This window comes from Prorops nasuta, unplaced genomic scaffold, assembly GCF_024137725.1.
Source record: "Prorops nasuta isolate Cenicafe-Biocafe unplaced genomic scaffold, Cenicafe_Pnas_1.2 PNAS00014, whole genome shotgun sequence".
Lineage (NCBI taxonomy): Eukaryota > Metazoa > Arthropoda > Insecta > Hymenoptera > Bethylidae > Prorops > Prorops nasuta.
The window spans coordinates 1652558-1794689 of record NW_027116811.1 but is presented as its reverse complement, the minus strand read 5'-3'; the positions used below and the strand labels follow the sequence as shown (position 1 = coordinate 1794689).

The following is a 142132-nucleotide window of genomic DNA, read 5'->3' as shown; positions in this document are numbered from 1 at the left end:
AGGATCCTCCTTTCTCTCCGGTGCGCGAGAACGATCACGATCTCCTGTGTAGCATGCCAGCTCCATTATATTCTTTCCTCCTTTCTCATCTCACTTTCACAACCATTAGACCAATGTCAATCAGTCTACGCGAGCTTCGAAGTTCAACCAAAATACGATTCACGTCTAACGAGTCGATCCAACTTTCGCCATAGGAGCAAAAAAGAATTTTTTCTAGTCTCTTTCGCGCCGTTTGAGCGACCCTAATAATTCGGCCTCTCGAGGAATAATATTTCAATAGGCTCGGCAGAGTATACGTAGTGTGAAAAAAGGGACCGAGCGTTGAAAGGTATAATCTACGATTCTCACGCGATAAACCAATTAGATCGTCGAGGTTGCATAAAAGAGGGAAAAAGAGGAATAGGGGCTTTCTGCGAGGCGCGTTACGGTTAATTAGCGACTTCGGAGGTGAGGAAAATCGGACGAGAGGTATAGCTGGAGGACGTCGGTTGAGTTTATATACTAGAATGGTGAACGGCGACGACAGTGAAAGTCAGCTGTGGCGCGCTAGATCTTTGCTTCATCTTCCGGGTGTAGTTTCGTGTTACGATCAGGCCAACCCGATGAATGGCTCAGGACGGATGCCAGTTACATACTATACGTCTATAACTCGGCCTGAAATGGACCACCCAACTCTCAATTATATACCCAATCCTCCTCGATAATATTTATGTATATATATATATAATCGTTAAGAAATAACGAGCAATTTTCACAAAACAACCGAAATCGACGTCGATGAGAAATTCACCGACCACGTGACTGCACTGTAATACGTATACATTATAAGTAGGATGCGTTATACCCGCGGGTGAATAATTATTACAAGGTACGAAAATTGGAAAATAATCCCGAATGGTCGGACGATAAAAATAATGTATAGAGAGAGAGAGAGAGACAGAGAGAGAGAGAGAGAGAGAGGCTTCTTGGACAGGTGGCAAAAGTGCAGGTAAGATCGTTATCAGGAGGCTAGCTGGTTGCTCGTGCAGCGCACATCGAGGGTAAGGGGCGGGGGGGTGGTCGAGGAGTGGGAACGGAGCTAGCTAGACGGGCGTAGCTCGGCGGCCTCGACATAAGCGGGAGGATATCGGGATGAATAAAAGGTCTAGGTAGCATAGTTGCACGCACATTGCCAGTTCACAGCCTTGACTCTCCCTTGGTCGATGAAGAGAGACGAGACGAGACGAGACGCAAAGGAGGGGGGATGAGGGGAGAAGCACACACTGCTGTGAAGACCAACCAATCGGCGCACGGGAATCGCTCGTGGAACGATCCGAGGGTATATATATATATATATATATAAGAGGAGAGAAGAGGAGAGGGCTAGAGAGAGCTAGCTCTCTTATCTGCCACTTTACCCCTCGTTTCCTTGGTCGACCGACCAGCCGATGGCAATTATACGCGTGGAGCCATCCCGGCTAGATTCAAGATCAGATAATCCCATCTGTCGGTGTAAGCGCTCCGCAAACGATCCCGCGAACGATCGAATCCGCCGCCAAAGATTTTTCCGCGGGCAGAAAACCAAAGCCGCCTTCTCCGGACGCGAGCGAGCTAGAGAGAGAGGTACCTATACGGTTAGGGGAGGCCAAGAGAGAGAGAGAGAGATAGGGGAAAGAGCACGGGCCTCGAAAGGTGCCGTGCTAGGCTCCCTGGAATGGCGAGAATTCGAGAGATCTCCATCAACGAAGACAGTTTCCAAAAGGGAAATAACAAAACGCTATATGTACAACCGCTAAAGCGCCTTTGGTCCCAACTCGGCTTCTATTCCTTCATACCGCACACCTTTATTTTCCTTCTTCCTCATCCAGCTTCGAGTAAACTCTTTTCCACCGCTTCCTCTTTTATCCCCTCTGCTCTCCCATCGAGTGAAATCTCTGATATGTGTATATATATATATACCTACAAGGATAATAATAATGATAAAGGACAGGGACAATCTAGAATTTTTCCGAGTCAAGGACACCGGAAGAACGTCTTTGACACATTCGAGGTACGTTCGTGGAAGGTCGCTTTGTTTTTCGTCGACGAGCCTTGGTTAAAAATAGGTATGACGAAAGAACGTGTGAAAAATCAGGTCGTCGAGCGACGCGAAGGGGGCGGATTTGTCGTTCGCCATTCGCTGCCTGTAGCACCTACCGCTAACGGTTCGGATTCGAAGACGAATAGTTAAAAGGATTCCCCACTTGTAAGGTCATGACGACAGTGAAACGCACTAATGGTCGACCACCCCCTCCCCCCCTCTCTCTCTCTCTCTCTCTCTCTTTAACGCGTTCGCGACTCGAATGCCAAACGCCCACGTGCTTGTGTGGTGTGTGCCTGTGACTCTGCAACCGATGCCATTCCAATGCTGATGTTAATTGAGGTGCGCGACGCCCACGCGACTCGAGCAGCGCACGCCTCGCAGTACTCTCTCATCTCCTTTAACAGTCACGAAACAACAACTGTGCCCGATCCTACAGCCGATTGCCTTATTTCGATCGATCGCCAATGACGCATCGCTCTCGAGGACATTCGCATCCTCGAAAATGGGACGAGATTATCATAATAATCCTCTCGACTGGCGCTTTAATTGTGCAATCGAACGAACCGAATCCGCGTGCGGAGACACCGAGATGTGGGATTATATATATGGTCGCAGCAAGGGTGACGAGGTTCAACGGTTTTCGGGCAGATACTGCGAACGAAGAAGGAAACGACTGTCTAGTGGCGGTGAAAAAATCGCCTCTGAATCACTGTACGTACTGCCTACCTGTTGCTGCCTTATCGAGGAACCGGCTCTCCCTGTCTGCTTGCTCGCTCGGTTCATGCTCGCCTGCCTACCGCGCGCCCTCTACCTCCCCCTCTGCGCCTCTTTTATATTATACCACGTCGTTGTACAGTCACTTGTATAAATAGCGATCTTTCGGGACACACTTTTAACCAGCTATATTCTTCATTCTCCTGAAAATAACAGCTATCCACTGTTTTAATTGTAATAACAGTTACGTGTAATTATACTGTTTTCTATAATAATCTCGACGATTTTCCACTCGCAGCTCATTTTTTCTTCCCTCCACGATCGAGGGCATTCGCATGTAAAGGGTGAACGCTCGCGCTACCTTTGAGTCTTCCTATCCTTTGACTTGCCCCCTCCCCCTCTATGCCTTCTGCTTTTATCAGATCCTCTACTAACTGGCTCACCGTCAACGGAATTCCCTTCTACCGATTTCATCTGATTCCAGCGATTTCCTCGATCCACACGACTCCTAGCTCTTCTTTCGTTCGATCCTCTGCTCTTTTCAGCGTCATTTCAAGCCTCGCTGTATATATACGTCATCTTCTTATTACTTTAAATATCGACCTTCAGGAAAAATTATATTAATTCTTCGCCCATTGATAAGGTGATCGAATTATATCGCAACTAATATATATATATATTTGGTTGAGATTGCGTCCGTACTAGGGCTTCATTGACGAGGAGGCTTCGATCTCGGTGATAGGGTGCATAAGGGATGGGTGGAGATACTCCATTGCTCCTTTTGGTTTTGCAGCGAAGCTTGGCGCATTCCACGCGGCTGCTTTAATCGCTCGTGCTCGCTCGGATCGAACTCAGATACGAAATGGAGCTGCCTGCCCCTCGCGATAAATGGAACGCTCGATCCTCGCATTGGCATCCTTCGATAAGTTTATTTCTCCTCAGCTTCGTACTATCCAGTCTCCTGGGCCGCTCGACTCGACCCTCTACGAACCGAGTGTCAACGTGCCTGACCAATAAACGAATTCGATAGATGAAGTATATATATATATATATATATGTAAACACAGCGGTGCAGGAAACACGAAGCATTATAATAATTCACGAGTGAAAAGTGTGCAACGGTGCATCGATATTCCGCGGTTTATCCGCAACTGCTATACGGTATACAGTTATGGCCACGGGGCCTCTGCGCAATTCTGCATCAGCGAAGAACAAACGCACACCGTGCGCAAAGATCGCGACTGGATTGTCCCAATCCAGAAGCGAACACTTCCGAGTGGGACAGGTGTTCACCCGAAGTCACGGATCCTCAATCACGATTCCCACACCGTTACTTCACGTTTCTTCACTCGGATTAATTTTCCTATCGATCTTTCTCCAGGCGCGTGAAAGTTGGGAAAATTATTTTCTTTCGGGATTTTACGCATTTTTTGGAAATTAATTCGTGGTGAAAATATCGAGTAAATTGTGGAACAGCCGGAAATGGAATCATGTCTATATAGTCGGTGCTTCGCCAGGCTTCCTGACTAATTTCCATGACCTACGGGACACCGTGGTAGAACTTCCGTTAGGTTGGATCGCGGGATAGAGCTGGAATCACGCGGAATCGCAAGAAATAGATCGTTACCGTTAGGCCTGAATTTCAATGTTCAACCTGCGCCCTCATCCCCTTTTCACGAAAGTATCGAAATATCTTTTGGAATATCAGTGGAGCACGAAGCGATGATGATTATCATCGTATCGTGGCGTGGGCGGTCTTTCGATCACACGTTTCCTTGCTGCTTTAAATATTCCCTCGACAGTTTCGACTATTCTCACTGCGAAGCAAGACGATCGTGGAATTTTCCTCGTGGAGAATGGTAGCTTTATTCCATAAAGTTTTACAAACAGCATCTTCGCGATTTATTAAATCACTGTACGCTGCGATGTAATTCTTGAAAGAGTGCTAATAAATTTCATAATTTATCGAGTTCGTCTAATTAAGTTCATTAATCGCAGAACTAGTATCGAGACGTGCCGAGATTCATTAGCTCTCCGACCTGGCTACTCTCGAGATTTTCTGCTTTTTTTTTCTATTTCTCTCTCTCTCTCTTTTACACACACTCACCGGAGGAAGTGGGAAAAGCTCGTTTTTATTTTTGTAGCTAAGATTTTTTCGAATTTGTCGAGCGACCGCGTCCTACGCGAACCGGTTCGCGAGGGAATAAATTCCTACTGAAAGTTCGTATCTAAATAAAATGCACCAGAGTTGGAAAATTCGTACAATTATATATATATTATAACGTCGAGACGATGGTATGTGAACTAAATTAAAATTTACAAGCGAAAGATAAATTCTCTACTTCCGCGTGCGTACATCTTCCGTTTCCGTTAGGAAAAAAGAAGAGACCGAGCTGTTTCTTGTTGGATATGGAATGATGGAGGGAAACGGTGTTGAAAGTTACGCGCGAGATAAATGGCAATCGAGCAAGAAGTTAACACGAGCTCGTCGAAAGGGTCAAAGCGATAATTTTCTCGAGTATCGAGTATATGGTATATATATACGTATATATAATGCAAGTTGTATAGGTGTGGGTATATGTCAGTGAGCGATCGGAGGAAAAACAGAATTCCAACTCTCGCTATCGTTTAGCTGGTCAGGTCGATTGGACGTTCACGACGGACAGGTTGTTAATTGGGTGGCTCGAGATAAGCGCTAATCTCGCTCAGTCCATATGCGCTTAGAATGCATTGACCGAGTGGTGCGAGCTTGTGTGCGTGCTTCTATGCTATATATTATACGCCACCTTTCGCTTTCGGTAGCCGGCAGGCGTAAAACCATTTTTATGCGCTGTTGACAGTCTTGATACAGCCACCGACACCACGTGTCGGTATAAATATGCTCTCTTTTATATATATATATATACATACATATAGAACTGTAATAAAAATGAGTATTTATGTACTGTGGTCTGCAGTATACACTGGTCAGTGTATACACATATATACACAGGTACACAATTAACTCACCTACATCCTGCACAGAACCATATAATGATCATTCCATTAAGACGATTGCCGAGAATCGAAACGTAAACTCGTACTACACACTTACACTATAATAACGACAGGATCGATTTACGAGGCAAATGAGATACGACTCTTTAACGATCCCATTATCGCCCTAAATCCCCCCCTCCCCTTTATAGAGGCATGAAAAAACGCCAATCAGATAAAGGCAGGACGAAGCATCAACCTTGCGAACAATCGCGATTCGACCGAAACGAAACGAATATTATTTACAGTTAGCCCTCGTGTTCTGCCACGACAGGAGAAAAACCCACGCGCCAGTTGTGCGCGCTCGCTATCTTAATTATTGATCTTGGAAAGTTGGAACGCAGCGCCGCATCTCACTTTTAAACTCGACTCGACTGCAAAGCCTGTGGTTTACATACATTAATCTATTATCGCGGCAAAGTATACTGGAGTGCTATATAGATTTGGCCGATTTCCTTATTTTATCGTCGATATAATCCCGAGCTGTCCCTCGTAGCGCTAACCTCCTCGGCTAACCCGAGGCGCAACCGCGCCGGCCGGGACTCTATAAGTAGAGGAGAAGGTAAGCAAAGTACGCGCGCGTGTATCGGCCAATGAGGGATGCGTGGGATGGCGCGTGGTGTGTGCGTGGTGGGCGAGATCTGCCTACGTCCCGCGGGATAATAAATCTGGAGTCGCGCGGGGCCTGTACAGCTCCGAGCCTGCGGAATCGGTCTAAAAGTTATCGAAAAGACTTCTTTAATTGCATTCGATCCATATACGCGTATATCACCGTTACTCTTTACCGAATAATCTCAACAACTTTTATACAATGTTTTTCCATATAGAAAATCAGCTTGGAGTCCTCCGCAAAATATTCGTGAGCTCATCGCGTGCGGAGGATATAAAGAAAACTCCTTGGAGATACGCGCAAACCAAATCGAAAAGCGAGCGGCGCTAACCCAACAGGTTAACCCACACGATCGGCCAATCGCGTCATCGTCGTCTTCTTTTGCGGCTTGTGTACGTAGTGTACCGGATGACGTCACGCGTCGCGTCGCAAAAGGGTCAAGGACCTCCGGTGTCTCATCTCCGCGCGCCGGAGAGTTTTTCCCTCGTTTTCTCGCTTACGCGTCGAATCGCGGAGATAGTCGAGAGAGACTCTGCGATTTAAGCCTCGTTACTCGTTGCGCACTCTGTACTTATATGCCGTATTGTACATATGCATGTGTGCGCAATGTATATATGGAGCAAAGGGTGCGATCCAGGTTCGCACCGAGCTGGACTCGATTTTACAAGGCATATGATCCGCCCGAGGGCGATTTATAGGCACAGCCTCATCAATTACAATAATTTGCATAAACGTTTTAATTGCGCCACGCTACCGCGCACGCCCATTCCCCGGTCCTAGAAAGAACCGGGGGATCCCCTCTTCGCGTCCGCAGGGAGCTCTGATTGCGGACCAAGTTTTTCTCATCGCGTCCCTCCCCTGTGATCATTTAGCCTCCCCGCAAAATATAGTATATGAGCTCGCCGAGAAAAATCACGAGATGCGGTGCAAGCAAGGATTCGTCGGAAAATTTATAGTATCCCTTCGAAAGGATCAATGTTCGTGCGTGCCTCGCAACATTGTAGCAAGTGGATCCCATAATTTACTTCATCAACCGTAATAAATTTAAATAAATATTCTCATAAGTCTGCAATGATTCACAATTTATCATGGACTGCGAATTGCCGCGCGCGGTTATACTATATTATGTGTAATAACAAGGCAGAATAACAATTACACCTAGTTAATTATTATTATTACTGCGCGGTTGAATGATTTTCTGGCAAAGGTCGAGTCGCGTCGATTTCAATATGTCCCGAAGCACTGTTGTTTTTTCAACTTTGCACCTCGATACCAGCGTCCCGCATGACGCAGCACCGATGCGATCTTTCCACCGAGACTGCGTGCCATTTCGCACGCTCGTCGCCGTTCTCCCGGACAATCTCGTGTTTTCCCGCGAATTTCGGATATCCGTTTGCAGGGACTGTACACTCTAATTCGACGAATTAGCGACCGGTCACGAGGTGACCTTCGAGCCCCTTTTCCCAGAATCCAGTCACCTTACTGCAGACGCTGTAAAAAATCGCAAGTCGTTTTTATTGTTCGCCACGAAAGGACCTTGCGATTTCTCAATAATCCCGCGCGCAGGAGCGCGAAACATCGGAGGCTCTCTTTCCACGGTTGCAAATGGCGAAAGAGTCCGGGAGAAAGTTCGCGAGAGGTGGATCCTCTTCCGTGGGGAAATGCCACGAATGAGCGGCGGTTAATTCTCACCATTTACCTGACCCAGCTCTATACATGCAGATACTGCAGCTATTTGGTAGAGGAGGAGAGCGAGCCACTGTGCATAACCCGATTTATCCAGAAGCAAGAGAAAATCATCCAGTTTTGCATAAAAGAGAGAAAGGGAGAGGACTCGTACGTCATCGCTATAGATTACCGAACAATCGCGTCATCCTCCATTTTGCCAGAGTGGAGAAATTCGATATTTGCGTTTCGAGCATAGGACGAAAAAATTAAAAAGAGGCAAAATTATCTGTTTTCGTCCGAATCCCTGGTAAAAAAAAAGAGTTCCTCCCTCGTTGGAAGTGGAAACATCTTACTTGTTTCTTGGAAGCATAAATTTCAACCGTTTTAAAAATCCAGTGGGCAGAATAGGAGATATATTCCGAGTGACAGGTGCGAATTATAAATACGAGTGAAAAATTCCTGCAATGTTGCTGATGGTTACGCAAGGAATAAGTGTTAAGAAGCTTGGTACACCGACAATCATATCGGTGATAATAGCAAGAGAGATCTGAAAATGTCAAAATGACGTTGTTGAACAATAAATTATGGCATTAGAGCGGGAGCGTCGCGTATACTCTTACTATTCATCTCCACCGAGTCAATAATATTTTACATAATACGGCAATACGGAGATTTTACATAATGTCCGTGGTAATGATCGCTCCAGTAGCTGCGTAATAACTATAATTTAGCTGGGATACGTGACATCACTGCTAAGGTAAAATACACTATATATACATACTGTGAATGGAAGGAAGTCATTGCGAAATACAATCCCTTAAAAGTGTCAAATAATCCCTGAACAGGTTCCACCTGTTCGCGGAGTACACACCTCCATATATATATACGCTATTCGTGTATAATGTACAAGAAGCAGGAAAAATTGCGCGATCCTTGGCGCAGCGCGTAATTCCTTGCTCCAATAATGATTTTAGAGGATAATTTGGTGCAGCGGGAAAGTAATAACGCGTAATACCGACACTTTTGCGTCATTCCCAAGGGGATGGGATATCCGAGGCAAGATTTACGGCCGACGCGGCGGAAAACCTCTGCGAAAGTGCTCGAATTCCGCAGAGAGGCCGTTTGCCTGCCTACTGGCTCGGAACGATTCCTCAAAGGTATATATATACCTGGGTGCGCAGAGTCCCGCGAGGATTAAAGCAGCCTCCTTCCTGGAACACGACACACGATCGCCCATATCGACTCCCGTACCAACATACATCTGCCAAACTTTACAATTAATTATCTAATAATTAATTAACGATCTACGAATGCCTGCGGGTAGTCTCGATAGATGCGTTAAATGTGCGCGCCTTTCCTACACACACATATATATATATATATATATATATAGGAACCGAGAAGAGAAGCTAAATACACCGCGGCGCGCATCTGGAGGAATGCGGTAACGTCGTAAATGCTTCTTGCCACTATTCGCAAGGTAGAATTAACGACGGTTAATAAGAATCTCGAGCGTGGTCAGCGAAGAGGAGCGAGGAGGGGAGAAGAGGGGGGGGGGGAGAGAGGGAGAGGGGAGCGTAGCGTAGCTCCGCAATTATCGCTGGGCTCGTGACCACCGTGACCACCGTGACCACCGAGTTTGGCGTTTTGGTATGTTAACGACGCTCCTCCTCGATCGAGCGTCGCGTTAGCGTTACGTCTCTCATCGCGCGCGCGCGCGGGGTCCTCTTTCACCTACATACAGCGCGCGATATTAAACTGGTTTCTGTCAGCTGTATCTATTTGTCGCACACATGCGTAAATCCAACCTGACCTTGACTCAATGTCGCGCACAGCGTGCGCTGCGCCGTACTGTGCTTCCTGCATGGGCCTTTATCGAAACGGCGTCATCGCGAGGCGAGGAGGAGAAAAAAGGGAGAAAGAAACAATTTACACAGTTGGACTTTTCGTTCCTCCGCGAGAACTCGTGCTACATCGACGCTCGAGCGCATCAAAACCGAGGCTGTCTCTCGTATATATTCGCGCTGACTCATTTCCACTAAAGCGAGCGCTCGAGGCATTTATCACGAGTTATCCCTCGATTCTATTATTGGAAAATATTGAAGCGTGGATCGTGGATTGGAGGTGGAAGTGCGCTATTTCATGTAGACACGCGTGTAGCGGCTACTCAGTCTGGCTACCCGAGAAGCTTCGTTAAACAGTTAGCCGGCCACACGGTCTCTACGTCAGCAGGGCTCGAGGGGTCACGACACGCGAACGCTTTTGTGTATACACGTGACTCCCCACGCTCCTCTCCGCTATATTCACGTTTACCCCCCCAACGCGTCCGTTTTTCACTCAATTTTATATTTATCGTACAATTTTTCGTGCAGCGCTCGTATATACGATATATTGACGAAAATAATGATTCTACAGACTATATGTTGTGTAATAATGTAGGGTTTATAAATAAAGAAAGTGGATTAACGAGGCGATCCTTTGTTCCACTGAAACAGAGGAAGGGACCCCCGATCTACTTTATTTTCTTTCTATACGTTTTCGGTAGCAATCCTATCCGCTGTTCACCTTTCGCAAGCCAAAATCCACTTCTAATTGGTCACCAGTGTGATCTATAGCTGCTCCAGAGGAGTGCTCCTTCCTATCTGCCAGAGCTATCTACCCAGCAGCGTCTAACGATCTTCCCTCCTCTCGTGGAACCGGCCGAGCTAGCCAATTTAGGCCCGGACTCTAGCCTATTTCGCTTTTGGCAATTTATCGCTTGGCTATATATACGGTCACTCTTTTGTGACTCACCCTGCGCTACAGCAGCGAGAAACGCCAGAAGGCCGCGTTCTCTCTCGCTTGGCCTATACAGAGTGTATACGTACTATGTATGTGTGTGTGTGTGTGTGTGTGTATACAAGAGAGGATAAAAAGGACACTCGGTCCACCAAGCGACACACGCACGCTGTACACAATAGCGCTCTAACACGGATTTACGAGCTTTTGACTTTTTTCACACGAGATTTTAGCAGAGTGTTCGTCTTTATCCACCGTGCTGCAACCTGTCGCGTGCGTAATTTTCCTTTATCAAATCGTCGCTTCGGCTTTACCTGGAAGCGGTATATTTATCGTTCGCCAATCAGAATTCACCGATTCGTCGCGATCTTTTTACAACGACTAATCCCGAATTTGCATGGCGGCCAACTCGAATCGATTGCAAAAGGCGAGTCGCCATTTATTTTTGCGGATACTCGCTCGTGCATTGGTTTTTGTTGCTGTTTTGATATATAGTGTGTGTACGTGCATATGTATAGAGATGCGAAGGGGAGTAGGCCCATTTAAGCAAATTGTTACTGATTCTAAATTATCACTGGCCCATTCATCGCGCCTTACCTAGATTAGTCGACCTTGGAGTGTACCATGTTATATTATTATTAAACTTATTATTGCGGATAAGGCGGAATACGAGAGATTTACGATGGCGCAGGCGCGCTTTTAGAGCGTCTGCGAGCTTGAAAATTAACTGGACCAACTAGAGTATAGTAGCCCGAAGGCCCAGACTGACACGAGAGGGGCCTTATTATACACCGGCCATGCCGCCGCCACTTAAATCGTGTAATTTTAACGCTAAAATAGAAAAACGATCCAACCAACGTCTCTCTTTTTTTTCTCTCCCCCCCCCCCCTCCTCCCCTCTGCCCCTCTCCCCTCTCAATTTTCTCTCAAAAAACCTCCCTACAACGCATCCAGATAAAAAATGCACGCATTATAGAGACTCGCAGTGTCTTCAAATGTTCTTTTGCCTTTTTATTAATTTTCGAATTAGCCAAAAGGAGGATTCGGCGATGATTATTTGATTGTTTAGTAGGAGATGATGGGCAATAATTTCGCCCAAGGGCCGTCCGATCGTTAGGGCTTTAAAAGGTCGAGCGGCGCGTTGGCAGTCAAAAAGTGATCGTCTATCATCGTTAAAGTTTGCCGAATCGGATCATCTTAATCATTTCCAAAAATCGTGCGCTCTCCAGAACGAAAATTCCTACGCTAGCTAGCAGCGATTAATAGCGACGCCGGCTTAACCAACACGCGTACGGACGCGTGTGCGGATTCCACCATCCTGGCAGGATTAAAAGGGTAACAACAGGTTAGAAATGTGAAACACAGCAAGAATTATGTTGATCGGAGCCATAAATCGTGAGATTCGAGGAAACCATGATTTATCCGCTAAAATAGAGGAGGATCGAAATTTCGGCTGCTGCAACACACATAAGGACTCGCGTCGTTATACATTTATAAACATGACGATTCAATTCTATAGTCCCATATTCTTGTACCATTAGTCGAAACAGTTGTACCTGTTGGAAAAAGCGATCGAGTCATTTCTTTGGAAAGTGCCCGTGAGGTGCATAACAGCGTAAATCTCTCCTGCTGAACTCTGAACCTTTCCACGAATTGCAACACAACTACCGCAAGCCGATCGCTTTCACGTTTACGAGGCACGAACTGATCTGCTCTGACTCGGCGGGTGGTAAATAAAATGAATAAATGCAGCGAAATATGTGAACGCTCAAGTAGCCTCGCGGACTCATCCGACCTGCTGGCGTGAAGGGATCTACCGTTATGGTGGAAGCGATCCTGCAAACGGTCGACTATCCAATCGATTATGTGTATAGGTGAATGCGCGCGCGCGCGCACGCGCTTCTCCACCAACTCCAATAAGCTTATATACACGTATCAGTTATTACGTTTATAACAGCATTCGATCTGCCGGTGCAGGTCGTCAAAGTTTTTCTACGTATCTTGTTTATCAATTCGCAGGGTGAAATATGGTCGTGGGTAATGGCTTATAAAAAGTCGTAAACTCGCGATGGAGCCTCGATCGATAACGCCCACTCCACTGACTCGAGCAATTTACTAATGTTCTTATTGCCTCGTTTGATTCTCTCAATGAAAATATTCCTTATGCAGGGTGTTTCTCCCAAGTTGTATCAAATTAAGGTGCAGGATATGACAGGAGAGAGGATTTTTGTTAATCGGTCATTCGACTTATTCTTCGTGGAGTAGTGTGAAAATTATCGAACGATGCATCGTAAATCAATGCAATTCTTTCGATTCGCACCGTCGATACAAATCCTCCCTTACCATGAAACAAATCTTCATATATATTTGCCAAACATCCTCCCCCCTCCTATCACAGTTCGAAGTATCTCGAAAACTCGTTCGAGAACCTCTTCGACATTTACGTCCACCCTGCTGTCCCACGATTAACTGGAGAACAACCGATTTCGAAGGTACCACAATAAAAATCCGTATATATATATAAGAAAATCTGGACCCCGATCGACAAGGTTCACTGCACTTTACCGAGGAGCCTATACGCGACCGATCCCGAAGGACTCCTTGAAAGTACATCCTCCCGTCCTTAAGAACCACGAAGACGACAATAATTAGCGAGAGAGCTATATCGTTCTCCAGCAGCGACGTTTGTTGTCCGTGCTCGTTCCAATTCAAAATGGCCGCTATGAGGCTCGTTCGATATAAGCCTGTCCCGCTCAAGGACGACGAAAACGAGGCAATTTGTATTCTGCGGGAATCCTGAGGCGCGTGGGTGGGGGAGCTGCGAGAGACACGACGAAATCGTATCGCTCAAAAATTGCCATTGTATGGGATATAATGATGGAAAAAGCGGAGGATGCTTTTGGAGAATCCTCCGCGAGGCTAAAGCTACGCGAGACCACTCGCGTAATTCTTATCCCGCGTGCGTATATTGCACGCAAGACACATATATAGACACGGACACGTACGCAGGAGTAAAAGGATTCTCCTGTGCATAACTGCGCACGCCCCGATCCAATCTCTCTTATCTTCTGTCTCGCGGGCTCCGTATCCGCACTGCTTCGTGCGAGATTATCAATGACCGTCATCTTGATAGCAACGTCTTGTCCGAGTCCGAGTCCGAGCGCCAACTAATTGGAGATGCTCTTCCTTTCCTTACACCTGACAAGCTTCTCTCTGTACCAAGAGGGATCCTGCTCGCTCCACTCGACTCCACTCCACTCGCACGAGCTCAATAATATTTTCGCATCGTATTACGACGATTCTCCGGCACAATCTCCGCGCACTGGCCCGATTTATCGTTTATTATATGACCGGGGCTAAAAACTTAACATCGTTTTGCAATTAGAACGGCTCCGACTCTTAACTATATTTAAGGCTTGGCGCGCGATAATCTTGATATATCGACGAGAACCATTACTCTGGCTATGCTGGAAACAGTTACCGTTATCGCTGCAGCGCAGCTTCGTTTCTCGGAAAACAATTCGCCTGGATTGGCAGCGTCGAAGCTTCGATCATACAACGCGCGTACCTGCTTGCTTCCTTATTCTGCAGAGTTATCCATCTGTGTACTCTTGTCCTGGCTCCGATGTCGCGACGACCTCATCGGTGATGTGGCTGTACTCTGCGAGGTATCGTGGTGTGTGTGTGTGTGTGTGTGTGTGTATTGCACGTATGCACGAGTTCAGTCATGCGAGAATTATATTAATATAGTGCCTGTATATAGGAAATAAAAATGGAGATCGATCCAAGCGATGATCTTTGTCCGTTTGTTTCCTCGCGGTTCTTCTTTCGCGATGACGTCAACAGTGACGCAATTCAATGATAAAGCACGGTATACGTTATTGATGCACACTGCTTCAGTCCTAGAAAATTGCGCGAAGCGAGTGGAAGGTGAAAATGGCGGTCGAGTATTGTGCTTCTCGCCTTTCAGTGGCTCTCGTGTCTCGATCACGTCATCTGTGACGTGGCTTCTCTGATAAGACACGGTGTATTTACAAGTACCAGTCGATATGCAAAGGAGAATTGTATCATATTGGTTCGTACAGAGAATGAAAAAATAAAACAATTATACCCTTCTTATCGTCCATCTTTCTTTACCTAGATTTCCTATCTCGATGACGTCATCACTGACGTAAAGCTACAGTGTGTATGTTATGTATATACATATATTGGTTCTCCAAAGCACACTTCCGCCATGCGAGTGCTATTAGAGCGAGTAGGAAATGAAAATGGAGATTAGCCGGTGCGAATTTGAAGGCGTGTGCGCGCCACAGAGCCGTGCGAACGCTCTTGCGTAATCATTGATCATATAGACGCGCAGTTGCAGCCGGTGCGTTATGCAACAGTGCGGAATGCTTTTGCGCTGCGCTCTGCCGCACTCCGCGGATGCAAACGACTCTTAATCAGCTGGATCTCAATAGAAGGATCAAGGACCGTGTCAAGGACAACTAGCTCGAGTGATCCGATAGCACGCGTTTTATATATATATATATATATATATCTAAATTAAATTCAACTCAATTTCCCTCCGAAGCACTCATCATTCTCGACATCATCAAACTTGACGACAAAATACGATCGTTTATCCAAAAGCTGATCGAAGAATGTCGTACAAATTTGTATCACTGCTCGATCAACGGTGTATACAGGTGTCTATAAAGATTCGAGCTAGGAACTTATCGTAAATTTCGTATGCGATTTCGATTAAACACGAGTCGAGTGGTAGGAAGATGTAGGCGCCACGGAGAATTTCGGCGAATTAGCATAAAGACGATATTTCTTTGGGATGAGTCCGAAAAAAGAAGTCAATTAAAATACAGATAGGCAACGCCGCTAAGAGCTATGGGAACATGGCGGAGAGAGAAAAGAAAAAAGGAGGTCGCGAATGAAAAGAGGGACGAGAAAAGGACAACCACGCTAATGAGTCTGTCATAATTATTTCTCTTCCTTTTAGCAGAAAATGGCTTTTTAATTTCTTCTAAGAAGGAGCTTATCTTATAATGCTTAAATAAATTTTTTCAGTTTCGTATTTTTCTCCTTCCTATCATATAAATATATACCTCTATAGGAAGGTTTTGCTCTCAAGGACGCGCAGTACCGAATCTGGCCACGGATGTATTGCTACCACACGGTTTTGTATAAAATATATGTGTGGGCACTGTCGGATATGTTCTTGCAGGTACCACACCCACTATAGTACACGTGCTAGGTCTCTCCACGATTTCGCCAGACTTTGTTACGATAGATATATGCGTTCTACGCCAGTCACGTGATAAAAATAACCGAAAGATGCCTAATTTAGCAGGTGGCGATTCCAGAGATTCCATACCAATAATCCATGGAGGGACCACGTGTGCGTGTAGTGTACGTTTAAACGTGACTGCTGTGTGCATCGTTGATCCTTCAGAGCGATAGATAGATGGATATAGAAGCTGTATGATGGTTGATTGGAACGATAATAAGGGAATAAGAGGAAGAAAAGAGGAAGAGGAAGCCACACGGTGACACGTATTCTAGCTGCACGATATAACGGAATGGTCGTGAGAGAATAGCCACGCGATAGCTAAAGATAAAAGGAAGAAGGTATATAAGGATTAGATAAATATAATGGGGGATGCGTTGATCGGTGGTCGATAGCAGATGTCGGATCGATCATGAAAGGATAAGAGAGAGAGAGAGAGAGAGAGAGAGACACGTGGCGGGGGACTTTATCGGTATAGCCTAATCGCGCTGGAGCTGCGTTTTAAACCGATGATGCTAGGCGTGCCCGTCCACCCTGCTGAGTATCCAACACATACTTGCCAACAGAGTTTCCTGGTATAAATCATCGACGCATTAAAGAAGCTGTCTTTAACGAAGATAAAACGAACGCTATAATGAGGTTCCTCGCTGAAGACTTCTCGTTTATCATTCGCGCCTGGCATTCAATATAGATTAAATAGCAGCAAGCGTTCGCGATATACGTTTACCCCTGCTCCTCCACGGACGCGAGAAATCGCAATGGGAAAATTTATAATTATATGCAAATGACCGCTATCAGATCGTATATATACATACAAAGATTTAATCACTTTACGGAAATTGTATCGTGAGACGCGTGTTTCGTAGCTGTGTGTGTGTGTGTGTGTGTGTGTGCATGGTTAGTATGATTCACTCGCGAAACGGTGGCGTTCCATGAAAAGGTCTGTATACGTGTGTTCGTGTGCGTGTGACGTAATAGCTATAGAGAGGCGAGCAAACATCCGCAGAGCCATACGGGGTGAAACGAAGGTTACACAGGCAAGATTTCGTCAAGCGATCGACCGGTCCACCTACGCGATGATTAACCGTCGTCATTAAGCCGTAAGTCGAAAGACAGGATTCGAGAGAGCGCGTATGTGTGTGTGTGTGTATATATATATATATATATATATATATACGGTTGTTCGATCTTTGGCGGAAGTAGGGTTGCGGACCGAGGACCGTACGTGGCGCGTACGTCCATCTCTTCAGGGTCCGTCGTATCCTCGGGAGATGGAATTTTGCAAGAAATGCCAGCAAGAAGCGCGAGACGACCGGACCCTCCGTTCGCGCGCCATTACAACGAGCTTATTGCGAGCGGATGTAGATTATTTACAGCGTGGCGCGGCCTCGCGTGTAGGAAGTTGTTGGTGGCGAACGCCACAATCGAGCTTTTCGATCCAACTGGACTGGACTGGCCGAAGAGAAACGGCCGCACACAGCAGGAAAGGGATAACGTAACGAGCCTGATGCATGAAAGAAATTACTTTCCCATTAACTTTATCGCTTCTGCGCGGCCCTTCCACGAGCAAACGCTCCCACAAAACTTACGAGTTTACACATTCGCGCCGCGCCCTACACTGTCCGTGTGTAAATTAAAAACGCGTGCCAGCTATATAAAATAATATCTCTCGCTTTGTGCTGCTCCATTCGGCATCTCTGCAAGGTACACACGGATCTACGACTGCCTCCTCTGTATGTGTATATATATGCTAATTTTTCAGAATTCTCCGCATGATAAATTGAAATCTCTAATGAACCTGAATTATTTTCTTACGAGCGACGCAGGCTCATTAATCTTGCGTCAATTAGGAGCAACAGCTGAGGATAGCGCGTTTAAATGGGACCAGCTTTTATCGTTATGGATATCTCCTAAAATCAATCTGACAAGGAATGAAGCGTAATTAAAAAATTTAATTGGCTTAGGAATGTCATTATTGCCGGAGGATGGGAGCGGGACGCGCGAGGAGCTGAAACGCAAGGAGGAGGGGGGAGGAGAGGAGGACAGTGATGAGGTAAGAACGTTAGGCAGGCTGAACGATTGAGAAGTCGTGTGCCGTGCGACTGATTTGCATCGGGGACTCGGATTGAGATCTTTAGCCGCGCGCGAGAGGAAGATGAATTACGGGACCCCACCGAGCGACAGGCTAACAACGAATTCGATGATACGCAAATATATATGACAAATGTACCAATTAGCTACAGAGGGATCGGAGAATCGAGTGCCGCTATATATGCGTCCGGACCAATCTGTCCTTATAACGCGCAATTACGTAACGAGAATAGCATGGCTCACACGCCAGTGGGATAAATCGCACTCTCCCGAGTTCATTACTGGCACGAAAGGAACGCGAAAAGTCCCGTGTAGGTCCTCTATACGTATATATATATATCCGCTGGAATATTATCGTGCGCGTCGGCCGTTGGTGCGGCGCGGGACACTCGAGGGACCAGCCCAGCCGCTCCAACGCTTCGCTTTTTTCTCCGCGGCCCCTCTCTTTTTATTTTCGCCAACGAACCGCTTAAAAACAAATTGAAATTCCCGCACAGGCGATACGTGCGGTGGCTGCACGCGATCGCGCCACGATGCATCCGATGAACCATCAGCCACGATTACTCTCGCGGAGATACCCTCGATTCTCCCTCTGTCGACTGATGGAATTGGTCCAAGTATGCCTATTCTGTATATGTGTATATATATATATATATATATATATATGTTGGACGAAATGAGAGTACAGCAAGAACACAATAAACTCGAGTGGGCGCTCGTCCGAGCGCAGACCGAGATTCGTGCTAGATTTTTCTACTCGCTATGTATATATATATATATATATATATATCAATCGTTCTGCAGCCGATTAAACAGACTCGATCGAAAGAAACTATTATACCGAGGTGTTTTACAGAGATGGAAAAAAAGTCTGCAAAATCGCCTAGGACAAGGTCAATGAACTGTTGCTCGAGAGAAATTCGCAAAAAGGGAACCGTTCGCTCTGATTGTACGTTTAACAGCGGGACACCTATTCACTAATCAGTTTTTTCACGCGCGTCTGTATACGAATTAATCGGCGAGCCATATTCTGGAGGTAGACGATGGAATTTTAATGACACTCTGGCGAATAAAGACTCGATTGCGTCATTGTTCCAGTGTGTATACGTTTGTCGTGCGAGCTGGTGTATATATATATATAGTGGTATGGTACACCGTGGAGAAAAAAAAAGCGTACGTCCTTCGAACGTTAAATAAACCGTCCCTAATCGAGCATGATTTTTAGTGGAATTAATTTAAGGTGTCTCGTGAGATGGTTTACGAGTGTCACATCCACTTTAAGGGGAGGGGTACTCGTTAAGGTAGAGAGTTATCGTGAAACGCGAAACTATAATAATTTAATTAATGCTTTTATGTAAATAACGTAAAGTCGTCCAGAGAGCGGTGCGCCCGTTGCTCGCGCTATCTAAAAAACATATGCATTAACCGCCGCTGCAACGCGCATGCGTGTCTCGCAGGAGCGCACCAGAGGTTTCCTCCTTTAATTGTAAGACCACCGTGGCCGTGAGAGCTCGAATTTCTCTCGCTGGAATCATCGGATGACGGTCACTGTGATCCACTGTCCGCAGTGTCCGAGAGAGAGAGAGAGAGAGAGAGAGAGCCTATATCGAGCATGTCGCGGTAATTGCATATACGTAGCGTGCTACCGATAGGGAAATCATAGGTAGGATAGGCCGGTTGCCTCTTAAGATAAGAAAAAGGAAGGGAAGCGACGACTTATGACGTCTCTGTCAACGAGAAAGGCTAGGCTACCCGGTCTTTAAGCCTGCCATTTGCCACGACCCTTTTCTCAATGCACGCAACAGCCCAGCATTTCCATATTCATGCGTTTGAACGCTCTGCGTAAATTAATATACTATACACAGCGTGGTAATGCGGCCCACGCGCCCCTGTCCTCGGCTTTAGCTTCATCACGCAACTGTGGATCGACCACTTTTCCTCTCCACTTTGCTGCTTCAAAATACATGCAAACACACACACAGGTGTGCCTCAATCAACGAACGAGCTATCTTAATACGATAGCGCATGATTTTTCATCCAATCGATTCTGTGTTTGCCATCAAGTGACAAGCGTGAAATTGATAGTTTCGGATAACGTTAGTCGTAATCTTTATGATTATTATTCATTTAAGCTATAGTCTGTGCAGTAGTCGTAAAGACACTAATTGACTGGAAACTGACCGAGGGAGAATTAAAATCACTCGAGAAAATTAGAGCGTCCATTGTGCATACGAGGTAAGATGGTAATTATACGCTGTGGAACGATGATGCTAAAGGTATTATGTGTATGAGAAAATGAGGCTTGCTGATAGCTCCATGTTTAAAAATGAGAATATTGCGATATAGGGTAGGAACGACTTTGATTTTAACCTGAGCGATATAACATTCGATGGATATTAATGTATGTTAAAATATTTCAGTCGAAAGAATTGGAATGTTCGTTTTTGCACGAGGTAAAATAGTCGTAATAAGCTGTGAAACGATGGAAAGGTGTTATATATATATATATATATATATATATATATATATATATATATGGTACAAGAAAAGAGTCTTGGTGATATTTCCATATTTAAAAATGAAAATATTGTAATATAGGTTGATAGGAAAGTGATTGAAATTTTAACCTAGACGATATAGCACCTATCAGTCACCGTCCAACCCATTTCCTCGTTCCAACTGCGGTCGATTGATCCTTGTGGAGGTAGGCGTACAATAATGTACATTGATATTCTTGGAACTGGATCACGTATAGCAATAAAGCTGGATTACCTTCACGAGTCAAAGACTGCAGCCTCGACACGCTAATCGTGGAAAAAGAACGAATCGCGGTCGTATATAAAACCGTCTCACCGCCGTCATGCATGAACGGTAGCAGGAAAAGTGCTCCACAAAATTTTCCAGTAAACGCACTCTCGTTTATTCAATCATGTATATATTTCTTCATCGGTAAGATTAGAGAACCTTGTAGCGATCGAGTAAAATTTAAATATACATTTATACGATTGCTTTTCTGTACTCCAGAATTATTGGCTGTAATTGAGTAAACAAATGAAGACACAATCAACCTTATTTTTTTATCTCAATGTATACATTTAACAATATGTTACATAAAACGGAATAAATTCTGTTCCAAAATCAACCAATCTACCTCTATCCTTTTTAACTCGCAAAATAAATTAAAACATTCAAGAAATTGTACCCCTTCATCCACACAATTTTCCTCGAGCCTTTCCCATATAACGATAACCATCGTTTATCCCGACGTTTCGCACGTGCTACCAAACAAGCGAGTGCAGAGGAATTGAGTCACGCAGGTGCGTGGCGAGCAGAGTCCACGGGAATAGAAAAGTGTAAAATAAATACATAAGAGATATAACGCAACGATATTACAAACGATCCGAAAAAGAGCAAGTGGAGAAATTGCAGGAAGAGACTTTGGACTTTCTCCGGTAGGATTCCTGGATGCATCGAAGCAGGGAGGAACGCATTTGTAATCTGGCGTGTTGCGCATTCCAAACTTGCTGGATGAATCTTCTGGTCACGAGTGCGTCGGACTGTACGTTGCTACGTTGATGCTGGTTGGTATTGGTTGGCCGGGAGCAATCTAGGGACTAGGAGGCCAGAGGAATACTTTTCCGGGGCCGTGGTCCCGGAAACCGTGCGAATAGGAACCCCGCGAGGCGTGGCCATTAATTCCGTCCAATAGACGGCGGCATAAGTAATTTTGCCAGAGCAGGTAGGAGGGCGAGTGTAGTACACTGGCGATATCAAGGTGATACATCCGTGAACACGAGGATCGAGAGGCCGAAGCCACGGGAGAGTGAACGCATTAGCGGGGCCGAGGTCAAACAACGCGACTCCCTGCTCATTGCTCAGCTGCTATTAATTAATTCTTCTCTTTCCTCGATCGAACCATCTCGTGTATATATTATACCTTTTCGTTTTACCTATAAATATATATATGTAAAGCATAGGAGATTCGCGAAACGCCACTGAATTTATATAATTGATCGCTCACGGAACCACGAGATCTATTAGTTCGTTAATTCTACCTACCCACACCCATTTATCATTTATAAATATAAAATTAAGCAAATTAACGAAACCAAATGAATTTTCTCGTAGTTCCGTCACTGAACCGTTGCGAGTTCTCCAAATCGCGCCAACGACCTTCGCTCCTCGTCTCCTCATCAAGTATCTTAGCCATGTAACAGTAGAGCTCTTTTGTTTGAAGAGCACTCTCGTATATAGAAAAAAAAAGTCATTAAAAACTGGTTTCAGACATCAGTTAAGTCATTCTTCAGAGATTCAAGCTCGGGATGCTGATGTCGAGCTGCTGGTTTTTGGCAACACTCGTGTTTAACGAGAAATCGAAAAGGACCGAGGAAGAGGAAAAAGTTTCGGGTGATATAGTTATTTACGCGTCAGCTTGAATAATTCATGGAGAGCTGCGCAAAGTTGCAGCACATATACTATATATATAAACACACAAGAAAATGCGTTATTCGCTAGTTTGGTTGGTGCGGAATTTTTCAGCATGCATCAACGTCAGTCGATATAAACCGGATTTTCCTGCTTTTTGTCGTATACCCTCCTCGCGAGGTACACGAGCAAATAGTATATAATCGAACGCCGGTTTGATTTCGTTTCCTGATATAGTTCAGCCAAACGTATATATATATATATATATATATATATATATGGACCAGCAGTGGAGCGCTATTTTAAAACAATTTTGGAGCAAAGGTTGAAAGTGAGAAGAGAATGAGAATTTTTGCGAAAGTTGGTATTCTCGGTTGGTCCCATTTGGTCGTATGCACACACGGGAGGAGAGGACTACCTCGTAAAATAATGAATAATCCGCGTAGAGCCGAGCGAGCACACGTATAGGGTACACGCGCAATAGCCTTAAGCACTCTCTTAAGTCAGTCGTAAAGTAAGCAAACGACGATCCTAGGAAATGGGTAACGAGTGACCATGCTGCATTTTTTCCTTCCTTTTCCTTTCTGCCCTACCGACCAGCAGCATCGTGTTTGTTAAACGCGAGGGGCTCCCAGGGCTTGTTATATACTTGGCAATAACAACCCCCTGCCCTTTCTTCCTCCTTTATTAGTAGCTTTTATTAATGAAAACGTATTAAAGGCAGTAATATTTCTAGGCGCTCGCTTATAACTGCTGTAATTTACATGTGTCATGGAAGCGAGACTGTGCCGAGTTATACGAATGGCCAATTCTCTCGCTGCCCCGATATAATGTGCCGATGAAAAATGATGAATGGGAGGGGGTCCCAGTATTATAATTCTCCTTGTCAGTCTTGAAAAATCTGTGGACGCTGTGACCTTGAAGGAGTGCAATTACTCGGCTGATTGTTAGATTAAGTGAAAACGGGTATAAGGGTGATGTGGGAGCTCTGGGAGCGCGCTGCAGTTCCCCGGAGGTAACGTGTTTTTAATGTGGATGGCAGTCGCGCCATCCAGTGCATATATATATACATACATTTATATATATAAAGTAAGCTGTCTCAAAGCCAGCCGCGAACAACGAAACAACGCCATCAGAAACGCGCAGGAGAAATTCTTATTACAAAAGCGATCCAATTATAATGCACGTTTAATTATCCCGCGATCCCCGTCGCTTAACGAAGGTATAATCAATCATCTCGATATTCCACGAGCTATCTTATCTCACTGTTATCTCGATACGCAATTGCCATTTCTCCCCTCGCGCTCGCAGAATTGATCTCTCGCATCTGCACCATTCGTTGCGAGAGAGTCCCCTTTGCTGCGCTGTGCTTCTTCTCTTATAAACATATATATATATATATATATATATACACACACAGCCTAATGGATATACCCTACAATATATGCTATATTAATATAGCTACGTAACATTTATATATACAAATTTATATATATATATATAAATATATATACGTTTCGACGAAATCTATTCTCGCATCAGTTGTACCATATTTTATCCATCTGCTTTAATTAATATGACCGGCAGGAAAAATGTGCGCGAGCCGTTAAAAGTGGCGGAGGTACTTCTAACGAGGGATTAATGGCCAGTGCGAGGATAAAATTGTGGATTTTACTATATATAAAGGGGTATCCGAGGTGGCCGGGGGCCGTCTCTGCGTTACAATGCGACCACCCGCGAATTTCGATTTAAAATGTCGGCCGGGCATAAACAGGCGAGGAAATTTACGTTTATCGTCCCTGCGAAGAATGTCCCGATGATATACCAGTTTCGCGAGGCTTCCACGGCTTCCCCATAGCGTCGTTCCGCGCCAGAGTACACTCTATAAAAACGAGCCGCTCCGAGAATCGTCGAGCATTAACGCTTCTTTCGTCATTTTTTCCACGTCGTCGACTCACTCGTTTACGCCAAACGTCGCTGAGAGCCGATAATTCCGAGCATCGTGCGAAACAACGTCCTCCTCACCCCCCCCCCCCCCCCCCCCCTCCCCTCTCCGTCTTGCCACGGTTGCAGGTACTTCAGCAGCAACCAGCGACGCTGAAGAAGGACCTCCCACCTCTTTTCCTCGTCCACTTTCCTCATCCCTCTCCCATACAGCTTTCCTTTATAACTTATTTCTTCCCAGATCGTTCACTCTGCCACGTAGTCGCTCCCCCTTGATAAATACATCATGACCCGTACGAAATTCCGACGATCGTACGGGCAAGCGCATATATATATGGTTCGCCGGAAGTGGCCTTTGTACAATATCGCGCGTGTATATACGTGTATAAACGTTGGGAATGTCACGGAAGAGGCACGAGGCTCCCCAATACGGAAACGAAGAATTCAGATGTAATTTTATCGATAATGCCAGCGATTAGGTACACTTGTATGGTTCCCTTATAGAGAATCCAATATAATAGTTGCAATATTATGCTATAGTGGCTAATTTCCCAAGTGAGGCAATAACACTCCGCCACCCAGACTCCGCAAAATGCATTTACCGCCCAGGAAGCAGCGTCAGGACGATGGGAAACTGCGCCACGGGGCTCATAATTGCATTTCGCGATGTCGACGTCGTTGACAGCAACCACCTTCCAACAGGATCATATAATAACCGCCATTAATACCACCTAACGCGCGCTTAATATTGCACCTGCGCGCTACCTTTCTATAAATATCTGTCCGTAGCACAGATCGATCATCCGGCCTTTTCTTTATCCTCATTATCATTATAAACACCGATGATGCCCGGAGCCTGGCGAGAGTCAACGCTGACCGATAAACCGATTCCTATCCCGAGGGAGAGCCGGACGGGATTACTGCTGGACATGAGCGAGACGAGTAAAAGAAAGACAAAAATGGGGAGGGATCGATGAAATCGAGCGTGACCGGTAAGAGACCAATCGACTCCATGTAAAATCACAAGCGGATGCTTGTGGTTTTTAGCGATGCCTCTCCCTTTTACTCCTGGCCACGAGCAAACGGAAATCTCGCGATCGAGACTCGTATATAATATAGATCGGTTTGATAGATATAACTGCACCTGCGGTTCCTCAAATCTCTCATCAGTGTTAAAACTTAAGGGATTATACAGAATTCGTTCGTTCTCTTTGCTATTTATTGTATATATACACGTACACGGGATATACACTCGCAACGAATTTCGCATTCCACAATCGCGAGAGATCTAAGGTGTGGTTATGTACTTTATATATATATATATATATATATATATAGTAGTTATACAGCGGCACGAGGACTGATACTGATAAAATTGAATGAGTTGGATGTCCGCGAAGCACGTTGGAATGCGAGATAATATGGAGTTTATCGTTGGGTGAATCGCAGCTTTCGCTGCTTGACAAACTCCTGCTTTCGATGCTAATTCTTGTAAATGCAGCGATACACTCGTTCATCGTGCAGGATTGATCGCCGCGACTAGAAATCTCTTGATAAATTGAAGCGTGCGTCGTAGAGCAGGTATTATACGCCGATCCTTCGCTTTTTTCGAGCCTCGTCCTCTGGCCGATTGATCCTGGTCGCAAACATCGGCTTTTGATCTTGTGCACCGTCCGATACCACACGCGTTTAACCCGTGAAATCTTGTCGGTCGGAAGAGACTAAAACTAAAAGTGAGAAGGAAGAAAGTCGAACTGGAATACTAAAAAAATTGATTATACGGGCCGTCAAAGGCGAAATGGGAGCGCGGTGAAAATCGGCCGGTTCAAAGGGCCGACGCGACTGCACGCTATTAGGCTAGTAGTCCGAGAGTGAGATAGGCCAGAAAAAGGGGGATAGGGCTGAATTAAAAATGGCACACATTTGCACCGGTGGGTCGAGTCAGGGAGGGGGGGGGGGGGGGGATCCGATAGGATGGAAGAAGCAGGAATGGACGGAGCTACAGGGATCCCGTGTTTAGCGGCACAAACTTTTATTTTCTCTCATTTTTCAGGAATTTTGAACGATCCGGAAGAGAGCGAATTAACGATTGATGTGAAATTTGGATTGCAAAGAGAATAAGAGTGGGATATAGGGATAGGGTCGCGGGCGAGGAGAGGTTTTCCCGAAGAGGCGTAAAACTCGATGGGTTTCTTCTATAGGGTGAGTCAGTCGCGAGAATCGATGGTAATGGTCCGCTTAAAACAGGTAAAGTGGCGAAGGTACACGATGGTTTTAGGTCGGACATAGAACACGAGTCGTAAAAATTCCTTTGAGGAACGAGAAACGGTTGCTATATACCTATACCTACACCTATATACACACCCAGCGACCTTCCTCACTTCCTATTCGCGGCTGAACCGTAGCGTAGCTAACCAAACCTACGCAACGCGACGTAACGAACGTAATTATACGAGCGGTAGCAGTCTTTTGTCAGCTCGTAAAATCGGTTCACCCTGATGCTGAGTTACGAGCTGGACCCAACTACTGCTAACCGCTGTGCCTCTGAAAAATCCATCTTTACCGGGAAAACTCTGCAACCGATAGTTCTTTATTCGATACTATATAATTATTCCACCGGTGACATAAATTCGTCGATCGACGTATTAAAAGGAAAACCATTGTTTTTTACAGTGAAATAAATGAATAATTGTTATTGCAGCAAGATATTATTCAACAATGATTGCAGCTTTAAATCGTCTATATATATAGTATAACAAAATAATTATACACTTGTACCAATATAAGAAAATATCTTTAGATCCTTGATGCAATACGACAAATTTCATTGTGACAGGAAAACTGCAAAAAGCAGATTTTTTACACCAGGAGTCAAAAATTCATAGCTCGTGATTAAAAGAAAAAGGAAACGGAAACTCGTTTGGAATAGGATTTGTGGCTGATGAAGGATACCAAATGGTCCTTTCATCCATGACCGCACGTAGGATCGTAAAAATAGCTTTTCCTCGCACAGCTGTATCGGGATATAATTTTTCAGCTATAGCGAGCGAGATGCTGCAGCATTCTGGTGAAAGAGAGGCGAAGGAATCACGGGAGGAATGTCGAGCGATTAGAAGGACATCCTCCGACTTTTTGCCGAGATACTAAAAGATTACAGCGCGCTTCGAACGTCGTCGCGTCGGTGCACAAAGAGCGGCAAAGACCGACAACGCAGACAGCATCACCGCAGGTTTGTTCAGTCGAGCGAGAAAAGCCGATTCTTCGTCGTCATTCTCAAGTAGTTTCACGATATCTCCCCTTCATTCTTCCCCGACTCTTTACGCATAGACGCCAAATCGAGGAGGATGATAAACCAACCTCGCGAATTCGATTGCTCTGGCTGATGCAGCGAGAGCCTCAATGACGTCAAAATAATAATATATATACGTTTACTAATGAGATGGAGGGGAGGTGGTACGTTCAGTTGTATCCCAAGGTTGAGGTCGATTACGCAAATGGTACAGACCGAAAGACAGACGGCAGAGTTGCGATAATTATACTAAAAACAACAAATTTACTCCGGTGTACAAATATACGCGTATATACGTCAAGAGCACGATAATAATAAACCTCGCGAATTCGACGAGTCTGGCTGACGCATTTTAAAGTCTCAATAACCTAAAAATAATAACATTCAGTTGCTAATTAGAGGGGGAAAGGAGGGAGGGTCAAAATATTCGGTCGTATTCCAAGGTTGAGGTCGATTACGCAAATGGTACAGGCTGAGAACAGCCGGCAGAGTTTTGCAGTAACTACCAAAACCAACAAATTGATTTCAATATACGATAAGTATATACGTTCCCTTACCTAATCGTTCTTCGACCTAATTAAAGAAGAGTCGCACTTGTGATCACTAAATCCTCTGTAATCATACGTTTCCGGTGTTTTGTTTTTTTCCTCAAGGTATCCAAGCGATGACGAAGTACAAGGATAACAGCGCGGTGCGTTATCCGCTAAAGTGCACGAATCGGTGGAGAATTGCGAAAGGTGGTTAGGAGAGAGAGGTGTGTGTGGGTCGGGCCAGTCTAGGCCAGAGTAGGCAAGTCATTCGACCTTGACGCTCCCGCTCGTAAGGATGGCTAGGTTTTTCTAGGCCAACGGACGATCAAGGTGTCACCTTGACGAGGACTTCCGAACTGCTGGGAAATCGCACTTCGGAGGGAGATCTCGCGATGGCTCGAGCCTCTATGGTCTCGCCTCAACTGACAACGGCCTCCGCTACGTTCGCCGGAGTAGCTACACCCTACACTAACTAATATACCTTCGGATGCAACTAGTGCTTCCAGTGTAGTAGTGGTACAAGAGCCTGCAGTAGTGCTTGGTATAGTTGTAGTCATAGTCTCACTGCGACTCTCCATTCGCTCCTTCTGTCTTCGCGTTCCTCTCTCTCTCTCTCTCTCTCTCTCTCTCTCTCACTCACTCACTCACTCTCTCTCAACTCTTCCACCACCTAGCTCCTCAGCAACTACAAATCCACGCTCACTCCTCCCTCGTCTTTACGCGTGAAAGGCGCACCCACGTTACTTTACTTCTCCTATTCCTTCATATCCTTTTCCTTTCCCTTTTCCTTTCCCTCCATTAATCCTACTTTTATCCAACCAAAAAAGTCTAAACACTTTCGACTTTTCACACCCATTCGTCGCGTGTGCTTTCATTTTCGCTAACCAGCCAGCTCGCCGAGTTTTCAGATTATTCCCTCGAACAATTCCTAGACGCAGAAGCCAGCCGTGTTCGTGTCATCGTCATCAACGCGATAAGAATGAAAATCCTGCACGATTGCTGTGTAAACTCTCGGCTAATTAAAGAGGGTAAAGCAGAAGACAAGTAGGAGTAGGAGGAGGGGGGAGGAAAAATAAGTTACACAGCGTAGATTATTAATGACACGAGAGATTTTCAAAACAACCCCAATAAAAAGCCTCTATACCTATATATATACATATATAATATAAAAAAATCTTGTTGAGAATCGGACGAGTATTGAGCAAGCCTGTGGCGGATGACGTCTAGCGAGAGCATTTCAGAAAAGCTGACATCGTTATTACGATGATTGTTGCTGGATACGCGTGAAACTCATTGAAACGTGCACTCCTTCGTTCTTTATCCCCCCTCCCCCTTTCTCTATTTCTCTCTCCGACTCGCATTCTCAGTCCGAAGTTTGTTCGTGGGCGGATACGCGGTGGGTTGCCAGCGCCTTCTCGTACTCGATTGGCGCGAGAAGACTCGGATGAGAATTACATAGCAACAGGTATTAGTGGGATGCGCGTGCGCAGTCGAGGCTCAAAGTCTGTTCCAATTATAAGCGATCGATCCAGTGTATATAGGTAGCTATATAGGAGTGTAGTGGTACCACTGGTACCACCCTCGTCTCTCCTCCGGATCGCGCTTGCAAGGACGAGCCTGCGTCGTCGCCGTCGTCGCCGTTCTGCAGGGCAGCAAAGGTTCATCCGTAATTACTTAATCGATGAGGATTTTTAGCGGGCTAGAAGATTCGAGCCGCATGGCACGCCTAGTCCTCGAAGAAATATCAGGGTGTGACGGCTCGAGAGCCTTCGAGCAGCAATTATCTTCAGGCAACTCCGAGATAAGCACTTAGCGCGCGTTCACCGGAACATTCTGCGACAGTGCTACCAGCTCGACAGACCCGAAGCGGATTTTTCCGCGAACGATCATAAATCGCCAAATGTATCGTGCGGCAAAAGCCCTTCTGCTCTATAATTAGAAAACCGCCTGTCCCACTTCTCTCCCTCATTCTCGACTCCCTCCTTATCATCCAGCGAGAAAAAGCTGCAGCTGCGAGTGACGCTGACCGCAAAATCATTCTCAAACTCCTTTTTCCCATGCAGCCGGAGAAGAATAAATAGTCTACGCGGAGAATTGGCGAATATGATAAATCTAGCATTCGAGATGAAGATCCTGTACGAGTAATGTAATCCGAATCGGATTATTACGCAGGAGCCGTAGCTTGCATTAGCGCGCGACTGCAGCTCTGCGTGGACTCTCATATATATATATGTGTGTGTGTGTGTGTGTACATATACGCGTGGAGCAACGCTCGCGTCAAGATATAGTCTCCATCGGATGAATGATAGAACGAACCACTACGGAGAGTGCAGATTGCAATTGCCCTTTTTTCTTTCTGCAGCTACGGGCTTTACGTCTATTGACGAGAGATCCCTATCAGCTGCAAGAAGACGGGGACTAAATTAAAACGATTCAGCTTGCTCGTATTGTAACAGAAACATCTTTCGCGATGATTATCCCAGGTCCAATTATAGTCAGGAGTCGTGGAAAAATTGTGTATAAAAGGGCAGAGCCGGCCGCAGTGATTGAAAGGGCAGTCTCGCAAAGTCGCGAAACGCATTAGTCATTTTCGTTTCGACTGACGTACACGAGTGTATACTTTGTGTACGTGTGTGTGACGCGTATGAGCGTAACAGCAGCTACAGCCTAATCTCCAGCAGCACCCTCCGTGTATACCCGTTGATCATCAAAGATCTCTGTTCGAGACTCTTCATCCTTACAGTCGATGTTCGCCGCGGTGCCGCGGTCGCCACCGTGTGTTTCTCAGCCTCTGACACGTATATGTAGTTCTTATTGCCACGCTCGGATAATACAGAAACGAACCGTGCACTTCCGACCAGCGATTCATCCTTCCCCTTTCCTTTCCTTCGCTCGCAGCATCATTGACGAGCGAGGGAAGCTCTGCTGTACTCCAGTAATATACTTGGGAGGTGCGTGGAATATTAACGTATATATATATATGTATATATATATATACCTGTATTATTATCACGACCGTACGCTCGCTCCTTTGACCTTGAAAAGGGCAAACACAACCACGCACGGGAAATAATAAATTGTCAATTTTTGTTTTCCCCCCGCTTTTATTCTTATATTCTCGCGTTTATAGTTTGCGCGTCCGTTGGATTATATACCGGTTGCCGCAATGATCGCATTAGAAATACATCCGAAGAAGGGATCATGGTCGAACGTTCTCTTTGTCCTTGTTCTGGGGTACCCACGTGGGTCCACTTGGCTCATCCACGTCCGGTCCAGGCGTATCGCGATCCTCCGACCGCTTACGCCCTCCAGCCGTTAATCCTTACGTGCCGCCACCGACGATATAATCGGTGATTTGTACAAGTACAACGATGACCACGCTGCAGGTTCCTGGAAGACCTCCGTGCTCGAGCAACTCAATTTTTCCTTTTCCAACTCTCGGATTTTTCCTCTCGCACGCGCAACGATCTATTAATCATTCTCTCGCTGCTCGAAACATTTTCAAATTGCAGTGATACAACGTATATACAACGTTGTACAGAGACAAGTATCTTTTCTCGGTTGTATTATAGATATAAATATATATATATAGATATATAATAGAGACGACAGGAAGATTGCCATCGAAAGAGGAATTATGCTATCAACGCTAACGCGTCTTTAGCAGCTCGTGCTGCTGATTATCCGAGTGTGAGATACCGGGATTAACGCCTCGAGCGCCTTCACTCGAGTTCCGTGAAAGAAGGACCGGACCGGCTGTGTTGGTGCTGCTGCTGTGGCTGTGGCTGTGGCTGCTGCAATTCTCCTTCCTCTTTTTCTTCAGCTTCTTGCGCATCGATGCAATCGAAAGACACGTGTAACGTAAGCGTACGAGCAACAATTGCCGCCTACCACCTGTTTCAATAGCATACTATTATCATGCAAGTATTACATGCGTATGATACTCCTTATGCAACGACGACGTTGCTTCTTTCTCAACGCTTTAATTTATATCTAAAAGATGTCTTTATTCCGTCCAATAGATTCATTATCGACCAAAAGATCGAGATGCATGGTGAAATCGCAACCTCGTTCATATATAAATCCCTTATTCCTTTACTCGGATCAAGATTTCTACTGAAATTCTCTGTACGTTCACCGGCTGCTGCCAACGATAAAAGCATATCTTCCAATAAGAGAGAGAGAGAGAGAGAGAGAGAGAATCTGATTTACTGCACGCATAATATATTGCATTTTTCAGGATTTATATGTGGAAAGCTTAGGAATCGATACATCTCGAACGCCCACGAACGCGCATTACCATCATCTTCCTCTGCGTCATGTTTTGCAATGAGCCAAGCAAAACTACCTGCAGAATCGTGACTGTACAACTTTGTGGATTTTAGGTTTTAGAAAGGAAAAACTTGTGGAAAAAACTGTGCGTAACGTACATATACAGTTTTTTTTAATGTACATGCGGATGTAAGTGAAAAACTGATGAAACTATCCGGTCAGCTTTTGGGTATACTCATTATAACGACCAGGTTCCTTGGACTTTTTACAGTCAAGCTTCCTTCGAGTTACTCGCTGGTTGCTCGACGCAGTTCGCGTGTTACACCGATTTATCGAGACTTTGCGTGATCCCAGAGACAATCAGCCTGTAATTGCACGCCAAATACCCAACGTGCTCTCTTCTCCAGCCAGCACCACGGGATAATACGTGTAATTTCATTTAACAAAGATCTCGTGGATCCCCTGGTCTTTGAATAATCCGCCAACCGACAGAATCATCTTGCAAACTTTCCATTCCTTTTTCTTCGCTCTCGCTTCTCGTTTTGCTTGCTCGTGACCCCTTCGCGATCCTCCCTCGTTGTAGATCGACAGTTTCGCAGCGCCGAATAATATAATGGGAGGGAGCGTACATTGCGGGATTGACCAATATGTCTCATCGATTTAATATTACATATATATATATATATATATTATGGACGTTTTATCGAGCACAGGCTGGTGGGCGTGACGTACGATCCTTATAGCGATCTGGCGAGCAACCTCGGGACACCCCGATATGCCCCCAGCTATACCACGGCTACTTTCTCACTGACCGAGAGCCGAACGGTGCTCCGGACGCCCGCGCATTGCACTTATGCGCCGATCGGATCGCCTTTTTCGCCGAGATTTCATCCGTACCCCCGCGACTCCATTGGAAAATCATTAGTATTTTTAGACCCTGCCATTGTTATGCAAAACCTCCTCGAGGAATTATGCATTATTATCACGGTCGTTAACCCGCTTATCCATTCATGTATCCCACGCGAACAAGTATTACCCGAGAAATTCTCTTGCGCAATAAAAATTGCACGATTATATCAACTATCGATAATTGTTTCGCGTTTATTAGAAAAAATCCCATCGGGCACTGCATATATATATACTTCCGTGCCTCAATATTTACCTCCACTCAAAATTCTGACATTTGCAATCCACTTAAGTTTTGCGTCACATTTTCACGACGCTTCTTCATCGCTCTACAATCTTATTCTCACCTTTGCTTCTTGACATTTTCAACGGAGCGCCGTTTGCGAATCTACGTGCCTGGCATTCCTTCCACGGAGGCGCATTGTGATTTGCAGTCGATGATCGTTCTATCGCCTCGACAAACTTATTATTCGCCCTTCAACCGGACACGCGGACGCAGCCTCTCTCTCTCTCTCTCTCTCTCTCTCTCTCCGATGCGATCGTCCAATTACGATTTCATATCGAGCACACTTGCCAGACATGAATTTTCGATCGATCCACTCTTTCATATATACCTATATATATATATATATTTACCATACAAACTCGACCTTGTTTGCGAGGCGAAATTTGCATTAAAACGATTAGTGGAAGGTAAGAGCCATATATAGTATATATGTATAATATATAATACACAAGAGTGTATTCTCGTTTGAACCGCGAGCCCCTCGTAATGGGCGTGTTTAATGGAATACGTCTTACGGTCTCACCATGGGAAGAACGACGGATTGGGAGGGGGGAGGGGGGCGTTGGTAGCGCCGATGCTTTACGCGGTGCGAAGCACACACACACATTCGGGCCTTCTTTTCGACTTTAGTATCATTGGCGGCAAATTAAAAGCCGAGACTCAAAGCGACCGAACGAAATTGAAAGGCTCGCGCGATCCGCAATTGTGCGAGTCGCTTCTGCTAACCGCTCGCCTCCTCCCTTCGTCCCAGCAAGCACGCAAACGAATTCTAAACGAACCAATTAAATTAATCCAGCACGCCAAGCGCGGCGCGAGCCCTCGTTCGTTACACTCTCGCCCATAAACCTGTCGAGAAATCCAGTTTGCCCGCGCGTACGGCGCGACGCCGCGCGACGCCTCGACCGACGCCTATTACAAAAATCATCCCCTCCCTCCCCCCCTCCCACCTCCTCCTACCCCTTCTACAACTTTAAACAAAAACAACATCCGACCACACGTCCGCTCCCAGAAAATTTCCTGCCAACCAGACCGTTATTAGCTCGCGAAACGCGCGATCCAACCAATTACAGGATCGATATTTATCTCCGATGATTGAATGACAGGACACTTTTACAACTACCAACATCATCCTCGTTCGGCTTTCGACGCGAACCTCCGAGAAAATTGGCCCGTTTGGATTTCGCGCTCCGTCTTGTCAAAACGCTATTATTGCCATATTTGATAAGCGTCGGTTTATCCTGTGTGTATATGCAGTATATACATGTACAGACACACTCGTTCTTATCGAATAATAAAAACGTTACCACGCATTTTTCGCTTCCAGTCCATCTGGATTATCAGCTTCGAGACTGGATAAGGAGCATCGGAGTAATAAAGGTCCAAAATATATCGTAGATCTATGAAGGAGTCGCGAAGGGGGAGGCTCGCTCGCTCGCGACGACGATCCTTGTGCATCGATCCGCAGGGCATAATTCTTCCATCTCCATTTTTGTCTCAAAGCAGGCTCAAGACCGGTTAAACCAGAGTAAGTTTGAGCGGGTATCTCCATCGGGTGTAACGATCCTCCGCGATCAAACGACCCTACGACGATAATTTTTTTCCGTGACATTCAACTCGCCGGTGATGCTAGCCCCCCCCCCCCCCCATCCCTCTTCTTTCATTCATACAAGCACGCATGCCCCATTAAATTAAATTTAGTTACTTCGTCAACGAGCAATACGCTTATCCGAGTCATCGAGCTAACCATCCGTTTGTATTTGACTTTAGTAATTAACATATAATCAATTTGAATACCTGCAGGATATGTAAATAAAAGATCTTTGGATAGTCGCTGGCAAGTGTAAAGAGCCTCGCTATACGTGCTCGTGCATATTGAAAATTAACGTGTCAGCTGGTCCTTGAGATGGCACGGTCTCGCTCGAACATTAATGGATAAGCGAGTGAATAATTAATTTGAGTCGATGGTGAATAATTTTCGCCATAAAGTACGCGCGATTAAGGTGGCGGGATGCAACATATACACGGCATTAAGGGCAAAATACATTTTAAAGGGTAATATGCTCGCACGTGCTGTTTACTCTTTCACGGGCCAAGTGATCTATGATCGCGGACGAGTCCATAGATCATTCTGCATGCGCGCAACAAAGCTATCTCTCAGTAGCGACTAGTCAAGGCGACTCCCCCGCATTTCCAACCGAGGACATCCATCTCTTCCTTAACTTCTCTTCCCGTAATCCAGATCGAAGCGAACCTACGCTTATATATATGTATATATATAGACACGCGCATTTATCCCGATGTCATCGGACCATTATCGAAAATCCGAGCAAGAAACATTGAAATATTTAAGCTCCGTTCCTCTCTGAACAAATGCAAAGCTCGTTAATGGCCACATGGCTATATTCTTATTATCAGATTTATACATGGACTTACCGCAACGCTAGCTATATATGCGGTCTTGAATGCGATTATGCAAATACCAGAGACGGTTATTGCTTCGCACTGATTGATTGAATTATAAACGCGTCTGCAAATGCAGCCTTAGCAATGTTTTAATCATCGGCAAGCATTATGGCAGGGCATAGAGCTTATAATTAAAGCAATCGCGTTCGAGCTCCTTATATTCCGCATCGAGCATCCAGCGTTTTCACACGTTTTCCATCCGAATCAAAGGGAGCAGCTTCGAGCAACGATCCGGCCTAATAACGAGAGCATATATACACGAAGGAAATAATAAATTGCCTCTATATATAAGATCTCCAGAGCATTAAATGATATATATTTAATTTCCTAGCCTATATATGTGTGCTGCGGAGCACATTATACACGCCGACCAAAGGCGAGTAATAAATTTGATCGAGCGCGAGAGTCCGCGCACAAATCAACGAATTTCAAATTACCGCCATTTCCATAAATTATTCCAGCAAGTATATAGCATACGTGGAGGTTTCAGCTCGGCACGCGATCCTGCGTAAATCGTCTAGCGCCTGAGATTTTCGCAGGGAGCAATTTCCATTCGATTATCCCATGCCTAGTTTAGTGTTTTCAATGGAGGCGGTGCCCCCGCCGGGGGCAATTTGTTAAAGGGATCCTATATATAAGAAATCCCCTATATAGAGATCGAGAGATCCCGTTTACTTATTTTCGTTCTTTCATAATCGATCTATGCAAATCCTTCGAAACGGCGAAGATTCGACATGGAAAATCGTCAAGAGGCGTTTAAGCAAAATATCTTGACACGATTAAAGCGATTATGCAAATTTCGTGCACATTACGGTGGGCAGGTGCTCGGGAACAAGCGCTGATTAAATTATAATCGCGAGGAGAGCTCCTGGCCTCAACTATAAACTAAGCGAGGAGCCACCACGCGTGGGTTATTGCCTCGGGCGCGTTAATTAAACAACCGATCGACTTTGACTCTTTGGAAATTTGCCTCCCATTCTGGTCCTCTCGCAGCACGCGTCTATATATATATGATCTCATCACCATGGAGAATTTTCACTGTATATATATATATATATATAAACAAATATTTTAATTAATGAGGCACGATCGGTCCAACCTGTTCAACCCACGCTCCCATTTCCTCAATTCTTGCGACTGTACTATCTGTACATGCGTAAGCTATACTGACGCATCTCAGATTTCCGATAAGGCCAGTTTCTTCCCTATGGCGTATCACTTTTCTTCGTGCTGCAGAAAAATAGCAATGCGTATAATAAGCCGCCACCGTTCCCAATATTAATGACGGCATGGCATCGACGGTAAATGAACACACGCGCAACCTGTCCCGCCCACGTGGATTGGCTCACTCTGACTAGGGAATACAGATTCCGATGGAGGATGAAACGCTCAATTTCACAAGCTCATCAAGCAACCAACGCAAGCCCTCCACCTTAGCCTCTCCTTACGATCATCAATCAATTGGATATCAACCGAACGTCCGGTCAGTTTACCACGAAAAATCCCTCGTTTTTCTATATAAGAAACTTCAAAAACTTCACTCGTATATAATAAGTGTATCTGATTTTCGTCCATTGCTTCTCGTGAAATGAGAAAACACAAGAGGCTCGTATTTCCATTATGAATATACAATCGAGTAGGATCAACGAGGTGAGGCGATCGATCAGCCAACTGAGAGCGAGAATTGTTTTCATGACAAGGTTTACGTGCGATGTGCTTGTACCAGCCAAAGGCAAAAGTTTCAAGGACTCTCATAACCTGTAAGTTTAGTTTTATGTTAATGCTGAATAAACTATCAAAATTCTTAAAAAGAAAAAAAAACAAGTTTAGGAAATTCACTCTTATAATATTCGCTTTTGTTCGATGATTTTGAATGAAAGAGGAAAACAAAAAGCTCCACTGTTCATTAAGAATATAGCAGCATATCGGGAAGGATCGCGAGGCGATCGATCAGGCAACTGAGGTGGAAATTTTCCTGACAGGAACTGTGAGAGATATTTAACAGCTCGGCTTGCACCGATTGCCCGGTAAGTTTAGCTATCTCGGGAAAGCCCCTTGCAGCTCTTCAATGATGCTTAACGAACCAGGCACTATCTGCCCGAAGAAACTTTAATTGCGAAATATTCTCATCTCGTTTAATCGAATCAAATGGATTGACAGCGCCAAGTCTTTAGCCAGTTAACGGCTGAAGCCAGTCAATGATTGATTTCTACCTAGAGGATTTTCGATTATGAAGAAACAGCTGGCTGTCGGTGGGATCGATCATTATAAACTGTGTAAATAATAAATGAATAGTATAAGGATATAAGAATAAAAACTGCTGAAACTAGCTGGCACTCGTTCGTATAGCATCGAGTGCACGAACCGTTGCTTTTGATATCTCATTCGTAACTGGCATCTCGCGGTGTTTTGCACTCGCGGCTCCGCAACGAGAGTAGAGAATGACTCGCTAAAAGGTATCGCGGAGGCAAACTGCAGTACAGATGGAAAATGTTTAATCGAGGTGGCTCGTTGGGTGGGCTCCGGAGACCGAGGCTCGCCTTGGCTAAGTCGCAATTGGCTCGTTTCAATCTGGCGCATTAATAGGCAATTAATAAGTCACTGATTCTTCTTTGGAACTATCGGGGAGGATGCTCATCGCTGATCGAGGAACAATAACAAGAGAAATATCGGCGACAATAACCGGTCGATTCACCGGCCAATCAGCGTAAGTCAAGTTTTTATGAGTAACTGGGCAGTAGCTACTCTCTTAGTCTGCATACTCGAAGAATTCTAATCGACCAGCCAACTCGCTGCATGCATATATATGTAGCTGTGTGCGCTCGTGAGTGCAGAATGCGAAAAGGGTGGACTTGGCCGGTCGCACAGTTTACGACCTTGACGCCCTTACCGCGCCCGTTATTTATTTAAATGGCTCCGGCTCACCTTTATACACTGCGTAAATCTCGACTTACGTTGTAATTTTCAGCTACACGAGATCTCGCGCGGGACCAGCAGGAGAATAACGGGAGGCTCGGCTGCCTGAAAACAAATTGCCACTGACACCCGTGAAGATTATCTGGGATCGCGTTACTCCTCGGTCAGTAATCCATACTATACCTATATGTGTGCATGCGTGTTTTATTCTTTCTCTTCGCTATATGCTCCTCGCACGCACCGTTACAAAAATTTCTATTCGATCGTTTCAGCATCGCTGCGGCTCGACAAATCCTGGATCCAACCGAGCTATACGCCGCCTTAACCTCGCTTCCTCCAGGGTTGGCCAGTAGCTGGCAATTCTAATTGAGTGTATCACCCCGCTGACTATACAGTCATGGCGTATGCAAGAACAGCCAACTTCACGCTCTTTACTTTACGATCTTGACACCCGTGCAGTTATGCTACAACTTCCACTAGACTCGCACAGTCTTCGGGTTATTATTGCTATAACGTACACTTACTATAGTTATTGTTTCAATGACCCAGCTGCAACCTTGTCTCCATTTTAATTCGCATGGATTCAATTTTTATTCCAAAGAGTGGTATGGAGAGCCACTACAGGGCTACTATCTATCGAATATTTAATTAATTATGTATCTAGGTACTTAATGCTAATTGTTCGGATGGTGGATACACTGCTATAAATTGAATCTGATGGGGAGCGTGTTGCTGTGAACTATCGATTTAATTGGATGACTCGTTCGTGTTGCACAATGATCAATAATAAGAATAATATCTGGCCCATAGAGTAGTAAGGTATAACATGGTTCGGGATGGAACCTGAGCAACTCGTCTGCGTGAATTCGCAATGATAGTCCGAATGCCCTAGGCAATCTAAATCATTCTCTCTTCATCTCAATTATAATGATATTCTCTCGACACAATAGCTCTTCGATACGAGAACCACGAAATCATCCTCGACTTCTAACCGATCTACGCTTCCCACCTTCGTAATCATTTTGCTTAATTTGTTATTTATGGCTGAAAAGAAAAAAAGCTTCCGGACTAGTTACAATTAATTTCTTAAATATCAATTAATCAATTTTTCAGACGCTCATCATTATTTTCTTAATTTCTCACCTATTTCTCAAATCGATCCAGCATAATTGCAAAATGATCAATGGATTATTAAGACCATTCATCGATCATACTGGTGGATGCCACGCATTGTAACAACAATTTTACTTGTAGCCCAATAAACTCAATTTGTAGATGTGTATATATACTTTTTTAAGCACCTCTATTAATTACACGTTCAGCCTGAGAAACCATCTCACCGTCTGTCAGATATACAGCGATATTTTTTGCCACTTTTAGTGAATCTTGAAGGTGTTTAAATGTTTTTTTTTTTTTTTTTTTCAGGCGACTCGAAACAGAGGCTAATGCATTTCACGTATTCATAAAGGTATTAACGCTATAAACGAATACGTTGATAGTATCTTTAAAAGAACTACAGCCATTACCATATACGTATTCGATAAAATTTTTAACGAAAGCACCAACATAATAATATTAAACATAAAATCATTAATCGTCTCTCTATAAATTCTCTAGCACGATGCAGTATGCATACCATTTATTTGCACGATAAAATTTGCTTTATTGTATTGATAAAAAAATTATCGAATAGCTACAAACCATTCTTAATTGTTTATAGTTACGATAAAATGTTTTTAATAACCACTGTTAATCAATATTACTTCTCTCAAGTGTGCAGGGATGTTTGCGAAGTATGCAGAATACGATTAGAGTGTACGAAAGAAGAAGAAGAAGAAGAGCAAACTATATTTGCTATAGAGAATAAGAGAAAAAGAGAGAAAGAGAAGAGTAAAATAGCAGTAATATAAATTTGATGTCCCTGGAATGAAATCAGCGTGCAGCTCCCATAATTCCTCGAGTATAATCTGCCTTTCCGAGTATGAGAATGAGCAAAGCCTGAGGAACTGAGTAAGAAACGAGGAGACTCGAGCTATAAGATGAACGATGACGACGTCGCGAACGGCAAAGCCAATGTTCACAGCCATTCACGCGGTCTGCCAAATGACAGGGTGTACATACTGACAGAGCCATTCAAGTCACTTTCCCAGCAAGCCGCTCTTTGTACATTCGGTTTCACGCGTTCCTCGCAAAGCTTTCCGCGAGTTTACCGCACTGACCACCATCACCTCTACAGTTTTATCCCCCGAGCTGTGAGAAATAATGTCACGAAAAATTCCAGCCAATGCTTTCGCTTTCGTCAAACGTAAAATTTACATGTTTGTATATATATACACTGGAAAATGTTTGCCATTTAACTAAAGCGAGTTTCGTTATTGTTGTTGCTGTTGTTTCGTTGGACGATAATAGTTAATTTGTTCCGCTGGCAGGGTACATGCTCCGTTTGGTAGATGTTAATCTTACTGTTAATCCTCGGTGAAAGACGAGCGTAAGAGTATATAGGGAAGGAGAGGATCGCGTGCGAATCTCGCGAGGTTTTCCCACGATGCTGCTTCGCTTCGTGCTGATCGCCCGTCAAATCGAATAGTCCAGGTGCGGACACGCTTCGTACGGCAAAAGGTTCATTAGTGTAAAAGCACCGAGAGAGCAGAAGTAGGAGGCGGATAAGAAGAAGAGGAGGAGGAAGAAGAAGAAGAAAAAGTCGTAGGAGCTTCTCGCACTCTCTTATATATAGCTTTCGACCAGAAAATTTCAATGCAAAGTCAAGGAATTAATGAAAAAACAGATTACGCAACGCGTTATCTTTGTCAAATATAATAAATGTATATATACATAAAACTAATATTTTTCAATACGGACGTATGATTTTTGCTTTTCCGTTTATTGTCTCTGTTTCTTTATCTTTACGATAAGGCACAAATGTAGTAGCCGAGCTCCATTCAACCTTTTGATGGTACAAGTGCACCGCGATTGATGATTCGCGCGCGCGGTTTGATTAGCTTCGATGTATCGGATGTTGTAGTGTATGTGGGTGGATGGAGCGATACGACCACAATAATCGACCAGATGTAATAAAAAGGGTATAGAAGACGCTTCGTGGGAGAGAGGGTAAATAAAGTGCACGGTGAGTGACTCGGTGAGGTCCAGCAGTAGCAGCCACTGCTTGGCAAGTTCTTGCTGTAATAATAATAATAATAATGCTCGACGATCCACACACAGAGCCAACAGGAAAGCTCCATTGATAGACCATATGGCGCTGTGCGTGCGCATTCCAAAGGAATTTAATTGCCCTCGGAGGATGCTCTCGGTATATACCTACGTTACCAGCCAATTACCAAACTTCAACTACCAACTGCGGGATTCCCCGACCATCATGCTGCTTAACTTTACTCTGCTGCAGAAATTCCCCATAATGTTGTCTTTGTGTTTTTCGATCAATAATTCAATCGACGAATTCTCCTGAAGTTTCTGTTTGTAAATTTATTATGTTCGATCGATTTGCAAAGGAATTTATTAGCTCTGGATAGGACTCTTTCGGTATCTGTGCTACTGGCCAATTAGCTAACTTTGATTGTGCGAAGTACCAACTGCGGGATTCCTCGATAGTCCTGGTGGTAAACTTTATTCCTAGATTCCCTATAGCGTTGTGATCGTGTCTCTTAATTAATAATAATTTAATCGTTTTACAAAACAATTTAATTGCGTTAGAGAAAATGGTTCGGGTAGTTCCATTTTAATATAATCAATTACCACAGGCTACCAAATCGCTATTTGGGGTTCCCCGACCATGACCAACTTTGTTGAAAATTTCCCCATCTCGTTCTGTTTTCGTTTTCTTAATCAATAATTCAGTCGTCAACTCTCTCGGGCATTCTTGTTTATCAGCAGATGGTAGGCAACGAAGCTGTATGGAAAAATCAATATGTTACTTTAAACCGACTTTAACCCAGACACACTAATTAATCGAGTATTGAATTTTAATTGCCAACGGAGAAGTAGTTGAGAAAAACGCACGAGTGCAAGAATACGCAATTATCATCGAGTTTTTCGCGTGACTGGACTCTCTCTCTCTCTCTCTTCGTTGTTGCACCATCCAAAAATATTCAATCGATTCCTGCATGCTGATTTCAACGAAGCACACCAAAATTGGCATTAATGGGACAGCAGAGTTTTTGCAAAATCCTTGGAAAAAAGGGCCAAGTGCATTGGCAACGGTGACGTAATTAATTTAATGAATCTTTTCGAAGGGGAAAGTCACTGGTCGTGTAAACCGAAACGAGAAACTCTTATACGAGTATTCGTGGCAAGGTTATCCGGATCTAAAAAGCCAAACTTGAACAATGACATTATGGACATTATCGAGTACCGTATCGAAACGTTATAAATTGTTCGTGCAGCTAGTCGACCCACCCCCTACAGGTTGCTTCGGTTCGGTACGAGCGATGCTCAATAGTTTTATACATTATAGCCCCATTTATTTACCCTCCACATTAGCCGATAAACGAGCTTTCTTTATCTTTACTACCTTGTTTATACCGATAAACGAGATAAAGCTGGTAAATTGTGATAACTTCGTGAATGAACATAATATTATGTTATAACGTTTTCTTCGCACATGTGCTTTGTTTACAAGAGAAACTTTTTCATACACCGAGCGATCTTATAATTCCATTCCTTTATTTTGATCGATTTCAGGGAGATTTACGTAAGGCGTGCCAGCACGTACAGAAATTAATTGTTACAACACGATCACACGTATACGTATATATATATATATATACGAATATAATCCATAGCTCGTGTGACTTTTGTCGTTGCGCAACGGGCCACTTTCGAATTCCACTTGAGAGCCGGACTGTTTTTTTTCCCTCCAGTGAATTTAATCGAAGCAGTATGCAGTCCTCTCGGAGAAAGGAATATAGGAGGGAGAGAGAAGAATCGGAACACAGTGCTCCGCGCAGCTATAATATAGCTCTCCCGTTCAATAATTGCGAGCCGTGCAATCCGAGATCCATATCGCGCCTCTCATTTACACAATTATGAAATAAAAAGAGATCGTATATGGATATGCTTACTCGTTGCTTTTCAATCGAGCCCCATTATCTCTGGCTTACTTAACAGATAACGCTAATTAGATTTCATCGAATCTGTCTCGAAATCGCGAGATAAGCTTATCGTTGTTAAAAACAAAAAAATGGATGCAAGTCGTTTTGTTAATTGGAAAATTATTCTCGAGAGATGGGCATAGTTTTTGCCGCGCCAACTGAAGATGCAGCGTTGCGCAATTGTCTCGACAAGCCCGCAAGGATTCTCGAGAGAGTTGAAAGAGGCAGGCAGGCGAGCAGGCAGGCAGGCAGACCCTGGCAGGCATCGCACGTCACGAAGAATCTCCACTCTCCTCGTGGGCGCTTCCTGAGACAAGGAACGCGAATATTCAACGGGACGCTACACTCACGTGGAGGATTTTGTGTAGGTCGAGAAGGTCGTCGAGGTACCTGCGCCTAGCTGCTGGACTGTCATTAATGTCTTTAGCTTTCCATGCCACTGCATTGTTTCTTCGAGCATATATACTATTTTATATATATATAGGCAAGAACACGTGGGACGTAGAAGCCGAAACCTGAAAACCCTGAGATTCTCGCATGGGTAATCTAGAAAGAATCTCAAAGTTGTCTTAATCGAATCTGATGAATGATATATATACGATTCGAATCCGTAGCGCGTGTACATACACCGAGTCGTGTATAGCTCGGCGCACGCGGCTCTTTCATTGAATCACAACTAGCACCGCCGCAGGATTATTACGTTTGTTCGCCATTAACCTCGCTCATGGGAATCGCCAGAGTCGCCATATGTTTTCTTGGCTGGCTTGTTGTTTTGACCCGCGTACAAGCCCGATTAAAATGCGGATCATCTTTTATCGCTATTCCAAACGATATCGCGGTACCGATATACCATATACGCAACGGGGCACAACGGCTCTTCGCCGAAAAATCACAAATTACAAGATATTTCAATTGTACCAGGTGCATGTTTAATAAAGCATGAAAGATGCTAATTAATTGATATTTTTAATCTGCACTTTCGCGCACCCTCCACCATATCAGCGATCACACCTGGTAATTAAGACGAGATACAGAAGCTAATAAGGTATATAAGTTCAAATCCTCTCATCCTTACAGCACTCAATCTCGAAGTTTCTTCGATCGGTAAAACATGGCTGGACAAAAAGTGTTGATGCAGCTCGCTTGTCTCTTGGCTTTTGCCGCGCTGGGTAAGCAATTCGACATTATTTGTTTAAACGTGCACAATGTTTTTATTTATTTTGTTTGTTTTAATCAAATTACAAAAACAATTTTATCTCCCTTCAAAAATAGCATTTGCCGATGAGCCGGAGAAATTGGTGAACGGTAGGAACGTATACACCAGGGAGTTCCCCTATATGGTCTCCATCAGGGAACACAATTCTCACTTTTGCGGCGGCGCAATCATAGATCGAAGAGTCATTGCCACTGCTGGTCACTGCCTGCTACATCTCGTTGGTAAAAGTCTTGACTCAACCACTGTCGTGGTTGGTTCCAATAGCCTTAGCTACGGTGGTAAGGCCTACAAACTAGCCAAAGTCATTATTGACGAAAAGTACACCGAACCGAAGAATCACGTATGGAAGAACGACATTGGAGTCATCATTGTAAATAATATTAACTTGAAGAACCTTGAAATTGATTCCTAACTTATTTTAGCTAATAATTGCACTTTTTTCTAGCTTGCTAGTGACATTGAGTTCAACAATGACGTCCAGCCCATTAAATTGGCTAGTAAAGATGTAAGAGTCAATGAATATGCCACGATCAGTGCATGGGGCATGACTTCTCATCCAAAAGGTGAAGTGTCCAGGCGGCTGCAGAAATTGGACCTCACTGTTATCTCTACTGAAAAATGCAATTCTAGTTTCCATGATGTCAATATTACCCATGATCAAATCTGTACCTCACTTTCTAAGGGAAGTGGAACCTGCCATGTAAGTGTTTTGTAACATTTATTTAATATCCTTCTTTTAACTAATTTTCCTTCTTTCTTATTTGCAGGGAGACAGCGGTAGCCCACTGGCTCAAGATAGAGAACTTGTTGGTATTGTGTCTGGCGGTATCCCTTGCGCACAAGGCTATCCTGACGTCTTTACCCGCGTCTACAAAAAATTGGAATTCCTCAATAAATATATTACCAAGAAGTAATTATTCAGGCACGAACCTCAGATTTTCGACAAAGCTATCTCCTACATTGTTCGTCTCTCACCTGCTGTGTTAAAACCCTTCAATAAACCTCTTGAAAATAACCCATGTCTATATGTTATTGACACGCCTCTACTAGCGTTAGATTATACCAAGCATATCATTACAGTTTAATTATAACATAATTTATAGACACACAGTACTGAGAAGCTTCGCTCTGGATTCCTCTTCAATCTAACCAGTTTATAATATAACAATTGTATTACATAGCTGAAAATTGTCAATATTTGTTAACACGTGGCTTGGTTTGTTTTAACGCCTGCTTAGAACAAATTTGAAGATAACTAGAATTATTTTTGCACAAACGTTCGAGTCTCTACAATCCATATATAAAGGACGGAATGATTTGCTCGATATCAATCATTTATATACAGATATGGCTGCGAAGGGTTTGATCATTCTAACAAGTGTTCTGGCGGCTGTTCTCAGCGGTAACAGATTTTATATCTATAGAATCACCTTACTGTTAACAATAAAATACTTAAAACTTGAATAAATTCACTTTAACAGTGTACGCTGAGGAGCCGGAAAATTTGGTAGGAGCTTCGATTGCTGCACCCTATAAATATCCATTCATAGTATCGATCAGGATAAACGGATATCATCATTGTGGTGGCTCCATTATCAGTTCAAAGGTCATTCTTACTGCTGGCCATTGTGTTGAGCCCAGTACAGTACGTAGTCCAGGTACTACTGTAACAGTTGTTTCAGGGTCTAACTATTTAAATGGCGGTGGTAACGTTCACTATCCACAATATTTCTTCGTTCATCCGTACTATCGTCTTTCCGCTGGTTCCAGACAATCCTTTGATTATCAGTACGACATTGGTGCGATTCTTGTAAGTAATTTATTCGACACTTTTTGATGCGTTTAATATCGATTTTCCATATAGGAATTATATATGTTTCAGCTGAAAAGTCCCATTCGATTCTCTTACGCGCAGAGAGAAATAGCTTTGCCCGTTGGTCCACCACCACCTATGAACAGCCAACTTAAAGTAATTGGATGGGGTGGTATGAATATGCGAAGACAGATACCAAACGAATTGAGAGAACTGGATACCTACCTTGTGGACAATGAAGCATGTAAGAGATATCTTTATTCGGTAACACAGAAACAAATTTGTACCTTCAGGAATTACTACAAAGGCATATGCGAGGTAAGCATCGATTGTTCTGCTAGGGTATTTTTCCATCCACACGAGGAGCACTAGTCATTCTTTATATATATTTCTTATCTTTTCTCAGGGGGACAGTGGAGGACCATTGGTGTACAATAACAGGATCATAGGCATTGCTTCTGCTAGCGTAAACTGTGCATCACAGGGCTATCCAGATATCTTCACCAACGTTTGGGAAATGAGGGATTTCATAAATGGCATACTTCGATATTATTAGGAAACTTTTAAGATTAAAAAATATAAATTATTGTATTGTATGACTGCTATATTTATACTATAAGAGATTAAATAAACTTATTTATATTGTACTATATATTACGTTAAATTTTATACCCTCCTAATACGGTTTCTTGATTTATTAGCAGAGACAAGTATTCATCAACTAATGCAGCTTTCTATATTATGTCTTAGTGTAGTCGTGTACTCTTCTGTGAATTTCTTAATCTCTCAACAAAATCAGTTGGAGTGTTTGACTCCACCACGCTTCATTTGTGTTACACGAGCAAAACCACTTCATTCTTTATTTTATCACTTAATATAATGACTTATTCTAATTGATTGTTGCTATTATCACAGCTGCTTTTGGGAAGGTCGAAGAAGAATGATGACATAATTGCTTGAACAAACTGTGGTAGTTCCTGTTATACACGGGATCTGAAAAAAATATTCTCTATGAATTTATATAATACCCAAAATTCGATGAATTTGTTCGAGAAAATATTCAAATTTTCATATTCCGCATCGTTACACGATATTTCGATAGCTTAACTTATCGCGGAAGCTATTAACAAGAAATGATGAATAAACAAACAATTGAAGAAATATTGTTTAAACTTTAGAAAGTAAAGACATTGTCACTTTAGGTATCTACTGTACTAATCAGACACGTTTCATATCTGAAATAAATTTCTGGCTTATGACTGAATAATTAATACTGATAAACTGAAATATAATTAAAAGACAATTTAAATAAAATAAATCTTTTTCATATTTGTATCAGATGCCATTTTAATATCTGTATTTGTTCTTGTTTTATATTGGCTTTAGATATTCTTGTAAAAAAAATGTATGAATCTATTTTTTTACCAAAAATATGAATTGTTAAATGATAAAAGTTAATCTTTATCTTTTTCTATAAATAGATTAAAAAATTAATCATGGTAAATTTTTAGAGTATATTTTTACGATTAAAATGACTTCTCGCAAATTAAAATCCAACAGAAAAAGACAATTTTTTACAAGAATATCTGAGATCTATAAGGAACAAGAACATATATGGGTAATGAAGTAGCATCCAATGCAAATATAAAAACAAATTTTATTTTACATTGTTTTTCAGTTATTCATCAATATTTCAACGCGTTAATTATTAAATCATAAAGCAGGATTTGCTTTGTTTAAAAATATAGATCGTGTCTGACTAATGCAGCAGATATCTACTACGACACATCCTTAAGTAGATATTGAGCTTAGAAAAAAATATTGATACAGAAAAATGTTTCATTCATCTTATTCTGAAGATATTCTATATTAAAATTAGCATATAATTTATACGAAATGTGTAGAATTTGGAATCAATGAATAATTAAAAGTACCTAACACAATTTTAACATGTTATTTTTCACAGAATGAGCAAATTATGCGAAATATGTAAATTGATTGTTTTTTTTTTCAATTATTCAATAATTTAAGTAGTTCTGTTTCAAATTTGACTTTGTGAATGGTTCATATTACTGGAACTATCAGTTTTTATAGTAATACAAATAAGAATATTAAACTCAAACTATTTTCTAAAAACACGAAATAAAATACGAATGAAAGTTTGCACATGCGAGTATTATGCTTACATTAAAATAACGTATGCTAAATATTATTTGAATGAACCGTATCATCTATACAGAAGAGAATCAGCAATTCAATGATTATCTCTATCATTAGAAGATAGTTTAAATATTTGTTTGAAGTAGTAGAGATACAGCTACTATATAAAGAGCTATTAGATATAAATTCTTCAGTTTTATTTCAAGCTTGCTTATTAGAAGTAATAATGGCACGTACAAGTTTTGGATTACTTATCGTCGTTTTGGCCTTGGCTGTCACTGGTATGAAGCTTACTACAATTTTAATCAGACATTAAGTTAATTGGAAAGGTGCACACTGCAGGTATCTAACGCCATAATTTTTTAGGCACTCTAGCCGAAGAACCTGAGAGACTACATAGGGGTAGTGTTGCAGTGAATCATGAGTTTCCCTATATGGTAGGCATCATGTACAATAATCAGTTTTTCTGTGGTGGGGCCCTGATTAGTAATCAAATGGTACTTACCGCGGCTCACTGTGTCCATCCATTAACTACTGACATGTACGGTGGAAATAACGTTAGAATTATTACTGGATCAAATAGCTATTACTACGGTGGACAAAGTCACTATCCAGTGAAATATTATTACCATCCTAGATGGAATAGGCAGTTATCGATGAATACAGAGAACACTCAATGGAATTTTGACATCGGTATGATCAAGGTAAGTCTGAATTATTTATATTTAATTATTTATCACAATTATTAACTGGTACTTTTCGCTTATGTTTTAGCTCGCAGCTCCTATTCAGATCACTGCGTATCAAAGACCCATTAGCTTACCACAGGGTCCACCACCTACCCACACATATGCAAAAGTTACTGGTTGGGGATTAACCGAATACGGAAGTCCCTCGACGTATCTTAGGAAATTGGATTTGAGGTTGATTCCTACCGACACTTGTCAACGATACATTCCGTATCAGCTACATGCACATCACATCTGCACTTACAGGAGCGTAGGAGTGGGTACTTGTAACGTAAGTATCAGAAAAAAAGCAATCCTCGACTGATCGTCATAATATATCGTATATTTAATTTTAGGGTGATAGTGGCAGCCCTCTGGTTCATAATAACATTATTATCGGCGTGGTATCCGGTGGTTTTCCATGTGCCAAAGGTGTGCCAGACGTCTTCACCAGTGTATATCATATGAGAAATTTCATAAATCATGTACTTAGTTTAAATTAGTTGTAGTTAAATAAATATTTATTAATATAAAAAGAAAACGTTTTTTTTTTCTCTCTATAAATTATTCACTCGTTTTATATCAATCACACGAAATTTTGCTGTATTCTCGAAGAGTATATGCAGTATACTAACAGGAATAAAGATTGGATGAGATAAAATAAATAAACGTGGGCGTAATATCCCAAGTAGATTCATTATGCATTTATCAATGGAATGATCAAGGTCACAATATACAACATCAGTCTGTATAGAATCTTAAGGAACAGATATCAATGATATCCTGCAGCACGTGTTAAAATACAGGAATAAATTCCACTTCTTCTCTCATCGGATAGTTTAATTCTTTAAAATTCCTCGCTCACTTTACGCTCGATATAAAACGCGAGGAAAGTATATAGGAGAGGAAGTAAATAAAGAAGAGAATGTCAAATAAATTATTAAGTACTATATTTATTCATAAACTGGTTAAAGTCACAAATCATGATGTCATTATACAGAAAATCATACGACGTCTTATGGGAACTGAGCCTGTACAGATCTAATCCAAGGACGGAAGGAATAGACACAAGTGAAACCATCAGGATATCCTTGAGCGCACGGTATGACCCAGGAGGCGATTCCAACGAGCTTGTTCTTGACGACGAAAGGACCACCACTGTCACCCTAAAATCCAACGATATTCAAACAATAAAATAAAAACTGTTAAAACCTCGCTTTTCCCATTTAAAAAATTACACAATTTTATTCTTACATTGCAGGCACCCTCTCCTTTTTGATTGAACACGCACACCTGAGTATCGTGAAGACCCTCGTGATACGGTCTGCACTTCTTAGCTGTTAGAACCCTCATGAGGTTGACTTTGAGTCTCTCGGCGCCACGTGATCCTACAGAGGTCATTCCCCATCCAGCGATAAAGCCAATATCGTTATCGACTGGCGGAGAGTCGGCCAAGGGAATAATCTTCACACGTTTGCTCTCCGTCACTGCTTTCTTCAGCTACAACAGAAATATCATCGTTTCTCAAACTTGTACAATTTTTATCACACTTTCCTCTGGGGTATCGTCGAAACCTACAGTGATAACTGCAATATCGTTGACAAAAAGATCTACGTGGCGACCGGTATATCTAGGATGCTTGGTAATTCTCTTGATTTCGTAGCGAATTCCATCGGACACATTGTTGGAGCCTACGTACACGTGGAAGTTTTTGTAAGGAGGAACTGCAGTTTGGTCGACACAGTGGGCAGCGGTCAGCACGTGATGCGGGCCGATGATGGAGGCACCACAGACATGGAAATTGTGGACTCTCAATGAAGCTATGTAGGGTATTTCACTTTCCACAGCCGAACGTCCACCGACGATGCGAAGTGGCTCCTCAGCTGTAACAGTCCATTCATTTATAAGTGGATGTAAATTTTTAAAGTCACCAGAATTCCTTATAATCATAAATATTCCTAATGAACCAACCCCGAGCGGTGTTACCGATCACCAGGAGTACCGACAAACAGAATAAACTTAGTCTTTCCATTTTTCTTCCTACTTTCACAACAATCCACACTTTGCAATAATACTCACCTGAATTTTGATCTTCCTTCTTATACGAAATTCTTATCTACTCGCAGCGTCCGTTACGCAGATTATTTTCATTTATCTCTGACGGTGAATGAAAGAGAAAGTTAATTACCTCGTGGATGGATAAAAATGAAAAGTTACACAGGTGCACTTTTTAGTAAACTAAATATCATGATTAAATTTGATCAATTTTTAGCGAGGCGAACGACATTGGGCGGAAACTTTGATGGCAATGAGATGTTTGTTGGGACTAATTGGCGTAAATGTTAAGCATTTTTTTTTGCCTGCAGGTTAAAAGGATGACGTTACCGGTTACTTATCCGTTCGCGCAGTATCCTCGCTGTTTTTGGTGCGAGCAGGCGTATGGATCACTCCGAGACAAGCCCACTCACCCATTGCCACATTGCTCGCCTCTTACCGCGAATCATTCATTACTTCGGATTATTGGATTCATGAAAAAGCCGCAAACAATAAAATTATATGCCTCCTCTTGGTTGGACACAGACCAAACAAGGATAAAAATCCTTTTAAGTTTAACCTGAATAATGCTTGCATGCATTTTCATTAGATTCCCGGGAGACTCGCGAGCTAACGATGAATGACTAATCGAATATTCAATGATATTCCGTATGGATTGTTCGGTAAAAAAGAAAAATACTAAAAATTTTGCAACGAATACCAAATGTTATCCGCCAAATAAATCGGTCAACCACCAACGAACAATGATAAGGATCACTCAGTTTCTCGTAAAACAGTTGGTCTAGCACGAGACGTTAGGATCAGGCATAACGTCACGTGTATAATGCTAGAGGTCGCGTTCGCCATTGTTCTTGAAAGTAATGCACGCGCCAATTTATCTGATCCTTAGAACTAAATCAATAAATAAAAAGCAATTGAGAGGGACGATTGTTCACGCACATTTAAGGCGCATTTAAAGCATAGTTTCAATATTTTGAAGTGTAGAAGAGCGTAGCTCTGTTATTAGCAGGAACGAAGCGGAGCCAAGAGCTCTTATTATTTTAACTGCCCCAGGTTAGCCTCAGAACTGACCTGCTCTGCGAGCTACACGAATAAGCGGATCTTCGGTACTTGTCAAGGGCAGACGTTTATAAAGGCAAAAATTTCAAGTACTTGTTAAAAGCGAGTACGCCTTCGAACAACAGTACCCGTGGAGTGATGGAAAGGGCTGTGGATGGCCAACGATATGACTATATAGCACAGTGTAATATAACGTAGGTCAAGCGTGCGCATGCACACACACTGCGATAAACAATGCATGAATGTTGAGAAAAAGCTCACCGTTGGTACACGGGAAGAATTAATTACAGCTAGAAAAAGCTGTGCGCGAGAGAGAGGGACTCTGGCTGATCGACCTTGACGCGATAAGAGTGACAGGGTAAGGTGATAGGGGGGGGGGGGGGGGAGGGGGTAGAACGCGCGTCGCGCCCTTTCAAATGCTTTGCATCTCCGGCGGTTCACGCGTCTCGCACAGGCGCCCCTCGCCTTCAATGACGTCAGCGAAAGTAAAACGGGGATGCGAGATGGGATGGGACGGACTGGGGACTGGGAAGGCACTAGGCCGCAGGCTCGCTCGCTCGCTCGCTTCCTCGCTCCCTCCAACGGGCCTTCGTGGCAAGGGAAAGAGGATAAGGAATGCGGGTCAGTGGGACGGTGGGACGCGCCACCGGCCACACAACACCAGGGCCACACGGGCGTCTCGCGTATCGGCTTCGCTACGCGAAACCTAGTCCACCTACGTAATAGCTTTCTACCCTCGACATCTCTCCTCCACCCTCTCTTGCTCTGTCCGTTTCACGAATGAAAGTGGACCTACCCGAGCGAGCGGCCCGAGCTACGCGAGAAGCCATGAAACTTTGTTTCCGAAGCCACCAAGTGCCGTGACAACCTGACAGACCTCAAACATTTCCTGCAACGTCGATGATAACAGTGCTAAACTAGAGAGAGTCGACCAATTTTCTTTCGCGTTACCATGGCATTGATCAGATGCTGCCTCGAGGCCGAGACACCGGAAGTCTTTGAGTCGGTCGTGCGTAAGTGCACCGATCCAGGATGTAAGTGAAATCTTCCTGCATTCCGTGCTATTCACCAAATTCATCAGCTTTTTCTCTCTCATCCGACGTACGAACTTTTACACGCTATCGATTTACTTTCCTGCCTACCGAAAACCTCGTGCCAATTAGGTTTAATGGACTAAATCGATTTGCGAAGACCTTTAGCAATTGCGGATGTATCAAGGCTGTAGAAGAGCCTTTTGAAAATATTTCGGTAGTAATGATGTAGTTTCTATGATTATTAATAATGCTTACGCTCTTTGTTTATGGCTTCTAATTTTTATTCTCTCTTCGTCCAGCTTCTTTGAATTTGTTAAATCAGCTGTAATAGTAAATTTGGTTTAGTTTTTATTATCAGCGCTTGTAAATTTCATTCTAAGGCGTTAATGTAAAATGCGCGTAATTTTTTAATGGATTTTAAATTTTAAAAACTGCGCTCACGAGTAGCTGCTGCCATCTTTTAACGGGCGCACGTACTATTTTTCGTAAAATGATACTCGATCGGTAAAATCGCAGCGCGACACACGTGTAGTGGGCTGCGGCGCGTGCGCTTTTGTTCCCCTTACTCCTCTCCGACCGACCTAGACAAGGCCACATTTACTGTCAGACAGTTTTCATATAAGCATGTGTATGACTGTGTCACTTTGATTGTTCACTGCCTCAGCTTCAGCTGTCTCACTCACAGTCTCACTGGCTTTGAGAAGTTTGAGGAGCAGAGCAGATCAGAACAGATGATTGCCGCTGTTAGATGCATGTGTCGTAAATGCACATCAGCAGACTAATAATAACGTTGCTAATAAATTGATCGAGTGTGCTTTTGAAGATTATCTCTATTTAAAATGTTTGGTAAATTAATATTTTTATAGAATTTCATTAATTACTCATTAGTTTAAAGAAATGTGCTTATAGATCAACAGTACCTCTGAGTCATTACTGTAGCAAAACATTTAATTAACCAGGCATTCTATTTCTGTCATCAGGTTGCTGCTGGTGCTGTTCAGCCTTACGGCCAAGATATAAAAGATTAGTTGACAATATTTTCCCAGTAAATCCACAAGTAGGTTCATTTAATAAATTAATTATATATTATCTCATGGAAATTAATTATTATTTTATTATATTAATAGGATGGACTGGTTAAAAATAATATGGAGAAGTTGACCTTTTATTCTTTAAGTAGTCCTGAGAAATTAGATAGAATTGGGGAATACTTATTTCAAAGAGCTTCCAGGGATATCTATAGGTAATTATCCTCAGCAAAAAATTCTTCTATGCCAGTGCGTGCTAGAGAAACATTTGTATTTATCTTGCATAGTTTAAATTTTAATTGCATATAATTACACTAGTTTCATCTATTACACGAACAAGAAGATTATATAAAGACAAATTATTCCTAGATCATCTATTATGCAATTGTAACTGAATTTTGCATTTATTTCATATATCATTTTTTATAGGAGAAGAAATGGATTTGTGGTCATTGCTATGGAAGCTATGGATCAGCTCCTTGTGGCTTGTCATGCTCAAACATTAAACTTATTTGTTGAAAGCTTTCTAAAAATGGTACAAAAATTACTTGAATCTACGGATCCTCAACTACAAATTTTAGCCACACAATCTGTAAGTAAGAATAATGATACAACTTAAGATTACATTCTATCACCCTTTCCTTTCTAACATTATTTCAAAAAAATTACCTAATGTCTTTTATAATTTAAGATAATAAATCACAATAGAAATGCTTGCACAATTATTTGCTACAAAAGTTGTGAAGTTTACAAACGTCTAAAGGCTACCATATCTTTTATTTAAGTTGCACAAAATGTTGACTTCTTCCAGTTTGTTAGATTTGCCAACATCGAAGAGGACACGCCGTCTTATCACACACGTTATGATTTCTTTGTATCAAAGTACTCTGCCATGTGCCACTCCAATAATGACGACATGACTGTACGTAAACAAATTCGTTTGGCTGGTATTCAAGGATTGCAGGGTGTTGTTAGAAAAACTCTTTCAGATGAATTAGTGGAAAATATTTGGGAGCCAGTTCATATGGATAAAATTGTACCTTCCCTTCTTTACAACATGCAAAATGCAAGGTTGGTTAATAGAGACTAATCCAATCTTAATTATAATCTATTATTGTCAATATTTTTGTAGATATGCTAATAAAGAGAATGCAACTCCTGATAGTCCTACAGAAGAAAGGTCAGATCCACCACAATTTGCCGAAACTTGTATGCGCGAACTAGTCGGGCGCGCATCCTTCGGACATATCAGATGCGTTATCAGACCAGTTTTGAGGCATTTAGATAACCATCAGTTATGGGTCCCAAATTACTTTGCTATTCATACATTTAGAATTATCATGTTTTCCATTCAATCACAGTATTCCTATACAGTAGTTGAAGCTTTAATGACTCATTTGGACGATCATTCCAAGTCTTCGCCGAAGATTAGAACAAGCATAGCGGACACTTTATCGAAAATAATCTCAATTGCTGCTGGAGAAAGTGTTGGTCCATCTGTCTTGGAAATTATAAACTCTTTGCTATCCCATCTACGTGTTAGTGTAACTAGAAATCAGTCGTCTAGCAGTGATGAACAATTGTATCAAGAAGCTTTGATAAATGCCCTCGGAGAATTTACAAATCATCTTCCAGATTATCAAAAGATAGAAATAATGATGTTTATTATGAGCAAAGTACCTTACAGTCAACCAGATCGTTTAGTATCAGTAGGCAAAGGAGATGTATTGCTGCAGAGTATCCTGCTGAAATCATTATTAAAAGTAAGCAACATCACGCCCTCGACTGTCCAGCCTTTTCTTTTTATTCCCTTATAATTATTCTTTTAGGTTGGAACAAAATATCAAGCAATTCGCTTCAACAACACATTCCCTCCAAGCTTTTTGGAGCCATTGTTAAGGATGTCCTTGGCGGCTGATGCAGAAATGCGGCTTCTTGTTCAAAAAATTTTCCACGCGTTAATTGACAGACACCGAAACATAATGAAACTTGCTAAGCCAACGTAAATAGTTCATTCATCGTAAAAGCTTCATTAATATTCTTTTTCTATTTATAATATATTGTTTTCCACAGTGTGAATCTTGAGAAGCTTGATCTGGCTGTTGAAAAAACACCAAGGCCAGATGTCATATTTATTCGTAAGCACGGGCCAGAAATTTATTTAGCATTATATGAGTCTCTGGAGCTGAGCAGTAATACCGTGGATAACTTGGAAGCTATTTACACGACATTGGCATTGCTTGCAGTTGAGCTTGCATCAGAAGAAACGGTTCTTGAGTTATTACGATTGGTATTAAGCCTTCAGGATCTAGCTTTAACGAGTGGACAAATAAATATTTTCTTAAAGTTTAATATTCACGCAGTGGTCATTAGTCTATTGACATTAATTTCTTATGTGTGCAGTATAACGTCTCTTATGGATTATGCTAATAAGGTAAAAAATATACACCTCTATACCCTGTGAATCAGAACATATAACATTTTTTCTTTTTTCTTACATAGATTATAGAAGCAAGATGCAAAGAAGCTCCGCATCTATTGCCCGATTTAAAATCACATTACGAAAGTGGCCTATCTTTAAAAATTCCACAAACACTGTTAGTAGATCAAACAGTAGTCAGTGAATGCTTAAAAAGCGTTGGACTTGATAGTGGCAAATGGCATCAAGGATCTGGATACAATAGCAATTCTCTACAGCATAGGTAATTAACAGTTTTTTGAATTCTATAGCAAGAAAGTAAGTAAAAATTAAACTGGAAATTTATTTCAGGCATTCATGGGTTGAAAGTGCTGGACGAAATTCACTAGCAGATATTAACTCCGGCGCAGCGGAATTAGATAGTGGTGGTTCATCTCCGGGCGTGCAAAGAAAATTGCCTGGAGAGGAACTAACATTTGAGAGTATGAAAAGAATCTTGACAGAGAATAATAATAACAATCAAGCGATCGAAACAGAAAAAAGAATGCAGCTGTCGGAATTCTTTAGAAATGCACCATTCCAAGACCTTGTATCTAAAACTCAGCCTAAGGTAAGCATAAAATCGCAGATCTAATAAAATTATTAACGCATTCATTGCCCATAACACTTATGAGTGCTATGGGCAGCGAACGTATTAAAAAAGAATAAATTAGGTGATCGATCAGCTGTACGCTTTCAGCATGACGTTCTCCAGAGTAAATTATCGGAAATATTTAATTCTCTATCCGTTGATCCGAGAAATTCAATTCAACCTGGAGGCCCACCGACAGACGCTAAACCAACACAAACACCAGCTTATGAAATTCATTTTCCCGAATTGTTTGTCTACTAAACCTATTATTAGTCACTGCTTCCTAGGATATCTATTTTCTTTCTTAAATTTAGAAAGTTTCTTTTTCTCAAAAGTACAGTTTAATCCTTGAAAGTAGTTAAAAATTTACTGAATTTTGCACAAAACTTAAGCAATCTTAATTTGAAGAACTTATATTCATATATAAAACTTATATCATACATTTATAACTCAAGAGACATTTTTGGATGGGCTTATTCCAGGATATTTGTATGTACATGTATATTAGTTTCCATCATTGACTCGTATTAAATTACAAAATGTGCATTTTAATTAAAAAATAGTATTTCTTCTGTATATGACATTTTATTATTTATTGTTGAAACTTTATGATGGTTGACTAATGTCACAGTGTTAATGTAAAGTAACAAATATTGTACAATAAAGTTTTCTGCTTATATAATGTTAATATTTTAAATCTCTTTATTTATGAAAACATTGTACTGTGTTAATAAATAGTTATAAAAAAAATTGTTTCATAAATTTATTTTAATAAAAATAAAACACTGCTATGTGTGATGATATAAAAAAAACTTTTACTATTGAAGGTTTTGTACAAAGTTTAATAGTTTTATGAAAAGTAGTAAATGAAATGGACACAGTTATATAGATTAAAGGTGCAATCTGAATATTAGCTACTTAACATAATATATTGAAATTTGTATTTATTTGTTAAGTATTTTGTTGAATTTGGTTGATTGTTGTAACTTTAGTGACAATTCAAGGCTCCACCTTCAGTAGCTCCACATCAAAGATAAGAGTCGCATTTGGTGGAATAGTGTGTATTAATTAAGGAGAATATATGTTTTTAGTTATAGCTAAAAAGAAATACTTTAATATAGTATTAAAGGATATATTCCAGGATGTCCTCGACTACCATAGGCAAAATCAGGTGAACAGGTTAACCTAGCACGTTCACCCACACTCATTTGAGCTACTCCTTGGTCCCAACCTTCAATCACTTCTCCCTTGCCAATTTTAAATTTAAAAGGTACACCTCTATCTCTGCTGGAGTCAAATTTCGTTCCATTGCTGAGAGTACCTATTCATCATATACAAAAAGCGACAATCATTCTACTTTATTTTTCTTACAATTCATCATTTCAAAAATCACAAAACTTTTTGAAAAACCTTACCGGTATAATGAACGACTACAGTTTGCCCTGTCTTTGGATACGTTTGGCCTATAAATGAGGTTTGATATTAGCTTATACATATCGATAGATTCGTCGCAATTTTGCGAATCCATATCGAATACAGAAACAAAAATGGTAAAAAAAAGCGTAAATTTATAAATGAATTTAAAAAAATCTCATAAGGGCAATCACAAGAGACCGAGACAAAGAGCTAACGAAAATGTTAACACTTTAGATATAATTTAAATACAAGATTGAAAATCCATCAAAAGAAATAATTACCATTGCCGGGAGAGAGAACCTCTACATCCACGCCCATGATGCGTGCTTTTACTTGTAAAAGTTGATTTTCTTTAAGAGAAACTAATGGAAAATCTGTTGCTTTAGGCCAAGGGGCACGTTCTGATAATTGGAGTTTCTAAAAGAACGACAATTGTTACAAGTTTTATAAATAATGCTACTTGACTATCAGTTGCTCTCAGTATTCGACAGTATTCGAAGCACGAAAACGATAGTAATGTGGTAGTAGTATTTACCCAGCCTTCCCAGACTCTACCTACAGCCTACATACAAATGACGTGAATTGAAAAATAGGTTGAATTGTTGCTGTTCAGCGTTGCCAACTCTGCAATTTCGAATTAAACTAGAGGGTTTTTCTAGGCCGATTTACCCTATTTGAAGTTGCGATTTCATACAGGGTTTTATCCTAACAGAGAAGCATAGGAGATTCGTGTTAGTTGACTATAGAGCCGTGGAGCATGGAATCCGAGAGCCCTCATTGGTCAATTCCGTGTAGTGCCAACATAAAATAGGTCGTTGCCAACAGATTTTGTCTCTAATGCTTCTCGTAAGTGGAAATAGCAGAAATGTCAAAAAAGTGAGGTTACTAAAGGTAAAAGTAAATATTAATGAAGGGATAATAATAAAGGGTATGTGACAGTAAAAATAAATATGATGTAAAGTCAACTTTAATGTTCAATGTATTAAATAATATTGATTAAGTGTTTTTTAATGTTCAGTTATCTGTTGTAGTGAAATTAAGAGGCTTCGCTTTAGATATGAATGGAGCGAGGAACCTGAAGAAGATGATTAAAGTAAAGTTTCAAGCGATGGAACTAAGAATTTTGAAGGATATGATATTGTTACGAGACCTCAATTCCTGAACAATTTTTCATTGGTGGTAGAAAACAGTAAGTTGAACCACATAATTTAATTTGTTATATTTTGTAAGTCATAATATAATAAAATGATTGCAGGTAGACTGTAGATTATAATTCCAAGTTTTGCTAATTGCGGCAAAGGTTTTTTGATAAATGTGCAGAAGGAAGAGTGATTTCGATTGCAGCTGCAACGATGCATTACAATAGTTGCAGGGATGTATACAATTTCTATTATCACAATTAATAGTATTTATTATGTAGTTTGTTTCAACCATTAAAGAGAGGCATATTGTATTTAAAGCTACGTAAACTAATTAAGATTATAATTTTGTACATTTACTAAAACACATATTCTTTTACAGAGCCATAGCTGGAAGGTACATGAGCTTTTTATCAAGATTCTATGGATTCAGCGGCTTATGATGATTCAGTATAAGAGGTTTATACTCTGGATGTGGGATGCAACAATTTTCATGTTTGGAATACATCAATTCCTGGCTGCAGTAAACTTTGTATTGGCAATTGTGTAAGTATAATAAATATTTTGAAAAATAATTAAATATAATATTACAAAATCTCTCACTTCTCTTTACAGTTATTTTTGAGTTTTCCCTGACTTGATGAAGCACACAGGATGAAGCTAAAGAAGCTATGGTACAAGCTAGGACAGAGCAATAACATTTGTACATACAATTTCTCAATAGACGTTCCATGAAGAAGCTCTGATTTTTAGATCTGTAGGATTATTTGCCAGTATAAACTTCTACCATAATTGATTATAATTTTCATATTACATTGTACACAAGCTTACAAGATGAAATTAATTAATGTAGTTGCTCACTATCTAACTAAGATAAATGTACTTAAGAATTATAATACTATTACTGAATCAATGATTTGTCATCTGTAATTTTGATTCATCAATTTAATTTGTAAAAGATATGTTTGTAACTATATAAATAAATAATAATTTCATGAATTTAATTAAAACATTCTTTATATTATAATAGCTGTAAAACAACCGATTCATTCATAGAGGGGGGGGGGGGGGGAGTTCTCTCAAACAAAAATCCTACAATTAATTATAATAATGGGTTTTTATTTTTAAATCTTACAAAATACACACGGATATTCACTCAGAATACAATAATTACTCTATGTTTTAATTACTCATATTCATACAAGTAAATTAAGCGCATATTCTTCGTCCACGCAAAATCTCATTCCTCTCATGATTTCCATTTGCGATTTATTTCCATTTGCTCTTTTCCAAAAGTTACAGACACTCTATTGACTCACATTCAAATCAAATGATACATTTTTTTTTTTTTTTTTTTTTTTTTACGCTGGAGGGAATCCGTTGAGGACTGAGTGCAGGAGTCTTCTCTTTCCTGCTGTGCCGTCTTCGCTAGCATGTTTTCAGTCTATAAAACGAAGACTTGATCTAAGCAGAAAGAGACATACCTGCTAAACCACTCCAGCGGCATGCAAGCTCTACACAGCCATGTCGTATCACGATATTACCATGTAGGGCCGCGCCGGTCGCTATGAATCGCGCCTTCCTTTCTCAATTCTTATTCTAATCTCGATCAAAAATTTGCAATTAAAGATATTGCTCGAAGAGGCCTCCAGCAACTGCATAACAAAGCTCTATTCGCTTTTCAAAACAGTGTAATACATTCTGCAGTTCTGTGGGTGTAATACTCTCGCACAACGCAATGATGTTCTCCTTTAGCTGCTCTACGGTCTCCATCTCCATATTGTACAGCTGGTTTTTTATGATTCCCCATATTCCAAAATCTAGAGGTGCTAGATCAGGGGATCTAGGAGGCCATTCAATTGGACCATTTTTCCCAATCCATCTCCCAGGATATTTCTGGTTCAAATATTGGGTAACAACTCTAGCTGTGTGGGGTGGAGCTCCGTCTTGCTGGAATGTTATCAATTCCGCCTAAAATGTAAAATGAAGTAGCAGAATATTATTAGAAGCTTCATTCCTTAAAATAATGCGTATTTTAAGAATTTATAAAGAAAATTACATTGGTGGCCACGCTTTGGACTCTTACGTTAACTTCATCTGTTAGCATCTGCAAATACTTATTGGCGTTTAAGTTACCCTCGATGAATATCGGGCCGATTATTTTATCCCCTAAAATGCCCAGCCAAACATTAAGTTTCTGCTGGTATTGCGTATGGGATTCGATATATTCATGAGGGTTTTCTTTTGACCAGACTCTCGTATTTTGAATGTTTGGGGCGTGGACCAACACAAACGTGGATTCGTCCGAGAATAAGATATTCTTCGTAAAATTGCAGTCAAAGTCCGTTTTCTCCATTATAATTTTACAGAAAGTATGTCTCCTTTCGTAATCGGCCTCTTTCAATTCCTGGCATCGAAAAATTTTGTACGCACGAAACTTTTCTTTTTTAAGAGTCTTATGAACCGAAAAAATAGAGACTCCGGTTTCCCTACTGATGCTAGAGAGTGATTGACGGGGATTATTGGTGACCGAATCTTCTATACGGTTTTTAACACTATCAGACAATGCTCTTGCTGGTCGTTTATGCTTTACGTGGGTACGATCCAAGCAACCGGTCTCCTCAAATTTCTTAATCAATTTTATAACCATACTGCTGTTTGGTGCCGGACGGTTTGGAAATTCCCTCTGGAATAAATCTTTAATATCCCTTGAGGATCTACCACCGTAATACCACTTGACTATTTGTATTTTTTCATTTACATTCATTTTACACAACTGAAAGTTCCAATAATTTATTAATTTTATACAGAGATATAAAGAAATTCATTCATTTTTAGCTTGAACATATTGTAATCTTAATAGTGTAATACTTACATAGCAATTTTCCTAATTTTATTAATAACTATTTGACAACAATTCGGTATAACCACGAAAATGATCGAAGATAAACAAATGAAAAAACGAATCCTGCACCAAGCACACAAACACACAGAACACACACGTTTTTTCATTTGTTTATCTTCGATCATTTTCGTGGTTATACCGAATTGTTGTCAAATAGTTATTAATAAAATTAGGAAAATTGCTATGTAAGTATTACACTATTAAGATTACAATATGTTCAAGCTAAAAATGAATGAATTTCTTTATATCTCTGTATAAAATTAATAAATTATTGGAACTTTCAGTTGTGTAAAATGAATGTAAATGAAAAAATACAAATAGTCAAGTGGTATTACGGTGGTAGATCCTCAAGGGATATTAAAGATTTATTCCAGAGGGAATTTCCAAACCGTCCGGCACCAAACAGCAGTATGGTTATAAAATTGATTAAGAAATTTGAGGAGACCGGTTGCTTGGATCGTACCCACGTAAAGCATAAACGACCAGCAAGAGCATTGTCTGATAGTGTTAAAAACCGTATAGAAGATTCGGTCACCAATAATCCCCGTCAATCACTCTCTAGCATCAGTAGGGAAACCGGAGTCTCTATTTTTTCGGTTCATAAGACTCTTAAAAAAGAAAAGTTTCGTGCGTACAAAATTTTTCGATGCCAGGAATTGAAAGAGGCCGATTACGAAAGGAGACATACTTTCTGTAAAATTATAATGGAGAAAACGGACTTTGACTGCAATTTTACGAAGAATATCTTATTCTCGGACGAATCCACGTTTGTGTTGGTCCACGCCCCAAACATTCAAAATACGAGAGTCTGGTCAAAAGAAAACCCTCATGAATATATCGAATCCCATACGCAATACCAGCAGAAACTTAATGTTTGGCTGGGCATTTTAGGGGATAAAATAATCGGCCCGATATTCATCGAGGGTAACTTAAACGCCAATAAGTATTTGCAGATGCTAACAGATGAAGTTAACGTAAGAGTCCAAAGCGTGGCCACCAATGTAATTTTCTTTATAAATTCTTAAAATACGCATTATTTTAAGGAATGAAGCTTCTAATAATATTCTGCTACTTCATTTTACATTTTAGGCGGAATTGATAACATTCCAGCAAGACGGAGCTCCACCCCACACAGCTAGAGTTGTTACCCAATATTTGAACCAGAAATATCCTGGGAGATGGATTGGGAAAAATGGTCCAATTGAATGGCCTCCTAGATCCCCTGATCTAGCACCTCTAGATTTTGGAATATGGGGAATCATAAAAAACCAGCTGTACAATATGGAGATGGAGACCGTAGAGCAGCTAAAGGAGAACATCATTGCGTTGTGCGAGAGTATTACACCCACAGAACTGCAGAATGTATTACACTGTTTTGAAAAGCGAATAGAGCTTTGTTATGCAGTTGCTGGAGGCCTCTTCGAGCAATATCTTTAATTGCAAATTTTTGATCGAGATTAGAATAAGAATTGAGAAAGGAAGGCGCGATTCATAGCGACCGGCGCGGCCCTACATGGTAATATCGTGATACGACATGGCTGTGTAGAGCTTGCATGCCGCTGGAGTGGTTTAGCAGGTATGTCTCTTTCTGCTTAGATCAAGTCTTCGTTTTATAGACTGAAAACATGCTAGCGAAGACGGCACAGCAGGAAAGAGAAGACTCCTGCACTCAGTCCTCAACGGATTCCCTCCAGCGTAAAAAAAAAAAAAAAAAAAAAAAATGTATCATTTGATTTGAATGTGAGTCAATAGAGTGTCTGTAACTTTTGGAAAAGAGCAAATGGAAATAAATCGCAAATGGAAATCATGAGAGGAATGAGATTTTGCGTGGACGAAGAATATGCGCTTAATTTACTTGTATGAATATGAGTAATTAAAACATAGAGTAATTATTGTATTCTGAGTGAATATCCGTGTGTATTTTGTAAGATTTAAAAATAAAAACCCATTATTATAATTAATTGTAGGATTTTTGTTTGAGAGAACTCCCCCCCCCCCCCCTCTATGAATGAATCGGTTGTTTTACAGCTATTATAATATAAAGAATGTTTTAATTAAATTCATGAAATTATTATTTATTTATATAGTTACAAACATATCTTTTACAAATTAAATTGATGAATCAAAATTACAGATGACAAATCATTGATTCAGTAATAGTATTATAATTCTTAAGTACATTTATCTTAGTTAGATAGTGAGCAACTACATTAATTAATTTCATCTTGTAAGCTTGTGTACAATGTAATATGAAAATTATAATCAATTATGGTAGAAGTTTATACTGGCAAATAATCCTACAGATCTAAAAATCAGAGCTTCTTCATGGAACGTCTATTGAGAAATTGTATGTACAAATGTTATTGCTCTGTCCTAGCTTGTACCATAGCTTCTTTAGCTTCATCCTGTGTGCTTCATCAAGTCAGGGAAAACTCAAAAATAACTGTAAAGAGAAGTGAGAGATTTTGTAATATTATATTTAATTATTTTTCAAAATATTTATTATACTTACACAATTGCCAATACAAAGTTTACTGCAGCCAGGAATTGATGTATTCCAAACATGAAAATTGTTGCATCCCACATCCAGAGTATAAACCTCTTATACTGAATCATCATAAGCCGCTGAATCCATAGAATCTTGATAAAAAGCTCATGTACCTTCCAGCTATGGCTCTGTAAAAGAATATGTGTTTTAGTAAATGTACAAAATTATAATCTTAATTAGTTTACGTAGCTTTAAATACAATATGCCTCTCTTTAATGGTTGAAACAAACTACATAATAAATACTATTAATTGTGATAATAGAAATTGTATACATCCCTGCAACTATTGTAATGCATCGTTGCAGCTGCAATCGAAATCACTCTTCCTTCTGCACATTTATCAAAAAACCTTTGCCGCAATTAGCAAAACTTGGAATTATAATCTACAGTCTACCTGCAATCATTTTATTATATTATGACTTACAAAATATAACAAATTAAATTATGTGGTTCAACTTACTGTTTTCTACCACCAATGAAAAATTGTTCAGGAATTGAGGTCTCGTAACAATATCATATCCTTCAAAATTCTTAGTTCCATCGCTTGAAACTTTACTTTAATCATCTTCTTCAGGTTCCTCGCTCCATTCATATCTAAAGCGAAGCCTCTTAATTTCACTACAACAGATAACTGAACATTAAAAAACACTTAATCAATATTATTTAATACATTGAACATTAAAGTTGACTTTACATCATATTTATTTTTACTGTCACATACCCTTTATTATTATCCCTTCATTAATATTTACTTTTACCTTTAGTAACCTCACTTTTTTGACATTTCTGCTATTTCCACTTACGAGAAGCATTAGAGACAAAATCTGTTGGCAACGACCTATTTTATGTTGGCACTACACGGAATTGACCAATGAGGGCTCTCGGATTCCATGCTCCACGGCTCTATAGTCAACTAACACGAATCTCCTATGCTTCTCTGTTAGGATAAAACCCGTATGCTCTCTAGTCGCTCTCTATAGAGGGCATTGGCTGCGTTTCAAAACTTTAGCGCTACGGTAGCGCTAGGTAAGATACGTGTCATGATTGGTCAAATTGATTCAACTGACCAATCATGATATAGCGCTACCTTAGCGCTTAAAATTTGAAACGCAACCATTGTTTCCACCAGTGGACATTTTTGAGAGAAAAAAGGAAAGTGAGGAAACATGCGCGTTCGTTTAGGGCCAACCGCCAACGGTACAGTCGGAAATTCAATGCTAACAACTTAAAAAATAGAAGTTAAAAAATCAGTTTTCATGCCGGGCAGTTGAAAAGTTAAATGATCTGAATAAAGGTTGGAGTAATTATTTCAAGATGACTTATTTTCAAGAATAACTGCTCTTTATCTGGTGCGAAAACTGCTTTTTTAACTCCAATTTTTTAAGTTGCTAGCATTGAATTTCCGACTGTACAGTAATCGCCAGGTATGGCTTTCCCATAATTTTTCGATGCTTTTAGGAATCGCATTAAAAAGACCAGCGCTTTTACTTCGCGCACCTAACTCACTCGCTTGCTTCGTTCGTATGTATATACTACAACTATAAATTGAATCGTGTGTGCTTTCAGCTATAGTGTATAGTAATCATTTTCCATGTTAAATTACAGAGTGAAGCTAGCTGAACCACACACGATTCAATTTTCCACTGAATTCCCACTGTGCACTACATACACCATAGGAAATTGATTCGGCGACCTTTCAGTTAACTTCACTTCGTACTTTCTCTACGAATTTCAAAGACGGCGATAAATTTTCCACAGTGTCTATACACTATTAAAAAAACTTATAAAAAACTTCGTCTGAGCTCGGTAAATTTTGTTATACACGTCAGATGTAAGCGGGAACTATAAATAGTATAAATGCAGACATTTGTTTAACAGAACATCATTTATTATAACAACGCAGATGTTTTAAAATATTTATTAACTACATTTTTTTATTGTAAATTAATTGCAAAACAGCATATATAATGACGATATTCACTTACAAAAGAATTATTTTTAAACGGCACTACGCGACACGAATTTTTTAAATGTCACTACACGGCGTGGAATTTTTAAACGTGCATTCATTTTAGAATAAGATCGTCTAATGTATAACAAATATTATTTTATTAAACTGTAGTGAGTTCATTTTATAGTTCATTTAACTTCAAAATAAAATGATGAGAATTATGGGTTAAGAGAGTCCTTGAGTCTTCTACTTTTAATCGTGCAAGCACTAAACACGCACACGCGTGTGCTGCACACTGACAATTTTTACGAGTTTTCTAATTATTATACTTCTTTTACAAATGAAAGCTTTTATTTTCATCACATACAGTATTCCATTAAATTATTGTATTATATAAAATCAATAATAATGAATGAAAATTTACTTAAAATTAATTAAACTATAACAAAATAATTTATTTTAATTAAATTTACATAGATTTATTAAAGAGCGGTAAAATTTTATTAACATAATAATAAAATAGCACGTATTTGATGAAAATAAAACACTACATTATTTTTAATCGCGACTAATGCGAAATAAATGTCAGTGATTATAAAAAGAAACAGCGCGATTTACTGACAACTCATACGCGGAAATTTGATAGATAAACTGAAACTCGCGCTTCAAAAAAATACCATCCGGGACAGGTACTACTCGTTAAGATTCTTTTTCACTGGCTTTTAAAAGGCTAAATTTGCCATATGATATAAAATTGTTAACATTGCAATGTATTAGCATAAGTATTTTCGAACAAATAGTCAATCCGTGCTTGGCAAAATAATCATTTTAAAAGTTGGTGAAAGAGATCCTACTCATACCGATAGCAATCGCAACTGATTTGCGGAATATCTCAAATTGCAACCAATCAGGTGCGATTGCTAATTAACCCGCCCACAATAAGCGATACCAGTTCCGCATAGCCCTCTCGCGTAGCGGGTACATCAACTCAGTTATCCATTATCCGCGTACCGGTCGTCAGTGGATCCCGCGTTGTAGTTTTTCGTAACCACTGAGTACTGACATTTAGTTTAAATTAGTCGCGATTAAAAATAATTTAATGTTTTATTTTCATCACATATGAGCTATTTATTTTATAATATTAATAAAATTGTGCCGCGTTTTATAAAATTTAAATAAATTTAATTAGCTTTTATTATTTTTATACAAACAATTTAAATTTATTTAAGATTTTATTAATTATTATTAATTTCTAAATAAATTTAAAATTCTGGTTAAAATTTTTTAATAGTGTTGTGCAATTATAAGTATTCGGCATTGGTGACCATAAATTGTTTAAAAATTAAACTTAACTTTTCTATATAATTTCCGCATATTTAATTATGTCAAGAGGGAAATTTAAGTAATGCAGTTGGGATATTTTAATAGAATATATATTAATGAATGCAGTGTGTGATGAAAATAAAAGCTTTTATCTGTGTGTAATTCGCGTAATAAATAGAAAATTTGTGACTACAGTCAGTGCGGAGCGTGTCTATTGTGTATGTGTGTGTGAGTGCTGCAGCGAATAAAGACAGAAGCCTCAAAGACTGTTAAAGCCTGCCAGTTTTACTTTAAATATATTAAAGTTAAATAAATTAAAATTAACTCTATAAAATTACATGCAATAATTTATTTCTGTTACGGTTAGCGACTTCACTAAAGAGTGAGAGAGCGCGTTTAAAAATTTCACGTCGAGGAGTGTCGTTTGAAAAATCCGAGTCTCGTAGTTTCAGTCGATAAGTGCTCGTCGTGGAGTGCGGATTTCCAGAGTAGTATACCTTAAAATAAAACTCGCGTCACGAAATGCCGTTTGAAAAATCCGAGTTTCGAAGTGTCAATGGATAAGTGTTCGTCGCGCAGTGCGGTTCTCCCGCGTAGTGTACGTTTAAAAGAAATCGCGTAGCGCACTGCTACTTTAAAAATCCGAGTCTGTAGTGTCAGTCGTGAACTGCTCGTCGCGTAGTGCGGTTGTCCCGGTAGTGTACGTTAAAAAGAAATCGCGTCGCGTAGTGCTGATTTAAAAATCAGAATCTGTAGTGATAGTCGTGAACTGCTCATCGCGTAGTGCGGTTCTCCCGCGTAGTGTACGTTTAAATGAAATCGCGTAGCGCACTGCTACTTTAAAAATCCGAGTCTGTAGTGTCAGTCGTGAACTGCTCGTCGCGTAGTGCGGTTCTCCTGCGTAGTGTACGTTAAAAAGAAATCGCGTAGCGCACTGCTGATTTAAAAATCAGAATTTGTAATGACAGTTGTGAACTGCTCGTCGCGTAGTGCGGTTCTTCTGCGTAGTGTACGTTAAAAAGAAATCGCGTAGCGCACAGCTGCTTTAAAAATCCGAGTCTGTAGTGTCAGTCGTGAACTGCTCGTCGCGTAGTGCGGCTGTCCCGGTAGTGTACGTTAAAAAGAAATCGCGTAGCGCACTGCTGATTTAAATATACGAGTCTCGAAGTGTCAGTTGTGAAGTGCTCGTCGTGTAGTGCGGTTCTCTCGCGTAGTGTTCGTTAAAAAGAAATCTCGTAGCGCACTGCTGATTTAAGAATCCGAGTCTGTAGTGTCAGTCGTGAGCTGCTCGTCGCGTAGTGCGGTTCTCCCGCGTAGTGTACGTTTAAAGGAAATCGCGTAGCGCACTGCTACTTTAAAAATACGAGTCTCGAAGTGTCAGTTGTGAAGTGCTCATCGCGTAGTGCGGTTCTCTCGCGTAGTGTTCGTTAAAAAGAAATCGCGTAGCGCACAGCTGCTTTAAAAATCCGAGTCTGTAGTGTCAGTCGTGAACTGCTCGTCGCGTAGTGCGGTTGTCCCGGTAGTGTACGTTAAAAAGAAATCGCGTCGCGTAGTGCTGATTTAAAAATCAGAATCTGTAGTGATAGTCGCGAACTGCTCATCGCGTAGTGCGGTTCTCCCGCGTAGTGTACGTTTAAATGAAATAGCGTAGCGCACTGCTAATTTAAAAATCCGAGTCTGTAGTGTCAGTCGTGAACTGCTCGTCGCGTAGTGCGGTTCTCCTGCGTAGTTTACGTTAAAAAGAAATCGCGTAGCGCACTGCTGATTTAAAAATCAGAATTTGTAATGACAGTTGTGAACTGCTCGTCGCGTAGTGCGGTTCTCCTGCGTAGTGTACGTTAAAAAGAAATCGCGTAGCGCACAGCTGCTTTAAAAATCCGAGTCTGTAGTGTCAGTCGTGAACTGCTCGTCGCGTAGTGCGGTTGTCCCGGTAGTGTACGTTAAAAAGATATCGCGTAGCGCACTGCTGATTTAAAAATCCGAGTCTGTAGTGTCAGTCGTGAACTGCTCGTCGCGTAGTGCGGTTCTCCTGCGTAGTGTACGTTAAAAAGAAATCGCGTAGCGCAATGCTGATTTAAAAATCAGAATTTGTAATGACAGTTGTGAACTGCTCGTCGCGTAGTGCGGTTCTCCTGCGTAGTGTACGTTAAAAAGAAATCGCGTAGCGCACAGCTGCTTTAAAAATCCGAGTCTGAAGTGTCAGTCGTGAGCTGCTCGTCGCGTAGTGCGGTTCTCCCGCGTAGTGTACGTTTAAAGGAAATCGCGTAGCGTAATGCTACTTTAAAAATACGAGTCTCGAAGTGTCAGTTGTGAAGTGCTCGTCGCGTAGTGCGGTTCTCTCGCGTAGTGTACGTTAAAAAGAAATCGCGTAGCGCACAGCTGCTTTAAAAATCCGAGTCTGTAGTGTCAGTCGTGAACTGCTCGTCGCGTAGTGCGGTTGTTCCGGTAGTGTTCGTTAAAAAGAAATCGCGTAGCGCACTGCTGATTTAAATATACGAGTCTCGAAGTGTCAGTTGTGAAGTGCTCGTCGCGTAGTGCGGTTATCTCGCGTAGTGTTCGTTAAAAAGAAATCTCGTAGCGCACAGCTGCTTTAAAAATCCAAGTCTCGAAGTGTCAGTTGTGAAGTGCTCGTCGCGTAGTGCGGTTCTCTCGCGTAGCGTTCGTTAAAAAGAAATCTCGTAGCGCACTGCTGATTTAAAAATCAGAATTTGTAATGACAGTTGTGAACTGCTCGTCGCGTAGTGCGGTTCTCCTGCGTAGTGTACGTTAAAAAGAAATCGCGTAGCGCACAGCTGCTTTAAAAATCCGAGTCTGTAGTGTCAGTCGTGAACTGCTCGTCGCGTAGTGCGGTTGTCCCGGTAGTGTACGTTAAAAAGATATCGCGTAGCGCACTGCTGATTTAAAAATCCGAGTCTGTAGTGTCAGTCGTGAACTGCTCGTCGCGTAGTGCGGTTCTCCTGCGTAGTGTACGTTAAAAAGAAATCGCGTAGCGCAATGCTGATTTAAAAATCAGAATTTGTAATGACAGTTGTGAACTGCTCGTCGCGTAGTGCGGTTCTCCTGCGTAGTGTACGTTAAAAAGAAATCGCGTAGCGCACAGCTGCTTTAAAAATCCGAGTCTGAAGTGTCAGTCGTGAGCTGCTCGTCGCGTAGTGCGGTTCTCCCGCGTAGTGTACGTTTAAAGGAAATCGCGTAGCGTAATGCTACTTTAAAAATACGAGTCTCGAAGTGTCAGTTGTGAAGTGCTCGTCGCGTAGTGCGGTTCTCTCGCGTAGTGTACGTTAAAAAGAAATCGCGTAGCGCACAGCTGCTTTAAAAATCCGAGTCTGTAGTGTCAGTCGTGAACTGCTCGTCGCGTAGTGCGGTTGTCCCGGTAGTGTTCGTTAAAAAGAAATCGCGTAGCGCACTGCTGATTTAAATATACGAGTCTCGAAGTGTCAGTTGTGAAGTGCTCGTCGCGTAGTGCGGTTCTCTCGCGTAGTGTTCGTTAAAAAGAAATCTCGTAGCGCACAGCTGCTTTAAAAGTCCAAGTCTCGAAGTGTCAGTTGTGAAGTGCTCGTCGCGTAGTGCGGTTCTCTCGCGTAGCGTTCGTTAAAAAGAAATCTCGTAGCGCACTGCTGATTTAAGAATCCGAGTCTGTAGTGTCAGTCGTGAGCTGCTCGTCGCGTAGTGCGGTTCTCCCGCATAGTGTACGTTTAAAGGAAATCGCGTAGCGCACTGCTACTTTAAAAATACGAGTCTCGAAGTGTCAGTTGTGAAGTGCTCGTCGTGTAGTGTTCGTTAAAAAGAAATCGCGTAGCGCACATATACTTTAAAAATCCGAGTCTGTAGTGTCAGTCATGAACTGCTCGTCGCGTAGTGCGGTTCTCCCGCGTAGTGTACGTTTAAAAGCAATCGCGTAGCGCACTGCTACTTTAAAAATCCGAGTCTGTAGTGTCAGTCGTGAACTGCTCGTCGCGTATTGCAGTTGTCCCGGTAGTGTACGTTAAAAAGAAATCGCGTCGCGTAGTGCCTTTTGAATAATCCGAGTTTCGTAGTGTCAGTCGATAAGTGTTTGTCGCGGAGTGCGGTTGTCCCGCATAGTACACGTTAAAAAAAATCGCATCGCGCACTGCTGATTTAAAAATCAGAATCTGTAGTGATAGTCGTGAACTGTTCGTCGCGTAGTGCGGTTCTTCCGCGTAGTGTTCGTTAAAAAGAAATCTCGTAGCGCACAGCTGCTTTAAAAATCCAAGTCTCGAAGTGTCAGTTGTGAAGTGCTCGTCGCGTAGTGCGGTTCTCTCGCGTAGTGTTCGTTAAAAAGAAATCTCGTAGCGCACTGCTGATTTAAGAATCCGAGTCTGTAGTGTCAGTCGTGAGCTGCTCGTCGCGTAGTGCGGTTCTCCCGCGTAGTGTACGTTTAAAGGAAATCGCGTAGCGCACTGCTACTTAAAAAATACGAGTCTCGAAGTGTCAGTTGTGAAGTGCTCGTCGCGTAGTGCGGTTCTCTCGCGTAGTGTTCGTTAAAAAGAAATCGCGTGCGTTTAAAAATCCGAGTCTGTAGTGTCAGTCGTGAACTGCTCGTCGCGTAGTGCGGTTGTCCCGGTAGTGTTCGTTAAAAAGAAATCGCGTAGCGCACTGCTGATTTAAATATACGAGTCTCGAAGTGTCAGTTGTGAAGTGCTCGTCGCGTAGTGCGGTTCTCTCGCGTAGTGTTCGTTAAAAAGAAATCTCGTAGCGCACAGCTGCTTTAAAAGTCCAAGTCTCGAAGTGTCAGTTGTGAAGTGCTCGTCGCGTAGTGCGGTTCTCTCGCGTAGCGTTCGTTAAAAAGAAATCTCGTAGCGCACTGCTGATTTAAGAATCCGAGTCTGTAGTGTCAGTCGTGAGCTGCTCGTCGCGTAGTGCGGTTCTCCCGCGTAGTGTACGTTTAAAGGAAATCGCGTAGCGCACTGCTACTTTAAAAATACGAGTCTCGAAGTGTCAGTTGTGAAGTGCTCGTCGTGTAGTGTTCGTTAAAAAGAAATCGCGTAGCGCACATATACTTTAAAAATCCGAGTCTGTAGTGTCAGTCATGAACTGCTCGTCGCGTAGTGCGGTTCTCCCGCGTAGTGTACGTTTAAAAGCAATCGCGTAGCGCACTGCTACTTTAAAAATCCGAGTCTGTAGTGTCAGTCGTGAACTGCTCGTCGCGTATTGCAGTTGTCCCGGTAGTGTACGTTAAAAAGAAATCGCGTCGCGTAGTGCCTTTTGAATAATCCGAGTTTCGTAGTGTCAATCGATAAGTGTTTGTCGCGTAGTGCAGTTCTCCTGCGTAGTGTACGTTAAAAAGAAATCGCGCAGTGCACTGCTGATTTAAAAATCAGAATTTGTAATGACCTTTGTGAACTGCACGTCGCGTAGTGCGGTTCTCCTGCGTAGTGTACGTTAAAAAGAAATCGCGTAGCGCACAGCTGCTTTAAAAATCCGAGTCTGTAGTGTCAGTAGTGAACTGCTCGTCGCGTAGTGCGGTTGTCCCGGTAGTGTTCGTTAAAAAGAAATCGCGTAGCGCACTGCTACTTTAAAAATCCGAGTCTGTAGTGTCAGTTGTGAAGTGCTCGTCGCGTAGTGCGGTTCTCCTGCGTAGTGTACGTTAAAAAGAAATCGCGTCGCGTAGTGCCTTTTGAATAATCCGAGTCTCGTAGTGTCAGTCGTGAAGTGCTCGTCGCGTAGTGCGGTTGTCGCGAGAAGTATACCTTAAAAAGAATTCGCGCAGTGCCGTTTAAAAATAATTTTTTCGCGAGTGCATAACGTCAGCGTCGTCATCTCCATCGTCATCATAAACGCCATTATCATCGCCATCAACATCACGATTCCCATCTTCGGTATTATCGCAGAATATGTATGAATTATGGCTGGGAATTCGCTGAATGAGTGAGTCCCACGGGTAAAACCGTGGAAATTTTTTTTATTAACTAAAGAATGACCAAAAACCTATCAGTAGGTTACAGTTGGCCATTCTTCGGTTAAAATCATTTTTTGTTTTGTTTTTAATGTTTTTCAGATCCTCCGTATCGTCTATTTCTATTTTGCGCGTATTTTCTGTTTTTCATTAGGTTTAGATTGGCGTTATATGTAGGCTCTTTAGCTTTGTGAATTAGATAGTCATTATAGTTTTCGATATTAGGTGGGGTATCATTTTCAGGTTTCTTAATTCCTTTTAAAATAAAGGGAATCACCTCAACTTCATTTTCCACGGAGATTCTATCTTCCCACATGTCCAGTTCAACTAATAAAGGCACATCTTAATTGAATTTGAATTAACGTTCACTCTCTCGAGAGAAAGATGCATCTCAATTAATAACTAGAATCAAATACCATTTTTTTTAATAATCGTATGTTTTTGGTAGAATCTTCGTATTAAATACCATTTTTGCCAGTTCTTGAAATTCCAAATTATAAAATGAAATATGGAAATATTTTGTTTGAAAAACCTTCCATATTTCAGGTTAAATACTCGTTTTTTCAAATTTTATTAACATTTCTTATTTTCAGGTGGAGAGGAAGAGGACTATTCCTAGTGGCAAAACTGTCCAATATCGATATATATTCGATATGGAATTTATACCAACCCTGTACCCTTTTCTCCATCAGTTGGAGAAAGACAAACCATTATTTGGAGTCAAACCGTCATCAGAGGAGGACGTACTAACAAATATCCTAATTATTTTTCTACTTTTCATACTTGCTTAATTTTTTTAAGTTTTAAGAGGGACAAGTATAGGGCAAGGCTGTCAACGAGTAAGGCTTAATTACCTGTCCGTTTACTTAAGTCCACATTTATTTAAATAATTTCAAGGATAGATAAATTTAATCTTATTATTTTCATTCATTGTTAATTCAAGTACAGGTGTTTATTGAGAAGTGGACTCTCGAGTGTCAACTGGCTCGGGCTGATCCTCCTTCAGTGACTATCAACCCTTACTTACTTTGTCCTTGTGGACTCTCGACGTTGGCTCATTAAGTTCACCTAATAGGGGTCCATCTTTATTGATGTGTAAATCGTTTCCTCGACGTAGTAGTTCTTCGTGTGACAACTCGGATCCACACCAAGGGACAAAGAATGTAAGGGTAATTAGTCACTGAGGAGAGTATCAGTCATGATCTGGTTGACCTTTGTGTGAATTAACATTCACGCTCGAGAGGAGGAAGCTTCTCAACTAACCGCTGTAAAGAAGTAACAATTTCGTTAGCTTCTCTGTTCATTCACTTTTTGTAGCATGCTTTATTAATTTATATCTTTGTCTGTCCTTGAAATTCCCAATTAGAATCTGAAATGTGGAAATATTTTCCTTGAAAATCCTTCCACATTTCCGGTTGAATACTCGTTTTTTCAATTTTATTTTTGTTTTCTTTCTGTTTCAGTTGGAGCGGGAGAGAGCCATGGATTGTGACCGCATTTTCCCAATATCGACATAAATCCAACACTAATCATGCGTTATTGTCATCCTGGGTTGGACCAAGTCAAACCCTCACTTGGAATCGGGACATCATCGGGAGAGGACGTACTGGCAAATAATTTATTTTTTTATTTCTCATACTTGTTTAATTTATTTTATGTTTTAGGAAGGACTCTTGTAGGGCAAGGCTGTCAACGAGTAGGGCTTAATTACCAGTCCGTTTACTTAAGTCCACATTTATTTAAATAATTTCAAGGATAGATAAATTTAATCTTATTATTTTCATTCATTGTTAATTCAAGTACAGGTGTTTATTGAGAAGTGGACTCTCGAGTGTCAACTGGCTCGGGCTGATCCTCCTTCAGCGACTATCAACCCTTACTTACTTTGTCCTTGTGGACTCTCGACGTTGGCTCATTAAGTTCACCTAATAGGGGTCCATCTTTATTGATGTGTAAATCGTTTCCTCGACGTAGTAGTTCTTCGTGTGACAACTCGGATCCACACCAAGGGACAAAGAATGTAAGGGTAATTAGTCACTGAGGAGAGTATCAGTCATGATCTGGTTGACCTTTGTGTGAATTAACATTCACGCTCGAGAGGAGGAAGCTTTTCAATTAACAGCTAGAAAGAAGTAACAATTTAGTTAGTTTCTCTATTCATTCACTTTTTGTAGCATGCTTTATTAATTTATATCTTTGTCTGTCCTTGAAATTCACAATTAGAATCTGAAATGTGGAAATATTTTCCTTGAAAATCCTTCCACATTTCGGGTTGAATTCTCGTTTTTTTCCAAATTTATTCTAATTTTTTTGTTTGTTTCAGGTCGAGCGCTAGAGGACCATGGATAGTGACCCCGTATCCAATAACGATATACCCTATAACGAATCGACACCAATCATGCGCCATTGCCACCCTGGGTTAGAGTGAGTCAAACCATCATTCGGAATCGAGCCGTCGTTGGAGGAAGACGTACAGGCAAATACATTCTTTTCTTATTTCTCATACTTGTTTAATTTATTTTATGTTTTAGGAAGGACGCTTATAGGACAAGGCTACCAAGGAGTAGGAAGTAAACACTCTCCGTTTACTTAAGTCCACATTTATTTAAATAATTTCAAGGATAGGCAAATTTACTTTTATTACTTTCATTCATTGTTAATTCAAGTACAGGTGTTTATTGAGAAGTGGACTCTCGAGTGTCAACTGGCTCGGGCTGATCCTCCTTCAGTGACTATCAACCCTTACTTACTTTGTCCTTGTGGACTCTCGATGTTGGCTCATTAAGTTCACCTAATAGGGGTCCATCTTTATTGATGTGTAAATCGTTTCCTCGACGTAGTAGTTCTTCGTGTGACAACTCGGATCCACACCAAGGGACAAAGAATGTAAGGGTAATTAGTCACTGAGGAGAGTATCAGTCATGATCTGGTTGATCTTTGTGTGAATTAACATTCACGCTCGAGAGGAGGAAGCTTTTCAATTAACCGCTGGAAAGAAGTAACAATTTCGTTAGCTTCTGTTTTCATTCACTTTTTGTAGCATGCTTGATTAATTTATATCTTTGTCTGCCCTTGAAATTTCTAATTAGAATCTGAAATGTGGGAATATTTTCCTTGAAAATTCTTCCACATTTCGGGTTGAATTCTCGTTTTTTTCCAAATTTATTCTAATTTTTTTGTTTGTTTCAGGTCGAGCGCTAGAGGACCATGGATAGTGACCCCGTATCCAATAACGATATACCCTATAACGAATCGACACCAATCATGCGCCATTGCCACCCTGGGTTAGAGTGAGTCAAACCATCATTCGGAATCGAGCCGTCGTTGGAGGAAGACGTACAGGCAAATACATTCTTTTCTTATTTCTCATACTTGTTTAATTTATTTAATGTTTTAGGAAGGACGCTTATAGGACAAGGCTACCAAGGAGTAGGAAGTAAACACTCTCCGTTTACTTAAGTCCACATTTATTTAAATAATTTCAAGGATAGGCAAATTTACTTTTATTACTTTCATTCATTGTTAATTCAAGTACAGGTGTTTATTGAGAAGTGGACTCTCGAGTGTCAACTGGCTCGGGCTGATCCTCCTTCAGTGACTATCAACCCTTACTTACTTTGTCCTTGTGGACTCTCGACGTTGGCTCATTAAGTTCACCTAATAGGGGTCCATCTTTATTGATGTGTAAATCGTTTCCTCGACGTAGTAGTTCTTCGTGTGACAACTCGGATCCACACCAAGGGACAAAGAATGTAAGGGTAATTAGTCACTGAGGAGAGTATCAGTCATGATCTGGTTGACCTTTGTGTGAATTAACATTCACGCTCGAGAGGAGGAAGCTTTTCAATTAACAGCTAGAAAGAAGTAACAATTTAGTTAGTTTCTCTATTCATTCACTTTTTGTAGCATGCTTTATTAATTTATATCTTTGTCTGTCTTTGAAATTCCTAATTAGAATCTGAAATGTGGAAATATTTTCTTTGAAAATCCTTCCACATTTCGGGTTGAATACTCGTTTTTTCAAGTATATTTTTGTTTTCTTTTTGTTTCAGGTGAGGCGGCGCCGCCTCCCTCCCCGACGGTGTGCCACCTTGTCGTGGTGGGGGGGCTCACTTCTACAAGATCCCTTCCGATTTTTAAATGATTCGAATTAATTTTCTGATCTTTGGGAATCTTGTAGAAGTGCCAAGAGCACACCACACCTTAACGGGAATCCGAATACCGACATTACATAGCGAAAACTATTTCGCATGCAACGTCGTCATTTATTGACGGATTGTAAAGTTATTACAGGTTTTTGGAAATGCCAGAAGCTTATCTACTAAGTTACGTTAGGAAAATTAACAAAAAATGAAAAAAATTTTTTGTTTAAATAAATATATTAACATTATTGAGAAACAACATTTAAATCGCAAAATCCCCCAACGTACTTTACTAGATAATGTTCATACGTTTCCAAAAAGTCCACAAAAATGCAAATCTGTCAAGAAATGACGATGCTGCATGCAAAATAAATAATGGAAGAATTTCGTGTTCGGGAAGTCGCCAACACGAAATTCTTCCATTATTTATTTTGCATGCAGCATCGTCATTTCTTGACAGATTTGCATTTTTGTGGACTTTTTGGAAACGTATGAACATTATCTAGTAAAGTACGTTGGGGGATTTTGCGATTTAAATGTTGTTTCTCAATAATGTTAATATATTTATTTAAACAAAAAATTTTTTTCATTTTTTGTTAATTTTCCTAACGTAACTTAGTAGATAAGCTTCTGGCATTTCCAAAAACCTGTAATAACTTTACAATCCGTCAATAAATGACGACGTTGCATGCGAAATAGTTTTCGCTATGTAATGTCGGTATTCGGATTCCTGTTAATTATACTATAGTTTTCTTTCCCGGGTTGAATTATATTATTTAATTCATTACTACACTATCTGATGCCTGAGCTACATATGATTTAATTTCCCATTGTGTATATACGAGATAAGCGAGGATGAGTTATACATAGGCGCGCGTATTAGTACTACATAGTAAGAGCGCTGGTGTCTTTTTAAAGCAGTTCCTAAATGCATCGAAACATTAGAAAAAGCCATACCTGGCATTGGTTGTACCGTTGGCCCTTAGGGTGAGATTCACCAAGTCCGGCTTGGGGCTAGCCGGGCTAAACTCATACAGCTCATTTAACGGTAACTATACTACTCTAGCCCGAAAGTATACCATATTAGCCCGGCTAGCCTTCAAGCCGGACTTGGTGAATCTTAGTAATCTCACCCTTACTGACGGTTTACTGCGACTAAAACTATAATCTATGTCACGTAAAATATAGATTATCATATTAGCATGTATGGCGTCCCTGGATGCATTTAGGAACTGCGTTATAGGAATCCCTCACCATCAGTAACTCAAAACGGAAAAGAGCATTTCAGCATACATTTTTTATTGAAAAAGATTTTAAATTTTATTACTCAAAGATTTTCATTCTAAAATGTATGTTAACTCGCGTTTTTTCGCTTGAGTTATTAATGACGCGATTCCTAAATACATCAAGGGACGCCATATATGCCGGTCAGGGTACATAGTACATAAATGAAACCAGAGAGGGCATCAGCATTCGGTATTAGAGCCATCAGGTTAGCTGGCTATTTTCTGAAGTACTGGCTTTTTTAGTGTCTTTCCGGTTTGAGACGTTAACGTGGAGGGTTGTGCCAGTTAGCTTTCCTTTCTCCTTCACTTTCGGATCAGCATGACGTAAGTAATCTGCTAAAATCCAATAAATCTTTAACGAAAATTTATTTATTTTATTAAAATATCATTTTTAGTCCATTAACATAAAAGAGCCTATTGATATTTTTGTTATAAATTATTAATTTATTTAAAAATTGAGGTTAGATCACATGCTAATACATTAGGTTGTTATGAGAAGTTCGTTTTATTTATTATATTGTGTTTATTAATGAAAATTTTGTAAAGACATCTACTGGTGTTAATATTTAAATATAACCTATGTGTTGCACAGGTCCAAAGTATCGCGTGATACGCTTTACGAATGCGTGAATGGCGTCATCAACAACTCTCAAGAGAAGAAGAGGAAATTTCTAGAGACTGTTGAACTTCAAATAGGATTGAAGAACTATGATCCACAAAAGGACAAACGTTTCTCGGGGACCGTCAAGTATGTTTCTACCTGATTTTGAGAGTTCTTTTCGGTTATTCAATAATAGTTTACCATGTGCTATACTTTTACTTATGCCCGAAAAGATCGGCTCATGAAACATCAGGAAGCTGGGCTTAACCTGGCGGACCTTTACCCAGGGTCTTAAAAAAATGGGGAGGTTTTATACCGTTATTTTATTAGGATCCTTGTGATCCTGGTGGTAAGTTAATTTACCAATTGGCACTGCTATCAATGTTCAATGATGGTATTTTGCATGTATTAACTGATCCCTTGTGGTGAAAATTTCATTCATCTCTGAGAGCATTGGATTTATGTGAAGCTATAACAGATTTCATGAGAAAAAAAAACATCCAATATAGTTTTTAATTTTCTATTCAATTTATTAGATTGAAGAACATCCCTAGACCAAAGATGCAAGTATGCGTTTTGGGAGATCAACAACATTGTGACGAAGCCAAAGCTAACAATGTACCATACATGGATGCCGAAGCTTTGAAAAAGTTGAACAAGAATAAGAAGCTGGTTAAAAAACTAGGTAATTACTTATTCATTTGATTGTAAAAATAAGATTACCTTCCTAAAAAAGCACCAGTATTATTTAATAGTGAATTTATTGGTTGTCGAATGGAAGGAGAGTAAATTCTTCACTAGGTGAGGATGAAGTGAATTTATAGCTTTGTACCTCAATCCGTGTAGAGACATTATTTACTAAAATATTAAACATGAGGAAAATGATAACAAAATTCTTATCTTTCCACAGCAAAGAAATATGATGCATTTTTGGCTAGTGAGTCTCTCATCAAGCAGATTCCACGTTTGCTAGGTCCTGGTTTAAACAAAGCTGGCAAATTCCCTGGTCTTCTTTCCCACCAGGAATCAATGATTGGAAAAATTGACGAAGTTAAAGCTACTATTAAATTCCAAATGAAGAAAGTACTTTGCTTGTCTGTTGCTGTTGGACACGTTGAAATGACTCCTGATGAATTAGTACAAAATGTACATCTTTCTATCAACTTTTTGGTCTCTCTACTGAAAAAGCATTGGCAAAATGTTCGTTCCCTTCACATCAAGTCATCCATGGGACCACCTCAAAGATTGTACTAAGAATTTAGTACTTTAGATCTTCTGTTGTAACATCAATGAAATAAAAAGAAAGCCAAAATCTTAACTTATTGTAATACTTTCTTATCTGTACCTCATCTACAATTTAAACTTAATCAAAGCATTAGTATTTGTTATTTATAACATTTTATAAAATTTATGTACATATGTTTTTAATTATAGAAATTTTTTTACAAACTTGTTCATATTATTCTTTCTACCATGATATTTTAAATTATAATATTGAATTAGAAGTTATAAAAGAAAAAATTAAGCAAAGTATGAAATGATATCTGGTGTCACATTAAATTATTATAATAGCAGAGAAGTATGAAAGAAACCTTGAGTAACATCAGATATTAATATTATTCAATTGATAGAAATAACAAGAAAAAGATTATCAAACTTTAATCAGACGCGCTACTCCACTCGTGTTTACCGATTGATTTGATTAGACAATCGAGTCAACCTGGTTTTAATATAGATCGGTCCCGAAGAGTAGATAAAATTATATTTCACCATAGAAAATAAATTTATCACACTGGAATTTACGATAGATAAAGTAAAGGCAATTTCTTTCACCCTGAATAATAAAATTAGAAAATCATATAAATTCTTGACAAGAATCGAAAGTTGAGGGAAGAATTACGGATGACATGAGAGATGATAGAGTTTAGGGGTGAAGCTCAGGTATAAGGCTTTGAGTTTTTGACCAGTGTTTCCAGATGTTGCGGTAGGTTTACTATTTCTAGGAGTCTTTTGGGATCGAGGAATGGTCTTTTCTCTCCTTCGAAGAAGAAAGGCACGCGGCCTCATATTCTGCACAGGCCAGCAGTTTCCTCCAACTCGTCGATCTGGCATTTTCTTTTTGCTGAAATTTCAATCGCGGTAGCTATAATATTAGCAAAAATTCACCACTTTTTAAAGTTGCTCGCTTAAATTGTGCATCAGGAAAAAATATTACCAATACTTATATTAAAAATTGTTACAATCGTCGAACAAAATTTGGGATAAATTGACAATGAGTTCTGTGTTTTTCTTTTATTTTTTGTTCCAGTAAGAGATGAATTAATTAGTGAAAAAAAGGTGGACAAATTGATAAAAGTATGAGTGATTCAGGTAGTAGGGGGTAGTGTTTAGTTAATAAAGTGTTTAGAAGTGCACTCAGTGTCCAAGAGTGGATCGTGCGTCGTTATCAGCGATATCAGTGGCCCAGCAGAACCACCGGAAGATCCAAGAGAGTGGTTGGACTTGGCTTATCAAAAATCTCAGTCATACTCGAAGCTCAGTCCGAAACTTACGCCAGTCCTGTTAACTACTGAATTCTGCTTCTCGCTTTACGATAGTGAAAATAACACTGCTATTTAGAACAATCGTGAACAAAACAATGATAATCATCTCTTGAACTTCTACAAATTCTTCTATGTAAAATTACGCATTTTTCTATTGAAATTCTAAATTATTCTGACTTACAAAATTTAGCGGTATATAATCTCATTGCTTTATTAAATTGTGCAGCAAAAAATTACTGTGAAACGAAAGATTTTTTGGTTTGCGATAAATTTGGTGTGAAATTAAATATTTTTATCGTGGTAGTTACAAATTATTGTGCAAAAAGTGCAAAATTGAAACTGAACGTTCGGTAGTGCTAGCGGAGAAATGGCATATAAAAATCAGTGAAATCATTCGTGGTGAGACAGTAAATGCACGGGGCACTTAACGAGATTTAACAGCTTGTTGAGAAAACAATGTGGCTAATGGGATGTCAGCATATACAGTATGATAAGTGAACCAGTTGATTTTTTCTCCAACGCCCCACAGATATGGTAAGATCACTTTTGTTCCTCAAACCAATTGAAAATAATAATAGAATTCTGTTTCGAAAAAAATTCGGAAAAACCAAAAGCACTCGGTTAAAATATAAAGCACTTGTTTTTATTTTAATTTTAATATCTGATAGCTAGTGAGAACGATTAATTTTGACCAATTGACGTTGATACGGATTTGACCAAAATTGATAACTCGATTCAATTCTTACCGGACAAGAGCGACTTTACGCGGTTTCCTTGGAACACAGAAAAAATGATAAGAGTTCAATTTTTAATCTCGATCTTTGTTTGAACGCACTCGATGGAATATAGGCGTTTGTTCATTGACAATGCAGGAATTCGATAAATAATGATTTATCATCGTTAAAAATTGCTCTTCTATCGACATTATCGAATCTCCAAATCTTTCGCAATTAGATAAGCGAGCCCAGAAGCCGAGGCGCGTTATGCCCCCGATGCAGAGCAACTTTGAACAGAGAACCGTCGAAATATCATCGCTTCTTATGAATTAAAACCTGATTTATTCGAGAAACTTGTCGATTTTTCGCAGCGCCGCGTAGAAAAAAAATTAAGTATGTACATTTTATAAATTTTGATACTCATTGAAAATAATTGAATTTTCAGCAGATGACACTAAGATGAAACCGAAGAAGTTAAAGTTTACGCTATTCTGTCTGCTGAGCATTTTTTGCGTAGCGGCTGATGAGGGTTTGGAGGAGAAACCGGAAATGATCAGAGAAATCGATTACTGGAGGGGGAATTCTTCCAGCAGCCCCGGCTTCGAAAGAGAGGAGAGAATAGAAAATACCTCGGTCAAAGGTAACGGGAAATTTTCGAGATATCCTGGGATGCCCTTGAATGACTCCTCTATGTCCACTCTTTCCTCGATGACGTCAGCAGAAAATGCAGTAGGAAATTTGCCTAAAATGACCGACGCTACGACTAAATTCCCCAAGTTTCCGCGGGATACTGAGAAACTCCGAAATTTTCAAGATAATTCTCAGACTTTCGATCGGATTCTAATTGACAACCTCCAAGAGGTCAATGAACTTATCTCAACGACGGAGGGTCTTCAGCAGAATCCGCTCAAGACCTCCAGCGATGTTTTCGCGGATAGAAATATTGCTGAATTTTCCAACAACTATTCAGACGCAGAAAAAATCCTGCAAACGCTGAACAGTGAAATTGACGATTCTGTTTTTACCACTGAGACTAATTACCCGTTTAACGACGATGCGTCTTCGGCAGACTCCGTATTATTCGCCGTGATTTCTCCCGCTGAAGGTAAGAACCGATATTAATTAGTGATAAATAGGAAAATTGCTATTTTGAAGGAAGAAGAGATTTGTGTTTATTGTTACGCGTAAGAGTAGTTTTTATTTGATTTTCTTCATTGCAGGTATAAAGGAAGTGGAGAATTTGACGGTCCACGCGGTGACGTCTGATTCTATTCAGTTAAATTGGCTTTCATCCGCCCGGGATTCAAACGCTACGAGAATTTATTTCTCAATCGAAATATGCGAGGGTGAAACGTGCAGAACGATAAACGAGACTAAAACACAGCATACGTTTAACGATCTTAAACCCTGCACCTTGTACAAATTCAGTGTCAAGCTGGTGACGAAGGACCACGAGTCCGAAGGAATCAGTATTACCCAGAGAACCAGTAACGATGGTATTTTCTTTTTACACTCAATGTAAAAATTACATTTTCCACTAATTATACTACTTTATAATTTTAATTTACTATTTATCGAATCGGACCTGAGGGAAAATAAATTGATAGAAAAATTGTGACTTTTTCAGTTAAGGATATAATCGAAGTGCAGAATTTATCAGCCAATGACTACGGAATTGACTTCATCAAACTGAAATGGGAAAAGCCGGACAAGATTAAGAATTGTAAAGTGAAATATGAGATAGTTCAGTGCGACAGTAGTAAAAAGTCGTGCAAAAGCAGCACGACAGTTGAGAGCTCTTACGAAGCAAATAATCTTCGGCCCTGTACCGTGTATTTTTTCACTGTGAAAACCATCAATGGTAACAAAACCTCCGACGGTGTCCATATCTCCCAGGAAACTGGTTCACCACGTACGTTTTTATATCATGCACGAAAGAATATATGTATAGAAAATAGGATTTTTTGAGAATATAAATTATGAGGCTGAATAACAATTTTGCAGAGTCCAGTGAACCTAGATTGCCCAAGTACGAAACAGGGGACACACCGAATGATATTTCACTAACTATACGGTGGGAAAAACCGGAGGTCAACGCAACCTGTATAAAATATTATCGTATAACCATCGAGCCTGGGAAAATTGTCCATATGACTTCGTTAATGAGTATTACAATAAATGGACTGGAAGCCTGCTCTTCGTATAAAGTAGATATTAATGCTGTGAACAGAGCTAATGTTAGCAGTAATACTATTACCATAAATGAAGCTCGTACAGCATCAGCTGGTAAGTATAACATAGAGCCAAGTGAGATTTCCTCGTGAGAAATCGATATTCATGATGAGTTATTAATTTTTTAGTAACAACTCCTCCGATACTGAACGATCCGGTACCAGTTACATCAGACTCAACAATCTCGATTTCCTGGATAGTGAAGAGACAGCCGAGGAACAACTGCAATATTTCTGCGGTGATAACATTTTGTAATTATACACAATCGACTGCTCACGGATACACTCGAACCAATGGCACTAGCAGAACGCTGATAAAAGAGAATAATAGTCCTCTTATCGTTGTTAATGTTACCGTAGAAAATCTAAGCCCTTACACCGACTACCTTTGCTGGGCAGTCACTGAAAACGAAGCTGGAAACAGTTCACTCAGCGTTTTGATAAACGCCACTACGTTGCAAGATGGTAATTTTATTTTGTCGAAACTTTGTTAATTTTTAAATTTCTAACTCTAAATATTGTAAAATATTTACTTAAAGAACGATGATGATTTACATGAAAATATTTTTCAGTTCCATCACCACCAGTTCTCACTGTAAAAAATATCACAAACTCTTATTTCTCGTTCGTTTGGCAGGAGCCAGAATATTTGGCAGGAGTACTAACGGAGTATGAGATCTTGTTGAACTGGAAGCCACTTTATCCCATACCCGATTGGTGTACCTTCGATGAGACTACTAATAATACTATATCCAATATCAGTGGCGATGCTTTAAGCTATGAATATCTTAATGGTAAAGCTTTTACCAATTACACGGTCAAGATCCGGGCCAGCACTTCCGCAGGTTGGGGTATCTATAGTGATCCCATCTTCTTCGAAACTCATCCTGGAGGTAGACATACACATTCTGATATGATAAATTACGTTTAACAATAACAATATTCTGTCTAACATCCATGATTTTGCAGTTCCTGGACCAGCAACCAATTTGTCTTACGCGATAAATCCGACTTTGCAAAATCCTAATGTCTTGGACACTATGTTAAGATGGTCATTGCCTTGTTCGATAAATGGAAAACTAGAGAGTTTTAATATCTCCGTTTATGGGGAGAGAAATGGTTACAAGACACACGCGTTTTTTTTGACAATAAACGTTACAAATAGCGTGAGTAAATATGACGTATACAGTAAAGATCTGGATGAGCTGAAAGGGGAATACTCTTACACCTTTGAGGTAATGGCCAAGGTCCAGGGAGTAGAAGATTATGGACAATCCGCCAATACCACAGGAGTTCTATATCCTGCAGGACGTACGTTGCATTTTTATTACTAGAATCCACTAAATTAATTTAACACCATTATTTTATGTCGATCGATAAAATTTGATCACAAGAAAATTATTTCTTTATTTGATCACTCTTATTTATTGTATTGCACGTTTTTTAGTTCCACCCCAGCCTGACGAGGATTACATAAGATCGATAACGATAGATCCTGATAAAGCAAAAAGGACCACTACCTCAGCCTCTCTTCTCTTGCCATTATTTCCAAACGTGAACGGTGATGTGAAATTTTACTCGATCATGGTAGCTGAAATAGGGTTTAATGAGGCTTCCCAACAAAGATTCGATATCACTAAGGAAAATTGGCCGAATATCTCGTCTTGGGAAGACGCTATGCTAGCGGATTACAAAATCGCTTATCAAGCTACGCGTCCTTTCTGGGATCCTTCTCGTAATTATATTACCGATTCCTTCTACTAATTTCTATCCTCTGTTTGCTGGCCTTATTAAGAGAAGTTGCTCTGATGTTTTTCTAGCTACCAACGTGGCTGATTATGGACACATGAAGGCGGTGAAATACGTAATTGGCGAGGACACCACCTGCAAAGAAATTTCGCAGAATAGTGATAACAGATTGTACTGTAATGGACCTTTGAAACCAGATACTACCTATCATGTCAGGATGAGAGCCTTCACCTATGGTGGATACACCGATTCAATAGCTTTTGAAATTAGAACGAGTAATTGACCGATACTTTAAATAGCATAAATTAATTACTGCATTACATTGATTAAACGTTACATAAATTAATCAATGAGTCAAGCAACTTTTCTCCCTCCACTCAACGATCTTGTTCCCTGCAGATGCAGAGTTAAACATCGCGATCGTGGTCGGAATAGTTTTTGGAATTCTATTCTTGGGAATCTTCACTACAATGATGTTGATTGTTCGAAAATGTTCTCCACAAGCGTAAGTCTTCCTTGGCAATTAACATACTGTTGACCAGTAAGTCAATAATGTTTGAGCATGAAAACACGAGACTACTCGTGACCAGTTTGCAATGTGTGTTAAAATAATCAAGTTTTTCCCTCGGAAAAGACCTTGGCTATGAATCTGCTCTTTGTTACGAACTGGAGTAAGATGAATGGTGGTCTTCTTTTTGTCAAACGTGATAACATTTCTGAAACAGATAGGAATTTATATTGATTAATAAAGATAAAAATAACTAACGATTTTTATCTGAAGCAGATAAATATTGATACTGATAACCAGAGACGAAGAAAAGTATAGCAGTGTGTAAAATAGATAAGGAGGAAAATATTGAAAATGACGTTGAAGAAAAAACGATCGGAGTGAGCTATGTGAAGCTGGTGGCTACATATTTTTTTATATATTGAATTAATTCAAGTGGAACTATGCAAAATCTTATTGAGAAACCCTGGGGCTATTTCAGATAAAGCCGGGACTCAATGAAAAAATTAATTTTCTGTCAAATGGGCCGCCTGTTTCATAGATGAGATACCGAGGTGAGCACTTATGGGAAATGATCAATATATCCTCCATGACTCACCTAGAGCACTATAGGTAGGAAGAACAAGGTCGTGCAATGCATAAGTCTACGTCTACGATGCATGCTAAAATATACGTGACATTAAATGCGGCAGTTGCCAAAGTAATGGCTAAGCACCGATTCGCTGCTGCCTAAATGCAAGCGCGTATTTTTGTCATTAACACACCCGTGCTTGCCAAGAAAAGGTGAATAAATAAACTTCGTCCAGTCGAATGTAAAATGTTATCTCTTATCAATCAGTATTATAAAAATTAGAAAAAGAAGGGAAAAACAAGCGGGAAATAAAATTATAAAAAAATGACCACGAAATCTAGGGATACCGAAATATCCTTCTACTCTCTCGTTAAGTGCGTATAATTGATCAAATACGTTTCAATTATTGTTTATGAAAAAAAAAGAAGAAACAGTGTTTTGCGCAGCTTTTTATATTTAAAGCTTACTTTGAGTTTCTTTATCGTAGTGTGTCACGCATGATCTTGCGTGTAGATCTTTTGCGCATCAACAAAAAAATATTGCACAATTCTTCAAGCTGATTAAAATGAATCAACGTATATTTCTCACAAAATTGTTGATTGATTTTTAAATTCTAATGGGTTTTGTAAAAATCTTTAGTTTTAAGCTGTTTATCTTTAAAATCTATCTGGTTAGGAAACCACTGATTAATCTAATTTTAAGAAATTATTTAACTGTTTTTTATTTCTTAAACCATTTAATTATAACATTTTATTATTTTTGCTTGTGATTTTGAGATCTCTTGCATGTTCTTAGTGTGAAAAAAATGGATAATTTTAATAATAATCTTATACGGTTCTTCAGGGTTTTAAGAAGATTCTTGCATTCAGATATGCCTGGGTCCCCAGTACCAGCACCTTTTTCAAGAAAAAAATTTCTAAGTCATTGTCAACAGCTAGTGGACAATCCAGGAAAATTGAGTAATGAATTTAGGCTACTACAAACACTCAGCGTAGACCTACAAATGCCAGCGAATACTGCTTGCTTACAAGCAAATAGAAAGAAGAACAGATATTCTGATATATTGCCTTGTATGTGCCTCGCTTAATAAAAAATTTCTTTCTTATTAATTTTTACACATTAACCTTTTTTTAATTTTTAGATGATTTTTCAAGAGTAAAGCTGGAAGTCATAGACAACGATCCCAATACAGATTATATCAATGCATCATTTATAAGAGTAAGAATAATAAATATTTTTCTTAGAGACTGCAGTTTTCTAATTTCTTGATTATATTGCAGGGATACACAGGGGACGACGAATATATTGCCTGCCAAGGGCCTAAGGAGGAGACAACTTATGATTTCTGGAGAATGGTAGACCAATATGAGGTGAAGACTATAGTTATGTTGACTCAGCTTGTGGAAAAAGGAAAAGTAAGTAAACCAAGAAATATACTAAAATTTTGTTAAGGTTGTAATAACAAGTTTTAATTGTAGGAGAAATGTCATCAATATTTTCCAGCCATTATGGAAACTTTTAGATATGAAAATATGACAATTAGGTGTGCAAGTGAATTAGATTTCAGAACTTACACACATAGAACATTAGTATTACAAAAAGGAAATAAGAAAAGAAATATTATACACCTGCATTTCAAAGACTGGCCTGACCACGATGTCCCGGAAGACTTTGATCCTATGATTAATTTTTGTCAGGTAGTCAGAAAAAATATCACTGCCAGTAAAGGCCTTGTTGTTATACATTGCAGGTACATTTAATATTCTAAATTAGAGACAATTCTTATATTATACATAAAATACTAAACCAATTTATACTCTCCAGTGCAGGAATTGGCAGAACTGGTACTTTGATTGCTATTGATATATTGTTACAACATTTGAGAGATAACAGAAAATTGGATGTCTTTGGAACAGTATATCGATTACGTCATCATAGAATAAATATGGTTCAAAGAGAGGTAAGCCAAGCAAGTAATCAAGCAACTGATAAAATTATCAAGAATTAAATAGTAATGAATGTTTCTTAATTTTAGACTCAATATGCCTACATATACAATTGTATAAAGCAGGTACTAAAAAATCCATATTTTCTGAAAACATGTAAGTTTTTACATTTCAACTATACTTAAACTGCTGTTCGGTAAAATTTACAAAAACTTTCTTATTCCACAGATAAACCACCACCGGTATTTCCGTTAAGCGAAAAAAAAATAAAAGAGAATGAACTAACAAATTTAAATCTAGTCGATAATCATATATAAGAGATAAGTATATATATAATTAAAATGAAGACAAAACCATATTTGGAAATTAATTAGGAAAACTCAGGGCAATCTCATAAATAAATGATTAATCTGCTTGTATATAAGTAATTCTGAGTGATCAAATGTTTTATTCTTACAATATTGTATTGTTTCTGTAGTAAACAAAATTGATACTCATGAGAAGAATGTACAATTGTGCTGCATTAATTGTTTTAGTGCAATAATAAAAAGGAGAATTGTATTTTTAATCAGCTGATATCAGCTGTTTTTTTTTAAATAAACATAATATCAATTACTTTTATACCAAAGTCTTGAAGTCAGATTATTTTTAATCTTTTAATATTAGGTTTCTAATAAAAGACAAAACATTTTTCATTAAATACTGACTTATTATTTCATAACTAATGGTTAAAAAACTTTGCATATATCGAAGTACCTCCATGTTTTAATATAAAACAGAATTTTCCTTACACATACTTTAATATAAATATACTAAATCTTTTAATAACGATATTTGGTAGAATAATCTTTTGGAGAAACCACTAAACCCCTCCCTTTCCTAGCACCTCTGTATACTGTCTCAATAATATCTATCATTTCTTGTTTGTCTTCAAGGGTCCAATTAATTTTATTATTATTACCTGTTCCCAAGTCAATCATAATATGTTTGTTTCTGAAGAAAAACATGACTGTGCATGGATCATATAACTCGTACCTGTAATAAAATAAAAGGTTTAATCAACAATTGAAATTAAATTAAAATAAATAATTACAAAGCTTACATTTTATTAAAGTCAGGCACTTCTGTAATGTCAACTAGATAAATTACTGCAAAATTTTTAACTTTTTCAGCAATGTTGTACAATACCTCGTCCATTTTCATGCACATAGGGTCCCAGTCATGGCCAAATCTAATTACCTGAAAAATTAATCAATTTCTTTATTAACACATCCATTGCGAATAAAACGAATATTAAAACACAAACCACAACTCTATCCTCTTCAGATAAAATTGCTTGATCCACCTGCCAGCCATTGTGGAGATGTGATAGCATATAAGACATCTTTAGTTTTTTTTATATATTTTCGTCTAGAAAAATATATCAAAACGCTTTATTAAACTTTTAGAATAAACGTCATTTAAGACTGTCCGACAACATCGACAAGTATAAACAACCAATCTGCTTACCATATAACCTTCAATAATAAATTGGTAGTTTTGTTACCAACTGAATGTACCCAAGTATAGCTTGACAGTTGTTACACTTGACATCGTTGCCAATTGCTATTTGTTGCTTCGTTGGCTTGGTTGGCTTCGTATCACTTTTGATAGATGGCCACACGGGTACCATTTCCAGCACTTCGCGTCTTCCGCAGACTCCCGCTTCTAAAATCTCTCTCTGCATCTCTACAGCATGGCAAATTGTCTGTTGCAATTCAGTCAGACAGTTAGCCCTGGTTAGCCCCAACAAAATATAAGAAGAATATTGTCTCATCTTATCTTTGTAATGAAGCATAAAATGGAGGAAAATAATACATTAAGTGACGCTGAAGCTGAATTATATGATAGGCAAATTCGTCTGTGGGGTGTAGAATCACAAAAACGGTACGTTCATTCTATCTAACCTTAGCAGTTGCCGGTATGTTTACCATATTTTAATTAATAAAAAACTATTATGTTTTTTATAATTATTAAATTTATTTGGTTTAAATAACCTTCAATATCTTAAAGACTGCTTATACAATTTTATTGTCCAGATAAATGATATTTTAATCCAAATTTGATTTAATGATATTTTCTTATTCCAGTTTAAGGTCAGCGAAAGTGCTTTTGATAGGTGCAAATGGATTTGCTGCAGAAACAGCTAAAAACATCATCTTAGCTGGGGTGAAATCAGTCACCTTTTTAGATCATAGAAATTTAAGCATTGAAGATACATGTTCCCAATTTTTAGCACCGAAAACAGAAATTGGTAAAAATGTAAGTTTTTTTGGCTATATTATTACATTTCTTTAGATGTATTTTTTTTCAATTAAGTTTTGATTTTTTGCAGCGAGCGCAAGCTTCTTTACAGAGAGCTCAAAACTTAAATCCCATGGTAAAGGTTACAGCAGAGACTGAAAACGTTAATGATAAATCTGATAAATATTTTGCAGATTTTGATGTTGTTTGTGCAACACAATGTGACATATTTCAATTGCAAAAAATAAATAATGCCTGTAGAGAACATAATATTAAATTTTTTGCCGGTGATGTCTGGGGTACTATTGGTTTCACTTTTGCCGACTTAAAAACACATGAGTTTGTAGAGTTAGTGTTGGCTTATGTAAAATAAATTTTATTATGGCACTTGTTAAGTTATAGCTCTGCTCATGTATCAAAATTATTTAATTTCAGAGATGTTATTCAATCAAAGAAAGTTTGTGTGCCAGAAGGAGGTGATCCTATTAAAAAAGAAAAATTTGAAAATATCACTGTGACTGTTAAGAGAACAGAGAATTTTGTGCCATTCAACCAAATATTAGGTCTTGATGAATTGCCAAAAGATTCTGAGATTTACTACATAATCCTTGGTATTGTTTATAGTACTTTTTTTCAACCATTTTATACTGTTCAAATAACAATTATTTTTTTTATTAAACTTTTAGCCTTATGGAAATATCGAAGTAAATATGGACAAGATCCCTTACCTGACCAACGAAATCGTGACGAGTTAAAGAGAGAGATAGAAGGAATTATTACATACCATAAGCTTGGCGATAAGTTAAACTACTACTTGGAGTAAGTATTTTTGTTATGCATTCAAAGTCTAAACTGATAGTAATTTTGAGGCAATTATAATATTTCAGTTGTGATTTGTATGCCCAAGTCAGTCCAGTTTGTGCTATTCTTGGTGGAATTATGGGTCAAGAGATTATTAAAGCTGTATCTCAAAAGGAAGCCCCACATAATAATTTATTTATTTTCAATCCAGAAACATTGTGCGGAAAAATACTGAAATTGGGCTATTAATTTTATATACTTTTAGCATTATTATGTATTCTATTTATAAAAGATATTAGTGATGATAATTGAAAGAATATTTAGTTTTTTGCGCATTTTTTCAATTCATTTTTTTGTAAGATGAAATAAAATAATCATTTCGTATAATTAAGAGATAATTATTTTACCGTATTAAAAATATACGTCGTATTTACAATTCTCGTATCACAATCTGTCTTTTACTTGTACAAAATACTTATACTGATAGCTCTCATATTTTTATATAAATAGCATTTTTATTTCTCATATTTACATTTTACATACGTGAAACAGCTTCATGGGGCGACAAATTTTGTAAACGTTTGATTACCTCGAAATATCATAATTGTCACTGGCGACTTTTATTTTTAACACGGCAATATACTATTTACGTATCGTAGATGCCTGATTTCAATTCTTTAGTGGTTAATTGATAAGTCTGGTGGTTACCTTCGTTTAGAGAAAAAGCATTTATAAAGCTCGCAATAGTGTACTTGAGTAGATGTACAATCCATTAAAAGTTGAAGATGGAAGATTGATTTAATTCGTCGCGAAGAGTTATGATGTATCGTGTTTACCCATAGACATGGCGCAGTCATCAGGATGACGATTATCTTGAACGATAATATGTAAATGTTACAATGTAAAATAAAAGTCTTTGTTACAGTAAGGGGGCGGCAGGTATGTATAATACGTTAATGATGTGGGCACGTGCTTTCACGGCTGTCGAATTATCTTTTCACAATGGTTTATTTTGTGCTCGTCGGAAAACCATTAGTTGACCGCTCAAACGCAATGTAAACGCGCGCCCCACTGCATTCTAATTTCACATTTTGTTACTCGTTCCATGCGTGTTGGTGGAACCGTGTTATAACACGCACGTGGCTAACTTGACGCCGTCATCAATGTTTGGGGCGTTGAATGTGTTAGGAGCCGGAAGATTTATAAATTTCACGTTACTCTACGTGGATTTATAAATTTCAAATTTACATTGTACTTTCATCGTAGCGTGTAACTCTTTATGCATGTTAACTTTATAAACCTTTGTCCTAAATTCATGTGGAATTAACACGATATTATCGAATCATTTCAAGAATTGTTCTCTTTGTTGAGCAAAAGCGCGGCGTACATATATTACTTTTCAGGTTGCTAGCACGATATTATCTTATAATGTCGCACTTAATAACCGAGAAGACATGTATAGGTACTTCCCGTGAGTCACGTAAGGAATTTACCAAGAGCAGACAGAGTTACACAGGTATATTCCGGAAATCAATAAGACACGTAAAGCCTCGGGAATTTAACTCGCTCACTGAAGGTGCAATTGTGCCGACTGAGCGAGTGTAAATGTCACCCTTATCATCGGCTTGGCGGAAATTGCGCAAATGCAAATGACGTCTAATAATATATATTTGACAAAATCACTATAATCTTATATTTATATTATCGTTATGATTAATTATAATAAAAAAAAAAAAAAAAAAAATTGACCTGTACATCGAATTTTCTCTGCAATAATAAATAAACTCCATCATCTCCATAATTGCTGCGCGCGTAGAAAAATTGTAGTATTTTTCCATATAGAATTTAGAAGAAAGCTGGTTAAGTATATATACAGGGATGGGATAAAAGTTGCGTGAAAAATGAGAGGAAAAACTCGGAGAGATTTATTCCTTAGCATAAATGCTCCAAGATTAATCATGATATTTGGACAAAGCGCGGTGTATATGTGTATCAGTCTTCGTAATCGAGCCCCGTATTATTTTACGGTGTTTTTCAAAGCCGGAGAGGTGGAGGAAAGCTATCAAATTTATTCGGAGAGATACGAGAGTATCGAGGATGGCAATAGGTGAGAGAAAATAAAAAAAAGTTGGAAGAGAGTAAGAAGAGCGAGCGCGCATATGGCGCATTGTGACCGAGAAATGATTTATAGCGCGCGACGAAAATTATTGCTGCCGTTAAAATACCTTCGGGCGTATTTATTGGCGAGCTTACGATGCAAAGGCGCGGGCAGCACCCTTCTTGAGAACGAGGTGGCTTTTAAGTCGACAAGACTGTGGTTAAAGGCGGCCTTAAACGTCAGCCGTAAAGACCGATCGGCATAAGGCAGTGGTTAAAAGAAAAAAAGCAAAAATAAAGGAAGAAGAAACAAAAGAAAAAAAGATGAAGAGCGCGTCGGTCCGCAACGAGATGACGTTTCTTCATTTCGCGGGATGCACCGGTAAGTAAGAAAATGAATCACCGTTCGATCAAAAGCGCGTAGGAAGAAGCGGTGGAGGGGATCGCGCGAGAAGGGCTGAAGTTGACTCGTTAGCAATTACATGTAAATTGTAAGGATTGGTAGGTATGTGGCAGAAGTAGCGAAGCGTGGACTTGGGTTTGTCCGGTGAGTTAGTACACGTTGAATTTTATTTTATCGCGTAGAAGAGCGTGGTTGGCTAGTGGGTAAAGCGCGCTTGATAAACATAGCGCGAATTCCAAAGGGACCGAGTTAAAAGTTCCCGACGACTTCGGGCAACCGGCGAATGTTGAATCGCCGCACTATTAGCGAGCAGCCATAGCTAGCATGGACTCGGTTGTCTTCAGCAACATCAGTGAGTCGAGTGGAGCGAAGAAGGAAAATGCAATGTGGCATGGCTGGCTCGCTCGGTCGCAACTACTGCGCTTTGTTTTTATTAGCACATAACTATCCTTTAGAGGGTGCATAATAAACATAGAGACACAGGAGTCTCGCTGCTTTCTTCCTTCTTTACTTTCCTACGATTTCCAGTTCTTCGAACCCTTTTTTCTATTTAGCAGCGAAACGCGTAAGCATGTTTTAATCCCTCTCTCGTTCCGCGTTTGCGAATGGTGCACGCGCGAGAAAAAAGAATCCACTAGAGATATATCCATATGGAACAATGGTCCTCTGCTTATTGGACCGCGTATAATGGCATTAAATTACACGATGTTCTTCGGATTGAGACTGCGGGATTATCTGGGAAGGTACGAGAGGGTTTAAGCTGTATAAATTGTAAAGGCATCTCGCCCCCGCAATGGCATTGCCATTTCAGGCGGTCTCTACCAAAATGTAGAGAACGCTTTGGAAAAGTGCGGCCGAGCAAATTGCTTACGTGAGTCAACTGCTTACGACTAGGTTTAGCTGTATTCCTATTTATATCAAGCTACACACTGTCCGCTTATCAGTGTCTTATGCGTTGTCAGCGTGCAGCGTTTTTCTTATTAACTTTTGCTTAAATTGTTATCTATATAATAAAAGGGAATATATGTGTTTTTGGTATTGGTGTGGTATTAAGTGGGGGTGAAGCAGCAACTACACCAAATAGACTAATATATATATATATATATATATTAGAGAGAGAGAGAGAGAGATGGAGAGTGGAAGAAGCTCTTTGCAGATCTCGTCTAAAATTCCGAGGCATAAAATCGCAAGTTTCACGAGGTTCACGAGCTTTCTGGCTGGTTGGCCGCTAGGAGAAATATTATGCGGCCGGAATCCCCTTTCAATCTCGCGGTAGCTGTTGCCATTCGTCGGAGTGCATTAACAAAATAACGTAATAAAATCCGAGTGGCGTGGCAGAGGCACAGCACGTCGTGCCACGCCAAGGCAAAGTTGAGCTAAGCCAAGCAAGCTTTTCTTAACGGTTCTTTTTCTAGGCGGGCACTATACTCGTAAAACTCGATACATTGTACTCGACCGGAGCTGGCTGCTATATAATTCGTCATGTCGGCAAACGTCGACGGGCGGCGGAGCATTTTAGCGACACGCGATGGACGCGCACCGAGGGAAGTCCTTATTGGTGTGGCAACCAGAGGATGCGGGGAGTGAGGGGAGGGGAGGAGGGGAGGAAGAGGACAAAGGAGAACGAGGCGAGAGGGTATAATAAGGCGAGGCGAAGGAGAGAGAAGAAAAGGATCGATCGCGGAGGAAAGTCTCGATGGGCCGTGAATGTTCGCGATGCATCAAGCGAATAAAAGATTTTACTAACCACGGCATTCATAAAAATCCTCCCAGTCAATCCTGACGGCCGATCGTAAAAAAGGACTATCGAGAGGAGGAAGAATTTTTCTGCCAATTTCTTCGTCGTATTTTCCTCAATCACTTCACCAGCACGTAGCGAGCTTTATTCGTCCGAAATTGAGTAACGCGTCGCTGCTATGTATACTCTCTCTCTCTCTACTATCTCTCCCCCCCCCCCTCCGCACTCCCCCTCCACTCTTTATCTCTGTATCTACTCTGGTGTTTTTCATCGTTCGGTACATTTAGCCCGGGTATCGTCGAACGTGATGGATCGTTCGCCGCACGGAAAAACAGTTGCAGCTCCCTGCAGGTAAATCCGCTCGAATCGGAGTAAATTGTCGAAAAAGCGCAACGAGCAAGAAAGAGTGGCTCCGCGTCCATTAATTTCCGTCGGCCTCGCCGCTCTGTGTGTTTCGTTTGGGATTTCGAGCACGATTTCGAGCAGGCAGCCGCTCCGCGATCCGCGCGATATTGCCCGTCGAGCTTTACGAGCAGCCATCGGCGCAATTCCGAGAGTTTTTAGGGTCAAGCGAATAGCTAATGCAAATACCCTGCCGGCTCCCGCCGTTATATCGCCGCTCTGCCGGCCTGCACTCGTTCCTGCTATTATACTACTACAGCGTACGGCTTTTCGGAGGATGAGTGGCTGCTGGTCTCCATCCTCCCACCACCCCCACCCCCTCAACCTCGCCAAGGGACATTACGGCAAATCTTAATGCCCTTCCTTATCAATTAAGACACGGTCGTAGCAATTAATCCCCGGCCGGTTGGAACGAGAAGCGGAAACGACGGCGTCTTCCAGCAACAGGACTGGGGGCCGGAGTCTTCTCCTCGGCTTACTTCCACTCGCCATATAATTCTCCTGCTTTTATTCTTTCTCAAATTACTCACTTTCCTATGCACGCGACATTCAAATTTGCATAATAAAAATTGTATACAGTAGTCCGCGAGAGAGAGAGAGAGAGAGAGAGGAGAGTGTCGAGAGCACGAGTCCATTGTGTAATTATATAAGCCGAGCTCCAAACCTTCTTCAGTCTGGCAATTTTTATGTGTATATATATATATATATATATAGTGTACAGGAAGATTGACGAAAAGGGACACCAAGGTTAAGGGTAATAATAAGTATGTAGCATATATACGCGTATATATGTGTGGTGGTATAGTATATACAAGGTATAAGAAAGTTTAAGGCGAGGGCGAGCGACGGCGATCGATCAGAGAAGCTCATTCATGGTCGCCAAGTATTCATGCCTGGCAAACGAGTTACGTCCAAACGGGTTACCAGGTGAATTACTTATGAGTATCATCAATTTAACGACGTATCAATTGCGAATTAGCCCGAACGACCGTCTGCCAACTTGCTCGTTTGATTACCGCCCGCGCACGGATAAAAATTACGACTTTGGCTAAACTCTTTCTCCGACGTTGTTATTATTATCATTATCATCGATGAGACAGACCGATGGTGCGGTCTCTACCCTTTCTAAATGTTCCTTCGCTCGCGATGGAATAATCCAAAGTAGGAAGAGAGGGGGATTGCGTGTTTGTGCATGGTAGGGGGAGGGGGAGGGGGCGTATTAGGGATCGGAGAAACGCAGTACATCATGAGTCGGGAAGAATGGTGCAGGAGAGAGTTTCTTGTGCTTCGCGGTACATATTTCATGCTTTTGTTCGATTTCGTCGAGCATTATTTTAGGTTACGTCGAGTGAATGCTCCAGGAATCGTCTTTTTTCGATAAGCAGAGAAATATTTGGAGTTTCCTGCCGCCTGACCGACTCGGGACTCTAATGCACTCGTTCCTTCCTAGCCTCCTTTTGCCCCTTTTCACGAGCTTCCTCTCTCTCTCTCTCTCTCTCTCCTTTCCCCTTTTGTCGCTCCGATACGAGTTGCATGTATATATATATATATATATATACCTTGCGGGGCGCGCGCAAGTGAGAGGGCAAAGGGCCGAGATCGCCCTCCTCTCGGCACAATCGCCACTCTAGCAATAATTCACTGTAGAATCTGGAACGAACGGACCATCGTCGTCGTCGCTCGTCGCTCGTCCGCCCAGTCGACTCTGCTTTTTGTCAAGAGTCGCTCTGCCTCCTAATAGCGCGCTGGCCTAAAAAGAATCGGTCCACCCCCGATGCCCATTCTGGCGAACGATCGAGGGACCGAGAGGGCCACTTTTGTGCGTAATATGGTTACACAATGGTGCATGGGCAGCCTACTGCCTCTTATCCGATATATCGGGGACTGTTTAACGCTGAAATATTCTTGGAGCGGAGCCACTGCAGTGCGGGAGGGTGTGTAGAGCAAAGTAGAATTTGTCGAGCGCGCTCGGCGCGGCGCGGCGAGTGGTACTTTAAGGTATTTTCGGCGGTATAAAACGAGGCCTGACTTATGACTTTGCGATATTCCGAGGAAAAGGAGACGACAGAGAGGGCGACGGGATATTGCATTGTGTTTTCTTTCGGGACAAATGATTTACCGCGTTTCCCCTTGTATCGCCGCCAGCTACTATAGCACGGTCCCGCAAAAACACGTAAGGGGTTGCTGCTGCGAGGCCTCACCGTGCAAGGAATGGGACACGCGGGGCTATATTGCTTAGGTATTACATATTTATGGGCTTCTGGTCCCGGCACGGAAGCAAATTTCCCTGAAATCTCGGCCGGAAATAACGTTAGAGTCATTGGTACGCAACGCCGAGTCCTTTTCCCACTCGTACTTCCGATTTTTCTCCAATATTATTTTCCACAAAGAGCTGCGAGCCGTGCACGCGCGTCTCCCCCCCCCCCCCCCTCATCACCCTTTATTTTTCTACTCGAGCGAATTTACCACGCTCGAAACCCCCCCCCGAGTTTTATTTATCCACACCTCCTTTCCAGCGAGATTTTTTTGCAGAAATTCCTAAAAGGCAGAAAAGGTTACGCGCAATTACGCTTGATTGGGTATTCGAAGAGTTGCTTGGTCGCGAGAATCGAGATTTTTTTTCGTCGTTGCACGGTGGAAGGACTCGTGGTGGAATAATGATAATAGAAAAAAATGGCTAAGAGGGGGATTGTTCGATAAAATTAATTTTGGATGGCGTAGCGATTTCCTGCGCGTATTATTGTAACGTGCAGCGTGAACGCATGTTGCGCGGGCGATAAAGGGACGGGGGCGCAATTAGCGATCATTGTTGAGCGCGTGGAAGAATAATCGCGGCGGACGGCACGCTCGGCAGGCAACATTAGCGTTTATGGTGTCATTAATATGAGATATATCGAGGATGGAACCGGGCGTCTTCGAAAACCGGAAGAGCTTAACCCCGATTCGTCGTTGTCCGCCGGAACGTAATGCGTCCCGGCTTCCGATTCGATTCGGTTATATTTTATGTCGACTGACCAGTATATAACACTATGTGGACTGCGGAGGGTCAGGTCAGCATTGTTCAAGGGCCGAACTATCGCTGGAGCGATCAACAGCGGTATTATAACGTATTGGAGGAGGACTGTGTCGCGCGTATACACATATATACACACGTTGGCTCGCCTCTCATCCCCCCCCCCCCCCCCCCCACCGATAAGTTCTCCACGCGCAATAACGATCCAAGGTCGATCGAGTATAAAAAATAAACCAACTGGCGTCATCATTAAGCGTATTTGTTGTCATCGCGATATCGTCTATATTTAAGAGGAGAATAGGATCGATCGCTTGGTTATTATACTCTGGGAATCTTTCGTTCGACCATTTGCCGTTTAGCGAAATAATAAGGGGAGATATACACACACACATATATATATATATATATATATATATATATAGGAAAGAGGCGGCTAGCACGGCTTGTTTTCAGCAAATTAGATCGTGGAACGCTAAAGCTTCGACGCTCTTAAGTTAACTGGCGGCGGAGGCCGAGTAATTTTCGATTGCCGAGGCGAAACGACGGATGAATAAGTAAGAAGTTATCGAGCCTCGAGCCGTTTGCGCCCACTTTGTAGTTGGTACGGGTGGCGCGAGGCGAGAGCGAGAGTGGCATTACACAGTAGGCACGGTGGGTTAGGATGGGATAGAATAGGATAGTGTTGGGTAAGGTAGGAGGAGGAGGAGGGCAGCCTACTACCGCGCGACGGATCCGAGGATATACACGCTGCTACGGGATTTCGCGAGCAATTACGTGATTAAGACGCCTCCGGCTGCGTTTCGTCTCAACTAAGTACGTACTTAGCTCTGATCCGTTACCGTACTAGCTGCCTCTTGCTTTCTCCCCCCTACCAACCAACCATTTTCTCCACAATCTCCTTCCTTCCTTCGTTTCTCTCTTCTCCACTCGTCTTATCTATTCCTCACCCTTCCTTTTACCCCATACTACAGGTATATATACCTTTTACTCGTATCTTTGTCCATTGCTGTCCTTGTACTATGTATATATATATATATATAGTCTCTGGCTCCATATACTTTACCCACCAACTCGTGTCTCTCTATCTTGTTGGGCTTTTCGCACACCACCCTCCCTCCCCCCTCTCATTCCAAGCCAAAAGCCTCGTCTCAAATTCGCCTTTGCCGACGACGCCAGTTTCAGTTTACCGGAAATTAACTAAATAATTCAGACTACTACTCCCTCTGGCTCTCTTCTTCTTTGTCCAAGGTTTCCCGCGATCGTTCCAACCTACGGCTTATGGAGGAGCAGCGGAGACCTCTTACGAGTCGGACGTGAAAATTAAAAAGCCACTGTCCACTCGTCCCACTCGTGCATTATTCCACCTAGAGAGACGAACGTCCTAATTTATATTTTCTATAACGTATACACTTATTTCTACTAAATTTACCGTATATGTGTATATATAGGTGTCAAGTTGGCAGCTAGTACTCGAGGATGTAATATAACAGGAGGGAAAGAAGACGGAGAGGAAAACGCGCGAGTGAAATAGGAGGTAGTGCTGCATAAACATTAGCAATGTGTGTAGAATGGTGTACCGTGCATGATATAGCGTATACACATATATAGTACTATTGTTCCAGGGGAGGGACTAGATTCGAGAGAGTCTTATTTGAATTCGAATAGAGGCTGTCATAGCGAGTCCCGGGTATCGTTGTCGTGCATGCACGATATGTCACCCCCAGATATTATCATCCAAAGTCTCCTTGCAAGTTCGACGCTTCGAAGCTCATGTATTTCCACTCCATTCCGTTCGTCTGGAGAATTTATTCCGCGAGAGTCTTAAAGTTGAAACACGGCTAGCTCGTTTTCGTGGATGATGGTGGCAGTGGTCGTCAGCCTTATGCATGACTCCGAATTGTCTTGGCCCACTCACTCTCTCCCAGTAGTCTTCCTCGAGCTTTTCGTTGTCTCCTTCGTCAAGGCGCTCGCTCCTCGCTCGTCGATCGTTTTCCTCTCTTGCACGAGGCGCGCGTGTCCTTGCGTCTTTGTCTCGGTCGTCGCGAGGAGTCACGTTGCACGGGGATTTTATCGCTTCGCCTGTTTTGCATTTCGGCCGTTAACCCGCAAAGACGACGTTGCCCGGCGTTCTTAAACTGCGCGCAAACTTGCCTCTCTTCCCGTTTACTTAATTGCCCTCTAATTTCGCATTCCGCGACTTTACTCGAGTTTTATCGGCCAGCAGTCTTCATCCGTGCTACCATTTCGACTGCCATATCCTAACATTGCTTGTATTACCATCTCTCGCGTGTATTAAAGAGACTTTTCAAGGATTGGCTGCTGCTAGCGAGCGCGCAACCTCGTCGCAATGGCTATACTAATTATTGCACACGCTTATAGAGCCCTCTGTACCATAACCAGAGTCCCATGTATTATACACGTATATACGTATAGTCGGATACAGTTGGAATTAGGTATATCGCAAACTGCCGGCGAGGATCGATTTTTCCTTTCCGCACGCAGAGTGAAAGAAGCGCGTGGATTGCTCGTGTGCCTCGAAGTAGTAGTAGGTCGATCACTCGATCTCATCGAGAACGACAAAAGCCATTGGTATATATATATATAGTTGAACGGTCCTGTACCTCCTTCACTTTCAACGACTGCTCAATGATTTTGATTTGTCAACCGGATTCGTAAAAGAGATGGGGACACTCTGTGTACGCGCGTGTATGCATGTATATACATATATCACGCTAGCCATATGTCGCGTCGGGCAGGTCGCGTGCCTTCACGAGAGCCTTTCCTCTTTCTTCTTACGTCCCGCTCCGGTGTTATTACGTTCTTCAACAATGATCAATGACTAATATTGTCGTCGGTCCCGCACAACCCTCATCGTTGCTTGCTTTCGTTGCACGTAAAACTCGTCGACTTTTCATTCGATCCCATGCCACCGATCGCGAAAGCTTAACTAATCATGCACTTATGCTCGTAAGATCTATTCTATAACTATACTTGATATTCTTGACTAATTCAATTGAAATATATCGTAATCTCTGTTAGAAAATCTAAATATATATAAACGGGAAGAAACAGGAGTTTGCTCGTGTTACAATTGCACGTTTGTCGAGACACGGTAAAAGGGCTTAAAAGCTCGCACGAATCATATTATACCAGGCTGTGTTTTTCAAGAGATATTTGGTTTCGTAATCTTGAACAGAAATCCGGCGTACGTATACGAGCTGTAATAACAATATAGTGGTTTAAGCATCATCTTGCATTTTCCTACATATATATATCAACACCCTCGTATTTAGCAGCGTTCTTTCGGGCGCAGGGGAGGAAAAAAGGAACTCTCTTTTCCTCCCTGATTCTCATTCTTTGGCTTTTTCGTCCCCTTCGGCACCTCTCTTTCGTTAGTCCATCCTCCCCCCCCCCCCCCCTCTCTCGCGAAGAGTCGCGCAACACGACGAGATGGCGAGGGTTCTAATTAATGGAGGCACTGCGCTTGACATGTTTACTTTGGGCGCAACCCCTTGAACCCCTCTATTCTTTTACCGGGAGAGCGATACAAACCTTGCCGTTGCCTCCTCTTCCTCCTTTCCACGTTTTCTTTTTTTTTTTCGCTCGAGTTTAGTCGAAAGCACCGCGCAAATATTCGCTCGCTACCATGCCAATTATTCAGCCCGAGTCACTGGGAAACTTTAGAGTTCTGATTAAACACGTCCTGGGTAATGGATGGTACTTTGCGTGCCTTGTTCCCGTATCTCGATCAAATATTTTGCGTTTTAGACGAGTCGCGCGATTGCAGGATGCACGAGTGCAGTAAAAACAATAATCGGTGTGATTATTGGCAAATGTTTTTGTTCTTTTACTATACCACCTCCCCCCTCCCACCCCCTTCCTGTCTCTATCATTATCCATCGAGGGAGTAGGAGATAGCTATATATATATACATGAGAGAAGTACAGGTCTTGCCTTGAGGACGAACGCACACGCTCGTTCCGAGTGATTGGTAGCGTCGAGCGAATCTTGTAGGAGATGCTCCTTCTCTGTTGCGCGCAGGTTCAAAGCAAATAGCCGCTGGCTCCGAGTGCTGGTAATTGATTGCGTTGAAGCTACCGTTGTAGCCGTTGTATCCTAATGCCGCGTGTGCTACCCTATAGGCGCGTACAGCTTCACATATATCGATCACTGCTATTATCCTCGATACTCCTCTATGCTAAGATTCTCGCTTCCTCCTTATTCCCTCGCCACTCGATGCTTCGCGTCATTGAAATTCTTGGATAGTCAAATAACACACCTTTCGTTTCTTAGAAATTACTGTAATCTGTCTTTCAAATTTTATAATTATCCTTTCTTTATCGAAGGAAAAAACTATATATATATATAGATATATATATATATAAAATTCAGTTTTATTTCAATGAAGCTCTTCCTTGTGAATTCGATAGGTTAGATTGGAAAGATTTAAAAAAGAATCACGAGTGATACCTAGCCGCGTTGGTATGGTATTTGGCACGATCGGTAGAGGATACGGGGGAGGACAGCTTTCTTTCGTGCTGCTCCTTTTCTTTTTTTATGGAGCTTCTCCGGTTAGCAGGGAATCAGGCAACCTCAATAAAGGGGGTGGCAGAAGGGGGGGGGGCAGACTGTAGAATCGAGTGAGCTGCATTGTCCAGCAGCAGTCCGAGCCGAGCGATATTGCTAGGTGTGCAAAAGGGGGATGCACGGTGTATGGTGAGTGAGAGAGGAGGAGGAGGAGTACAGGACGCGTTGAAAGTATATACTGAGATGGCTCGAATGAGACTAAAAGGAAACGGGAGATGAGGTCACCAACCCTATACACGAATCGAGAGTAGTATGCGTATGTGTGTGTGTACGCAGGGTGCTTTTCGAGCTTGGAGCTATATACGAGTTTCCGCAGGTACTCTTTAGAAACACTTGAAAATCAGCCATTTACGTGAAAATATCCTGTACATAATTTCACTTGAAAAACTTTGAACTTGCCCTCGAGTCTATAGCGCTTGCAGCTATTCCTCACGTGTATACGTATGTACATTCAGCGAAATTATATATTTTGATAAAAATATGGAGTTTACCGAGGTGGGAACGGGGATGAATTTCACGCGTGTGATTTACTTGACTGCTGCAACTGCAATGAAGGAAGAGTCGAGGGAGAAAATAAGAGAGAGAGAGAAAATATATATCGATTGGATGTTTGCGGGTGCAGTGTTTAGGAAGAGATTCATGGGACGCGATAAAACTAGCATCGAGTCGGAATAAGAAGGCGTTAAGTGCAATTGGACGCGGCGCTCGGCGATTTTTAGTGCTTCTTTCCGAGGCGAATTCGGTGTAACGTCGCGTAAACGGCTGTCGAGAGGATAAGAATATAAGAGGCTGGCCTTCTCTGGTGTATTGCGAGCAGGAGGATCCTAGAGATATCTGGCGATGCCTCGGCCTTCCTTCTTCCGCAGGGCCTCTGGATCTGCAGGATCTGGTAACGAGGGATCGCGCGTGCTTATATATAGTGGAAGACAGGAAGGGCCAAGTTTTATAGGCGAAGGACCGGGCCGGGGGGTGGGGGGAGGGATAGAGAAAGACTCGGCGGGACTAGCGAAGCTAGCGAGGCGAGCGCGAAACGAGGGAAAGCGCGATCCAGGACTCGCGTAATGAGACTCTCAAAATATAGCTAACGACGATTGTCGAGGCTCGCTCTACCGTGCTTTAACTGCGACTGACTATTTTTATTATTTTCTCGCTCCCTCCCACCAGCTAGCTCCATACCACCCTCCCTCTCTCCTTTATTCTATTCTATTCCACCGGTATTCCACTTCCCTACCTCCGCGTCTCTTCGACTTCCGCGTTCGGTCTTCGCTGTGTACTTGTATGTATTATGTGTAGGTATATGTATATAGTGTACGCGCGCGACCGCCTTTTTCCATCTTAATTCCTTCTTCCAAGCGTACGCACCACGAGAATGATCAATTCCACCAAATCAGCCAGCCTCGTTCGTCCCTTCCCCCAAATGCATTATTCATAATCGCCCAAAATCTCAAGAGTCCATACAATACTTTTCCTCTCCCTTGGACAAGGACTCGTACTCGACTCTCTCTCAGCTATAAGCCTGAAAATTTCATAATCCTATCCGTTTCAAATTCATGCTTCAATATATATAGGTACATCTGTTTCTTTCTCGTACACTTTTTCATTCAAATTTCTTATGGATTTCTCTTATATAGAATTGTAATAAATAATGATGGGTACAGTCACTGCTTTCCAGAGTGCATTCAAGTAGCCATATCGAAATCTCTTAGCACATTTAATGAATTCACTTGCTTGGTTGCCCCCTTTTGTTGTCTTATTGGAACTTATCTGGCGATGGAATTATATTAGCGTTCCACTGTACGAAACGAGTGTTTAACAAGTCTAATTCCATCTTCTATCTGACAAGCAATTCCAATGAAAATATATCTTCTTCGCGTTGAGGAAGATTAATCGAGAGTTTTGTATAGAGAGAGAGAGAGAGAGAGAGAGACATGTGTGGCAACGAGTCAGTATACAGATACTATATATACGCAATATGCACACAGTCGTCCGATTGGAAAAGGATCAAAAGGAGAGGTCCGAAAGAAAGGATTCGACGCCAGCGAAAAGACGTGACTTGCCGAGTTAACGAGAGATACCACCACTGTTCCATAATGCATTATGCGTTTAACGCATGCGTAATCGCTGCTGTTATTTTTAACGCCTCCTTTCTTTCTCGATTCGAGATAACCATCAATTATCATCGTATCGATCGACCGATCAAAACCGAGGAGCAACGAGATAATATATATAGCAGTACGCGTGTGTATGAAATGTTAATCCTTTTCCATTTAATTACGGTCCACTGATGAGTAAACGTAATCAGAGTCCGAGGGAGTTTGGGGTATCTACAATCCGTATATATATAACATATATAGGGGTGTAGATAGAGCGTGGGTCGAATTTGAGAAGAGATTATCGAGTATCGAGCGGGCGCGATGTGGTCTGCCGAAGGATTTATACTGGACCTAAGTTGAGGGCAGGATGAAAAAAGGATGAAAATGGTTTTGACACTAGGAGTTGTATGTCTCTCTCTCTCTAGCTCCAGAGAGAGAGAGAGAGAGAGAGAGAGAGAGGGCTAGCAGAGTGGAGGGTTCGGAAGGTCGATCAGGGTGAGAGAGAAAGAGAGAGAGAGAGAGAGAGAGAGAGAGAGAGAGAGAGAGAGAGAGCAGCTCCGTTCCATAATCCATTGTGTCCAGTGCCAATTAAACGGTGCTGCCATGCGTATGGTTAGGAGCTAACCGGGCGTTCTCAACACGGTCGCGGAACTCCGTACTCCGCACACAGTGCGTGGTGGTAGCGGTGGCGATGGCGGTAGTGCTGGTGGTAGTGGCGTATGCGCGAATGGTAGTGGAAGGGGGGGGGGGAGTCGCTGATTGGGAAGCATCTGGACCTCTGGATGTTCCGGCAATTACCGGACCGGGTTACCTATAACCGCCGAACGGTACACCCACCTACACACACGCACGTACCAGACCGGATGCGCGCATCGATAGATATAGAAGCTACTGGCTTACGTTCTACGAATCTCATATATACATATGTATATACGCATACGTAGAAATGCGAATATCCATATTAGATATGTGGAGAGGCAAACGTTCGCTTATACAAGCCCGTCGTATTCGCGTAGATTCGTACGTCGAGCGTTATAATCGTCCGATAGCCGCTCGGACGGGCATATCGACAGAAATTCGCTGATTGGTGCTATTGCTGCTTGATCCGTTTCTCATTCTATCTCTCTCTGATTTAGGTTGGGAGTACTGGTCCAACTACGAGACCGCTGCTATACCAATATACTAACCGTCTACTCGTCCCTTATAGTCTCCCGTACCATCGTGAAGATGCACACCTGCTCCCCCCCCCCCCCTCCCTTTCTATTTACCGTGGATCACTTCCGTATCGCTAGTTTTCACTTACGCATCAAGTAATCTCACTATTTTCCAACGAATTAACCAACGCTATACTTTAAAATAGAACAGGAAAATCTGTCGCTTTGGAAAACGTGGTTTGAAATAATCGATAAATGTTTGATAGAATAGAATATACAATATGCTTTGTTGCAGGGGGAGGGAAAAATTTGAACATATTTGTGAAATATCGAGGGCGACGGTTTTATTTGCCGATGCGATTACTCCATTCATCGCGGTAAACATATTACACGGGTAGGTGCGCCGCGCAGCGGGTCGCATGATGTAGATACAATCGTGATATCTGTGTTTGCTAATGTAAATCCGACGCGCTACTGGCATTCGTAATGTAACGTGCGGAGTCTCGTTACACTGGCACTTGCCGCTACGTTAACTTCTCTTATTTGCGGACCACGTTACCTTTTATTTCGCTTCGTATTTGCGAGGCTTTCTCGCAAATTTAATGCACATTCGTCGGCAACGAGGAACATTATAGCCAGACTCATTGTTAACATTCGTAATACGAGCTTGACATTTCTCCGCTGGCTTCTCCCCATTCTTCCGTCGATCCCTTATACATATATATATATATATATATATAATAGGTAAGAGCAAGCCTCGCAAGCGAATCTGAATAAATTTTTACCCTCGTGCTAATGAAATTTCAAAATATCAAGTCTCGTTGCGCGAGCCTTATTCCAAAGCAGTAGTATAACCAGTATAACGAAACCTCTCCACATTACTCGTTCTTTTTCCACAACTTCCATAGAACACCTGACTCACGAGCAGTTTATTTTTGCCGATTCGAATAGCGGCCAGGGAGAGCCGCGCGGGTCTCTCGCTCAACTTTTCTCCTCGTTTTTCCGCAGTTACCTGCACCAACGCACACACACACACACACACACACACTGCTCTCCCGAGGTCCGTGCCTAAGGTGCCCCGCCCCGCCACGACTGCACCTATCACCCGAGTATATATATAGTCGTTTATGCGCCGAGTCTCACTGCCACTAACACCGTCGTCATCTTATTCCTCATCCTCTCGCATTTTTCTCCCTTTGACCCTCGCAAGAAACTCCTTTTATTATTTTATTACGAAGCGATATCCTCCTCGACCCTTTCCATGTCTCCATTTGCAAATATTCCCAGAAACTTATACTTGAAATAATATTCTTCTTATCTCCCCTCGCGAATTAACTCTGCGAATATTATTAGAATTTTCACGCTCAGTGCAGCAGTGTAACATAAATATATATATATATATATACAGAGTCGCTGTGCTCGGGAGGAGAAAACCTTTCGTTTCCTTATAGGCTACTTCGTCATTTCACCGGATAAAAGTGAGGAATCTATTGGAAGGAAGATTATCGACCATTTCGGTAGATTTATAGCGATGGAACTTGTTTGGTTGATAGGGATATACCGTTATATTCATTTGCCCGATGCACTTTCATTTTTACTCGCTCGACCGTTATTGTGTCGTAAGTTCCGAACAACCGTTCTCTCTCAAGATCCGAGCGATTAGGATGGAAATCTTGAGGCGGATGCTCGTGGTTAAGCATTGTTTAATGTGTCTAATGATATATTAATCTAGCTTGTGCAAAGGGTAGGCCCGCGATGAAAAGATATAGGCGCCTAAGCCGTTCCCGTAGTTCCCCGCACGAGGACGTAAGCACGCAGCTTTGCTGCTTGAGTGGCTCGCTTCAACTTTTCACCAAAGTCACCCCAACCACTCGTTATCCAATCGATACCGGGACGAGTCCGGCCAACGAGCCTTCCTCCCAACATGCAGTCACCGGGGACAAATTATGAGGTAGGAGTTATCTCTGCTACCGCGCACGCCCTTTCCTCCGCGCGTTCACTCCTTTTGCCTCTTATTCCTCTCCTTTCTTCTCTTTACAGATCCTATCTCCGCTTCTAATCTCTACCCGCTATTTTCAATTCTCTTATCGCTCTCCGCTATACAAGCCACATCCGTTTCTCTCTGTACATATTCAGGAGGATAGGAGAATTTAACGTCGCGACGTGAAAAGACGACGTTGAATCTTGGAACGACTCTGCTTCTTTAATTGTTACAAATTACGCACTTTTGTACGAGGGAATATTTAACAACGATAATGATAATAAAAAGAAAAGTAATAATCGGAGAGTCGATGTATAGAGCAGGGTGACTCTCGGTTGGATTGGAAAATAAAGGTTTGGAGAGGCCGAGTATACTAGTTGCGGAGTAAGGTCAGTGCCGTGAACATAATATGGTTAGTGACCGCGTGACGTCAAGTGTCCAGGCGGAACCACGTGACCGCGATAAAACAAACTGGTCGAGCTGGGGGGGGGAGGGGAGAGGGGTGGTGGGGGATCTCGGTAGTAGATAAAGGGAGAGGGGGCAGCTGCGCGCGTATTACAGTAGATGCATCGGTTTGCGTATACGGTTGTAGCTGTAGTTGTAAGGGGGGGGGGGGGAGGACACGGTTACGTAGGGGACGCGCGGGTAGAGGCGAAGCGTGCGTAGTACTACGCCTCGTACTACACGCACGTGCGTGTGTAAGATGATAACGAGGCTGCGCGTACTCGCGAGCACGCACACGTGCGTCCAGCTGCAACGCGAGTACGTTCAGGGCCGGTTTGCATCTCTCTCCCTGGTGCAAAGATGCATCTCCTATGTACGTATAGACGCTGTAATGTTACATCAACGGTAAAACCTCGCCTGATTATTCCTCGTCGATCGAAGCTTTGAGAAAAATCGCTTTATTCCATTTTCTACGCGTGTGTGTGTGTGAGCGAGAGAATAGACCGGTTTTGACGCATCGGTGTGCGTCGACTAGACCTTTCAAGATTTCGGATAGTGGTGAAACAAACGTTTCCCCGAGCCTAATGAGGAGGCCTTGCTGACGTTGATTCGCCGGGAGATTAAGAGATAGGTTTTGCTACGGTTGACAGTATCGTGATGGTAGGAGCGGCCCTGTGCTCGTATCGTAATGACTTATATCTGCGTAACACGTAATGGAACGGAGTAAACTCGTCGAGCGTTGGTTTGCTAGGATACAGGGGAGGGGGGGGGGGGGGTGAAGAGTAGGAATGGTGTATAGAAGAAAAATAAAAAAAAAAGAGATAGAAGAATACGAAGACTACGGGGACGAGTGGACGGATGGCGCGATGCTCTGTACGCTGTATGCTGAAGAGATGCGATAAATTTCGCGATATCTTATTGAAAGGATGTGTATAGCAGCAACGTGTTGGCGCTTGCATAGTTCTATTAAAAGACCGTAACAAAGCAACTCGATGAGTTTCGCACGTATAAACGTGTACGCGGTGATTGGATGCTGAGATATGTAATTCTGATTTTGATCCATTACTCCCAATGTATATAACTATTTGATTAAAAGACAGAATAGAAAAGAAAATGAAGGAAAAGAGAGGACCAGGCCGTGGTTGGTGGATAAATTAGACGCGACGGAAGACGATACGTAATGGAAACGTCAAAATGTAACGGAGCGCACGTATACAAGCGGTTGGTTGTTCTGTAATAATGCCGGTATTGTTGAGCTTATCAAGCGAGGCTAATTGGACGCGAACAGCTGGCTCGTCGTCGACGCTGCCTGGTCGAGCCCGCCGCGTCTACTTTACACTGATAATGTAATGGGACCTATCGAGAACACAAAAGCTAGCGATAAATTAATGGATTCGACTGGAATTGTCAAGAAGCGTCAAAACAACCGCGACCGGCCACGCTTTTTGCCCGAGAGACGCGATAATTTTGCAATTTCTTTCGAGCGACACGGCACCGGAGTCTTTCGCTCGGAGAACGCGCTGCGACGATGAGCGGGCATTGAATTTGCGCAGCAAAATAATATTTTGCTCGTAGTTAATTTTAGTTTACTAAATCGTGCAACGCGATACGCGGGGCTTTGTACGTGTGTGAGTGGGTTCTTCTCGTGGGTATATAGCTATTGGTATAACAAACAATAATACAGGTGCGTACTACATCCCTGGCTTTATCTCAGCCTGTGTACGGACATCGAAATCGAATAGCGATCGTTTCGGCTTTCTTCTCGTAATAGGAGGACGACGAGGCTCGCGCCACGCTAAAGCAGCCGAGGTAGCGTGTAGGTTTTCACGTCGAGCTTTGATTCAGGGTGTATGTGTATATGTACGTTGCGGCTCGAGTCGCGAAGCTCGCTACGTGTGTATTTACGCATCGGGCCTGCGGTAATAATAGCCGGCCAGTGCGTGAGGCCTAATACGCACACTGCTAAATACGAGATTCACCGAGAAGTACGGACAATCTCCTCGTTACCACTCCCCCCCCCCCTCACCTCCTCACTCCCCCCTTTTAAACGCACATGCATAAACTACACAGATAGATACTACGCTCGATCCCTTTTGAATCGAAACGACTGTATGAATTGATAATGACACTCTTATACAAGACAATCACTCTTATGCTCGAAAGAGCAAATTTCTCCTAATAAATTGCAAATTTTCACCATTAGGAGCTGTAAATTTCTACAACGTAATCTTTCAATCTGTCTCATTATATATATATATATATATATATTTATCACAATCTTCTCCAGCCAATTCTTGAATCGAGATTTTAGAGTCACGTGTGTGTATAGAGCACTGTTCGTTGATATTAATCAAAGGGGTGATATACGTTACGCGAGTCGTACATATATATATATATATAGGTTTGGAGTGCAATTTGCGGTGTGGAGACTCGATGGAAGCTATATGTACATATATATATAGAAATAGGACCAATGCGGAGAATGTAAGTTGGGCTTTTAATTAATTATACGAAAAGGGAGTGAGAATGTTTCAGCGACGTGCGGTGAGAAAATAACGAAGCCGGGAGAAAGTCATTACCGATCTGGATATCTGATAACGACAGCTCGATCCGCGAAACCGCTTTAATCGTATTAAATTCGAGTGGAGTTTCGTGTCGATTCGAATGAAATCTTGGGTTTGGTCCGTGGCGCGACGACGTTGTGCAGTGCCATCTCAACTCGTCAGACCTGCGTGCACCCGGTCCTGATCGCTCCCACAACGATCGGCAATGATGAATCGAAACTTTGTCCGATCCACTCTCGCTTTATCGAGTTGCCGAAACTGGTCCAGCGTCTATTCGAGCGCGAACGAATCTCTCGATGGGTTGGGAAACCCTCGCGGGACTGTCTTTACCGGAAATCAAATTAGTCGACGGAGCTTGCTTTAAACTTGCCGGAACTTTCCGTTGCCAGACCCTCGGTTAAAGGTGTATATATATATAAACACTTGCGATGGATCAGGTGCTCGACCAACGAGATTATTAGAGAAAACTCGAAACTTCCGTCGAGACGATACCTTATCCTGGAATTTTTGCTGCTGCAGAGGAGAAAACTATAGACTCTCGATTACATCAGTCGCGTATATGTATTAGAGAGGAGGCTGATGGAGGAGGTACTATATAACGCAGGATATATATCGAGGGTGTTGAACGTTATTCGATTGGTCATCGATCTCTTTGCGAGAAACGCGAGGAATATAATAATCGAGATTGCGCCGAGTTTGCCTACATATTTGCATGAAAAGACTTTATTTCCTATTGAGCGATAAGCTTATCCCGAGGAAGACGCAGAAGCTCGCATTGATCGATCTCGTCGCATTGAATTTCCTCGGACGATCATTAGCCTAGTGCGATATCAATTATCATTGCGCTGCAAATGAATATGATGACTCGCCAAGAGAGATAGCCACTATCGCGAGTTTTTGCCAAGCAAATCGGTCCCCTTCGCTCTCTGGCATTCCGATTAGTCGGGATCATGAGTCATTTAACCAGTAATAACACTCGCTTTTCTCTCTCTCTCTCCCTCTCGTTCTCTCTTATTCAATATCGATCACGTTTCTTCAATGCAAATTTCTTCTCTGTTTGCTCCGCTAGAGTCACGCGTTATCTTCTTCTCTCTCCCTCTTTATAACGTCTGGCTCACTCCCCCCCCCCCCCTCCCTCTCCTTATTGCTCTACAACTATACACAAAACAACAGCTTTTGCGTAGCAGCAATCTGAGTGGGTCAGCTGGATAAAGAAAGCTCGATGGTTGTCGTCGACGACATCAACGATGACGACGACATCGGTGGCGGCGATGGACTTGTAGTATACGCTGGCAAATGGTCATTGAGTCAATTAGGCGGATAAAGTGCAGCATTGTACGGCGCAGTGGCGATTTTTCCTCGTCCACCCTTCTCCCCCACCCAACGCTCCGATCCCCCCCCCCCTTTCCCATCCTTCACGATCATCCGATAGCATCGCACAATTCTTAAGACGGATAACGCTCCGAGCATATAATGACGTCTGGTTATATCCATTTGCTACGATATCTGGTCACCCTGTGTACTCCATACTTCTGAGAGCTATATATATGACTTTGATTTATATGGTTCGTTGGATAGAAAAAAGTAGCGATTTTTTATCGCAATCAGTCCGAAAATACTCGGAACCTTATTCGTTAATGCAGCTCGTATATTTAACGCCCTCTCATTTTTCTTTCGTCTTACTCTTTGTCAATGTAATCTATGGCTACGACAGGAAGACGTAGTTTTGCTGATTCTTCGAATTTCAAGAGTGGATTCTATCGACGAGGCGCGTAAGCTAATGAAAGAGGGTAAATGTGGTTTTATCTTCTGGTTTTCAAGTGGTATATGTTACATGCGCAAAGAACTCATTCTGACAAAGTTTTTATTCAATAAGTTTCATCGTTAGATTACTTTCCAATAATAATATACCTCAGACACGTATATACATATATATACCAGTGCATAATCGACGTGGAAGAATACATTGGAATCCTGCAACTTGAGTTTCCGGTCTACCGATCTGCAATATCACCCACAAACTTCAGCGTGCATTATTATAATATTACCGCGAAGCAATAGTTGGACCATGCGCGTTCGTAACACGAACCGTAATCGAGAGTGTATTCTGGCGATTCGTATATGTGTGATTTGTACAAAGAGTGGACGGAGAAGAACTTCGCGGATAATAAATATTCGATACGCCGATTGATCGTACTCGGTATAACATACACGTGCTGCTATATAATTTGCTATATAATTTTGTAAATTTAACTCGGGACGGATTAATCTTGGCGTAGGTGGAATTTTTACATAATTCAAGATAAGCAAACACAGAGAGGTTGTATATATATATATATATATATATATATATACATATAGGAAAGGGACGTCGGAAAGAAATGATTATCGAATCGAGAATGAGTCATTAAAGGAGTTTATGGCTAATTATAGATTATATGGGAAATGAAAAGGTTTTGATTGGCGGAGAGTGGTCGCGAGAGTGGGAGGGTTATGAGTAGCACGAAGCACACAATGCAAGCGAGCGAGCTATACCCAATTGAAACTAGTGCGTTCTCACACAATACGAATCCGTGCTGCGATCTTGTCCCACAACGCCCACCGCGTTAATAGTTGTTCCGCTGCACCCACGCTATAATATACGATATCACGGGCTTATTTATCCTGGTAGACGCCGCGGTAACAATGGGCCCAGCTTATTATCTACGGGAAAATAAATTACTATGATGCTCGCACTCTTTCTCCAGAAGCACCCGACGTAATGGCCGGGTTAACACCGCGTGGCACGTGACCAAGCAGAAGTTAATGAACGGTTTTCAACGCACCGTGGCACTTTTACCCCTTCGCTTCTTTTCTGCCTTTTCGTTCGACGTTCCTAATACGATTACGCCCCGGATGTACCAGCGCGATGCATATGCCTGTCATTCGTATACATTGGTCCCTTCTCTATATTTTCTGCACTGCTCCAGGTTATTTGTTCGATTAATATATATATATATACTATACCGTTCGCCCAATATTTTACCACTAATTTGTCTCCTTCCCACTGAAATATCCCACGACCCTATCGAGTTTCGTATTTTTTGCCAAACATCTTCTTGCTTTCCTTATTATTGCGGGTAATCGCAATGTCGTTGGCTTTTCCAGACTGATAGGAGCCAAACTGGGCTAAAAGCTTAAGTGCGAAAAGCTATAAGCTGAACACGTTTGGCGGAACGAAGCTTCCTTCCGGTTCGACGTGCGGAGTCTCGCTTTGCGCGCGCGTGTTTATTGAAATTCGGTGGGAGGGGGGGGGGGGGGGGGAGAGAGAGAGAGAGAGCATGCACGCGCGGAAAACAAGGCTGTGCTGCTTTTCATGAGTCGGTGAATTTGTGGCTGCGCGAGAGCGCAAGAGACACGCGATGAAACTTGCTCGCGTGCACGTATAGAAGCTACGCGCGCTCTCTCATCAGCTAAGTGCACCCGCACTACACTCTCCTCTCTCCTCATTTCCCTTCTTCCCTACCCTACGAGCCAGCGAACACAATTTGTTTTAGCAAATGAACGGGGCAAATGGACTCCGCCAAATTCGCTTAATTTCAGTCAAACGTATACCACGTCGCTCCTTCTTTTCCCAACCCTTTCTGTGGTTTCACTTATCTCCGTTGGAACGGGACTGCCCCCCTCCCCCTCCCCCCGCCTCGCTACTTCCTATGTACACCAACACCCTTCATCACGAAGAGACCTGAACCGAAAGAGCAGATAATCTCCGAAACATTTTCAGAGTAACGACGAAAGGTGAAAAGAACGAGTAATACCTTCCAATTTGGTATATAATGAATATACACACGAGCATATGTTTGAATGTGTATAGAAAAGATAAAGCCTTTGTTTATTTTGCAATAATAGTCTTAAATGCATCATTCGTTGAATAATAGTCTCGTGTGTCCTTTGAATGTTTCAACTTTTAATTAAATAACGCATGAGAAATAAAAAACTCGAAAAGCTTTGATAATATACGCTGGAGCAGAGATCGATAAAGCATTTTATTCTAGACCCAATTGTATTTCCACGTCGATTAGAGTCAATTAATTTTTCACAATAACCAAATTGTCCTTTAATCAGATTTGTTGCTAGAAATTCGAGAAATCGTGGGTGGGGCGTACCGACTGAAAAAATCGTTTGATACGGAAGATTTCCGCAGAGTTTCGCGGATGAATATAATAAATTTATAATACTACATATATACGGAAGTATGCATCTGGTACTGTCGTGATATTATTTACGAGAATCGATTGAGGTCGTAATGATCTCCGAGCTGCAGTATTGCGAGTCAGTTGGGAATTGCTCACTGAATAAATCAAAAGTGTAGCGCATCATCGCGTGTATGACACTCCTCCGACGCTCTTCCCGCAGGCGTTTCTGAGCAAACTTGATCGCACTTTCGGATTACTGGTTCAAACTTATTGCAGCTATTCCACTCAACCAACTCTCCTACCGTAATCCATTCTTGCTGAAAGATTTGGCAAAATAAAAATCCAAATATCAACGTTAAAATTCACACACATAATTATAATGGATACTTTTTGTTTACGAGGCACCGACGATGGTTGGAATTTTCTATTAAACGAGTAGACAGTTTTGGGAAGCCAATGATCATTTGTATCAAAATGCCGAGGTAAGTGCAGGATATTCTCGATGTTGTATATATACATCGAGAGGAGTAAAATTGAGGGATGAGATGGAGGTTTGGCCAAGTGCGATTGGGTAAAATACGCGGATAACGAACGGGTGATGGGAAGTGGATGAAGAGGTGGGTGGGGAGGGGGTGGGTGTCGAGGGTGAGCCACCCTCGCATTCGTCCATCGCGTCCTCACTAATCTGTGGTCCAGTCGTAAACCGTTTAATTCCGTTTCGCGATAAACCGCGCTCCGGCCGTTTATTGCCAGGCCCCAAAAGCCGGCAGGCAAGCAGCAGCACTAGCAGCGGTCGACCTACAGCGAGTAATCTGGACGCCATGCGGCATATCAACCAGCGTCGAGCTGCTCGTTCCTCCTCTGCGTCAGCGCACGATCATTTCGTCAGGACAAACATAATTAATATAGATATTATTTATTCGCTGCGTCGAGTTTATTGCCGTCGACGAGCGTGTACATAGTGGGACTCTCTCTCTCTCTCTCTCTCTATATATATATATATATATATATATAGAGAGAGAGAGTACAGTTCGGTAATATAAGGAATGAGAGGAACAGAGGGCAAATGAGAAGAGGAGTGGGGGGGGGGGGGTTAAAGCAAAAAACAAGTAGAAGTAAAAGAGAGAGAGAGAGAGAGAGAGTAGCGAGACGCCAGGATTAGCAAAGGTCGAGTTTAACGTCGCACCTTAATCCGCTTTGCATCTCGCAACGACTGAAAAGAGTTCACCTGCCTTTTTTACGGGGCTAAAATGGGATCAAAAGAGCGCGGCTTGGTCACTGTGGAGGCCGCGAGACGTAGTTAATCGCGCTCCACCGAGCTCGTTGAATGCGTGTGCTTTCCGCGGGGTGAGCACGTTTTATGAGAAAAGCTTTCGGAGCTTTCTACTCTTTTTTCCCTCTCGCTCTGGCGCTCCGAGAGGCTCGATGAGGTATTGGGAAGAAGCACGGATGTATATAGTTCGAGAAAGAGAGAGAATAAAACTTGCCTATATAGGTATATATATATATATATATATATATATAATATCGCGAGAAAGGAGCAATATCCAATTTGGCGATTCTCAGTTTGGCGCGATGGATGGTCGTTCGTTGGACGTACAAGGTGGATGGGTTGCGTGTGTCGGCCGTCGAATCGCATAAAACCTCATAGATGTTGCAAAGGGAGGATGAAGGTGGGAGGGGAGGGGAAGGGTGGCCTCGACGGCCAGGGTTAACTTAGCTCGGGCCGAATTTAATGCCGGTCGAGACATCTATCAATTTAATTGGGCAATGTTAATTCCGGCGACGATGGCCTATAAAGCAGGGGTATCGCTAACGAGACGCGGCACGGGGTGGTTAACCCTCCCCCCTCCTCCCTCTCCGGTGGTCGGGCCAGCCGCGATTGCATATATATTGCATCCCGAGCGGCCGAGGCGCAGCGGCCACCGTTAATCAGTTTAGAGTTTATGTCCCCCATAAAGCCAGGACTGCTCCCGTCTAGCTGCCATTAATAAAAGCCCGTTGATAACTCGAAAAGTCGCGAGATAGAGGAGAGACCCTCGATGCTCTCTTCCTTCCATGAAACGCGCCACTCTATACCTACTTGGAAGCTCTCCCGAGGGAAAACTATAAGCTGTCGTTTCGCGCGATCAAATGACCAGCCATACACCGCACGCACGTATAATATATATATATATATGTAGGACACACTGCAGAGAGCATATCGATCTATCGTTGTGTACACACATACACATATATACGTACCTCGAGCAAACGAGGCATCCGCATTGAGAAAAGGATCGATACACGTAAAGCCGCAAAGCTCTCTTGAAAATCAAATCTCTGCACTTTCTATGGCTGGCATACGATCTTCTTTAATGCTCGTGCACAAATGTGTAAGAGGATTAGAGATTGGCGCGTAAGCGTAATTTAGCCTGACTGATACATTTCCAGTTTTAACGATGATCCGACCAATAATTCCGGGCTTAGCGTTCCTCGTGTTCTATTCCCAAAGCTGGATCACCAATCATTGGTTATACGTTTCTGCTAATTAACTAATGTTCTTCTCTATGCAAATTTCCAGCTATTTCGTGCCTGCGCTCGATTTATCGTGCTGTCGGTGCGAGGCTTGTCAGTCGTTAAGTGTAAGATATATCGATTTTAAAGGTAATTTCATTTGATGCGAGCGAGAAATATTGCTGGCCCATCATCGTGGCAAGTCGTCCCTCTGTGCTTTTAGCTCTATATATGCGTGTATAAAAGAGAGAGAGAGAGAGAGAGAGAGGGATGGGGAAAAGTTTCAGCAAACTTCCAAGCAAACGAAACATAAATCGTTTTGAGAGAGGTACGTACATAGTGGTTTTGACGTGATTATTCGAGCCGCAGAGGCAAAAGGGTTTGCTTTTAGAGCTGACAACGGGCGGTAATTATATTTACAGGAGTAAACCTCTTGAAAAGGCGCTGGAGCGAGTCGCATAGCTCCAGCTGGCGCTCGCTGTATCATCCACGGTGTGTCGTAGTCAGTCGTGGTACTATATACATATAGATTGGTGTAGGAGCGTGTGTGTCGCTCGCGCTTCTGTGCTACGTTCGATAAGATCTGTGGATGTCGTCCCTGGCGCAGGACGAAAGCATCGTGCTATATATATATATGTATACACGTACACATTTACGCGCGTGTGTATATAGCGCAGAGAGATGAAAGAGTTGCGCGCGACACGCATATACCTTTCTCTCTCGCGACACGCGCCTTTCTCTTCTTCCCTCACGCATTCGTCCTGACCTGCGTCAATGACACTACGTCACTTCCTTCCTTGTTTTCTTGCTCGAACGTGCACCATAAACCAAACGAGGGAAAAAGGGCTCGAGCTACTCGAGTAAATTACGCACCTTTTCAATTAGATCCAGGGCGATGATTTACATGGAGGTATATAACAGGAATCGTTCTAAGCTGCCGTTCGATTATATTCAATGTAGTATATACTATATAGTTATAAGAATCTTTGGATCAATATTTTGGAATTTTCCTCGCGTTAATGCGTATATATATATGTGTCTCTTTTTTATAGCCTGTGTATATATGTATATATTTATATACATTATCTAGTGTATACACAGGTAGGAAATTTGTCTGATTCAGCTAAACTTTATCGGACGCGACGAATCAATGCGATAAAAAGAAGCGAAGAGACACACGACAAACATTTGACGTCTAGACGTAGAAAAAGTATAATCGTTGAAATAACTCGGTGTGTAGAAAGCACAGAGTCGAGTTGCAAATCTGAATAGGCACTCTCGAAGAAAATACAATCGAGTTTCCGGCCACTATTTTCCAATGGGAATTTCGAGTAGTACCGAACCGGTTGCATCGAATGCTCGCGAAATGATTTTTGTTATTCGAAGCCTGCGAGCGAGGAGATGAGGAGCGTAGCAGTGTGTTATATATAAGTAGATAAACTCGCGTATATAGTGGTAAGAAGAAAAATAAGAGGAAGAGACTGGCTGGCACCAGCAGGGCTGCAGTTTAGGTGCAGCAGGAGGGTTTCGCGAGAAATTTCAAATCCCGCTTGCGCGACGACTTTGAATCGCGATATTATTCAAAGTGTTTCGCGCTTTTCGGGCTCCATCCCCTCCCCACTGAAATCTTCCCCCGCTCATTCCCTCATTCCTCTTTTGCTTTCCATTCTCTCGCGCGACCCATCTCACCGGAATGAATCGCCGGAACGACATTATTTTCGCGAAAGGATCCCGTACCATTTCGCATATCCCTTATAGCCACGAGTGTCACGGTTCCGATACCGAGGCTTTCAAATTCTAATTTGCACCAGCGAAGCGAGGATAGATACCGATAAACGAGCGATGTACCCAACGCGTAAATTCTTCTCTCCGGGACAGTGACAAATATCGACGATTTTCTCCCATAAATCGATCCTGTCGTTAGCGCGCGACACTCGCGCGGTAGCTTGATTTAAGGGTTATATCTGACTGAGGGGGAGGGGGAGGTGTCCTTGATATAGGGTAATCTGTTCCCCGAAGAGGCCCTCGCGTGTTTTCAGTACCTGCGACTGCTTGGTGAACGGGCGAGAAAGCTTTTATGAGTTTTAATCAGACAGCGGGCAGAGTGCTGCAATGCCGAGTTCATTCGCTCTAATGAAATCAGTGTTATATCTTTCGTCTCCTTCTACCGAGGCAAAACTCGTTTCGCGCCAAACGCTGTACGCTATAGCGACGCCATATTGTAAAGCGTAATGGTGGCTGGCGACGACGGGCGAGCGGGCCAAGTAGCCCGGAAGCTCGTAAGGTCGCGAGACGCTGGATACGTTGCAGTTTAGCAGGCAGCGACGTGCCAAACACGGAACCACCGCCTTGCGAATCCTTGCGAATAATGGAGAAAACTGCGGCTTTCATGGCTCCCGACGACTAATCGCGCAATGCTAAAAGCTCCTAGATTGAAAAAGCTCGAGGGGTGGTTTGAGAGATGCTTGTGCTTGCATTGGAACATTAATTTTCCTCCTTCTGCGAATCTTCTGTTTTTTGTATCTCGAATTCTTCCTTTTTCCGTTGGTCCTCGTATGGCGAAAGGGAAAATTGGTTGTATACGTAAATCACCGGGAAGATGATTAGGAGTGTCGTCTAGCTAATTGATGAAAAGCCCAACAGTGGCGGAATTCCAGGTTTTGCGAAAGCCAATTGATTTGTCTGTGCTATAAATATAGCGATCTAGCGAGCACGCACGCTTCGGTCGTTTCAATTTAAGAAACGATTATTCGACCGAACGCACGATAAATTTATGTCCTTTCGTCCTGGAACTCCTGGTATCGGTCGCGGGAGGACTCCTGAGATTCATAAATAATTCGACGAAGGCTCGCTAGCAGTTTCGTTTTCTAGATTAGTATCGAATTTCGCGGGAGTAGAACGTTTCAAATTAAGCGCCTGCACACCTGAGCTTTTAGCTTCTCGCAATGTGGCGAAAACCTCGAGTATGGTATATACGTATAGAATAAACTATGTAGAGAGAGAGAGAGAGAGAGAAAGAAAGTTGCTCGTATTTCAATGTCGTTTCCAGGTGTGATATCGTGCTCGAACTAACGAATATTACGCGAGCTCTACGTGTGAGGAACATTCTAATTAAAACGCCTTAATAATTAATGGCCGGAGGTTGATACCGCTGCAATTTGCACGATTGGATTGATCGAGAAGCGCGATGAGGGTTGCTCGCTCGTTTGCGTGGTTCCGCGTTGCATTATACCTTGCATTGCGTGTGATTACCGTTCATGAAAGAATTTTATCACTCATCCACAGAACGATGAGCTCTGCCATTAGAGCGTTATAACTCCATTTCGCTCGTTTTCATCCCAGACTGATCTTCCAGTTCAAGCGTTGCGAATTCCATGGAACAATTTATATCTTTATACGCGCGTCTCGATGGAAAGGAAAATACTCGAAAGAAAAAAATTGTTCGATTTGGTAAGAATTTGCTCTCTGCTAATTCAAAAAGGGTTGCTATATATATACCTATATATAGTAGTGCGTAGAGTTGGTTAGTGAAAATTCCCACCGGTCGAATCGCGGTCGATAAAAGAGATTTCGTTAATAATAGTCTTGCCTCTCTAACAACTTCTCTATCGAACCTGTCATTCACGTACTGCGGTCACCATTGTGATTCGCCACACTAACCCTTTGGTCATCCTGTCTATTGTCGTGAGAACTACCCATTCTCTCCCACCTTTTTACACACTATCCACTCCGAACCACTCGTATAGGTCCCGCAAGACTCCCACATTTCCCCCTTCGCCCTCTTCTATATATATTCTACACGTTCAATTGCACCGGAAGTACGTACATGCGTAATTCTAACGGTGAGTACTCGCGCGAGTACCGTGTGTGTACGCAACGAGCCACGCAGAGTGCAGGCGCAGGTGCACGCATCGAGCTTTGCACCGTTCGCGCCAAAATATCCCTACGGAAATCTCCATTGAACTCTCAAGGACAATAATAATATTGGAATATATATATTTTTAGAACGAGAGCCCATATATAGGTAATTTCTTAATTGCAATGGCGAGTTGTGCGAAGAAGCTATACATTGATTTTGAGAGTAATAGAGGTCAAGGTTAGGACAGTCGGTCAGTGGGAATCAAGTGAAATATAAATGGGTCGAAGAAGGAGAGGTAAGAGGGTGTGGAGAGTTCTGTGGTCGAACATATGGTCATCTTGGGGTTACTGGAGTAATCGTGACCTGCTTAAACGGCGTGAAACCACACGTGGGAGTATCGCGATCAGGTGCACGTATTTCCCCTTTTATCCTTGGCCCATAGAATACTTCCGATTGTTGGTTTCGTTAAGCAAGTACATTCTTGATTCACCCTCTTGGAATCCTCCGTCCCTTTCTTCCAGGCCTTAAAACCACCCTCTACATCCTTTATGTATAATTTCTCACGATTGGAACCGTCTTGCTGGAATCGTGATTAAAAATAAGAAATGTTGAAGTCTCTCGTGTTCGATGGTAGATATAGAGGTTAGTGGATGGATCGGATGAGGTTTAGGGGTGAGTGGGGCGTAGGTGGCGTAGCCTCGAGGCTCTTTGGGTGGGCAAGTACGGCAGTGGCGATCCGGTGCATCGATGCAACTTCGGTGTAGATTCTCGCGTCACATAGACTGCCTCTCTCTCTCTCTCTCTCTCTCTCTCTCTCTCTCTCTCTCTCTCTCTCTCTCTCTGGTCCCCAGGGTGCAACTATGCCTTTGGCTTTGATGTTGCAAAGTCCGTTGCGTCACGTGATCAGTGCGGTTATATCGCGAGTAATAGCTAGCACAGATCCGGTGCATAGGATCCTGACACTGGCGAGGCACATTGGCCAGGATTGGACTGTCGTATACTGGACCGGGGGTTTGCTAGGATAGGGTGGTTTAGGAGACGAGGGGTGAGTAGCCTCCACCATTGCACAGCACACACCCGTACCGTTGAGAATGGCCGCTCACTCGACGCGCATCCGGATGAGCTCCGTCGACGCCTACGGCTAAACCGGGACACATTCGCTCTGTGCCTCGACATATCGCGAAATGCAATTACCGTTTGGGATTACCGCTCGTATTCCTGCGCTCGATGGGCTTCCTGCGGGAAACCCCATTGCACTGCGATTCGGAGCAACGTCAGAGGAGAGACATCTTCCGAATCTCAAAGCGATCGAACACTCGATATATCATTATATATATATATATATATATACGCTTATGTACCACTGCAATCGATAAAGGGAGCATTTTCCATACGAAAATTTTCTCTTTCTATTATTATATAATATGTGTATTCGTGTATGAAATATCTTTGACCCTGTTCCATCAACATTACTGCAATTGGAAATTCTCTGACATCGCTCCGCTGCTTTTTCGCTGGTTGGATCAAACCGAGGCGGAGTGCACGTCTAAACGTGAATGATGCTAATGTAGTTGCACGAACTTTACATCGACCTACCTGTTGCACGGCCACCTATTACACCAAGGATACTGTCGATGAAATCTCCGAACGAACCTCCACGAATAGCTATCTTGCATTTCATTAGATTACCTTGCTGTATAGTCACCTTCAATTTTACTTCCAAAGAAACTATTGCTGATGATAAGAATTCTATAAAACTGTCGAGAACTGTTTTAACTTTTACAGTAATTGATATTTTTAAACAGTTTTAAAGAAAAGCTGTAAAATTAAAAACAAATTAATACAGGCATAGATTTGAAAAGGATGAAGCTTTTGGTTGTGAAATTTCAAATATGTTGTACATGTCCTACAGTCCAGTCGACTAAGAAAACTCGAAGAGCAATTTTGACAGTCTGTTAGATGTAAATTTTTTAGATTTTAGGATACGCATATCCCGTTGATTTCACGTCTCCTGTGGGACGAGTCTAGGAAGGCCGGGGTAGGTTGTACGTAACTCTGGATTTAGCCGAGCGTTAGGCCGGTCAACTGTAGTCGGAGGATCACCTAGAGCTGGCGAGATACCGCATGCTCGGTCGGCTCTGTGATTTGTGGACGTCAATACGGGGTTATGCATGACGTATCTCACTGATCATAATTACGTCCTGCCGCTGGTGTTGCTGGAGATCCTTGGATCTCCTAATACATCCCCAGCTTGGGCAACTTCCTCGGCGCGTCCCTATATACTCGACAGTCTGTACCAGCAGTCTAATCCGCCTTGCAATTGTGTCCTGTGCTTCGAATATACTGATTTATTGCTAACCAGGAGCTAGATCCCTGCTGATCCCACGTTTCGTCTTCGCGCTTTGCTTCAGGATTATTATGATATCTTCCTCTGCCAACGAATATCTATGTACACATTGCAGAGTATAGATATATATACATATATATATATATATATAGTACTTTGCAATGCTCCACTTTCTTTCTTCATTAATCCTCTTTTTATCTCTCCATCTCCTGTCCCTCTTTTCGTCGGACATGCCCCATAAGAATGCCAACTATTTATACATATAAAGATATATACATAAAAAAGGAAGAAAGAAGAAGAAGAATAGAATAGAATAGTTCTGGTTAAGTATATAGATGCACATATATATAGGGTATAGGTGCTGTATTCTTGGGTGGTCAAAAGTCACAAGTCTTCCTTTGTCGTCGCGTTACCCTTTTCACACTGGCATCTCCCATAAGTAATCTGCAATGTGCTGCCGAGTCTAGCTATATGAGCTTTCCATCTTTTTATTCGGACTGACTTTAATAGGCACCTACATTGTCCTTAAATCACAGAGGGTGACTTCTAAACGTAGTTTGAGATTGGCCGAGGAAGCTATTAGTATAAATACGGTTATAATGCAAGCGGTAGGGGCTGGAAAAGGGTATAAACAGCTACTAAATCACAAGTCCCGTATATACACCCCTCGTCTATTCCTCCCCGAAATGCCAACCTGGACCCAAGGCGAACGTTTAGCGCTTAGACAGACGGCTAAAAATCCTAATCGCCGATTCGTGCAGGAACATCTCCCCGTCGCGTCGGTTCTCGCAGGTGGCTGCATTCTTATACAATATTTATCATTTGCATAATACTCACAACCGTCTCCAAGCAATAACGTTGACGCGGTAATTTGATTAGACTATAGACACAAGGGGTGAATACCCTCCCTGTACCACTGTGTTTTCTCCTCATATTTTGCCAAAACTTTCCTTTCACCGATATACACTCGATACTTTTTCCGATATTATTTACATATGTATATATACATGAGAATAAAAGTGGATAGAGCGGAAGGGTCGATTAATCAGGAAGAGAGTAACGCGTCGAACGGAATATCGAATTTGCATGGGATTAGAGAAAGTATTGTCGCTCGATGTTGAAAGGGATATATAGATTTCGGAGTGTCTTTCTTTTTTAGTCGAAACCTTGAATGGCAATGAGACCGAATTACCTGATGTATGAATGCCAGTGGTATATATATAGATAAAAGGTAGGTAGGAAGATACCTGGAGGGTCGAGAGAAGAGCGGAGCTCATCCTGCGGGAGCGACGATCGCCGAATTAATCCCCCATTAATTTCCAAACCGGACGAAAGCGTCGCTCGAGTGTGTAAACCTTCTCTAAACAAGCGCTCTTAACAAATGGCTCAGTCGTGTCTCGTCTCTAATGCTCGGCCCATCTATGCATACGGCCCCAAGCTGATTAATGTCCTGCGAGGGGTCAAGATCTCGTCGATTAATCAAATTAAGGGTGGAAGCGCGAGATAAAACTCGCGTCGCTGGAAAACTCCATCTCGGATTCCACGGTGAGAAATCGTCGAGTCGCGATCGATCGCGCAGCTGACCGTTCCAATGGGCACAGAGTCGGAGAGTGTGCCCAGTGGGATTGCACGGCGTCACTCGTGAAAAATGATGGGCATGACTTATCTGTATCGAGAATTTCGTCGCGGAAACGATGATAGGCGTGAGACACCACTCGGAATCATTCTCCGTTCAAACCGGATCTACGATCATCTTCTTTAATACAGCTATGTGAGAGTAATTCCTCGTATAGTTACGAGTAACGTTGTATATATATATATATATATTGTGACGTCGTTAGTTCGTCAACTGCCAGTTTACAATTTTCATTGTAATACCAGTGGCATGTACGGAAAATTGACGAGTCATATTAATTGATGTACATATGACTGAGGAAACAAAGAGAGAGAGAGAGAGGGGGGGGGGGGGGGGATGATTGTTTCTTCGCGAGTGCACGGTTGGAAAGATTCACACACAGGACCGAAGAACGAAGCTCGTGACTTATCTGTATCAAGAATTTGGGCGCACGTTCTTTGGCGAGAGGCGTGACCACCACCGGACTCATCTGTCTTTAACGAACGAGTTTGTCAAAGAAGAGAACTGGACTTTGGACGCTGCCTGTCGTGTCTGACGGAGCGTGCGATAGCCAGTTTGAGGGACAAAATGCAAAAAGATTCGGTGGAAAGTGCTGAATGTGCTGCTGCGGGTATGGAGGAAGAGGGAGAAAGTCTGAAATTATAGAGAGCGCTCCATAGACGAGGCGTCGCTCGGGTTTGACCAGCAGGACCAATCAGGTGCAGGGATGTCCAGGTTGATCCTCGATCCGAGGCGGCCGAGCGACCCCAAGGATCAGGTTTTCATCGGAGCGTGTGGATCGAGTCTCGGTGAGTCTGCGGCGTGCGTAACGAGTTCATATCTCGCGCATCGCTTGGCTCGAACAGAAAGAGATAAATGATAGAGGCGGTCAGAGAGCAGACTGAGGGAGGTATTCGCAAACACGCAAATTTCAAAAGGCACTCGACTACGCCGCGCGATGTCCCGCGCATAAACGCCGGCCTGCTTTGACGACGTATGCAAATACAGATCGAGCATGATAAATTGCTCTTGTCAAGACACCCGGTATTTCGCACGAGCCCATACAAACCCGTTTCCATAGAGAGCGGATTCCGCATATAATTTCTCCGACGGTTAAAGCCTATCTCTCTCTCTCTCCCTCTCTCTCTCTCTCTCTCGCTCCGACGAAACTTTCGCGTGTGCTTCGGACGCAAAAACCTTCCCTTCTCCATTTACCTTGTCTCTCCCCCCTCCTCTCCTTCCCACACCCCTTATTACTCCATTCTCAATGCTTATCGCTCGACGCATCCTCCAAACACCGATGTTACGCATACACACACACACACGCGCGTGGATATAGCTGTTCACCGATGCTTCGTACCGATTACTTATCGAATTATACTAATCTCTTTGACCATCGTCTTTCATGTAAAATCACTCCTGTGTCTCACCGTCGCGCATGGTGCACCGTGAAAAAGGATCGGAACTCGGAAAGAGCGTATCCGTTTCAACAGCTTCACGACCTTGATTCGTGGGAACTTTGGTGCTTTCATCCAAATAGGATGTTTATATACATACGTATAACTATACTCATCAGGGTAGAGCGAGCAACGTAAATTCGCGCGCGACGTGTATATACATATATACATTGCACACACGCAGTTTTGACGTTGCGTTCCGATTCGTGCAGGACGCGTTGACGTGTGCTACCGGTGAGACGACGCGACGCCTTCGCGAAGGATCTCTCGTCCGTGTCATCGTGCGAAAACACTGAACGAGTGGTGCGTATCAACGGTGAATACGGGAGAAGGAGGACCGGTCTTCCCAACAAGCTCTTTTTTTTTTCTCGCTCGCTCGACTCGGAGTCTGATTTCGTGGATAAATCGTCTCATTAACGTCGTTCGTGGGGGGTCTTGCTTGATTCGCATCAAACTCGTCCCGAACGGGGGTCCAGTTTCGTCACACTTTTTACGAGGACATATTTATCCCCGCATTGTTGCTCGTCCTTCCTGCGCAGTGCGTACCTTTCTTCTCTCGAATATAAATCTTCGAGTTTTTCTTAATCGCGTATCTCGACTACACACGGAAGTTAAGGTCGTCACGGAAGCTGTATAAAAGATATAAAAGAATGAAGAAACTGCTGTGCGGTTGAGACGCTGCGGTATATATGGCAGCAGTCGCGCAGCAGATGTAAACAGACAAGAGACGCGATTTCAGTTAGCCGAGCGACATTCTCCTGCTCGTCGATTTCCCTGTCAATTCCAAAGGCAATTCGTCCGATTAGCATACGTCGGGAGGGCTCTTGAATTCGTAGACGGGAGTGTGCGCGCATCGCTCCGAAAATCTACGTCCGCGTCTTCCGTTGGAATCTTCCGAAGCCCCCCATGCACCGTTGCTACTACTTACTACCACTACCACTACTACCCAGACCCATCCCGCCACCAGTAGAAGCACTCTCTCTCCTAGCATTAATTCTGACTTAGATAACAAAGAGGCGATAAAGATATAAATATAGTCTTGATTTCATTAGAAGTTATTGCGCAATAGAATAGAAATGATGTTGTTCCGAGTGATTATCGCGAGATAAGGCGTCAGTCTGGCACAAGTGGGAAAGTAGGATGTAGGAGGTAGAACGGTAGAGGGAGAAGCGTGAATGAGTGAGAGACGATAGATATAACGAGGAGCCAGACGATAGCCAGGCGTAGAGTTTTAGGAGGAAGGTTGTTCCGTCGTTAGACGACGAGCATTTCATTTATAGTCGCGTTAAGGGCTAGTTTTACGAGTTGCACCATCCAGCTCGGTAAGGTATATCCATGCAGCAGCGTTTTCCTACTTACGTGCAATTGCGTATATAGGTGCTGCTACGCTGCTAGCTGTTCCATGCGCATATTTCCATCGCGTTTGCTCAGTCTTTCTTCGTGGTCTGTTAACCCCTACTTACGACGTCGTTTCTCCCCGATGCAACTATAAGTTCGTCTCCCGTACGTAGCTATACCTCTACGTACACCTCTACGTCTACTTCTGCGCGTCTACGTCATCTCCATATAACAATATATCGTCCTCGTTCGCCGTTGTCGTCGTCTCGCGAGAGCCTCGCGCTGCTCGATTATTAAAACTAATATGGACGCGGAGAGAGACATGGCTCGACGTTGCTATAAACCGTATCCCCGCCAAATCTTCATCGCGTCGTATAAACTCAAACGCGAAACTGGCAAAAATTAATTGAATTCGCGAGCGATAACGATCCAGCGTCCTCGGATTTTCCTTCTCGATGATTTCTAGTCGTCAGATATATATACATATATATATATATAAATGTGGAACTGACAAGAATTTCCTCGAGCTCAGGATGAAAGCCGATGTGATTTTGCGGCAAGGTTCGTATGCGTGGACACGTATGAGAGAAGAGAGGAAACTGCAACGTATGTAAAACTTGTCGCCAGCAGACCTGTAATCCGGAGGTGTAAACTCACGTGAAAGCCTCTTTGATAGCGTTACGCGAACGTTTCAAAGGGTTTCGCGACGAATCAATTTGCAGATCGGTGCTCGCTTTCATTTCCCTCGTTCGCGGCTTCTGCCTCGATGATTGCTGTCAAGCCCTTCCAGCTCGGGTGTCGACATTCCCTTTTTGTAATAATTGATATTTTTAACTCAATCATTTGCACGCTTTTTCTCCTATTTCCCTTTATGCCTTGTTTTTACTTCATTTTTTGTTTTGCTCTCGCATGCGTGCTTTTGTTTCGACAATAAAATTGTTTTTTTCCCAGGGGGGATCGGATTGATAAAATTCTGCAAAGTTGGGATACGCGAAGCTGTATATAGCGTATATATATATATATAGGCTAGGGCAAAAAAATCAGGTCAGCTAGTTAAATAAAGGAGGAATCGAGAAGAGACGGAGAACAAAAAATATTTCTCGCGCGTCTCAAGAAAGTGCAGGAATATAAGGAGGGTTGAGATGCTGTGCACTTTGGCGAGCGAGGGTGGATTGATAAAACGCAATCCTCGCGTACCCTCGCTGCGTCGGTGACTCGTCAGCGGCGAACCAGTGGGAAAGAGATGATATGATGTGCCGGTGCGTGTGTGTGAGTGAGAGGAGGAGGGTGGGGAGGGGGGTGAGAGTAGGCTCTGCACGCACCCCAGTAACAGCAGCAGCAGTTTCTCTCCGGTTTCCTCTGGTTCTCTCGGTTAGGAAAGAAGTGCAGTTGCGATGCAGAAGGGAGCAATGGATCTGGTGGAACGAGTTCAGCAAGTCCCTTTTTTCGCCCTCTCTTTCCCTCGCGCTGGAGTACACTGGGGACAGGACGTTGACCTGACCTGGTGAAACACATACGGAGGTCCTTACACGGACTCTGAACCGCGATGCGGGGAATGCAATCGTGGGGAGAGACTGCAGGGACACCCAAGAGGGCAGCCTCAGCCTCTGTTCGTGTACTTCTGCCTCTACCACCACACACTATGCGCTATAGAAATATGTATATGAATACCACGCACACCTATGCGACTCTATTGAAATCTCGAGAAACGCATAAAGCCCAACCGTCTAGGTTCCTCCGTGTACCATCGATGCATCAATTTCGCTATCGAAGATCTTGGATCGGTCGGGGCAACGATATTTTTCACTCCTTGGCGATGCGTCTTCAGTGGTCAAGGACACGCATCCCCCCAGCAGGAGAGGAGAAGAGCGTACGCGCGGCCTGTTATTTTTTCCCCGCACCGAAACTCGCGATAGGAGGCTGTATATTTATTGGTAATTATGACGGTTGGTGATTTCAATCGAGGGAAAATACTGAAAGGAGATTACATGGAATTATTGCGTTGGTTGTGTATAATTATCTATTGCTTTGAATGCAAGTTTCATGCTGCAGGTAGTTGCAATCGAGTCGCTGATTGCAATTGGACGATCGGGGATCGCAAGAACACACGTTGAAAGCAGGATTGCTGGGGAGTGATCGGGGAGGTACCGGAAAGGGTCCTCGAATGTCACAGAATTCTGCGTTCGATTAATTTCGAGAGGGGGGCAGGTAGTTGTATAGTGGAAGTATAGAAGGGGGAAAGGGGGGGGTGGTGGTGGTACGTCGATTGGCGGCGGTTGGTTGCTGTACGGCTAAAAGTCGGAGAATAAATAGGGTTGCATAGGAAAAGTCTCGAAAGTAATCGGATTATTCGATCGAGCCTGGTGTCTAGTAGTAGCCTTGCCATCGAGACGATGAAATACAATTTGGAAATAAATAAGTGAAAGAGGATCAGGCTGGCGAGGGATGATTTCCCGATCGAGAGAGAGAGAGAGAGAGAGAGAGAGAGAGAGTTAAACGAGAGCGCGGAGCAGTTTAAAGGAGCAGAGGCTGCAGTGTGGATGGTGGATCGGTAGGAGCTGATGGGGTGGCGAAGGAGGCTGCGGAGGGTGATGGAAGGTGAAAGAGGTGGGGTGAGGGGTGATAGGAGGAAAGCGAACGCATTGGAGTGCGTTGATCCGGTCAATGCAGGCGCAATGAATGCGCTAAGTGCAGTCTTATAGTGGAAAGTAGAAAGGGGTGTAGACCGCCGTGGATGGTTGAGGATGTGGAGGGGGAGGAGGGAGAGGGTTGGGGGGTAAAGCGTCAACGGGTGGAGAGGAGGGCAGCTTGCCATACATTATGAATACAGCACTATTCACCCCGCTTATTACTTCCTATATAGCCAGTTCTCCTCTCTGCTCATATAGGTACATGCACTCGCGTTTTCTATATACCGCGCGGTCTCCCCCCCCCCCTCCCTCCCTCTACACCGTACGCTGCCGCGTGGAATTTTTGTTTTCAAAGAACAGCCTGGCGGCCGTTTGCTCACGCGCGGCCTGCCACTCGTCATCACACTGGAAAAAAAAGCCGCAGGCTCTCTCTCTCCCTCTCTGCGAAACACCGACCCATTTCCCTCGCTAATGAAAAAATCAAAGTAACGCGCGTCAATATTTTTCACCTTTGTCCCAATTGATCGTTGGCAGTTTCGACTATGCACTGGGGCACGGAGATAAAAGTTAATTATTCGTCGAGCTGCCTATACGTCCGAAGAGGTATGCGGCGTTTTTGTGTTATGAATGGAGGAGAGTATTGGTAGTAGTATATATATAGGAATATACACAGTAGCAAGGTTTAGGAGGATCGAGCGTACATACGAGCGAGCGGTGGTGCGCGTTGCTCGGTGGATGATGAGATAGCTGGAAGTTTAATAGGGGGGGGGGGGGTGACTCGCGAATGGACGAAGCACAGCAGCAGCGCAGGAGAGCGGTCCATGGCGTAGGATTAACAACCGGATAATGAAGTCAGTGTTTCATGCCCTGTGAAATTGCGCTCACTCGGCTCGCCATTCGATTCTCGCTTTGATTGCGCCATGGGCGAAAGCGCAATGGCCATAAACCGTCGCGCGTTCACCGGCCGTTCCTGCAGGACTTTCCACACAGGGCTCCGGGAATTTTCCAGATTGCGCACGGAACTCAGGAGAAGTAGGCAGTTTACCGCGCGATCTATCACGCGGCAATGGAGACTGGCCCGTTGCTCCCGAAAAATTCCACTAATACACCTGCTGTTAAAACACTCGCTCTCTATGTATATATGTACCCTCCTACTCCCCCCCCCCCCTCTCCTCCCTATTCTTCCCCTAACAACCAACCTTCTCATATATATTTCGCTTGTTTTCTTTTTCGGAAAAGCGAAAAAGTTTCGATCGAGCCGCGTGAACGAAATCGAGTCAAGCGCTGCGTATACAGCACCAAAGGTAAACGCATTAACTCGAATTTCAATAATGCGCTTTGGCTCTCTATTCGAGACCCTCCGCGAAAAAAGCACCAAACATTTTTCGTAACGAAATTCCTGCCTCGTTGATTCGCGCTTTGTTTTCTCTCCACTTCGTTATTTTTTTTCAATCAGCGAGCAATTCGATCGCTCAGCCAGCAAGAGAGCAAGTTTCAACGATTTTCCCTCTCGCTCTCTGGATCTTTTCAACCCCATATGCACCCTTGAACGGGCCGTCCTTAACGATGAATGACGAAGGAAAATCCAACGAGAGTCGATCTCTCGAATATTACGCGGTGAATCGAGCCGCGCGATCATCCTGCTTGGCTTCAGCACCCTCGTCATCGTCATCCGCATCATCCGTATTTTCATCGTCATCCATCGTGTCTACATTATAGTGGGTCGGTTTGCTACCTATCCGTCTTTATCCACGCGTTCCGTTCCGTCGTTGTTGTCAATGACGTTCGTGACTGTGCACTCTATATATGCTGTGTATATATATCTATATATAGCTAGGCTGTGTGGCAGAGTGATCTCGCTTGCCCACTAGCACCACACCTCGATGATTTTCCATTGCTCGCTACTGCTCCCTGACCCCTCTCACGCCCCTCTCTCTCTCTCTCTCTTCTTCCCCTCGAGTGCAGCAAAGTACAGTGTGGAGAGTGCAGAGTGTAGAGTAGTGGAGCGCAGAGTAGAATCGAGTCGAGTGAGAAGCCTCACCAATATGGGATGATGAACTACGCGGATTGAAAGCGATCATGGGTGTTAACAGCGTTATGACATCGCATCCAGACTATAGCTATATATATTGCTATAGTGGGTATATATATATCTCGTGCTATTTTGCGGGCCCTCGTGAAAAGCCACACTGTGTTTTCACGTTGACGTGCTGTGTGCGCAGTGCGCGAATATAGAGGCCCTCTTTCGATTCCCTCCGATTCTCCTCTTATCTTACTCACTCTCTCTCTCTCCCTCTCTTTCTGTCTCTTTATGGATATAGGAATATCTATGTATTTACCGTGCACCCATCTATCTCTTTATTTTACTTTTTACTACTGCAGCAATTTATCCTCTTTGTTGGTTAGCTCTCCACCTACCATGAATATATAAGGAGAGCCATAAGAATACTTTAGCTCGATTCCTTGTTCGACTGCAGCAGTAGCCTGCAGTTATAACTGTTATCTACGATCTTGTTTACGCGCATCCAAATTAAATTCGCGAGGACTGTCGTAGATTTTCTTTTAGCTGGCGAAAAGCCTCTTTTTCTCTCTGTTTGTTTGGTTACCTATCGCTATATATATATATATGCATACTCCTCTCCATTTGCCCATTAATCCTGGTGATTCTATTTTTCTGCCCGCGAAAAGAAGACTGAAAAAAAGTCAAGTGCCCGGGCATTGCAGCGATGCTCGGTTATTTCGCCGCGGACCAATTGGCGATAAAAGGCTGTCGCGAAATTGCTCGGCTGCGATTTTTCGATAGTGATTCATTTTTTTAACGAAGATGGACGGCATCGTAAAATAGTTCTCGGATTAGATGCGCGTTGATCAGGTGCCATACAATCTGATGTTATACTCTATATTTTACGAACCTGCCAGCTTTTGGGACTATAAAATTTCACCCCGAAATTCCAATTCGTCTCTCTCGGATTTTATTTCTATTTTTACGCGGGCTACGCTGACAAATTTTTTAAAATATGATTTACAATTTAATTGCTTTTTCCTTCGTCTATGACACAGCGCAAATCTACCTCTACATATTCCATGTATTTATACGTATACACGGTATAAGAATATATATAAGAGCGCAGTATATATATACATATATATATGTATGCAATACCAAGCTCCGCAAAAGTTATTGCGAAGAGTTTCGGTAAAGTGATTTTTAAGTATACTCAAGATACGTGCATAAAACTACTCTAAAATCATAAACTCCAATCGTATCAAAGTTTTAAGGTAGCGTTGAATTTTTCTGTCGGCATAAAACAAACTTGGAGCGTTTCATCGTTTTGCTTTATACGGCTAATCCAAGCAGATTATAAAGTTTGAAAATTTTATAATTGATATGCATAGGAATGGGGGCTTGGACGGAGGATATGATATAACGAGAGATTTCGAGTGACATGCATGTTTAAACGCTAATAGGGACACTGGCCCTGCCGGCTAAATCTGAGCTCGAAAAAAAAATGTTGCTTTTTATTTGTTCCGGCTGTTTTCGGTGCGACAATGAGTATAAGCGGCTCCGTCAGCTAGGCGAAGCGTGCGTGTGGGGAACGACGCCACATCCGGATCTGCCTGGCGAAAGATAAGGAATTAAAAGGTGGACAGGGGTGGCTTCCACAAAGTTTATTACAAATTCAGCGTAAAAGCAGCGACCGAGAAAAATGTCCGAGCGTAAATGGAGATATGCTTTTTGCTCGGGGAGCGTGCGTATGTATCGAGCGCTTATACACACACACACACACACACGCAAACAAGAGGCGTTGTACGTACAAGCGGCGGTGCATAAAACCATACGTAGGTGTGTATAGGGTTACGAAGAACGGTGCCGGGCTTTTGCGTCAGTGGTAACTTTTACCCCTTTCGCCGCGAGTTTCCTCCGATATAGGCTGGCAGCCCTAAAACGTGTACGAAGTAGCAATAATACAGCGATAGTCGATGTTTACCGTTTAGTACTTGTATTATCGCTACCGTGCTGTTTGACTATGGTTCGCCGCACTGTTTGCGCACTACTCGACTGCGTTTCTACTCTGGATGCACATCCCCCCCCCCCCCCCCCTCCCTACCATCACTATCCCCGACGTATCGAGACAGATACATCGTTAAGATATCGAACGCGATACTCAAACGTTTATAACACCCCTGCCAGTCCCGTCGATCGTTCGAAACTACCCTTTCAACGAGCGATACCCTTCATTCCTGCAGCCAGACACTCTCGTTTCTCCACTTTTTTCCATCCTTATCAGCGCGCCAGAATTTTGTCAAACTTCCGTATCGTTATTATCATGGTTACGTAATCTCTGCATTGGAGAAACGCGCAAGATTCAACCGCGAAGAGTCGAAAGAACGATCGGTATACGAGCGCACGGGTGGAATTGCTGCTCTCGAAGCTCGAGTACGTAACGCGAGTGTGACGCAGAAAATTGTAAGCGTGACGAATCGAGCTTGCGTTGATTGCGAGGGAATTTTGTAGCGTCGAGAGCGCCGAGAGGTGGAAAAAAATCGGTTCGCGTTGATTCGACGGACACGCGTGCATGCACGGGCGAGATAGGAGGCCTCTTTACGAGCAATATCTAATGGATTGCATCGAGCCAGCGCAAACGTTAAATTTGACGTTCACGATTATTGCGGCTCTCGTGGGAGGTGCGCGCCGCTACTGCAAGCGCCGAATGATGCTCGACGTTAATTTTATAATCCCACCGAAAAAGTTACGACCTACCAGCGACGAAATTCCGTCTCTCTCTCTCTCTCTCTCTCTCTCTCTCTCTGGTGTATATCCTCCCGGCCAACACATACACCCTTTGTCCTTTATGGGAGGTACACCGCCAGGCAGCCAGATCGCGCGCAGTTTCTCTTTCGGTCTAACCGTTTCCCGCTAAATCCAACTCCCTTGCTTTCACTCCCTTCTACTTACTTTTTCCGGCTGTTAACTCTTTCGCCATTTGCAGCAGCTACTGTTTCACTGCCAACAGATGCCACCGAGAATTGCCACGCGAAAATAACAAAAGGGTCGGAGAGCGCTGCGTCGTGTCTCGTACTCGATATTATGTAGCGGTACTTGTACTCGTAGACTCCGCGTAATATAAGGGAGAACGAGCCATTTCCTCGACAAAGATTATGCATTTGCCAGCTTCTGGATTACGTTCCTGGCATTGCGAGAAAGTGGCAAGACTGTCGGCTAGCTGCCATAACACCAAGATGACACGAAGCAAGAGTGTAAATTTGTAATAAGACTTTGCGCGAAGCATATACATATATACCTATATATATATATATATATATAGTAGTGCTTGCGGGCATTTGGACAAACTCTTGGATAGAATTATACCACGCGTTTGAGTTTGGCAATAGGGAGTAAGAATCCTCTCTCTCCCTCTCTCTCTACATATATATACACAAGTACCACACCGCTGCAAAGTCTCTTATTGTTGACTCGCGCGAGCACTGGCAGAGATCTCGAATGTGAAGGTGTACTCCAGATACAGCCGAGATAATAATACTTCTCTCTCTCTCGACAAATGAGAGCGAAACGATCTTTGAGGAAACTCTTAGGCATTCGCAGCGAGCATCCTGGCCAAGTACAATGCTGTTTTGTGCAGAGATCGGTAGGATCCAGATGATGGGATCCCGCGGCACAAAAGCGCATCTAGGTAATAACCGAGGGTAATCATCGAACTTGCGTAGGCGGGACGCAACACACAACGTACCAGAGCCTTCTTCTTCGTTCCTCCTCCTTCGCTCGCTCGCTCGCGCCACTTCCACTCAGTAGTAGTCGGTAGCATGTATATAGTGTGGCACGGCGAGCGATGAGGAGAGACCGCGCTGCAGGCTGCGGAAAAGCGTCGTCGCCCGTCGGCCTCTTGTCTTCACGGCTCGCAGCTCGCAGCGTTATTATGCTTCACTCCCCCTCCTCCCCCCTGCTCGAAGGACCACGCCGTGATTTTAATTACGCCGGATGAAAGTGCGTGTCCCGGTATACGCACCCCTCTCCCCCCCCCCTCCCCTCTCCACCACACCTCCTCCTCTTTTTCCCCGGAGCAAACCAAGCCCCTTCGCGAGATACCTTCTGGCTTTTCTTTTATCGGACCGGAAAACATCAACGCACTCTTCTAATGTTACCTACCCACTGCTTTTATCATGCGCGCGCGCACTTTTCTTCTCTCTCTCCTCCTCCCCCCCCCCCCCTCTCCACCTGCAAAGAACGAACAAATAACCCTCTCCCTTCGACTTTACCCTGCGTCCTTTATCGAGTAAACTCCGCAACGCTCTTTCCCTTCTTATTTCCACCCTGGACCATTTTATCATCTCTGGCAAATTATGGAGAATTTTGTCGGAGCAATTGTGCGTCTCAGGATCGACGGGAGGGGAGGAGAGGAGAGTGGAAATTGTAGAAAAATGGAGAGAAGAGATCGGAGACTATAGGGAAGAGAAAAAGTGCGGTCGTAAGACGCGCGCGACCCAGTTTTCTCTGGATGTTTGTCAACTGTGCGCTCGCGGTATATAGAGCCATCCTAGGTAATAACTGGGAATAATTTAGAGAGCCGCGCGAGTGCTAGTTAAAGGAAACTTTAAACGGGGCTTCTTCTTCTTCTTCTTCTTCGA

The 142132-nt window shown here is 42.1% G+C and overlaps 10 protein-coding genes and 2 long non-coding RNA genes across 23 annotated transcripts; 8 read left to right on the top strand and 4 right to left on the bottom strand.

Annotated features, from left to right (window-relative positions):
• The first annotated feature begins 45280 nt into the window (after positions 1 to 45280).
• On the top strand, positions 45281 to 46740 carry LOC136778681 (chymotrypsin-2-like). Its single transcript, XM_066735779.1, has 6 exons — positions 45281 to 45389; positions 45453 to 45544; positions 45648 to 45961; positions 46037 to 46291; positions 46359 to 46501; positions 46695 to 46740. The coding sequence occupies exons 2-6, from the start codon at positions 45487 to 45489 to the stop codon at positions 46738 to 46740; spliced, it is 816 nt and encodes a 271-aa protein (XP_066591876.1). The 5' UTR covers positions 45281 to 45389; positions 45453 to 45486.
• A 198-nt stretch (positions 46741 to 46938) lies between these two features.
• Positions 46939 to 48284, top strand: LOC136778680 (chymotrypsin-1-like). The gene is made up of 6 exons (XM_066735777.1): positions 46939 to 46993; positions 47073 to 47401; positions 47474 to 47722; positions 47811 to 47912; positions 47961 to 47997; positions 48106 to 48284. The coding sequence occupies exons 1-6, from the start codon at positions 46939 to 46941 to the stop codon at positions 48282 to 48284; spliced, it is 951 nt and encodes a 316-aa protein (XP_066591874.1).
• A 1506-nt stretch (positions 48285 to 49790) lies between these two features.
• On the top strand, positions 49791 to 50795 carry LOC136778679 (chymotrypsin-2-like). Its single transcript, XM_066735776.1, has 4 exons — positions 49791 to 49845; positions 49931 to 50268; positions 50339 to 50584; positions 50649 to 50795. The coding sequence occupies exons 1-4, from the start codon at positions 49791 to 49793 to the stop codon at positions 50793 to 50795; spliced, it is 786 nt and encodes a 261-aa protein (XP_066591873.1).
• A 495-nt stretch (positions 50796 to 51290) lies between these two features.
• LOC136778678 (tabserin-like) lies at positions 51291 to 52443 on the bottom strand. The gene is made up of 5 exons (XM_066735775.1): positions 52413 to 52443; positions 52264 to 52371; positions 51871 to 52175; positions 51547 to 51792; positions 51291 to 51458 (listed from the first exon to the last, which is right to left on the bottom strand). Exons 1-5 carry the CDS (start codon positions 52441 to 52443, stop codon positions 51309 to 51311), a joined length of 840 nt encoding a protein of 279 aa, XP_066591872.1. The 3' UTR covers positions 51291 to 51308.
• Positions 52444 to 54082: 1639 nt separating this feature from the next.
• On the top strand, positions 54083 to 59177 carry stmA (Protein EFR3 homolog stmA). Of its 2 annotated transcripts, none has more exons than XM_066734991.1 (11): positions 54083 to 54440; positions 55421 to 55497; positions 55568 to 55683; positions 55898 to 56060; positions 56280 to 56539; positions 56601 to 57231; positions 57298 to 57470; positions 57542 to 57902; positions 57971 to 58170; positions 58239 to 58497; positions 58627 to 59177. In XM_066734991.1, the coding sequence occupies exons 1-11, from the start codon at positions 54359 to 54361 to the stop codon at positions 58777 to 58779; spliced, it is 2475 nt and encodes an 824-aa protein (XP_066591088.1). In that variant the 5' UTR covers positions 54083 to 54358; the 3' UTR covers positions 58780 to 59177. The 2 variants fall into 2 exon arrangements, with proteins under 2 accessions (XP_066591088.1, XP_066591090.1); XM_066734993.1 differs by lacking the exon at positions 54083 to 54440 and adding an exon at positions 55138 to 55286 and having other exon boundaries at positions 58627 to 59175.
• Positions 59178 to 59339: 162 nt separating this feature from the next.
• Positions 59340 to 60552, bottom strand: Fkbp12 (peptidyl-prolyl cis-trans isomerase Fkbp12). 2 transcript variants are annotated; one of them, XM_066734995.1, is made up of 5 exons: positions 60470 to 60552; positions 60216 to 60351; positions 59934 to 59981; positions 59653 to 59839; positions 59340 to 59575 (listed from the first exon to the last, which is right to left on the bottom strand). In XM_066734995.1, exons 2-5 carry the CDS (start codon positions 60250 to 60252, stop codon positions 59518 to 59520), a joined length of 330 nt encoding a protein of 109 aa, XP_066591092.1. In that variant the 5' UTR covers positions 60253 to 60351; positions 60470 to 60552; the 3' UTR covers positions 59340 to 59517. The 2 variants fall into 2 exon arrangements, with proteins under 2 accessions (XP_066591092.1, XP_066591091.1); XM_066734994.1 differs by lacking the exon at positions 60470 to 60552 and having other exon boundaries at positions 60216 to 60463.
• A 151-nt stretch (positions 60553 to 60703) lies between these two features.
• LOC136778453 (uncharacterized) lies at positions 60704 to 62072 on the top strand. Of its 4 annotated transcripts, none has more exons than XR_010823426.1 (4): positions 60704 to 60862; positions 60966 to 61123; positions 61190 to 61619; positions 61689 to 62072. It is a non-coding gene; the product is annotated as an uncharacterized lncRNA (long non-coding RNA). The 4 variants fall into 4 exon arrangements; XR_010823429.1 differs by having other exon boundaries at positions 60718 to 60825; XR_010823428.1 differs by having other exon boundaries at positions 60764 to 60889.
• A 3965-nt stretch (positions 62073 to 66037) lies between these two features.
• On the bottom strand, positions 66038 to 67406 carry LOC136778452 (uncharacterized). 4 transcript variants are annotated; one of them, XR_010823422.1, is made up of 4 exons: positions 67248 to 67406; positions 66987 to 67144; positions 66491 to 66920; positions 66038 to 66421 (listed from the first exon to the last, which is right to left on the bottom strand). It is a non-coding gene; the product is annotated as an uncharacterized lncRNA (long non-coding RNA). The 4 variants fall into 4 exon arrangements; XR_010823425.1 differs by having other exon boundaries at positions 67285 to 67392; XR_010823424.1 differs by having other exon boundaries at positions 67221 to 67346.
• A 13914-nt stretch (positions 67407 to 81320) lies between these two features.
• On the top strand, positions 81321 to 83064 carry RpL10Ab (ribosomal protein L10Ab). Its single transcript, XM_066734879.1, has 4 exons — positions 81321 to 81469; positions 81738 to 81893; positions 82283 to 82431; positions 82657 to 83064. Exons 1-4 carry the CDS (start codon positions 81465 to 81467, stop codon positions 82998 to 83000), a joined length of 654 nt encoding a protein of 217 aa, XP_066590976.1. The 5' UTR covers positions 81321 to 81464; the 3' UTR covers positions 83001 to 83064.
• Positions 83065 to 83941: 877 nt separating this feature from the next.
• On the top strand, positions 83942 to 92379 carry Ptp52F (Protein tyrosine phosphatase 52F). 2 transcript variants are annotated; one of them, XM_066735420.1, is made up of 18 exons: positions 83942 to 84823; positions 85454 to 86110; positions 86226 to 86501; positions 86633 to 86917; positions 87010 to 87291; positions 87366 to 87701; positions 87809 to 88129; positions 88206 to 88547; positions 88684 to 88971; positions 89057 to 89260; positions 89385 to 89490; positions 90908 to 91134; positions 91206 to 91282; positions 91345 to 91479; positions 91543 to 91814; positions 91889 to 92024; positions 92100 to 92166; positions 92239 to 92379. In XM_066735420.1, exons 2-18 carry the CDS (start codon positions 85465 to 85467, stop codon positions 92325 to 92327), a joined length of 4089 nt encoding a protein of 1362 aa, XP_066591517.1. In that variant the 5' UTR covers positions 83942 to 84823; positions 85454 to 85464; the 3' UTR covers positions 92328 to 92379. The 2 variants fall into 2 exon arrangements, with proteins under 2 accessions (XP_066591517.1, XP_066591516.1); XM_066735419.1 differs by having other exon boundaries at positions 85451 to 86110.
• Dim1 (thioredoxin-like protein Dim1) lies at positions 89503 to 93559 on the bottom strand. Of its 3 annotated transcripts, none has more exons than XM_066735423.1 (4): positions 93317 to 93498; positions 93113 to 93249; positions 92972 to 93045; positions 89503 to 89701 (listed from the first exon to the last, which is right to left on the bottom strand). In XM_066735423.1, the coding sequence occupies exons 1-4, from the start codon at positions 93392 to 93394 to the stop codon at positions 89598 to 89600; spliced, it is 393 nt and encodes a 130-aa protein (XP_066591520.1). In that variant the 5' UTR covers positions 93395 to 93498; the 3' UTR covers positions 89503 to 89597. The 3 variants fall into 3 exon arrangements, with proteins under 3 accessions (XP_066591520.1, XP_066591519.1, XP_066591518.1); XM_066735422.1 differs by lacking the exon at positions 89503 to 89701 and adding an exon at positions 93520 to 93559 and having other exon boundaries at positions 92820 to 93045; positions 93317 to 93420; XM_066735421.1 differs by lacking the exon at positions 89503 to 89701 and having other exon boundaries at positions 92820 to 93045.
• A 135-nt stretch (positions 93560 to 93694) lies between these two features.
• Positions 93695 to 96673, top strand: Aos1 (activator of SUMO 1). Its single transcript, XM_066735161.1, has 6 exons — positions 93695 to 93936; positions 94140 to 94311; positions 94385 to 94641; positions 94729 to 94904; positions 94980 to 95112; positions 95181 to 96673. Exons 1-6 carry the CDS (start codon positions 93839 to 93841, stop codon positions 95341 to 95343), a joined length of 999 nt encoding a protein of 332 aa, XP_066591258.1. The 5' UTR covers positions 93695 to 93838; the 3' UTR covers positions 95344 to 96673.
• The last annotated feature ends 45459 nt before the right edge of the window (positions 96674 to 142132 follow it).

Bases quoted from the DNA above. Each gene is read 5' to 3' on its own strand.
- LOC136778681 (XM_066735779.1), top strand. From the start codon at position 45,487: ATGGCTGGACAAAAAGTGTTGATGCAGCTCGCTTGTCTCTTGGCTTTT. The intron at 45,962-46,036 runs GTAAATAATATT...ACTTTTTTCTAG, and splicing joins ACGACATTGGAGTCATCATT to CTTGCTAGTGACATTGAGTT. The intron at 46,292-46,358 runs GTAAGTGTTTTG...TCTTATTTGCAG, and splicing joins AGGGAAGTGGAACCTGCCAT to GGAGACAGCGGTAGCCCACT.
- Fkbp12 (XM_066734995.1), bottom strand. From the start codon at position 60,252: ATGGGCGTGGATGTAGAGGTTCTCTCTCCCGGCAATG. The intron at 59,982-60,215 runs GTAATTATTTCT...CCTCATTTATAG, and splicing joins GGTTCTCTCTCCCGGCAATG to GCCAAACGTATCCAAAGACA. The intron at 59,576-59,652 runs ATATCCTTTAAT...ATTAATACACAC, and splicing joins AGTCGAGGACATCCTGGAAT to TATTCCACCAAATGCGACTC.
- LOC136778679 (XM_066735776.1), top strand. From the start codon at position 49,791: ATGGCACGTACAAGTTTTGGATTACTTATCGTCGTTTTGGCCTTGGCT. The intron at 49,846-49,930 runs GTATGAAGCTTA...ATAATTTTTTAG, and splicing joins TTTGGCCTTGGCTGTCACTG to GCACTCTAGCCGAAGAACCT. The intron at 50,269-50,338 runs GTAAGTCTGAAT...CTTATGTTTTAG, and splicing joins TTGACATCGGTATGATCAAG to CTCGCAGCTCCTATTCAGAT.
- Aos1 (XM_066735161.1), top strand. From the start codon at position 93,839: ATGAAGCATAAAATGGAGGAAAATAATACATTAAGTGACGCTGAAGCT. The intron at 94,312-94,384 runs GTAAGTTTTTTT...GATTTTTTGCAG, and splicing joins AAACAGAAATTGGTAAAAAT to CGAGCGCAAGCTTCTTTACA. The intron at 95,113-95,180 runs GTAAGTATTTTT...ATAATATTTCAG, and splicing joins AAGTTAAACTACTACTTGGA to TTGTGATTTGTATGCCCAAG.
- Dim1 (XM_066735422.1), bottom strand. From the start codon at position 93,394: ATGTCTTATATGCTATCACATCTCCACAATGGCTGGCAGGTGGATCAA. The intron at 93,250-93,316 runs GTTTGTGTTTTA...TTAATTTTTCAG, and splicing joins CTGAAGAGGATAGAGTTGTG to GTAATTAGATTTGGCCATGA. The intron at 93,046-93,112 runs GTAAGCTTTGTA...ATTTTATTACAG, and splicing joins GTGCCTGACTTTAATAAAAT to GTACGAGTTATATGATCCAT.
- stmA (XM_066734991.1), top strand. From the start codon at position 54,359: ATGGCATTGATCAGATGCTGCCTCGAGGCCGAGACACCGGAAGTCTTT. The intron at 56,540-56,600 runs GTTGGTTAATAG...ATATTTTTGTAG, and splicing joins TACAACATGCAAAATGCAAG to ATATGCTAATAAAGAGAATG. The intron at 57,232-57,297 runs GTAAGCAACATC...TTATTCTTTTAG, and splicing joins TGCTGAAATCATTATTAAAA to GTTGGAACAAAATATCAAGC.
- LOC136778680 (XM_066735777.1), top strand. From the start codon at position 46,939: ATGGCTGCGAAGGGTTTGATCATTCTAACAAGTGTTCTGGCGGCTGTT. The intron at 47,723-47,810 runs GTAAGCATCGAT...ATCTTTTCTCAG, and splicing joins ACTACAAAGGCATATGCGAG to GGGGACAGTGGAGGACCATT. The intron at 47,913-47,960 runs GTTTGGGAAATG...CGATATTATTAG, and splicing joins ATCCAGATATCTTCACCAAC to GAAACTTTTAAGATTAAAAA.
- Ptp52F (XM_066735420.1), top strand. From the start codon at position 85,465: ATGAAACCGAAGAAGTTAAAGTTTACGCTATTCTGTCTGCTGAGCATT. The intron at 91,815-91,888 runs GTACATTTAATA...TATACTCTCCAG, and splicing joins CTTGTTGTTATACATTGCAG to TGCAGGAATTGGCAGAACTG. The intron at 92,167-92,238 runs GTAAGTTTTTAC...CTTATTCCACAG, and splicing joins TCCATATTTTCTGAAAACAT to ATAAACCACCACCGGTATTT.
- LOC136778678 (XM_066735775.1), bottom strand. From the start codon at position 52,443: ATGAAAATAATCTGCGTAACGGACGCTGCGA. The intron at 52,372-52,412 runs GTAGATAAGAAT...ATCAAAATTCAG, and splicing joins CTGCGTAACGGACGCTGCGA to GTGAGTATTATTGCAAAGTG. The intron at 52,176-52,263 runs GTTGGTTCATTA...GGACTGTTACAG, and splicing joins GATCGGTAACACCGCTCGGG to CTGAGGAGCCACTTCGCATC.
- RpL10Ab (XM_066734879.1), top strand. The intron at 81,894-82,282 runs GTATGTTTCTAC...TCAATTTATTAG, and splicing joins CGTTTCTCGGGGACCGTCAA to ATTGAAGAACATCCCTAGAC. The intron at 82,432-82,656 runs GTAATTACTTAT...ATCTTTCCACAG, and splicing joins GAAGCTGGTTAAAAAACTAG to CAAAGAAATATGATGCATTT.